Source organism: Aplidium turbinatum, chromosome 13 (genome assembly GCF_918807975.1).
Source record: "Aplidium turbinatum chromosome 13, kaAplTurb1.1, whole genome shotgun sequence".
Lineage (NCBI taxonomy): Eukaryota > Metazoa > Chordata > Ascidiacea > Aplousobranchia > Polyclinidae > Aplidium > Aplidium turbinatum.
The window spans coordinates 1,614,361-1,717,085 of record NC_137484.1 but is presented as its reverse complement, the minus strand read 5'-3'; the positions used below and the strand labels follow the sequence as shown (position 1 = coordinate 1,717,085).

The window sequence follows — 102,725 nt, the reverse complement described above, 5'->3', positions numbered from 1 at the left end:
CTTTGTTGAGAAGTTGAGCGGCTGGCACGAATGGGTGTCTTGATTTCAGTCGACGGGGTGCTCGTTTGGGAGAGCAAAGATCTTATGGTGGAGAAGGTGGTTAGGCTCCAGTGCTCGTCGACCGAGGAACAGAGTGGCTTCTTCGCGACGAAGCTCAGCGGGTTAAATGCCAGCAAGGATGTGGAGATTGTCCAATGGTGTGGGACGCAGGCATCCGGTCACTGTGCGCAGGGCGCTGTTTATGACAGTGTCGATGTTATGGCAGTGAGCACTGCGGCACCAAACAGGTGCACAGTACTCTGCTGAAGAGTAGACAAGGGCTAAGGCTGCAAAGTGTCAGCTCTCGCCCTCCAGCTAGAGCCTGCCAGGCGCTTGAGTAGCGCAGCGCGGGATGTGAGTTTCTTGCGCAGTGACGCCAAATGGTGGCGGTATTTGAGCAATCCGTCCAGTGTCACCCCAAGATATCTTGGTTTGGGGCAGAAGGACAGAGAATTTCCGTTGTTCTGGACGTGTAGCTCACAATCAGTTTCCCGATTATGGAGGTGGAAAGCTGCTGCCACAGTTTTGGTTTCGCTGAGTTTCAGTCGCCAGTTCTGGAGATAGGCTGAGAGAGTTTTCGTGTCCTGGCTCAAGGTGTCTTCTAGATTTTTCCACGACTTTGTCGAGTGGAGAATTGCCAGGTCGTCTGCATAAGTGTATTTTGCGGAGACTGTAGTTGGCAGGTCGTGGGTATAGATGTTGAAAAGAAGTGGAGCCAGGACCGATCCCTGTGGGACGCCGTTTTTCAGGCGTCTCAGTCTGCTTCGTCGTGAGCTACCGGTGGTGAGGGTGAAGCTTCGATTCCTGACAAGTTCCATAATCATATGAACCATATGTCGGTCAGGAAGCAGGCGAAGCAGCTTGCAAGTAAGGCCGCGATGCCATACGGTGTCATAGGCAGCTGTTAGATCTAGAAACACAGCGCTGGCCTTCTTTTTTGCCTCAAAGCAATCCTCGATGTCTTGAGTTAAGAGTGTGACCTAATCTACGGTGGATTTTCCGCGCCGAAACCCAGCTTGCTTTTTTGGAAGGAGCAGGTCGATGATTGGGTTGACGCGGGCATAAATCAGTCTTTCAAGGATCTTGAAAGGAACACAGAAGAGGGATATTGGACGATAACTCCTTGGGTCCTCTGGTGGCTTGTGAGGCTTAGGGATCGCAACTACTAAAGCTTTTCTCCAGATTTTTGGGATTGTGAGGTGGTGCAGACAGGAAGAGAGGACGCTACGTAACCAGGACTTTAGAGCATGGCCAGCATGGAGCACAAGCTCAGGGCAGATCTTATCCGGCCCTGGAGACTTGTGTGGTTTCACTGGGCGGAAGGCGGTGGCAAATTCCTCTGGAGTGAAGTCTCCAGAGATTGTTTCTTCTTGTGATGTTTCCACTCGCCACAGGGCAGATACTTCATTGGCAACAAGGCGGGATGTCTTGCGGTCCTTTGTCTTGTAGACCTCGTTCTGCACTAGCTGTGAAGCGATGGCATTAGCAAAAACGGGGCACTGACGAGGAGAGTTTGCTGAGCGCCCAGTGAGGTTGTTGATGATGCTCCATGCTTTGCGGCTTGAGTGTGAGAAGTCGATGGTTTGGACAGCTTCGTTCCATCGCTCAAGCTTCTTTGTGTCCAGCCGCTCAAGTAGTCTGGTGGCGGCGGTGTTAGAAGCAGCACCACTTGTGGCGACTAGGTATGAGCGATAGAGAGCTTCACACTCAGAGTCCCAGCATGGTGTGTAGCTGGTTCGATGGCCACGTGGTATTGTGGCCTTTGCCGCAGTTAAGGTCACTATGAGAGAGAAAACATCCGAAATCTTCCTAATAATAATAATCGTGTTTTATTTGCGCCCATTGCGATACATAACATACAGTAACACTGCGATCACAGATGCGATACAACAGACGACAGGAAGCAGCGAAGTGACATATAGTCTTCGAGTCAGCTGCTCCCCTTATTTTGGCTTGCAATTAAGTGTCTTTGCCGAGACACAGCCGCGTGCTCTGGAGCGGTGTCAAACCCACGTCCTTTCGAACGTCGCGCAAACGTTCTCACCACTCGGCTACGCAACCGACACTCAATCTCGGTCCTGCTCTAATGTACTTGCCTGAAACTTTGCGAACACTGTTGAGTTCCTTATTTGTAGGAAAAGACACAAAGCGAAAGGTTGCAAGTATTGGCCAAGCTGTTGTCCAAGCTGTCAGACCACGAGCGGTGATTGCACCATCGCAAATTGATCTTGCTGTTCAAAGACATCATTTGTACAGGTCGAGATTTCTTGTTGATACTTTACACAGTATGGGATATTGTTCTTCTTACGCAGAAGTCCAGAGGTTTGAAAAGAATGCAGCTGATTGTGTAGCATCAGAATCCATTGTTCTAGAGAACATAGACCTACGGTAGCCTACTCAAAAGTACAATGTTATTTGCAGCTGACAATGTTGATCATAATATTATCACCCTGGATGGGAAGGGGACTTTCCACGGGACGGGAATGATTGCTGCCTTGACACCGGGTCAGAAAGCAAACCGTATGATTCCAAGGCACAACTCAACATCACAGAGAAGACTAGGATTGAAATCAGTTTAAATTTGTTTCTATGGCGACATTTACCCACCAGTTCGGAACGCTTGTTCAAAAGATGGCCACTATCAGCCTTCAGAATGGCCAGCTTTTCAGCCAAACATTTACAATTATTACGACCACCTCCACTATAAGGCCGAGTACAGCTGTGGATGGACCAAGTTATTTTAGGATCAACACCCTTGTCCTTAAGGTCCCAAACTGCCTTAGATAGTTCGGTGCTGTTTCGTTTAGACTTTAGACCTATCCATGAAGGAACATTTATGGTTGGAAAAACGTTTTTTAAAAGTAGTTTCACAACAACCAATGTAATTAAGAACCTTCGGGCTGTTATCAATGGTGGCTTTGTAAACAACGGCCTTCTGCAAGCATTGCCCATTCAAAGGACAATCTGGCTTCACCCTACAATGTACAAAGTACAGAAACAATGTACAAAGTTTCAGCTTTACACCAATTAAGTCAAGGTTCGGCCCTTTTTTCGCTTCAACGACTGGACTATCTGATCACAAACCACTTTCAAAAGACGATGATTAAGAGCACGTGCCCTTATAAAATTCACACATTCAACCACATGCTTCAAAGCCTTCAATACTGCTTTCAAATATTCTGGAAGGGTTTTACTTGTCAGTGCATGTCGATGAAGGGCACAGTGAATAGAAATGATGTTCGATGCGCGTTTTATCACCAGAGTTGTAAAGCCAAACTTAGCACCAAGCATAGAAGGGGCAGCGTCTGTGCAAAGTGAACCCACATGATTCCAGGATATATTATTTTGTTGAAAGAAATTATCCATTTTTTCCAGACCATTAACCAGTTTGGTAGTCGTCTCTAAACTTTTGCACATCAAGAATTCCTCTTTCAACTCACCAGCATGCACATATCGACAGTAAACCAACAAATATGCACAGTTCGACACGTCAGTTGACTCGTCTAGCTGAAGACTACTTCTTATTGCCTTACTAGCTCGAAGTTTGTCTTTGTGATCGAAGCCTTAATTAGGTTGTGTCATGGGCTCCGTTAGAGGGGGGCCGAGGGGGTGATTACCCCCCCACCAATCGGAGTGGGGGGGTAACTAATGCAAAATTACCCCCCCACTAATGTAGTGATAAAAATTTCATTTTTAATATATTTTTTACTTTTGTGTTTTATTTTTATGTTTTTATTTTTTTTTGCACAACTTTTGAGGGTTTTGCTTGGAAACTCCGACTCGCAAGACAACGCCAAGTCATCTATTAGTCCAGTCGTTGAAGCGAAAAAAAGGGCCGAACCTTGACTTAATTGGTGTAAAGCTGAAACTTTGCACATTGTTTCTGTTGGTTATGTACATTGACCAAAAAAAATTCCCGTGAAAATCTTTTGGTGAAAAAAAGTTATCCGCCTTTTTTGAAAATCCGCCATTTTTTTCTCAAATTGGCGGATAAACAAAATTTGAATATTTTTTCGAAGTATCGTCATACTACGGCTTCTTTAAAATATGATATTATCATTGTCACAATTAATAAGCAAGTAGGTACTCAATAACAACTGTATTTGACTTTAAACGAAGTGACATTAACAAAATATTATTTAATAGCCTGCCGGTACGCTAATGTATAATAGTTCCAAAAACGATAAATTTGTTCACTTATAGTCAGGTAAATATATGGTTTGACCCCAAAAAATTGCTACAAAAGGTTTTCCAAAGTTTTTTTCTGGTATATTTCATCAAGAATAATATATTAAAAATCTAGGAGCATCAGAGCACCGGAAAGTTGTCATTTTCAAAATGGTCGCCAAAACAGTATAATCACAATAACTCACTTAATATTCATGCTAGAGCTCTAATTCTGGCGTCTATCCTTAGGTTTAAGGTGGTAAGGAATTCAATAAGACAATTCAAAATGAAATTAACTAATTAGTTTAATGGAAAGACTTATATGAAACAAACCCAATAGTGAAACACTGGTAGTACAAGAATCGCAGACCACTTATTAAGTTATTTACATTCAGTTGCTTAAGTCCTGGTCATCATCTTCATCCAGTAATGACTCATTGTACGTATTGTCACAGGCACCAAGTTGCACTGTCCACATGCTGAGGTACAGGGAAGATTATTCTGCCTACAGCTACACTTGGCAGTGCTACAGGCAGTTGTGCAGTTGCAGTGTATAATCTATAAGAGGGAATCTGGGGCCGCATTCATGTCCGACTCTGTTGTCACAAACTGACTGCCTTCCAATTTCCAACCCCACCCGTAAGTTTCCATATCACTCTTCTGTCCTAGCCAGATCATTATTTGGTAGTAAACCCTTAGACGGTGAAATTTTGTCGATGACTCAGTAGGTGGTAGGCGTTCTGGTGTCACAAATGATTGGGAAGAGACTACTTTTTTTCTTAGTACTCTGTAGTGGAATGACGAGAGGGAATCCGTCCGCGTGCCCCCAAAAATCACAGCCATCGCTTGACAATCTTTGTTCACAATGGATGCTGCTGTCTGCTTTGGAAGAAGGAAGTAATTGGCACAGTCTTTCAGAGTAGCATCCCCCTTTACCAGCTTGTGAAACACAGATTTTCTTACCCACACCAAAGATTCTTGATGTTGTGTCACATCCAGTGTAGGCATATAGAAAAAGTAATTGGGAACATAATTCTTCACCCATCACCATTTTTGATACACTTTGTCAGCATTTGCCTTGTCGGAACGGAAATATAGATGTTTGTTTGCTTGTTGCGCATAATGAAGAAGCAGGACCAAAAAAGCTGTGTCTTCTCCAATCAACGTTGTCGAGTGTGACACTGTAGGCTATTAAGAACAGTAGCCTTCACAATCGGAACATCAGCATCCCCTGGGGCATTGATCACTTCGCAGCCTTTAGACTACCCCGAAATGTTTTACTGATCAAGTCGATCATTTTTTCGTTTGTTTATGTTCATGTAAGCTTACATTAACGTCATCCTCGGCTACACCATTCACAATAGTGCTCAGGGTTTGATCCTGAGAAAAAGGTAGGATACATAGTACATAACCAGCCAGTGATGTCTTCTGCGCTTCATTGGCAAAGCGGAGTTGCATGATTTCAATCCTAGTCTTCTTTGTGATGTTGAGTAGTGATATGTTGTGCCTTGGAATCACACGGTTTGCTTTCTGACCCAGTGTCAAGGCAGCAATCATTCCCATCCCGTGGAAAGTCCTCTTCCCATCCAGGGTGATAATATTATAATCAACATTATCAGCTGCAAATAACATTGTACTTTCGAGTAGGTCTATGTTCTTTAGAACAATGGATTATGACGCTACACAATCAGCTGCATTCTTTTCAAACTTCAGGACTTCTGCGTAAGAAGAACAATATCCCATACTGTGTAAACTGTAAAGTATCAACAAGAAATCTCGACCTGTACAAATGATGTCCTTGAACAGCAAGACCAATTTGCAATGGTGCAATCACCGCTCGTGGTCTGACAACTTGGCCAATAGGCCTACTTGCAACCTTTTGCTTTGTGTCTTTTCCTACAAATAAGGAACTCAACAGTGTTCGCAAAGTTTCAGGCAAGTACATTAGAGCAGGACCGAGATTGAGTGTCGGTTGCGTAGCCGAGTGGTGAAAACCTCTGCGCGACGTTCGAAAGGACGTGGGTTCGACACCGCTCCAGAGCACGCGGCTGTGTCTCGGCACAGACACTTAATGGCAAGCCAAAATAAGGGGAGCAGCTGACTCGAAGACTAGGCCTATATGTCACTTCGCTGCTTCCTGTCGTCTGTTGTAGGCTATCGCATCTGTGATCGCAGTGTTACTGTATGTTATGTATCGCAATGGGCGCAAATAAAACACGATTATTATTATCATTATTGAATGCGTCTGTGCTTGGATAGTGATCATTAACAGATGGAACACCATTTTTGATGAGCTTTGCAGCAGTTTTAATTATTTCTCCTTTGTGACTCTTCATCATCCTCATGCCTTGCTTTTAGGAAATGAGATCGGAGGATTTCGGATGTCTTCTCTCTCATAGTGACAATGCAATGAAGGCCCTGACCTTCATTTACATAAATAGATTCACCGCACTATTTCTATACTTGGGTCTTCAGATATTTTGATCCATAAGGAAGGCAATCATCATTTGCTAAAAACTCCTTCATTTTAGATCTGAGGTCTGATATCGTTAACTGTTCTTCGTCATTCTGTTCAACATGGAAACACATCTTTCTTTAGAGATGCCTGGTCCTGTTCCTCATCCTTCGGTCGCCCAAATTTTCGACGTTTTGCTTCAGGTACTCCGCCGCATTGCAAGGGTACGTTAAATCCATATATAAAAGTAACACTACAAGAATGATGGTATAAACAGTCTGCAGCATGCAAATCGCTACCGTAGTAATTCAATATGACCTTTCACGGCGCATGACCAATCGTCAGAACGTCTCTCACAACACTCTAATATAGTCCTTGCATCTAATATAGTCCTAATATAGTCTTAAACATCTGTTTTAACAAAACTAAAGCCAGGTCTGTCCGTGAGAACTCGAGTCCCACAAAACAAACAATGAGTCTTACTGCCGAAATTGCCATCAAGAATTCGAACACTTCGTTTCCTCGTGACGCAGAACCCACATTCCTCTCTGTTTTTCTTAAGCTGTACATCGATTGGCTTAGTAGGCCCATAACATTTACGACAGTCTATGTGTACTTTTCGACCAGCTGTCGCAACAGTGTTGTCCCCTCTATTAGTATTGGCAGCATTAATCCCATCAGCACCCTTTTGACGCAGTATACTGGAGGCTTCAGAAGCTTGAATTTCCTTGTCACAGATCGTAATTTCTTTGCAGGCATTTTCCCTGAACTCTTTTTCCGTGTATCCGTAAACTTCCTCCGAAAATCACGGCGGACCAAAACTTTGCCAATGTGAAATACTTGCAGTATGAAATTTACTTTTAAATGAGCACCAACACTAACAATAATTTTACAAAAATTGAATAATTCAGTATTTGTACATCCGCCATTTTGAAAAAAATGGCGGAATTTCGAAAAAAGCGGATAACTTTTTTTCACCAAAAAATTTTCACGGGGATTTTTTTTTGGTCATTGTACACAATGAAAAGAACCAATGTACAAAATTTCAGCTTTACACCAATTAAGTCAAGGTAAAACCTTTCAACGACTGGACTATATGGCCAAACTATGAATCCTGTCAAAAATATACGCATCGCAATGCGCTGTGTGTGACTGTTACAGACGGTTGTTCGCCTGGTCAAACGTCATGTAGAAACCGTTCGGGTCTACTGAATATTACGTCATGGAAATTCCTAAAACATGAGCCAAGATTGCACCATCGTCCGTAAGACTCGTGTCAATCCTGTTGAAACCGGTTTAAACATGAAATGTTGCGTCGCCTTTGAGTTATCACAAATTTTTCTGATTCATTCTCGAAGTTGTTTGTTGGAAGTCGGTCGCACATTTAACTGGTTTATTTGGTGCTTGCTAGCTGGACAAATTCTCCGTCTTTTATCCAAGTAATCTGTATCGTAGTGACAGTTTTAGAGGTGTAGGCATTGCACCAGTCATTTCGATAGCCGCGGGCTAATTTTACTGGAATACACTTTGAATAGACGTTTCGAAGGTGTGTTTATTTTTCGGTCATTACGTACAGACAAACGGATCCGGGAACTTTATGTTACAATTTTCCCACGAAGAATTATGGTTTACCGCTGTGATCATAAAAAATAAAAGACGATTTTTGTCAGTTGGTAGGTCAAGAAGAAATTAAAGCAAAAAAATAAAAAATAAAAGACGAGTTCTTGTCAGTTGGTAGGTCAAGAAGAAATTAAAGCAAAAAATAAAAATAAACGACGATTATTGTTAGCTGGTGGGCCAAGAAGCACTTGAAGGCATAAAAATAAACGACGTGTTTGTTGTCAGCTAGTGCAGAAGAACTGATTAGAAGTACAAGAAATAATAAAAGAAGATTTGTTGGTTGGTAGTCTACACTCTTACAGAAGCAAAGAAAAGTAAAGACATTTCTTCTCAGTTTGGTACTGAAGAAAAATAACTTTGACAATCATTGGCAAGAAAGAAGATTAAAAGACAATCCATCTGTGCTTGTAGATTCAAGTGGAAGAATCCAAGCAAGTTTTGTGGACTTTAGGACTTCATACTCGTACAGCTACGGTATCGTGCATTTAAATTCTTTTTTGTATTTTTACTGTCTTTGCAGTTAAGTTTTTTATAACTACTGTAGCCTAATAATTTTGTGTGTTTGTGTAACTTAATTTTTTTAATTGTTAAATTTAGCCCCAACATTTAATATGTCTACACTCGGTGGCGACAAGGACTCGACCGCCGTAGACTCGACTGAGTTTAAGCCTGATGATGTTCTTTGCGGTCGGGCAGGCCATTCTGGGGAGGGACCCATTAACGATGCGGCTAAGTCAGTTCGAGAGGCCCGGCATCTTAGACGGGATATTTTGACTCAAATTGGGAAACTTTCTGTAGCCCTAGGTTCTTTGAGTGATAAGCAGGAACTGTTAATTTTTAGATCTAAGTTATCTACTTTAGAAGAGGAATTACGGCATTTCCATGCTCTTTTGACTAAAATCTTTAACTCTGCAATCTTGGCAGAACTTCGTGATAGGGTAGATCCCGAATTTAACTCGTTAAAAAATAACTTTGAACAAAAAGAAAGTGAGTTCTCAGATATGTTGGATGCTGACATACATCCTGAGGATAGCGCCTCAAATGTAAGCACTGGGATGTCTAGGACTTCGTCTCGGATAGTGGCACAAATTAACCTGCAGCTAAGACGAGAGGAGCTCCAGATACAAGCTGAGGCCATTCGAGCTGAGGCTGCCGCGAGAGCTGAGGCCGAAGCGAGAGCTGCTGAGGCTGCCGCGAGAGCTGAGGCCATTCGAGCTGAGGCTGAAGCGAGAGCGGAGGCCGAAGCGAGAGCTGCTGAAGCCGCCGCGAAAGCTGCCGCGAGAGCTGAGGCCATTCGAGCTGAGGCAGCCGCGAGAGCTGCTGAGTTCGCACTCAAAGACGCTCAGTTGAGGGCTGAACAACGTAAAGAGGTAGTTTTAGCTGAATATCGATCAGAGGTGGGCTCTCGGCGTAGCTCTAAGAAGGGCTCTTCTAGGCATTCCAGAAATGAACATCAATCGCAGTTTAATTTACATAACCTTTTCCAAACGCCCGTTCAACCTGTGAGTGGACCAGGGCAATCCACACGTTTTCTAGCTGTTTCAGGAGGTCTCGGGGCCGCGGCTAAGGGTCTTCCGAATGCTGTAGAGCCAAGGTCTGTGAATTACAACCGAACTCCTCCCCCAGAGCGTACAGGTCACGGGGCCGCCATTAGTAGTAATGCTTTGCCCCCTTTACAGTTTTCTGCGCCGCTAGGTTTTGATCGCCCAGCTACACGTAATTTGGGTGGTTGTGAGAGGCGTATCGCGTCTCCTGATTTTAACGTGTGTGAGGATCGTGGTCGGGCTGTGCATGTGACTGAGCCCACTCAGCCCCTTAAGGGATATAGCTTGTCTTCTCCCGCTAAATCGAGTTCTCAACAGCAGGATTGCTTTTTTGAATACCAAAATAGTAGGACGTTTTTCGATAAGGCGGCCTTGATTGGTTACGATGGTAATAATATGCCATTTATCTTCTTTAAAAATCGTGTTACGGCCTTAATGGCAGCTTCGCCCTTTAAGGGGACTTGTTTGACTTTGCTACAAGCAGCTTGTGTTAGAACAGCTGCGCAAACGATTGCTAATTTGGTTTCTGACACCCCTGGCTTGTCAGAGGAAGACAGGATAGAAATGTCGTTAGCTCGCTTGTCCCAGCGTTTTGGGGTTCGTGGAGGTCTTTTCGCAGAACCAGAAATTAGAAAGTATCGCTATGGTAGCAAATTGACTTCGACCTCTTCCAGTGATCTGAAAGAGTTTAAAGATGAATTATCGCAGTGTTTGCTTTACGCGCAAGCTTATGGTCAGCGTGATAAATTGGAGGGACGTTTTGTTTTGGATTTGTCTAAGCGACTCCCGTTTGACGCTAAGCAGCGTTATCTTGACTTTTTAGGTGATCAGTATGGTGGCACTGATGAGCCTACTTTTCAGAGTTTGTTTGAATTTGTAGTACGGGAGGAAACGCGTAAGTCGACTGATTTTAGCATTATGCTAATGGGCGATTCTGGTGAGTCGCAGCAATTTAAAAAGTTTGGCAAAGGAAAATTGCCTTCATGTCCGGTTAGGCAGACGTCCGTAAAACCCCACGATGATGTGATGTCAGGGAGTTCGCAGTACTCGACTGTTGTTGGCGCACCGCGCGGTGGTGAAGCCAGACGTAAAAACCTACCGGCATGCATTTGTTGTTCGTCACGTGGTCAAGTTGAATATCATTTTTTGTCTAATTGTAAAGAATTTTTGCGCTTGACACCTAAAGATCGGAGAGATGTCATTGTGAAAGCTGGCAAATGCTTGAATTGTTTGCGCCAGCATATGGTTAGGGATTGCGTTCATGCAAATAACTGTCGTAAGTGTGGGCTTAACAACGATAGGAAACACTATTTTCTTCTGCATGATTTTTATGTGACGTCACATGATTCTCTGGATTCTGTTGGGAAAGATGATGCTCGTGCCAGAGTTCCTGTGCGTAATGTTAAGATTGGAAATGTTAAAGCAGCCTTTAACCGCGTTACTGCTGCTCGTGTTTTGAATCCAATGACTGGCAAATCGAAGTTGGTGTATTGTCAGCATGATCCTGGTTCGCAGTTGACGTTTGTTTCGAGTGACTTGGTGTGTGAACTTGATCTTAAACCGTACGATAAAGCGTCGTTTAAAATGGATACCCTGGCTGGTCAGAAAGCTACTTGTGCTAACCTTGTCAAACTCAACATCCAGTCGTTAGAGACAGATGAACTGTTTTGTGATATAACTTCGGTGGTTAACCCAGCTTGGGCTGATGATGTTAAAACTTTACCGCATAAACAAGATTTAAATGGTTTCCGTCATTTTCATGACGTGAATATGTTTCATTTGAATGATTGTAGTACTGTAGATGTACTGATTGGCAACGACAACGCTTATTTGATGTGGGCAAAAGAAGAACGTGTTGGTGAAAATCGTAGTGAACCGCATGCTTTACTCACTCCTCTCGGTTGGTTGGCTTGTGGTGGTAAGTCACCCTTAGAGGAAAGCGTTGCTAAAGTGTGCAGAATGCAGACGTCTTCAGAGTCGGATGTCATCTCTGGCTTTCAGCGTAAAATTGAGTCTCGTGATATGGAAATAGCAGACCTGAATAAAGTCATTCAGGATTTGACGTTGCAAAATGAAACCTGTGAATTGTCTCGCAATGATAAGTTGGCTAGAGAACTTGTTGAACCGAATATTGAGTTGAAAGATGGTCGATTTGAGATACCTGTTCCGTTGAAGGAAGATATTGATCTACCTAACAATTTTGTGTTGGCGTCAGATAGAGCTGCTGCTTTAAGAAAGAAAGCTTTAAAACAACCTGAACTTCGTGATTTCCTTACTGACACCATGAAAGATCTTAAATCAAATGGCTATATTGAGCGTACTGGTGAAGCAGGAAATGTCAAGGGATTTGAATGGTATTTACCTTACTTTGTTACGTCACAATTAAAAAAGCGCTTTGTTTACGATGGCAAGTCTGAATTTTGAGGAACTTGTGGTAATGATGTAATGTTTTCGGGTCCTGACTTGTTAAACCCTCTGGTAGATGTCTTGGCTAGATTTCGGCTTGGTAGATTTGGTCTCATGGCTGATGTGACTAAATGCTTCTTTCAAATAAAGTTACCTGAGTCGCGAAGGGATTATCGGTTCAATTTGTCACTTTCTCAGCAGTTTTGGAGTAAATGGATCGATTTTTACTTGCCAGGTCTTCAGGGCCGGAAAAAATGGCTAAAAATGGCCGAGAATTTGGAGCCTGGTCAACTTGTAGTGGTAGGTTCTCTCCAGGACATTGGTAAACGTGGGAAGTATCAACTTGGGAGGGTGCATGAGGTAGTTCCACAAATTAGGAAAGGGAAGCCTGTGGTTCGTAGAGCTAAAGTTGCCGTCTGCAACTATGATGAGAGTACGGGGAAAGTGAAAGTAGACTATGTGTTGAGGGATATTTCGTGCCTCGCCCCCGTAAAGAACACCTAAGTGTTAGGGTTTGAGCCTGGTTTTGTCTGCGGTGGCCGACACTTGTCTGAGCCCAGAACAGTCGGTTATTATCGCAATCATTGTATATAGCATCATTTTTTGCGTGTACCTAATACCTATGGTACCAATTTCATGTATCGTCGTGTTTATTCTTATTGCTGTTCATTCTTTGCATGCCCTTTGTATTTGCGTATTAACTTAAACGTGAGTGATTCAAACAATTTGTGTATCATGTGTTTTTATTCATTGGCTCACAATTGTCGTCAATTCTTTTTTAGTTATGCCATGTCAGACTGTCATAACTAGGGGCCGCTATGTTACAGACGGTTGTTCGCCTGGTCAAACGTCATGTAGAAACCGTTCGGGTCTACTGAATATTACGTCATGGAAATTCCTAAAACATGAGCCAAGATTGCACCATCGTCCGTAAGACTCGTGTCAATCCTGTTGAAACCGGTTTAAACATGAAATGTTGCGTCGCCTTTGAGTTATCACAAATTTTTCTGATTCATTCTCGAAGTTGTTTGTTGGAAGTCGGTCGCACATTTAACTGGTTTATTTGGTGCTTGCTAGCTGGACAAATTCTCCGTCTTTTATCCAAGTAATCTGTATCGTAGTGACAGTTTTAGAGGTGTAGGCATTGCACCAGTCATTTCGATAGCCGCGGGCTAATTTTACTGGAATACACTTTGAATAGACGTTTCGAAGGTGTGTTTATTTTTCGGTCATTACGTACAGACAAACGGATCCGGGAACTTTATGTTACAATTTTCCCACGAAGAATTATGGTTTACCGCTGTGACCAGTGACGTCATAGTTTCTCACTGCTACAAACTGTTTAATTTCGCTTTTACCGCTCACGAACGAAACCCACTGCAGTTGCACTGTTTCAATGTCTTAATACTTTTGGTTGTTGTAAAAGTTAATGCATTTTAGCTTTTATTTATTTGAATTGAATGTAGGCCTAGACCAGGGGTGCACAACCTTTTTGCTATTGCCGGCCGCATTCAGATTAATTCTACAAAGCACGGCCGCTAGTGAGTTTTAAATGATTTTTTTTTAATTTGCGTTATTAAAGAGAAGAATTTATTCGTTAATATCTACTAAACTTATACCTAATAGCGCCATAACACTTTTTGAAATGAATTTATTCCGTCTGCGACATTGCAACAAGTAACTCCCTTGATTTTGCATACGAGCAGATAAAATTGCTAAGTTGAGAACCTCTCGAGATACAATCTTAGTTGAGACTCCAGGTTTCCGTCCAACAATCACGTTCGGTAGGCTACTCGTTTTTCAGGTAGGCTACTCGTTTTTCAGGTAGGCTACTTTATTTGTGAAAAGGCAGACTCGCACACGTAGCCTATGGGCTTCCGAAAAGAACAAGAGTTTCTCTTGCCAATTCTCGCAACATTGGATAATCAAGTGCACTTTTCCACATTTTCGACACAGATTTTCCTCGACTTGCCTAATTTTGCGTAATTGTGTGACATGACGACGAAAATGCTGCTTTGCATTATCTCCTTTAACAATTTTAACTACTTGACTGCATATTAGACACATCATAGTATGCGCTGCCGTCTCGATCATGAAATAATCCAACTCCCATTTGGAACTGAATACCCTTTTCTCCTCTGCTAGTGTTCTTTTTCTTTTTAAGGACATAATGCAATGTAGGCTAATGTTACAATGTGTCACAATCAAGGTGCAATGCCTCGCGATGGCTTGCTTTGTATCTTCAACGAGCGTGTTGTTTTGGTTGAAGAATTCTGGTGCGATGTGTTATTATCGGTTATGACCTGAAGTAACCTCTGATTACGAAATCTGTACTATGTAAAATGTGTTTTCTGGAATCATTTTTCCCTACGTGACATTCTAGAGACTTCTGTTGTTTACATTTAAATGCTGCTTGATAGAACAATGGTTCTTTATGATGTAACCTTACGTAACCTTCTCGAAGTTACTGGACTGAACAACCAACTATAAATAGTGGTGTAGTTTGTGTAATGTTTATTATGATTATTATGAGTTGATTATGAGAGTTGTGCTATGAGTTGTGGATTGGTAGTTGATGCAGAAATTATTGGTGATTGAGACTTGAAGTAATTGAATACAAGTAGATGAGAATTGGTGCTGATATAAATTGTGTTCGAAATTAGAGTTATTTGAGAAGCCGTTCGTTAAAGTTCTTCAAGAAGTCAGATTATCATTTCACTAGTAGAATTAGTCGACATTTAATTGACTGCTTTTCGGTTTGACCCATTAAACTACGTCATTGAATCTTTCCAAGTCTTTTTCCTGGTAAGAGATAGAAAGAAATCGTGACATTCTGGGAGCTCGTCCGGGAATAAACCGAAAAAGAATAAACCGAAGAATACCGAAAGATTTATTGAGAGAATAATAAATTAACAACAAGCTGTCAAAATGGCAGATGCCGTCAAACATGAGATGATTGAAGACTTACGGAGCATGGCTGAACGAATGGGGCTGAGTGACAATGAAAAGTCTCAGTTTGTGATGGAAGAGTATCACAAGATAATGGCCCAAAAAGCTCAGCGAGAAGCTGACAAAAGAAATAAGGAAAGCAGAATAAGCTTCAAGTTCTGCTCGTGAAATAAGGAAAGCAGAACTTGAAGCTGAAGAAAAGCGAGCACAGCGTGAACTTGAAGCTGAAGAGAAGCGAGCACAACTTGAAGCTGAAGAGAAGCGAGCACAACTTGAAGCTGAAGAAAAACGAGCACAGCGTGAAGCTGAAGCAGAAGAGAAGCGGGCGCAGCGCGAAGCCGAAGAGAAGCGGGCACAGCGCGAAGCAGAAGCCGAAGAGAATCGGGTGCAACGCGAAGCAGAAGAAAAAAGAGCGCAATATGAATTGGAAAAGTTAAAACTTGATATAGAAAGACAAAAGCTGGACATTGGTGAGCGATCTAATTCTACTAATGATAATGCTCGAGATGTTATTGTGGCGCAAGTTAGACGTCCAGATTTGCCATCATTTGTTGAAGAAAAAGATGAGTTGGATAGTTATTTGTTAAGATTTGAAAGATATGCTACAATACCCAAATTGGAGAAGTCGACGTGGGCTACCCAGCTAAGTATGTTATTATCGGGACAAGCTCTTGATGTATATTCAAGACTTTCGCAAGAAGAAGCCATGAACTACGACAGATTGAAGTTAGCTCTGTTAAAGCGATACAATTTTACCGAGCATGGATACCGCCAAAGATTCCGTGAGGCAAAGCCTGAACGACACGAAATTAAGAAACCTTTTGTTAAAATGGTTTGAACTTTCGGGGGCCGAACAATCATTGAACGGATTGGCAAACCTTATAGTTAAGGAACAATTTACAGATTCATGTTCAAAAGACCTGTCTGTTTATTTAATGGAGAGAAGTCCAAAGACTCTAGAAGAAATAGCCAGTGTGGCAGAACAGTACTTAGTTGCTCATGATGAGAAGTTGTTGACTGAAGAAACGTTGTCATGCAATAATGACGAGGAGCAAGCAAATAATTTTAAAGGAGGTGCGGTTCCAAGAGAAGTACGTTGTTTTAATTGTAATGGCTTAGGTCATAAGTCTGTTAACTGCCGGAGGAAGACTAACAGAAATCATCAGGAATCGAGGAAGTGGTGCAATCGTTGCAATAGGCAAGGACACGAAGCGAAGGAATGCAAGGACAAGTCGTTTTCCCTATCCAATCAGTCTGGAAAAGATAAAGACACGGACGTTTATCGATGCGGTTGTGCGTTAATGATTCCTGAACCCACGCTTGGGGAGGAGAGACCGGATGAAGATGTTTGCGAAAAAATAATAGCTGAAGATTACCTGCCAGTAGTAGATGGAAAAGTTGGAAACAAAAAGGTAAAAGTTTTACGTGATTCTGGTTCTACGGGTATAATGGTGAGGAGAGATTTGGTTAAAGACAGTCAGTTAACGGGAAAAACTGGAATTGTAATGTCGATAAATAACACTTCAATCCAAGGACCGTTAGCGAAGATATATATCGAAACTCCATATTGTAGTGGGACTGTGAAAGCGTTATGTTTACAAAACTCTTTAGTTGATCTTATAATCGGAAATGTTATTGAGAGAGATTCTGAAGTTACTTGTTATTCTTGTGGCAAGAATGGTCACTTTGCTCGAGATTGTTCTGCAGATAATCAGCAACGATCTCACGATGACGGATATTACGAGCGCGATGAACCGAGGAGAAGAGGCAGGCGACGACCATTTGGAGTTTGCTATAGATGCAGTAGACGCGGACACTTCGCCAGGGAGTGCGTTGCTGACGGCGGACATTCGGAAAACAGACGTTGTCGTGACAACCACTGCTACCGATGTGGGGAGATTGGACACATAGCCAGGAGCTGCTCTTTTGATGAAAAGGCTTGCTACAACTGTCATAAAGAAGGTCATCTCGCCAAAGACTGTCCGGAGAGGAGGTGTTTCCGATGTAGGAAGATGGGTCATCTCGCTCGCCGATGCACTGAAGATGTTGAGGACGTTGGAGACTTTCGCCGAAAACGTGACTATTGTTTTGAGAAAAGCTATCGTTGGTAGATCATGCAATGATGGACTAATGAGAACTGTTTTATTGAGTAATTAATTGTTTTGTAATATGTTTTGTATTGATTGTGTTGTTATATTGTTTGCAACAATATTCTAAGGGGGGGCGTATGTCACAATCAAGGTGCAATGCCTCGCGATGGCTTGCTTTGTATCTTCAACGAGCGTGTTGTTTTGGTTGAAGAATTCTGGTGCGATGTGTTATTATCGGTTATGACCTGAAGTAACCTCTGATTACGAAATCTGTACTATGTAAAATGTGTTTTCTGGAATCATTTTTCCCTACGTGACATTCTAGAGACTTCTGTTGTTTACATTTAAATGCTGCTTGATAGAACAATGGTTCTTTATGATGTATTCTTACGTAACCTTCTCGAAGTTACTGGACTGAACAACCAACTATAAATAGTGGTGTAGTTTGTGTCAGGGTGGCCAGATTGGCCTTTTTAAGGCCAAATTTCTCGAATTTGGCCTTTTTTAAAGTCTGTTGGCCTTAGAAATTATACGTTTGGCCTTTTTCTAGATTTGGCCTTTTTTAAAATTTACTCCTCAAAATGCATAATAATCAATATTTCTCATATATCGCAACCTTATCAGATGAAACCATATTCACCATTGTTCAATACATGTTCTATGCTTGTTTAATAGTCGTAATGTGACGTCGGCGCCGAGTCAGATTGCGCTCACCCGCTAAGGCAGCCAGTGGTGCCAGATGTCACCACTGTAGCGGATTAAAACTCATCCGCTACAGTCCTTTTATACTTGCTACCTTTTGGGCTATTTTCAGAATTATTTTTGCTACAATTCATTAAAATCCGGTACAAGTCATAAAATATCGATAAATATGAATATTATAGATATTATTTTGGAATTATAATGTCAACGTTCAAAAGTAGGTAGCCTATACAGAAAGTTCACGTTTCGATCGATCGGTAGCCTAACACAACCGCCGGCTTGCCAGCCGAGTAGCCTACTATGTGCAAGGTGAATATATTGCCAAAGCTAAGCAACATTTCTACACATGAAAAAACCAAGAAACACCTAAATAAAATACCAAACTCCTCTTAAAGTTCTCTCCCTAAATGTGTCAATGATTCATAAAAAATAGCAGAGATTGATCTTAGTTTAACCATAAAGATTTAACCATAGCGTGCCATGCATCTATTCGCTCTATTGATCGCATTGGTGATGTGAACAAGTATCATGGTAATATTTTCACTAGTTAGCCTACTGCTGTAAAAACAAAGCCTAGAAACAGAGCACAAATTCGGCTATTGGAAGTTGTCATAAGAATTCGTTCTCACCTGTTGGACCAAAAAATGTGTTGCAAAGACTTCAAGTGCACCCCAAATATGATTGTTCAATTTTAATGGATTATGTTAAATGCCGTGTGGTTGCTTGGTTGTATATGTCTGTGGTTGAAGAAAGTGACCTCTTTACCAAAATTGTAAATATGATTGAATTGCACAACAGTGAGAATTTGTATAGTTCATCAAAAAATGAATAAACCAACTATTTAGAAGAAATTCTTCAATAATCCAATAAAATATAAGTAAATTTGTGAAATATATGTAATTGTGTATATTTCATTATTTTTAATATAAACAGGTAAATATCCATTTGGCCTTTTTTATCTAATTTTTTTCTTGTTTTGGTCTTTTTTTTGTATTATTTTGCATTAAGACCTTTTCATAGTCTGGCAACCGTGATTACAATGCTTATTTTATCTTGTTTGAGTTTGGCTTTTTTTGGCCTTTTTTCTACCTATTTGGCCTTTTTTCTTGGTGAGTTTGGCCTTTTTTGCAAATTTTAGTCTGGCAACCCTGGTTTGTGTAATGTTTATTATTATTATGAGTTGATTATGAGAGTTGTGCTATGAGTTGTGAATTGGTAGTTGATGCAGAAATTATTGGTGATTGAGACTTGAAGTAATTGAATACAAGTAGATGAGAATTGGTGCTGATATAATTTGTGTTCGAAATTAGAGTTATTTGAGAAGCCGTTCGTTAAAGTTCTTCAAGAAGTCAGATTATCATTTCACTAGTAGAATTAGTCGACATTTAATTGACTGCTTTTCGGTTTGACCCATTAAACTACGTCATTGAATCTTTCCAAGTCTTTTTCCTGGTAAGAGATAGAAAGAAATCGTGACACAATGAAATTGGGTCGAGGAAAAAGTTTTATCTCTAAACGATTTTAACATAACAGTCTAGCCTACAAAAACTTACAATGAAAATGTTTTTCAAGCTCTAAAATTTGAAGGTATCCAGTGGTTCGCTAGATATCTTTGTAGCCTATAATATTTAAAATACATTTCATTTTTTTAATGAAATAATTTTTTCATTTCAACAATAGGACACGGTCGCCAACACATGCTTATGAAATTAGGCTACGTGTTAACGGCCGCATAATTATTCATCGACGCCGCATGCGGCCGCAGGTTAAACACCGTTGGCCTAGACCCTAGATGCCGAAACTTTGTCTTTCACTGTGGATGTTATGGCACAGGTTATCGTGTTGTATTCATGCAATTGTAAATTAAGTTATATAAAGCTTGGACCTTAACGCTTTTGATCTTTTAAATCTAACCATTTAGCGTCTGAAGCGCAAAGTTTGGAAGACTTGAGCCAAGGAAGAATACAGAGAGGAATTTTTGCGTAGGCCTACGTCCCCTCTTCCAATCAAATTTGTCTAAAAACCTCAAAAAATGTGGCAAATATTAAAGAGCTTTTGCTCGCGATTTTAGATTCGTTGAAATAATATTTCGACCTTAAATCGTGCTGAAAGGCAAAAATTTTGCGCCTTCGGCGCGAAATATAATGCCGCCTAAGACGCTGTAGGCTATAAGAAACTGAAGCTTTCAATAATGCGAAGGAGGGTCTGGGAAGCGACCTCCCAGAAGTATATGTGATGCGATAATCCAATAAGCCCCCTGTCGATGTCAAAACATCGTTTCCGCTCTGCTTAAATTACCCCCCCCCCCACTCTCAGGAAGTGTCCGGAGCCCCTGGGTTGTGTACTATGTAGCACACATACCCTGTTGAAATGAAACTGGTCATCTACTTGCGCGGAGATAAAAGAAAAAGACGAAAACTTACATTAAGCATAAATCTGAATTAAAATCGAGTGCAACACCAACACTAAGTTACCAGTTTTTTTAATAACTGAAAAAGTAAAATTTGCTTTAATTTATGATTCAGTGAATTTACCCCCTCGGTAGGTGAAATTTACCTCCGGTTAAAAACCCCTGATTTAGAGCTTGTCGAAACTAAACAAAACTGTGATACTGCAGTATGTCCGCTACAGGTTATTGCTTTCAACATTTTCAAACAAAAATCCATTTAAAACGTTAATGTTCTTTTTTTTCTTGCTTCTGGAATTATAGTGAGTTATCACGATCAACAGACTATCAGCAAAATCACAGCGGTTTCATCCTGTGTGAAATTAATGATGCATTTGCATTTCGAGTTTTACTCTCAGCACTCGGGGAGTTGGTGAAGTCTAGCGCACAAAACTGCACAGTGCACACTCTTTAACGACAAGGCCACGGAAGAACTACAATGTTTGCATCTACTTATACGACAAATTTATCTTGGTCTTGTCGCTGAAAAACGAGCATTTTGTCCATTTTATGGGCAAACATACAAAACGTATTTTCATAGCAACTGTCGATTGCCTCAACATGTATTGCACAAGTTAATGTCTTGACTAACTTTGTTCTTCGTGATCATCGCTCGGATACGCGTTGGCAGATCAAACAAAGCGAGAAGGTGCAAAATGAAAATTGTTTAAACATTTCTCAAAAGAGTTTAGCTAAAAATGGTATAGTCCTACTGTATTGCCTATTGCTCATTACTGTATTGGTCAAGCCTATTTAAAAATAGAAAAATCCGTCCAATTATAACCATCACAATCGGCAGCCGCGGCTGAGTGGTTAGCGCGTTGGGCTCGCAGTCGAGAGTCTGCATGTTCGACTCCAGCCACCCGCACTTGCTGTTGTTTCTCTGGGCAAGAAACTTTACGATAATTGCCTCTACCTAGTGATCGATTTCGAGTAATGGGTAGTACCAAATTTAAGTCATAAGTAGAGTAGACAACCGGAAACAGACATTGCCGTCGGCTGCAGCGTGGGTCAGGTGTATGTCGGAAGGCGTACACCGATGCATAGCGCTCAAGTCCGCTTTCCCGCAATGCAGGATAAAGATAAACAAACAAACAAACAAAAAATGGCCGATTTGGCAACTTTGTCAGGATAGAACTTAATTTCTACAAAACAAACAAATGTTGCAACGCACAATTGTGTGACTGCTATTACATCTATGACATCACATTGGCGTCGCTTCTAAATTAGTTTTCATGACGTTTGATAAAGGCGATCATCGATTCAATTTAAGCCGTGCGAGTTATAAAGGTCTAAAACAATTGTTGAATACAAGCTGCACTAAACCAGTCTTGTTCATGATTTGCCTCAACGGCCCAGTAATGTTGATGGACAACACAAGCAACTCGTGCATCAGCCTGGGAAAACGGGCTCGATGCTGAGTAGGATTATCCAGGTGGTGATGGATTATCCAGGTAACCATAAGTTATATTGACACAGTTACTGCAATTCCGTTCTTATTCATTTGCAACAAAGCACTCAAATATAATTCGTTGTTAAATCGCTGAGATTGGTCACGAACGCGCTGTGACATCATTGCAGCAACAAAATGTCGCTATTAGGACCCGATCAGTTGGTAGAAGACCAGACTATGTTGCGGCTGGAGGGGGGGCGGGGTGGGGAGGCCAAATTGCGAGAAAACCTGCAACAAAAAGGCAAGATGAGGCGACGACGCATTCAATGAACAAGCTGAAGGATGATCAACCGCCGAGGATGATGGCAAATAATTTGGACGTTGATGCTGAAAAAATCCAAAAATTGAATGCGTTCGACAATGATCAGCAACTGAGCGAACTGAGATGCAATCTCCAATTGATATAACCAATTACTAAATGGACACTAGGTGGCAATTGCAGAATAAATGCAGCAACGCAACATACCTGAGCGGTAGGTGGCGCATCATGGAATGATTCCGCCATCCTCTCGTTCTCTCCTCGTCCGCACAACTAATCACGTGATTGCTGACGTCATTTGCAAATTGATAGACTATGAGCAAACAATCCTTGCAGAGGCGCACCACCTTGCGGCAGCATTCCAACTCCACAGCGCTCACTGTGTCGGTACTTTTGCTGAAAATCGTCTCCCAAGAATTGCTGAGTGGTAAAACAATGAAAGGTTACCCAAAAATAATAATAAAACAATTGTATACTGTTTAACAACTTTGAAAACTAATCGAGGATTGTGCCAAGTAAAACCATTGAGGTAGCCATGACCGAGAAGTTAGCGGGATGAGAGGAAACCGCGCTGAACGGGTTTCGAACTCACCAAGAAGCCGTGAAGCAGATCCACAAGCCCTGACCGTGACTCCAATGCATCCGGTTAAAGACTCGATCGAAGAAGCGCATGAGACGCAAGGAATCTATCTTCCATCCTCTCCACACTCTCTGCATGACCGCGCCCACATTACCACGCACAATGTCGATCACCTGCCGATCGGGAAGTTATAATAATTTATTTCACACTACTTGGGTGCAAAATAGCGTCAATAAAAAGTCTCCAGAATTGGCAAGTTTCAGCCAATTGTCGCAGCTCTTTCGGGCTGTGCTTTGTGAAAGATCGAACCCTTTGCTTTAATCTTTCTGCTGGTCTTCCTTGACTTCGTTTGCCTGTAATCAGCCTTGATAGTAGGAGGGTTTCGTTATAAACTGAGTTTATTGGATATTGTATTCTATGTCCCAACCAAAGAAGTTCACGTTTGCTGACTTGTTCAAGCAGGGGAGTTGCTCCTACTGCACCTTGTAAGTCATAGTGAATATGTTCAGTCCATGAAATTTTGAAAATTCTTCTTAATGATTGTGTGTGGAATGTGCTAATAGTATTTTGAAGTTTTGATGTTAACACCACAACGTTAAAACTAGGAAGTTTCTCGAATCAAACAAACGTGGTAAAGCATGAAGACATGCGGATGTACAAAATGGTTGGAGTACATGATCACAGCACACCACATGATGTGTTGCGAAATAATAGACAATCGTGATTTCTACATAGACATGAGAAACCAACAAATATTTCAGACTTTAGTTTTCTGGTCGTGCAAGCCACATAGCGATCTATAGACAGGCTTTGCCAACGTGCCAACTGGAGGCTGATGACTTTATATCTCTTTAAAATGATAATTTTGAGAATCCAAATTACCAAAGTGTGATCTGACTACTTGATCTCAAATAATTGCAAAAATTTTCATATTAAATCGTTCTCCTATTACCAGTGTTGCCAAACGCTTTTCGGATTTCCAACACAAGTGTTCAAATCTAGCCCTTGCATGGTGACAATAGCATGAAACTATCACAATTTCTTCTAGTTCTTATACGTAAAGATACTTTGGAAAGATTGATAACGTAGTTTATTGGGATATGAAACGTTATACAGTCAGATAAATGGTCGAAAAGTTCTACTTGTGAGATGATAGATGAAATGCTTGAACTGACGAATGCTTCACCACTTCTAACACGTAAAGAAATCAAATTCTTAAACAGCAAACGTCTTCGTCGATTTCAAAATAAATATAAACTTCTACTTGCCACAGCTACTTTACAATTGACAATTTCCACTTTGACAATCTATTTAATATCGGCTGTAACTCTACAATCGTCTTCAATGTACTTTTCATTGCAACTTCTAATCCTCATAATTCACAACTCTCAATACAACTCCAATAACAACTCTAATAATAATAATCGAATCACGCGGTTGCTTATAACAGGTTTGCTTGGATTAAAAGCTTCCAGAGACTAGGGTAATATTAATTACAGACTGCCTAACTAAAGGTTACCATCGATCAGTATCATCGAAACACCACAACAGAATTACGCAACAAAATAGTTCACCTATTCGAGAACAACAATGTAGTCTACCGCCCGAGCAATATTGATTGTGACATAACTCAAAACCATACAATTCACCAGGCCTACTACTCAAACTTTCAACTTATACTAAAAATTTGGGCTATTAGGAGTTAGGCCTCCAATCAAATCTGCACGTTGGCATGGTCCGTGTATGTTGGTCGCCATGCTGCAGACATATACCTTCACCATATGAACACAACTATTCAGGCACGTTTAAAATCCCTCAAAGTTTTGTCTCCTTTTCCATTCATTGACGTGTTGGTGCATGGTACATGGATTATTGCAAAGTTAAGGAAAATGTGAGTCCCATACCTGATCGAAGCATCAGGGGATGAGAAGATAAGGTTCTCATTATGCTAACCCTTTGGCAAAAATGAGAGTAGGGTGGCCAGTTTCTTTCTCTCGGCCGCTTTTTTGTCAGCAGCTGCGCCACCCAATTTATTACAACCTGGGTAGAGGTGAGCGGTATTTTTTAACAACCAGCTGCAGCCGGGAGTCGAACCAGCATTGCATAATTGGAAAGCGAGCGTCTTTGCGTATATCAGCTGCGCCATCCCATGGCCTTCCCACATCGATTGTTGTGGCTGGTGCTATATTTTTCGTTCCCGACTTGGTAATGATTCTCTCGTGTTGTCGCTATATGTCAGGGCATTCGTTGGTTAGCCACTGCCTGGCGTCGTCATCGATAGAAACTAGGCCTTCCATACCATGAGGTGGTCTGTATGGCCGGCAATCCTTGATAATGTGGGCTGCCGTCTGCATTTCACCACACTCACGCACAATTGGCAATGATAAGACGAATAGATGACTTAAAAATGGAGCGATGTGGCTTCAAGCAATTGCCTTCGCGAAGACGTGGCTGGAAGAAAAACGTTGTCATGAAATGCAACGATTGTGCGCCTGAAAAGTTATTTCGTCAATTACCTTTTTCCGTTTGGCTGAATCTAGCTTAACCAACCAGTAGGTGGCGAGCAAGGGTTTGTGGTGTTTCCAATTTTTCATGATCTAAAAGTAGAAAGTGGATGAGGCGATGTTGATAACAAACAAAAAGAAAAAAGTTTCTGTTGAGATCGTTATAATCATAAAACAAATGTTCCCAAAACTAAATGAATCATTCACCGCTTACATTGTCCAGCATGACGTCAGCTTCCTGATCGCTTTTCCCAGGAAACTTGATACGTGTGCACTCTAGCGCGGTTAGCGTCTGTTGAGTGCGTTCCGCTTCTCTGTCTTCTATGCCGTTAGGTGTCACTGCGTGCCGAGATAGTTTTCCAGCCGACGTCGACGACGCAACAATCGAAGGCGGCAATGTGATCGCGGACGTGGAGTTTCGATGAAATCGTCCATTGTCATCATTGTGGAAATTTCTACGTCATCAAACAAGAATTAACCCCTTTGGGAACATTAACCTGGTTGAGCATGATTGCGTGTTGGGAGCCAATGGGAAAGTTGAGGATTGTTCCGCAACGGAAGTAACAGACGAAATGTTGCTGAGACATTGTCGCCTTACAATCAAATCCCCACTTTCATGATTAGCTGTCAGCCATATTCTTACATTTTTGATGCGGTGGTGTAAAGACGTCCGGAATGCTTCGTCGTTGATGAGCCTTGATTATCACGTGACTTGAAATGACGTATTTTGTCAAGCCGCCGAATAATAAGTTTCTCCCGCGAGCGAGCCGCGTTGTCTTCATCCTGGGAAAAGACAATTCGAAGCGATTTTTAAAAAAGCGCCACCCGTTTTGCTTATTAAGTTGGTTTTTAAGTCAATGCAAAAAACTATTGTTAGACTTTTTACTCAGCTAGGTTGATGTCACTATGACGTCATATAGCGACAAAATTTGATAAACTTGCGATTAGACGAATTATTGAATAAGATCTTTAAATTATTGAATAAAATCTTTAAAGTTTTAAGTGAAGAGAAACGAAACAAGTAGCTGAAAAAATATCAAGGCAAGCACTGCTATTTTGCATTCATCAAATGCCGGCATTTGCACAACAATTTAACTTTTTAGTGTAATTTATCAAGAATCGATTTCGCTATAGTAATAGCATCTTCAGCTAGCACATGTAAAAAAAATTTGAAAAATAAGTAAAACGAACAAATAAGCAAACTCCGATATTATCAACACGCATAAAATTTCTATTTTAAATAGATAGTTACATGATATCAAAATTAAAATCAAAAACTGCAAGTCTAAATCTTAAACTGATGTTCTGCCACGATTTCCAACAATATAAGGCAAACCGGGGCGTGTTGTCACAGGTTTGGGGTTTTTCGATTTCTGCTTTTGCTATATACAATGCAAGTGATTTAGTTATATCATTCGTACACTGTCCACTTACACTTCCTTTTGCCACTAGTTAAACTTTTTAATCGCAAAAGGATTTTAAGAAAATCAAATTTTTGTAAAAAAAAAATTGTGACAACACGCCCCAGCACGGGGCGTGTTGTCACAAAGCATGGGGCGTGTTGTCACAATTTTTTTTTTTTTACAAAAATTCGATTTTCTTGAAATCATTTTGCGATTAAAAAGTATAACTAGTGGCAAAAGGAAGTGTAAGTGGACAGTGTATGAATCATGGTGACCTCTAGTAAAAGGTCATGTCAACGCTTGAGAGATTTCTTCGACTGGCGGCTGATTTTAAATCGCGGCTGGAGCTGCAGTGCGAGTATCGTACGTTTAGAGCGTAGTAAACTTGTGAGCAGTGCAAGTACAAGGTATTGTGTAAAGCAAAAGCAGTGTTGCTTACAAAGTATTGCGTCCTAGTGTTGGGTAAAAACATTTCTGTAGATAATGATTTGCCCCAATAGCCTTGTGTGCAGTCAAGTAGGTTTCACATACTAGCTTACACAAGTATAATGGTAGGTCTAAGTTGCACTCTACTAAAACTGTAGAAAAGCTGGTTTGTTTGCAGTTTTAGATATGAAATAGGTTGGTTTACACCATAAAATGCACAGAAGCAACTATATGATGTTGTATGGTATTCCTTTCTGCATTGTTCAGTTTTGAATAACTGTCTTGTATGCTAAAATCTAGGTAAATGAGTCTCTCTCCAAAATTTTGTTTGCTACCTACACTTATGTCAGTAGTTGGCCTATAATGACTGTTTTACCTTTAGTTGTAAATCTACAGTAAAACAAATACAGTATAATAAGTTGATAAGAAGAAATGCAATAAATTTTCTGTCCCTGGTTGGAATAATGAAGTTAAGCAGGCTCATTTCATTGCCAGAGAAACTTACAACATGTGGGTGAAAAATGGGAAACAACGGAATGGTTATCTGTATGAGTTGATGCAGAATAAACGAAAGGAGTTTAAAAAAACCTTTTGCCGTTGTAAAAATGCCTCTGAACAACATAGAGCTAATGCACTTGCCTCAGCACTCAACTTGGACAGCTCACAAAAGTCATTTTGGCAGAAGGTAAAAAAATCTACTTGCAAAAATAGTTCTCTTTCTGTAAATGTTGGTGGAGCAAAAGGTCCTGAAGCTATTGCTGAGATGTGGAAGCATCATTACAGCTCCTTGCTAAATTCCAGCAAAACCAACACTGAAAAAGAATTTGTTAACTCGTATATTTCTTCTAAGGATAAATATCATAATTTTTTCAATATTTCGTTGCAACATGGACACAGTTGGTTGGTCCCTTGCTTGCCAAACTGCCATTAAATCGAGCTGCTGGTGCTGATAAAAAAGTTTCAGCTGAACATCTTGTTTATGCTGATTATTCTATTCGTTTTTATATTAGTGTACTTTTTAATATGTGTCTTAGTCATGGTGTTGTACCAAATTCTTGCTTGGACACTGTTCTAGTCCCAATTGTAAAGAATTTGAATGGCGACATTCAAGATTCAGGTAACTATAGACCTATTGCTGTAGCTACAGTAATCTCAAAACTGTTTGAACGTTTTATTTTGAATCATCTATTGCCTTTTTTGAATACTAGTGACAATCAATTTGGGTTTAAGTCTGGCCATAGTACTGACATGAGTATTTTCTTATTAAAACAAGCAGTGTCCTCTTATATCAGTCATGACACTCCTGTATATTCTGTTTTTTTTTGATGTTTCAAAAGCCTTCGACAAAGTCAATCATCATTTATTGTTTAAAACGCTTATCACACGCAACGTGCCTATGTATTTTGTTCGCTTATTGAAATACTGGTATAGTAAACAAACCATGCAAGTGAGGTAGGGAGGTCACCTGTCCCAATCATTTAATGTGTCCAATGGAGTCAGACAAGGTGGGGTGTTAAGCCCCTATCTTTTTGCGGTATATATTGACCCTCTTTCTTATGAGCTCCATAAAACAAAAGTTGGTTGCTATGTTGGCAACTCTTGTCTAAATCATATTATGTTTGCTGATGACATTTGCTGCATCTCGCCTAGTTTGTGTGGCTTACAAAATTTGTTAGATGTTTGCCACAAGTATGCTGTTGAACCTGAAATTACTTTCAATTCTAAAAAGTCATTTGGTAGGCTATGTTATTTTCCCCAAAAAAACGTTTATCTTTTACGTGCTCCTCTGCTACATCTAGGTAAATCTGAAATTGTGTTCACGGACTCTGTAAAATACCTGGGTGTATTGATTGAGAGTTCTCTCTCAGATGAAAATGATATTTCAAGGCAGGTACGCTCTCAGTACTGTGCTGCAAATAATGCAAAATCTCATTTCGCTAAATGCTCACCCGCTGTAAAAAACATTGCATTTCGCTCTTATTGTATCATTTGTATGTCCTTTTACGCATCCCAGTTGTGGAACAAGTTTAGATATTCTAGTATAAAACGATTACATGTTGCTTACAATGATTCTTTTAGAATATTGCACAACTTGCCTCGTTATGTCAGTGCCCGTGAATATCAAGTAATGAATAATATAACAACGTTTGATGCTTTATTGAGGAAAAACATGTTTTCGTTTATCAACCGTTGCATTCACTCCTCCAATCGCTTTATATCAGACCTGATGTCATCTGATTGTTTTTATCGCTCTGAATACTTTCAATTCTTCCAACGCTCATTGTATGTAAATTTGTAACAGTGGATAGCCTAGCCCATTTAGTGAAATTTTAAATCGACGGCATCCAAAGTGGCTCTCTGTGACCTTTGTGCATTTGCAGTTTGTGTATTATTTCGTTGTTTTGTTTTTAGATATGGACAACTTCGTCTGACGCAAATAAATAATAAAATAATAATAATAATATCCGTTCAGCTAACTGCAGTACAGGAGCCTACCACTGCTACAGTTGCTGCTTGTTAGTGTCAAGTTAATCATGCCATTAAAGTGCTGTGTTCCACTGTGTAAAGGAAACTATGATTCAAGCTTATCAAAATTATCAGTCTATAGGTTTCCGAAAAATGAGCAGGAACATCTTAAATGGATTAAAGTTATCCCACGAGCAAACTTGAATGTGACGAAGCATACAGTTGTTTTGTTAAAGTCTGAAAAGTGTGAAAATATACTAGGAAGCATAATTATACTGTAGCTGCAAGTGCACATACACCGAGTGAGTTGGAAAAATCAAAGTATACGTTGGAGCATATGAGGTAAACTTCACATCTTTGTTGATTTTCAAGCAAGGTAGATTAGATCCAACAATAACGTTACCGTATGTTGATGATAATTGTGCCTTGTTAATGAATATTGATGTTTGTGTGCTACCGCTGTCAACAGCATTTATTTTTGGCTGGTTCTCAACTGATAATTATTGTAAAATCATTCAGTTATGAGATGCGTTCTTTTGCCTGATGAAGTGTGCTTTATGTACAAGACAGCTTAGTAAAAAGGCCACATTACACTTCAGCTTGTGTGCAACTCAGTGCTGCTTGGTTTTGCTTCAAGATATCAAATTATCCGAGATAAACGCCAGACAGCAAAATCCTGACAATCAGCCTCCAGTCCAGACAGCAGCATGAGCGTTGTCAAGACCTCTTATATAATCCACCATGGTATGAATGATATAACCAAATCACTTACATTGTATATAGCAAAAGCACAAATGGAAAAACCCCAAACCTGTGACAACACGCCCCGGTTGGCCTTACAAAATCAAATTTTATTATGTGGAATTTACACATTTATACAGTAAACAAGTTGAAATTAACTCAACAACTGCTTTGGGTCTTGTTTCCTTGCCTTCACATATCACCCAAGGGTTCGGTAGTTTATGCCAAATTTTGCTTCTCGTAAGCTGTGACCATCATCACAGCTGTGACAACTCGCCCCGACGTACGCAGTCAGACAAAAGTTTTAATGGCGGCTAGAAAAGGCACGCTCTTAACTTCTAAAGTGTCAGCTAAACATCTAACATAATAAGCTATAAAATTGATTTCATACTTGCGGTCAAACTGCTCTTACGAAAGCGTCACACAATTTTGAAAAGTTAGTGAAATTTACATCGATGACCAAGTTTTTGATAATAATTTAATTTAAGCTAAACCTGCTGTCTTTTCTTGACTTTTCTAACCTCAAAATGAAGATGACTCTTAACAAAGCACGTGCTACAAATATAGACTCGAAGCAGTAAGTGCAAGTACAAAAAAAATTGCTGTGACAACACGCCCCTTGTGACAACACGCCCTGGTTTGCCTTACTGGTACAAAATTCAAGAAATGCATGAACATATACGATCCATCAAGTTACAGAATATTTTAAATATGTTACCATAGAGTTGAAAATCTAAATTCTAGCAATCAAAATTTTGGAAGTAAATTTACGAATCATAGAAGGAACCAAGTTGTCTAAAACAAATATTTACAATTTGATCGCAATAACAACGACAAGCAATCTATCAAAACCATGATGCTGGAAGTCCATAAGCAACGAAAAGTGAAAAGTTCTCAATGCGTCGCCAAAAGTAAATGATTGCATTGCTCGGTTGGACGCAAAAGATGATATGAACACAAGCTCCGAGGTGTTCGCAAGGAAGGAATTACACCAAAGTAGGTTGCCAAGGAATATGTGGAACACTGCAGTTCGTCGAAGCGAAAGATGGCCGGACAACAATTCGTAACAAAAGTTAAAAAACGAAATAGAAATGTTGTCAATCAATAAGAGATTGTGCAGACTTCCCCCGATAGAGTTCCTGTGGAAAGAATCAATCGCAAGGCGCCGACTCGCATTGTGAAATTTGCGAGTTATTTATTGATTGATAACATTTCTAGTTTGTGTAAAAGACGTTGATGTAAAAATATCGGAATGTTTACCTCTGACGACGACACGTCCGATGACGAGGATCCAGTGAAGGAAGATCTCCGGTTGTCCCTCGATGAGTGTCTTGATGAAGGAGGAGTGAGCAAAGGCATGCTGGAGAGAGGCTGCATGGACTTCACCTCAATCCCCTCCTCCTGCTCGCACTGACCGATCAGGTCAAGCAACTTATCCACCTGCGCATGAAACCAACACTTGTCAAGCGAAGATAGTTTTACTAAAAACAACTCATGAAACTCACAACGCCTTCTTCACAGCGAGCCAAATACGTTCAACACCACCATATGAAAACACCACCATATGAAAACGCCACACAGGCAACCACCACATGCAAACACCAGGGATGGATCCAGCCTCTAATTTTTGGGGGGGTGCTGCTGAAATCTATTTTCATTCAAAGAGGTCCATCAGTGTAGCACTGTCAAAATGTGTCTCTGCTGTATTTGGCATACTGATACGCATTCATGTTGTCAATACAGATGTTTTTGTTTAATATTAATAAAGACCTGAAAATGGAGAAAGTGTGCATGAAAAATCAAGTCTTAAGCATTTTGAAATTTTTTGGGGGGTACGCACCCCCCACACCTCCACTTGGATCCATCCCTGGCAAACCCCACCACGTGCAAAGGAAATTAGATTACAATTTTATTTCTGTCACTAACCAATGTTTCATTAGATCTGAATAAGCCGATTGACCGGCAGTGGAACTGTTTGTTCAACTTACTTTGCCTGGTCGATAGTGGTCGTTGCGTTGGTAAGGGGCGCACTGCGACTGAAAGAGCTTAAATACGTCACTCACCAGCTTTCCATACCTGTAAGCGCACAAGTTCCATTCAATTCCCTATAAGCAACAATTCCCTACAACCGTTCCCACTCTAGCGCTAAGCCAGCCCTTTTCAGGGCTTGCTCTAACGTTGATCTCGGCTAACATCGAAGGATTTTCTTCAGCAAAATCAACCATCCTTGCTGAACTCTGCAAAAACACCAATGCAATGTCCCCCGCCCACAGGAAACTCACCGAGATGCTGCACACCACAGGCCAACAATACCTGGAATGGAGCTTGTCAACGAAATGGATCTTGCAATCTACGTAAGATCCGGATCACGAGTTAACTTAATATCGTCCGATGATTGCCAGACTCTCCACCTCGATGGAATAGACGTAACATCTGTCTATAACAGGGGTGGGGAACCTGCGGCCCGCGGGCCGAATGTGGCCCGCGTGACTGTTCCATGTGGCCCGCGTCAAAATTTCTTTACCCAAAATATATTGAAACAACAGCTCAAAAAAGAGTAGGCTCTGCATTCTCGGTATATTGCGAATGGCCGTCGATGAAGAAATGAAACGAAACGAAGTCGATCAGTTCATGAATAATCAGGGAAACCATGTCGTCGAACTCACTGATAGCCAATGGTTGTGTGACCTAGCGTTTATGGTTGACATTAGCGAGCACCTCTCCGAGCTCAACGTCAAGTTGCAGGGACCGAATCAGCTTTTGAACTCCTTGTTTGCAAAAGTGAAATCATTTGAAGCTAAACTACATCTGTGGAAAGTACAACTTGAAAACAATAAGATGTTCTTAATAATGATGTTCCTAATAACTTCCAACATGAAATAGTAGATCTCCAGAATGACGGTACGTTGAAAGCGATGTACCAAAACATTCCACAGCTCAACTTTTATCAAAGCTGCATAAATGCTGGTGATTTTCCAGTCATGCGGGAACATGCTTTGAAATATGTGTCTCTGTTTGGAAGCACCTACCGCTGCGAATCAGTTTTTTCTGTAAATAAAATTTCGAAATTTTTAGTGGCCCGCTTGTGTTATTTCTCATTTTATGTGGCCCGCAATACTGAAAAGGTTCCCCACCCCTGGTCTATAATAAAGCTTTGGTAGCGAGTTTGCTTTGTTGAACCACAGACAAACAAAACAGAGTAACTTTAGCGGGCTTAGCATGTTTTACTATATAGAAATTAAAAATAATAAATAAATCAAAAACGTTTTCGACACGTACGTGTGTCTGCAATAAGAATTAGCCTACTTAAATCTGCAATATACATAAAATGAAAATTATAAGATAAATCTGAATATGCACTGTAACGACATTCCGGACTGAAAAGCACAAACTGAACAAGTGATACAAGAATGATTACGAGTAAATTATACGGCGGGAAACAGATCACTTGAGGTGTAAAGATCTGCCTCGAGAAATGATTTTAAATTGTCGTCGATCGAGACATTGCCTCTTATGTAGCGTGCATTGATAATCTCTCGATCAACCAATTTAAAAGCATCTCTCGAGGCAGATGTAAATTGCAGACTAAGATGATGGAAGCCTTAAGAATCAAATGTAATAATTCATCTCTCAATAGGTAGTTATTCGCCTGTGGCTCATCGTTCCTTTTGTGAGTGTTTCAAATGTTTGTCACATGTCTATTGTCTGTACTTTATATCTCATGTGATCTGTTTCTCGCCGTATAATTTACTCGAAATCATTCTTGTATCCCTTGTTCAGTTTGTGCTTTTCAGTCCGGAGTGTCGTTATAGTGCATAGTCAGATATATCTTGTAATTTTCATTTTATGTATATTGCAGATTTAAGTAATTCCTGATGAGGACACACGTACGTGTCAAAAACGTTTGAGTCGAATTTTTAATTATGTTATATCTCTTTGTAATAAAACATGTTACGCCGCTAAAGTTACTCTGTTTGATCTGTCTATAAGCCCCAAAACGAACCCTTTATACCAAACGATGTAGTGGTGCAAAATGGCGCCATGCCTGACTTGTTTATCGGCGATTTCAACAGTCACAGCTGGGGCTACAGAAACACCACTAATGATGGAGAAGCTATTGAAAAATGGGCTGGAAATAACAACCTGCATCTCATAAATGACCCCAAGCTGCTTCTTCCTTTAACAGCGGACGGCGAGGTTCAAACCCAGACCTCGTCTTTGCAAGTGACTCGATCATTCCGGGCTGTGTGAAGCATAATCTTAGATCTAATTCCACACACACTCAAGATCGCCCAATCTGCCTTCAAATCAAAGCAGTGGTCGCTCCAAAGAACGTCCCATATCAGCGACGATGTAACTTTTAAAAAGAAGGGATTTACTTCAGATCTGGACTTGCACATCGCCCAGTTTAAATACTTTGACTTCATAGAAGCTGTACGAAGAGCATCAAGAAAAAACGTTCCTAGAGGCTGTAGGATAGGTTACATCCCTGGTTTGAATTCGGACTCGGCAGACCTCTATGAAAACTACAAAAAAAGTTCCAATCAGATCCTTTCTCTCACTCTACGGTTGAAGCAGGAGAAAACGTGATGGCAGTCATCGCCAGCAAAAAGAGAAGAATGTGGCAAGATATGATCGAATCCACAGATCTGTCTCATAGCAGTCGGAAAGCCTGGAAAACAATCAAATTGCTGCAGGCCGACTACACTGAACAAGACCACCATTACACTGTATCTGCCACTAAAATATCCCATTAACTTCTTTTAAATTGCAAAAGCAAAAATAGCATAAAAAGCAGTTTAAACACGGGCTAAAGAGAACTCAAAATGAACGCCACCCTAGTCCAACATCTTTCTCTATTAATGAACTGAAGAAGGGCATTGAACCTCTAAAACAAGATGAACCTGCTGAATTAAATGGCATCCGAACAGAACAAATTAAACATTTCGGTACAATCACTCTCGGATGGCTGCTAAAACTTTACAATAACTGTCTCGGCTCTAACCAAATTCCTAAGCTATGGAAAAAAGCCAAAATTATTGCCTTGTTAAAACCAGGAAAAGACCAATCTGATCCTAAAAGCTTTCGTCTATATCTTTGCCGTGTCATTTATTCAAGTTTGAAAGGCTGATATTAAACTGATTACAACCTCTCATAGAAGACCAACTCATTAATGAACAAGCAGGTTTCCGACCTGTGGTAAATCCTGCACAGGATAACTCTTGAATCTAACACAGCACATAGAAAATGGGCTTGAAGAGGGTTCCGTCACTGGAGCTGTCTTTGTAGATCTATCTGCAGCGTATGACACTGTCAACCATCGTCTCCTTATATCAAAGATCCTCAATATCACTGAGAACTTTCGATTCACTAAGCTGATACAATCATTGCTTAGCAATCGCCGTTTCTATGTTTATTTTTGTGGCAAAAATAGTAAATGGAGATAGCAGAAAAATGGTCTGCCACAGGGGAGTGTGTTTTAGCCCCTATCTTATACAACGTTTATACTAAAGTAACGACCAACCAATCCATCTTCGTACAAGAAGCTTCCTATATACTCTAACGATCTGTGCATTCTAATGCAACACAAACACTTCACTTCCACGGAGAGAGTACTCAGTGATGCTCTGGATGGGCTGACAAGTGACAACATACTACACGGACAACCACCTGCGTGCCAACCCCAATAAAACCCAAGTCTGCGCATTCCACCTTAGATCCCGGGATGCATCACGCCAACTAAACATTCCTGGAATGGAACCAAATTGGCACACTGTATCAATCCCACATACCTCGGTGTCAAACTAGATAGTTCCCTCACATACAAATCCCATATCGAAAAAGTAAGAGCTAAAGTGGCTTCTCGAAATAATATCTTAAACTCTGATTGGGGTGCCCTTCCAGATACAAAGCAGTCAACTACTTTAGCCTTATGCTATTCGGTTGCAGAATATGCCTTCCCAGTTTAAGAACGCTCGCCAAGAAACTCGATCCTATGTTGAATTGTTGAACCGAAGCTGCCGTTTGAGTACAGGTTGTCTCAAACCAACCAACAACACGTTGCTGCACATTTTGTCTGGAATTGCTCCCCCCAACATCAGAAAAAGCGTGACCGGCAGAAAGGCAAGATCTTGTCAGGACATGGATTTGAGACACCAACTGTATGGCCAAATTCCAGCACGAAGGCGATTGAAGTCAAGAAAAAGTTTTTTGCTTCAGTTGTCCCACTGGGTCAAGATGAGGTCGCCGCCAATGTGCGGGTCCAACTGTGGAAGGAGCTGGCAGCCGGGCTGACACCGGCCAATATGGAGCTTTCTCCCACAGAAGGCCTTTCTCCCGGACAGCATAAACCTTTGAAGTATTGGCGATGCCTTAACCGCTGAAGAACTGGTATTGGAAGATGTAAGACGTTGATGGGGATATTCTTTGGAAAGCACAAGTTATAAATGTGGACAGGAGCAAACGATGCAACATCTCCTCGAATGCTCTGTCCTAAAAGCAAGATACTCTGCACAGGGTTTAGCTGAGTTCAACGATAGAGCAAGAGCTTGATGAGGCTCTGGGCTACGACCGTGTGACACACGATGAAGAAGCGCACAAACATAATGGGATGATGTTATCATGCATTAAATACCGAAAATAATATATTTCGTACGTCACAATTCATCATCGTCTTAAGCATGCGCTTGCTGGTCGTGCTAAACTTCTTTTAAGTGAAGGTACATTTCAACCACCACACTGATTTGTTGGTTTGATCTATTAGCCTGCATTTCAACATTAAAAAACTTTAGATTAAGCTGAAGTTGCATCATTTATCGAAGTTCTAGAATCGTGATGATTTAATATTTTAGCATGAGCAATCACAACCATTCAAAAGCAAAATATGAAACATCTCAAGTGTTGAAGACGCGCTGATTTATTGTCACATAAAACCGGAACTATTCTAGAAAGGGAAATTAAGTGCAAATAAAACATTGAAAATCCGTTGAAAATACTATGATTGATTGGAGAGCAAAACAATATCGTAATCACCTTTCTCTTTGGGCTTTATCGTGACAGGGGAATATCCTTCGGTAACCACGCATGTTTGAATTCTGAAAATCTTCTTTTGCTTCTTCCTTCCTCGCCCAGGCAAGCTGCTCCTTCTGAAAGCGCAAAGTTTGAGCCTGTTAAATACAAAACCAGACATTCTCAAAAAAGTGCCTGCACAACATTTGTCTAACTCCTACATCACATTTGTAATTTGTGTGAAGCAGAATTGGAAAACTGCATCTTCGGACAGGGACTGGGATGACGTGGCTACATGTGGAAGACTAATGTTGATTTCTTTCTACTGAGTGTTGTAATGTTCACGGGTAATTAGATCGACAAACACGCAACGCAACTTTCAGAGTTATTGAAAGCGACTCCGAAAGGTCATTGCTGCGCCTGGTGGTTACCTGGAAGCACACAACCGTGTATGGGTTGGCTCCATGCTAAAACCCGCGAACGGTCAGAATTACAGTCCTATGCAAAGCCAATGAACAACATGCAGCGATGCTGACAGTGATATTATTCCAGCATGATTCGCGTGGGTGCTACACTGGCATGGCCAGCAAAGCGTAATGCTCGCTTGCCAGTGGGTGCTCGTTTTTCATCCACCACGTCGGAAAAGCAATGGCGTTTCTCTTCTTTGCCGATATTGCATTGTTTCTTTTTTTTACCAATAGACAGCATTGTCCAAAAAGACATTTCACAATCCCCTTGTTATGATCCCACGGTGGTAATTGACAAAATTAAGCGCTCCTACCTATAATACCTTGTAACATTTTGTACTTTTTCAAATTGAATCAAAATTATCCCTGAATTCTGAAATCTTTAAAGTAATATGCAAGCAAGCAAGCTGTTCAATTTTCTTGCAGTATAAATGTTGTTGGTAAACCTGATTGAAATACATTGCTCACCTTTCTTCAATCTATTAACAAGTTTCACCAAGAAAAGAAAATGCACAGCAGGCTCGTATGTACTACTAATTGAAGGATCTTAATATTTGTGCTCATGAGAACTTCCTCCAGTGCATCCACAACATGCATTGTGCGGAAGAATATGCCGGCACCAGATGAATAAGCGACATACCAACTCTTCTTTCCTTTTCCGGATGGTGACCTTCCGCTGGGTGAGAGGAGACAAGTTGGAAGAGTTTCTCTTGCTTTGGGTGGGAGTGAAAAGACGGCGCTGAGTAACAGCCTTTTCGTGGGCAAGATTCTTTCGCTTGTCGCTGGCTCTGTGATGAACAAACAATTATATCATCATCTGGTAATGTAGAAAACATGCTTCCAACCAAAATGGTTATGAAACACCCTACGTCATAATACTTTAAAAGAATTCAAAAATTTCACTACACAAACATATTCAGCCCAAACAAAGAACAAAACAAATTAAACAACAGCGGCAAAGTAGAATTCCGTGGGAAACGCACAGGTCACGTAAGGCTGTTGGAAGCTAGTTTTGAAAATAAAAATTTGTTGGGCCACAAGTGAAGCTGTGCCAATACTCACCGTGTCGTATACTTCAGGTGTTCACTAAACAAGTGAATAAAAGATATCAATAACCTCTCAAGACTCTTTAGAATCAAAGCAACTTTTTGATTTTGATTATCCAGATTTTTGTGATCGTTTAAACAACTTTTTTTTAAATCCGTTTGCTTGCTCCTTTGAAATCTTTATAAACTTGTTCTTTACGGTTAACTAACTTCAAGTGTTCTCTTCAAGAATTTGGAGAGGGATTTCTTTCTGTCTGGTAACTCTGAATCTTTTCATATTTTTTCTCTATTCTAATGGGTGGCAGTGAACACTCGTAGTGGTCTCCAACCACCAGGTCGCGACCCAGTACCGGGTCGCAAAAGGGTTGCTACCGGGTCGGGAGAACACGACGTCAAAATGGCCGACAAGGGGCAAGTTAGTTGAAAGTCTTCAGCATTAAAATAAATTGATTGCAATGAAAACAATTGGAATCATTCACTTTGTACTGTACATACAAATGAATCTTATTTATAGGTCTACCCTGCCGTAGGCCTATCAAAAGCTATCCATCAGTGTCGCAAAAAAGCAAAAATTGTTCTTGGAGTTTACAAGCAAAAACGCGATGGATTAATCATGAAAGCAGAGAAACAAAAATGTAGAGACAGCCATGCTTGCAGCGATGAATAGAAAAACTGCTTGATTCGAAAACATGATATATCTTATCTCAAATTTAGTTTCGTTGCTACATGAGATCAATATGTATACAAACAATAATCAATATAAACAAAACACTATATTTTGAAAGATAAACTGAGAAACATTTGAACGAAGAAGACAACAACCAACACCTTTCCCAACTTCCTATCTCTGTACAGCTGCTTTCTCCGCAGTGGCGGCAACTAAAACAACGTTGAGAAGGAGATTGGAGGTAACCAACACGTCAGCTCCTTATTTGACATCACCTGGGTTGAACCATCTTGCTGCCAACAAACAATCTCAGCCGTCTTATTTATTCCAATACCTTTTTAAGTATGTTTCATCCTACTATGTGTAGGTTACAAGTGGTATTTTATAATTTTGTCTAAAAATTTAACCAGTTTGTATTCCGGAGTGCCAAACATGGATTAATAAAAGTGCACAAGCCAGGCAATCCCGCGAGACGTCGTTTCCATGTTTGGCACTCCGGAATACAAACTGGGTAAACTTTTAGACAAAATTATAAAACCGTACATATCTAATAACTACATGCTTAATTCAACTAATCAATTTATGGTAAAGTTAAAAAGATTTTAAGTGTCCACCCAATAGTCGCATGGTGAGTTTTGATGTGTCTTTGTTTACTAACGTAACTCTGTAAGAAACTATTACTATAATTGCTGACCACATTTTTAGTGAAAACCAACCAAATCGACCGCCCATTGCGAAAAAATTCTTCATAAAATTATTACATTTAGACACAGAAGGCATGTTCCTGTACAAAAATAGTTTGTTTCAACAGATAGATGGCGTCACCATGGGTTTCCCATTGGGCCCAACACTGGCTAACTTTTACTTGGCACACATCGAAACCAAAATATTTGAATTTTATCGTGATTTTTATCCCAAACTGTATTTACGTTATATCGATGACATTTTCGCCATTTTTGATGATGATGAATCGTGCTCAAAATTTTTAAACCTTTTAAGTTAACAACATAAAAATATCGAATTTACACATGAAAAATCCAATGATACCATCGCTTTTTTAGATGCTGAAATTGAAATTAAACACAATTCTTTTGACACCTGAATTCAGCGAAAACCTACCAACACTGGCTTGCTTTTAAATTATAACGCTCTATGCCCTAGCAAATGGAAATCTGGTTTAATCAAGAAATTGAAAAACATGTTTTATTTAAATGGATATCCTTCTCATTTTTTCAATAAACTCTTAAACACCTTCATGGCTGATGAACCAAAAAACACGCCTGAAGAAGTAGATTTTTGTTACTTCATTAGTATACCCTTTCTAGGAAAAGATTCAACAAGTTTTGCAAAAAAAACTAGCTAAACTTATAAAAAAGAAATTTTCATGTGACATTCATCCTGTGTATAAAACATTTAAAGTGTACCAATATTTTCAACTGAAGTCGCTTAACCCCTTTGCTCTTTCTTCGAATATTGTGTATAAATTTAATTGTTTGCGTGATGCAAACCAGACATACATTGGTATGTCAACCAGACATTTGTTGACAAGGGCCGGGGAGCACTTAAACCCAAACTTAACAACTGAAAGTGCAATTAAAGAGCACACCGCCTCTTGTGAAACGTGCACTGACAATGTCTCAATCGGCCACTTTAAAATCATCTCTCGAGGCAGATCTGATTTTCAGACTAAGATCATGGAAGCCTTAAAAATCAAATGCAACAATCCATCTCTCAACCGACAGTTATTCACCTGTGGCTCATCGTTCCTTTTGGGAGTGTTCTAATTGTTTGTCCAATACCTGTAGTTTACACCTCATGTGATCTGTTTCCCACCGCATATTGTATCATTTGTTCAGTTTGTGCTTTTCAGTCCAGAGTGTCGTTACCAGGGGCGCAACTAGGGGGGCTGTCTAGTCGGCATGACAGCCCCCTTTAAGATTTGCAACTTCAAGAAGAGGGACGACTAACTAGACTGAGACTTACGTACTACTTAACGTATGTCAGTTCAAGCTACGTTCTATGCATACCAAACTTGTTTCACGCTCAAGTCGCATAAACCGCAATACAAAATATTAACAGACCGTCATTTATTCACGCAATAATGATGTCATAAAAACAAAATGGCTGACTTTCCAGAGTAGTAAAACTTTCAGTGCGGGAAACCGGCTCAGCTTTACGCTTACAACGGCATGAAAAAGAAGCTTTGCAAAGCCATCATTTTAACAAGTTCTCATTCTCAGGTTCAATCGTTTTCTTCTTCTTGCCTTTGTTCTCTCAAAACAACACACGCGCGCACACACACACGTAACGGACCTCTGTTAATCACATGCAGAAACGGATTGGCATGCACGACGCACGTGACTTGCGGGCGTTTTGCGGATGGCGGAGCATTTTTTCAAAAAATTTTTTATATAATTTTTTTCCTTTTTTCAGTATTATTTCCGAATCCAATTACCCGATAAAAAAGCAGTTTTTAGATTCGATTCTGGATGGATTCGAATGGAATCTTAAGGATTCGAAATTCTACTTTAATTCTACTTTGGGCATCCCTACTTAGGATCCAACCTTATTAACCCACAAAACGAAACTGCAGCTGGCTTTAGGCTAGTCTGATTTGTAATCTTTGTATGGTCGCAACTTCACGCATTCTTAAACCAATTTTGATATCAAAAAGACGGCGAATAAATTTTCTTTACAATCTTGTCAAACTTGACGTGTATCCAAGCGCTAAGCTTGTGTGGACTACTTTTTAAGATGTGTGCCTGCCTGCAGAGCAAACAATGTGCTGCGTACTTTCGAAAGCGCGGGAAACTTTTTTTGAGAGTGAGTAGCAAGCGCAGACAGAGCGAAAATGGTCGCTTCGCACGTCACAGAATTGGATCATTGCGCTGTCAATTACACTAGGCTAAAATTCTAACAATCGAACTGTGATATATCCGCTTCTACAACTAATTGTTAGTTTTGTCTCTCGTTGCCGACCCCCTTTGATTTTTTCTAGTTGCGCCGCTGGTCGTTACAGTTATAGTGCAAAGTCAAATTTATCTTACGATTTTTCATTTTATGTATATTGCAGATTTAATTCCTGATGAGGACACACGTACGTGTCGAAAACGTTTGAGTTTATTTTAATTATGTTATATTTTTTGTGTGTAAAAAAGTATGTTAAACCCGTTAAAGGTATACTAAATGAACTTTGAACTTTTCAAACGGAAATTAAGCATTAAAATGCGTAAACTGAACATTCAAGAATACATTTCAAAAAAAATTATCAAAATAAAATTGTTTTTAATGGCACTGGCAAGGCCCGAAGTCCAATTTTTCATTCATTTTTTATTTTTTCAAAATGACCAAAAAGTGGAAACACTGCTCGAGAATACGTCACTATCGACAGCAATAACAAAAGTCACGTTACCACATTTGATGTTTTAACATCAGATCTGATGTTTTGAGCAAACTGTCTGATGTTGAAATCTGATGTTTTGATGTATATACATACATAGCCTACAGTTAAATCGCCCGCAGTAACAACTATTGCTCGATCAGCTGATTGCTAGTCTATAGTGACGTAGACTGTACACTCGCACGCTTCGCTGCTCACGCCCATTCCCGTTTTGAAAGCTCTGACAAAAGCACGCGCGGAATGCTGATCAGACCGCAATGGGGCAAAACTTTATTGAAAATCGTTTTATGGTAGCATGTTAAACACTAAGAACGTGTACAATCGCCAAGTCAGGTTTTTCCTTTAGTATCCTTTTAAGGTTACTCTTAAAAAAAAAAAGGATAACTCTAAACTGTGACGGCAGCCTTGCATCTCAACAACAGGGAGGCAAAACGTGACCTGAAAGTGACCGTTAACGGTAAAATTCTGCAGCCCTGCCCAGAACCAACATACCTTGGGGTTACACTTGACGAGTCACTCACATACCGTCACCATTTACAGTCACTACGCAAAAAGCTGACATCTCGCGTCGCCCTGCTGAGACGTCTGGCAGGCACAACTTGGGGTGCATGTGCTGACACCTTGCGCACTGCAGCCCTGGCTCTGGTTCACTCCACTGCTGAATACTGCGCCCTGCCTGGTGCCGCAGTACCCACACCCGCCTCATCGACAGCCCAATCAACGACGCATTGCGAACTGTGACTGGATGCCTGCGCCCAACTCCAACAGAGTATTTACCAATCCTTGCAGGCATCCAACCTGCTGAGCTCCGCCGAAAGGGAGCCATCATACACCTGGCTCGCCGGGCGGGAGATCCTAACCACTTGCTTCATGCAAATCCCCCAGGCAACTAAAGTCAAGACCCGCTTTGTGCCAGCTGCTGTTGAATTACTACATCCATTCAGCGATCATGCCATCAGCGCAGCACACTTCATGGAAGATACTTGGAATGCAGAGTGGTGCGCCACCGACACCAAACTACATGGTTTTATACCCCACCCGGTGGCACGCCCACCTGGTATGGACCTGCCTCGGCCGACTTGGGTCAAGCTCAACAGAATCCGAACCGGAGTCGGTCGCTTCCATTCCAACATGCACAAGTGGGGTATGGCTCCCTCATCGGCCTGCGAATGCGGCGAGGAGGAACAAACTGCTGACCATGTCGTTCTCGAATGTCCCATCTACAAGGCACCAAATGGAACGCATGGTATAGCAACGCTGGACGAAGCTACACTCACCTGGCTCTCCACCACCTGCCCTGAAACTTGATCTAGTCTCAAACGAAAGAAGAAGAAGGTTACTCTGTTTTATTTCTCTATGGTTCAAGTTCTGTTAAACCAGTGCAATTTTTATCTTTGGTACAGTAACTATCAAAAGTCAAACAAACAAAAAATCTACTAAAAAATATCAAAGAAAATCAACTTCAATGTTTAGGACACGTGCTGCGAAAAGGAAAATTAGAACATCTCTCTCTCTCTCAGGCAAAATTGAAGGGAAGCGTGCTCAAGGCAGACAAAGATTAACCTACTTAAACCAACAAACCGACAAAACCAACACCAACATACATCTAATACACACAGCAAACAACAGAGAATCTTAAAAACTTTTCATGTAAGAGGCAGCCAATGCTTGGAATCAAGTGCGACAATAAAAGAAGAGGACAGTAACTATCAAATGTTATCGCACAGCGCTCAATATTTTTTTATTTGGCAGCGCTCAATAGCTTTCATTCTGTAAAACTTCAAGTTTTTCAGACAATTTGAACGTTTTGGCGACTTTTCCACATTTTGATGTTTGAAATCTACGCCGCCTTAGCCGTTTTGTCATCTATTACGGGACAAATATATTGTTTGTAACGAAAAACAGTTGTTTTAAAAAATAGTTTAGCCCTGTGTCTAATGTCAGTGTTGACAAATGAGATTGAAAATCGAGCAAGAAAGTTTAATTATATTTTGCACCGGATCAAATTAGGCTCACCAATTTGGTGGGATTTACCGTGATCTTGATAAGTGGGAACTAATGCAAAGTAACTGCATATATTTGGATCTGTCAAAACGGTTACGGTATACGTCACTGATACTCGCCTGATGTTGATAAGACGTAGAGCGTCTTCGATGACACCTCCTTTGATTTGTTGGTCAATCATTTCATCCCCACCGAAACTTGGAGCTCTGACACAACAATAATATGGAACTACGTAATCAAACTAATATTGCAAAGCAGGAAGTCTGCTAAACATAACTAATGCTGTGTACCAACCAATTATTAGCTCACCTGTTAATTTCCAAAAGCCAGGGTTTCAACTTTTTATCCACAAATATATCGAACCCGAGAACTGGAACAATAACAATTTCAGTGAATCAATTTAGTTTACATATGATGTCACGGGAGCGAAGTTATTGCGCTTGACGTCACGGTTTCAGGAAGTCAAACAGGATCGTTCAAGATTTAAATAAGTAAGTTACGTCATCTCAACAGGCCCTTCAAACACATGTTAGTATCTGTGCGGCCCATCATGGGCCTGACAACGTTGGAAGAAAGAAAAAGATGAAATAAAAGGACACAATAAAAATGGAAAAAAGCGGATAAGACGATTGCTGCATGAATAAGACCTACCACTACAAGCCATCAATGGATGATGGTGACAATGACAGAGCCAGACACTGCACCAATGCACTTAACAAATAGCGAATGTCACATAAACTGTTGTTTTGCAAGCATTGGTAGCTGCATTAATACCGCTACATCGATTGTATCACGTGCGATCCGTGAGCATGTAGGCTCACTGTGCAGTTTTCATCCAATGTTGTCTTCATCACCAAAGATAACCAGACCCATCTCAACTTGTCGCAATAGCTTTCACTCCACGTCTCACGCATCTGTGCACAATGTAATTCTTCGTTGTTGATTTTGTTATTTTCGTCCTCAACTTGCCCTTCCATGTTATCTTGGGTTTCCTTGCTTCCTTTGAACGTCTACCCTTCAGCGCTCTTCTCAAAACATTATCTTCATCCTTCCTCAAGCATGCCCATTGCCCATACCACTTCACTCCATTCTCTTTCGCTAAGTTATCATCAGTGTCAATCAATCTAAGCATATTCTCATCAGTTCTTCGGTATTCTTCTTGTCTATCAGCTCACACTAACTGTTGTTTTAGTTCTTGTAGGAATTGCCATTTCGGCTTCCAGCAAGCAACATGTTTCACTTCCGTACCGCATTCCTTATCTCACACAACTCTTCATCTTATCTTCAACAATAATCTTCTGTCACATAACAACTCTTGGCACTATGTTTCTCGGCAGCCGATTTGTAGCAAGAATTGACAGCGACAGACACGTGTTTCGCCCATGAGGCTGGGCTCATCAGTATCGCACCGTATTCTGCCACAAATTTATTCGACCACCGCTTTAACAGTCAGTTTAACTCTTATCTTTGTGGAAACAAAGAAAGAGCCAACAAAACCAGCAGGCGCCAGGGCAGAGGACATTGTGAAGAAAGGGGCGTTCTTCCCGGCTATCAGCACAAGGCTGAGCACTCACTAGTAGCCTACAGCGAGCAGCTGCGATTCGCCAACCATAACGGTGTAGCTTCCACGCTAGCCATTCAGACCATCCAATCAACAATATGTTTCTCGGCAGCCGATTTGTAGCAAGAATTGACAGCGACAGACACGTGTTTCGCCCATGAGGCTGGGCTCATCAGTATCACACCGTATTCTGCCACAAATTTATTCGACCACCGCTTTACCAGTCAGTTTAACTCTTATCTTTGTGGAAACAAAGAAAGAGCCAACAAAACCAGCAGGCGCCAGGGCAGAGGACATTGTGAAGAAAGGGGCGTTCTTCCCGGCTATCAGCACAAGGCTGAGCACTCACTAGTAGCCTACAGCGAGCAGCTGCGATTCGCCAATCATAACGGTGTAGCTTCCACGCTCTGCCCTGGCGCCTGCTGGTTTTGTTGGCTCTTTCTTTGTTTCCACAAAGATAAGAGTTAAACTGACTGGTAAAGCGGTGGTCGAATAAATTTGTGGCAGAATACGGTGCGATACTGATGAGCCCAGCCTCATGGGCGAAACACGTGTCTGTCGCTGTCAATTCTTGCTACAAATCGGCTGCCGAGAAACATATTGTTGATTGGATGGTCTGAATGGCTAGCGTGGAAGCTACACCGTTATGGTTGGCGAATCGCAGCTGCTCGCTGTACTAGTGAGTGCTCAGCCTTGTGCTGATAGCCGGGAAGAACGCCCCTTTCTTCACAATGTCCTCTGCCCTGGCGCCTGCTGGTTTTGTTGGCTCTTTCTTTGTTTCCACAAAGATAAGAGTTAAACTGAAGATAAGAGTTAAAAGATAAGAGTTAAACTGGTAAAGCGGTGGTCGAATAAATTTGTGGCAGAATACGGTGCGATACTGATGAGCTCAGCCTCATGGGCGAAACACGTGTCTGTCGCTGTCAATTCTTGCTACAAATCGGCTGCCGAGAAACATATTGTTGATTGGATGGTCTGAATGGCTAGCGTGAAAGCTACACCGTTATGGTTGGCGAATCGCAGCTGCTCGCTGTACTAGTGAGTGCTCAGCCTTGTGCTGATAGCCGGGAAGAACGCCCCTTTCTTCACAACTCTTGGCACTCCTTGAATTTCACCAAACCTTGTTCTTGTAGTGACCACCGCTTCACTGCCTTCACGTTTCACCAGTTGTAACATGTACCATGTTTTTAACTAACAAATTTAAATTATGAGAACATTTAACCGAAACTCATGAGAACTGCAATTTACAAAATATGTACTCTGTAAATTTAAAACCAAAATTCTGCTCACATGCAATTTAGGTCACCACATCCGTATTTTTGAAGCGACATAACTGTGTAACCGTTTCGCTTTCATAACTCTCACCATATTACTGATAAGAGGCACTATAGGATATTATGAAATAAGCGGGGAATTGAAGAATACTCGCAGACAGAGGAGACTTTCACAGAGAACAGACTGAACGACTCTAGAACAAGAAGGTAAAATTCACGACGAGAGAATGTCGCTTTTCTGACACCGGTCGCAACCAACTAAATTGGTTAAAGTTAGACAGAAATAAGTAGGCTACTTTTCAATTTCCCGAATAAAAGCTTGTAACTTTGATTGACAATAAATGCATTTAACTTGTTTAATTTTTGTAGGTAATCATACCCCTAGATAGAATTCCTAAATTATCCTTTTGTAGCTAGAGACTCAGAGTCCTCTCACTAAGCTAAAGATAGCTTATAACAAGAAAAGCCTACACATTCACCGATTCCACTTCATTATTCAGCATTTCAACGGAATTTACCAATCTTTCCCAGTTCTTTGCATCTTTCATATTCAGCGCAATCCCTTAGTCCGCTTTTCAACCTCTTCATCTTTGCACCTCTTCTATGAACCCGCCTCCTTTATTTCGTATACATAACTACTGTTCCTCCACACTCGCCGCAAGGATCAATTTTGCTCATCACGATTTCCCTTCCATTCTTCTTGTCATCACTTTCATTTTTTTGATGTTAACACGCATTCCTTTGTGGTGGAGGGGCCCCTACTTCTCAAACTTCTTCTCAGATTTTCCAACATGTCACTTAACAAAACCAAATCATCGGCATGGAGGATCCTTCTCTTGCACGTTCGGCGATTATATCAATCATAATGGTGAAAACAGACGAGAGAGAACAGAACCTTGGCTTACTTCAGTTTTTAATGAAAACTTGTCTGTGAGCGCAGGACCAACGTGAAAGTTTGTCCTTACACCATGAAAAAAGTCCTATCACTGCTTGCAAGAGTGCCGTTGGTACTTACATTTTTCTCATTGTTCATTCCATCATATTTCTCGAGACTCTACCAAAAGCCCTTTTTCTATGCTCAGGAAACAGACAGACAAGTTCTTTTCATAATTTCGATACTTTTCCCGCACCTTCCTCAGAACAAAACATGACATTTTGTCTCTTTCTCAGGCATACACTGCATCTCGTCCAGATTCACTAAAGATTCCTTTTCACCAACACTTTAAGCACACTCCTCAATCACAATGATTAACAATCGTCGTCGTATGATCTTTGCATAATAGTTTTACTCTTCCGAAGGAGTCACAATTTATATAGGCTACCACCTTTCAAGATGGGCGCCACTACACTCGTCTTACATTGCAGTTATCTTTCATGTACTACACAATTCAAGCGCAAAGTAGGGATAGGAAAAATAATCCAAAGAAATTATCCAAGGTACATGATCAAAGTAACCTTCACTTCCTCAGCACGGTTTGAACCACAGAATATTGGAAATGCTGTCAACACTTATGAGGATGGTTTCTAGTTGAGCGCATGATAAACTAGTGATGTTCAAACCGTGGTCAGTGTGTAAAATGGGATCAGGAAGACAAAATTTTGTAGCTCTTGAACAGTTTCGGGTTTTAAATAGAGTGTTGGTTGGTTTTGAATCTTTATCCTCGGACTGACAAAGTTTGATTGGTTATTCCTGGTAGTTTCCCATACTTGTAGAGGCTCTTGACGCAGGGCCGGTTACCGAGATTGACAAAGTGAAGCTTTCGATTTTTGAAGTCTTGTTGCCAAGAATTATTCCCTCCATTAGGTGCCACTGAATGGAGAGCAGTCCTTAGAATGCGTTGCTCAAGCGCACACCCCGAGAGTCGAACCAGCGCCGCTTGATCTTGAAGCTTCTTCGTTCACGAAGTCACGCGCTAACCTACTGAGCTATCGTGTGCTAATGTGACGGTAACGATTTACGACGCATGGTAAAATAATATTTTCTTTCTGTTGAGCTAGCTAGGCTGCCGTGGAGGTAGCTAAGTGATCGTCGATTGCTGGACAAACGCAGAATTTACTTGCATCTGAGCTTGCAAGAACTTTGAGTTTCCAACATCAATAGCTTTTATGTAAATAAAGCTGACAACTTAAATGAAATCGCTTGAAAACATTCCATTTATTGCATTATGACCGAATGTACCGCATTATTTGATCACCATCGTCATGTAGGCTACAGCGCCCAGAAGCATAGCTTGCAGTGTGGATGTGGCGCTATGTAAATACTGTTGTTCATAATTATCATTATTAATGTTACAACCGAGCCAAGTGAAAACACGATGCAGCTAAATTACGTAAAGCTCTAATAACACTTAGTGCACAATATTGCACAACCTTGCTGTGGTAAGCAAGCAATATAAATGCGCGATGGACAAATATTGTCAAGTGGGGAAAATAAACTCACTTTCAAAGCAAACGCTATCAGAGTGTAGCGGCTGCCCCGGTCGACACATCTTGTAAGAATGTAGAAGATGCGGGCAGGCCACAATCATTGTCTTCACAATCAAGTCCTGTAATTGTCGTTACAAGAATGTTAAGTCGTGCAAAAAAGTATATTTATCGCTTTCGATTGAGGATTCTTTACAACGGCTCCTTCAACATGTTTTCACCCCAAATACCGTACAATACCTCCATTACATGCTTGCATACATTATAAATTTAATTATATGCCAGACTCAAATCCGTATTCCAACTGCTTAGATAATGATTATAACTTTCAAGAGCTTTCAGGGGACCAAAAGGACAATGCAATTATCTTGAATGAGAGCGAACGATACGGGCGGAAATTTTGCATAGAGAATCGAAACACAGTTCAAAATGGTTCAGCGTAGATTGGATTAAAAAAATATGCATTTAAAATGTAAGATCAAAAAGAGTGTTAAAAAACGCATTTCAGGACTGCTCTCCATTCAGCAGCACCTAGTGAATGGAATAGTTCTCCGGCAACAACACTTCAACAATCGGAAAACTTCACTCTGTCAATCTCGGTAACCGGCCCTGCGTCAAAAGCCTCTACAAGTACGCGAAACTATTATCAAGGCTTTGTATGTTCGAGGATAAAGATTCAAAACCAAACTAAACCAAAAAATCTGAGTAGGGTAGTCGGATTGGTTTAGAGCAATGCTTCTTAAAAAGGTGAATAAAATTTTTGCAGGGGGGAATCAACCAAAAGGGGTGAATAAGGGTGAACCGCCAGAAATGGATGATAGCTTGCAAGCAGGGCGGATATTCCGGATGTTCATTGTTCAACCTGTTCAGTGAACAGGTGAGAATTTCCAAAAACAAAATCAATTCTAAGTTTTTCATTTAAGTAAATCGACTACTGAACTGTTGTTTTTTGGTGTTTTTTTGCTTAGGCTATTGCAATAGTGAAGTTGGCTTGCACTGAGTGTATAAGTACAAAAATTTGGTGACTGTGTTTTGTGCTTTTGTAGCTTTATCTCTGGACTCGAAAAAGTGTAGGTTTGCAATGGTAAAACTTAGCTTTTGATCTGAACAAAAATCGAAACATAAATTTTGTGCCGTTAGGATAGCCGTTAGATAGTTTTATCATAATTTATTATGAAACAAGGGTGAATGAAATCTGGAGATAGATGCTAGGGGTGAACAAAACTAAAAGAGTTTAAGAAGTACTGGTTTAGAGTTTTTGACCAAGAGTAGCCATGCAGCAAAGAGTGACTATTGACTTAAAACGTTTTAACTTATAGTTTCATTTTCAAAAAGCTTCAAAGATGAATTATTCGAAGTTTTAGATTAATGGGCAAGAACATTTCAAAACCACGATCAGGAACCAATGAGACATTTTGTGAAGGGACCTCTGGGACAACGCTCACTCAAGCTAGAAACAATCCTAGAAAGAGTGAATACGATCAGTGATATCGTACTTACGGTTATATTTTGCCAGAGTGTGTTAGTGTCGTAACCAGCATTGTTCAGTTTCTTCATCAGTGATTTAACGCTACGTTTGCTACCACGATCGAAGTCATTGTGACGTTCAAACTTATTGCTTTGTTTGTTCACAGAATAGTTGGTCAAATGCATGTAGAGCTGGCTCTGGCGATATCATAAATCATGAAATTTAATAATAAGCAAATGCTAAAGCGATGAAACACAATGATAAAGTCAAACAAGCTAGATTGGAATCATTATTGATTTGATGAACATCAGAAAACACAACATTTGTTGAAAAGTTGACTGACCACGTTCTGTTCGGTTGGGTTGGAATACTTCTCAGTGCCAAGCCTGACCAGACCATCTTGATAGAGGAAGACCTGCAGGGGGTCACAGCTTGTCACAAGCACGTAGAGCCTGAGATCAAACTTATAACCGTCGAGCAACAGTGGCTTGTCCAGGTACTCTTGGACGACTGTGTGCTCGGTTGGGTGGATCTTTTCAGGGTTGCGAAATAACTGGATTCTGATCAGTATGGGTTTAATTAAAAATGATAGTACGATAGATTCAATTAATAATGATGATATAACAAAAGTATTATGTAAAGCAAAATGCACCAGCTCTTCGACAATACGGTCGATAATATCCATGTTTTTATCAGAGCGCATCACAGAAGATTCTTTGTTGGTTTGTGTTTAGGTATGACCATAAGGCCACATATAAATTAAAAACAATTTTACACAATTTTTCAAAACATTATTCACAATTTGTTAGGAAACCTTTGTTCACCTCGTTAAGTAATAAACGTGGAAACAAAGCTATTACACTGCTACTATGTAAACTACAGCCACCCGTTTCCCATTGCTCCATTAGCTGGCTTCTGTATGCAAGTCAGAGGCTTTCGTTGATTTTTCAAAGTATCTTTCGCATAAAGCAGCATAAGGTTGTATTCAGTTGGCATGTTCCATGTTTTCGGTGTGAAGTTGAAGTCATGAGGGCGAGCCCGTTTCATTCTGACAATAAATACTTAAATTGTTGCAGCAGTTCTGACCAGCATGTTTATCTAGTTTTCTAACGTAATATGCCGAATTGTTTAGTTTTTTTTACTTCTATTATAGACCGGGAGCCCGCGACGTCCACCCTAGGTGAAAAAGTTACCAATTTCTATTCATACAGCAATGTCCGGTGGTATGTGGGTACTCATAATCTGGAAGTCTGCCGGGCCGCCGGTGGTGGGTATGGGAATGGGGGGCATTTTTCATGGCCCAAAAAATGCGTTAGGTCAGCTGAAATAGTTACCGCTTGAAACTTAGTTGGTTGTAAAGTAAATTGTTTCTAGATGATTGTCTGGTATGTGACAGACATTTTCGGTGGTGGGGGGGCTCTGACAGACAAGTTTTATACCCCCCAAAATTTGCGCTAGGTCAGCTGAAAAAGTTACCGGATAAAACCAACTGATTATTAATCTGTGAGTGTTAAGCTTCACAAAAATATATGTGACAGACAAATTTGGTGGTGGGTGTCCCCTGACAGACGACCTGAAGTAGGTGACCCCCTAACTTGAGCTAGGTCAGCTGAAATAGTTACCGGATAAAACCAATTGAAAATTAATGTGTGAGTGTGAAGCTTCACAAAAATGTATGTGACAGACAAATTTGGTGGTGGGTGTCCCCTGACAGACGACCTGAAGTAGGTCTAGGTAACCCCTTCCCTTTTTGAGCTAAATCAATGACAGGAGTTACTGCTAAAAAAAAATTGAAGAAGTGTTTTGCTTCATGTGTGCACAACAGAAAATAAGTATTAGGCCTACGTATAACAGGCAATGTAACTACTAATGGAATACCAGAGTAAAAATGATGCAAATTGAGCAAGCACCCAATTTGGGTTAGGGTTAGTTAGATCTATAATAACAATCACTGTTAAGGGTAGCCTATTAATACTTGAAAAGTTTTTGACTGAACTTTTCGTCAACACTGAACAGTCTAGCGAAAAAATGTTTGGCAATGGTGGTGAGTCATTGACTAAAAAAATAATTCCAAGTAAGATTCATCTTCCGAGTCGGAATCTACGCTCCACTGTTCATCACAACTCTCAATGTCATCCTCAGCACTTCTTTCCTCCGATTTAGCCTACTAAATAGCTCAGATGGTATAGCTGCGCCTTCAAACCAGCTTGGAACATTCACAATTATTATTATCATTTGATAACTTCATTTGCTTTCGACCAGCCATAATAGTGACATTTGCTCGTTTTTCTTTAACAAATTCTGTGATTGCGTAATTGTTTTGCGGCATGCCGGCATCTTCGGCTTGTTCTAAGCCTGCAAGATATCTTAACTCTGTTACAGAAGCAGGTCTCTGTGTAACTGTGACACGACATTTTTTTGTGGCACTTTTTGACTTCCGAAAGCCAATTATTCCTTTTACCTGCGACGCAGCGTCCCTATTCGCAGTTTGCTCTAAAGCAGTAGTTCTCAAACTGTGCGTCGCGACGCCCTGATGCGTCGTTTCAATTTTCCAAGGGCGTCGCAGAAGAGTTTCGTAGCTGAATTCCGTTTATCTTATAAAGATGAGGTTAATCCTTTGATTAGCAGTTTCAGTTGTCATCAAAGTTGTTAACTTCATTAAAACACGCCCTCTGAAGTCAAGAGTTTTTAAAAAACTTTGTGGAGAAATGAATGCAGCGCATCGGAGTTTGCTCTTTTAATTTTCATCCAGGTGGTTTTCGCTTAGAAAATTCTTTGAACGCTTCTACGAATTGGTGGATGAACTTCAGGCTTTTTTGCAGCAAGAAAATAATCCACTTGCAGATTGTTTAGCTCAGAACAATTTTTTATTGAAATTGGCTTACTTTACTTGTGTGATATCTTCGCCAAACTGAACAGTGAACATTTCTATGCAAGGGCCGAATAAAAATGACATTTCTGAAAAAATTGTAGCATTCGTTAAAAAGCTGCTATTGTGAAAGGAAGATATAGCAAACCTGTCTGGAAACTCTCGATACTTCACTTTCTTGTCCAATTTGCTTGAAAATAAAAGTATGACGCAGCCTTCAAATTTGTGAAGCATATTTGGGCAACATTAAATGTTAAATGGGCAACATTAAACATTAAATGACAAATTTTGTCCAAGCTCGAGTCGAAATTCGCAAAAATACTTCCCGAAAAATTTATCAAACTACGAATGGATTCGTGATCCTTTCGTCCAACCTACTCCAATGTCTTTTACTGCACAAGAAAAAGAAGCCTACATTGACCTTTCTTGTGACAATTCCCTGAAAAGGATGTTTAATTCAGGAAATCCGGCAAATTTCTGGATTTCAATAAATGGCGATTATCCAGCTTTGGTGAAGAAAGCACTACGAATTATTATCCCATTTGTCACGTCCATGTCATATTTGTGTGAAGCAGGATTTTGTGCCTTGGCGGTGATAAAAAGCAAATTTCGATCACCAATAAACACTGAAAGAAAAATGCGGGTGGCAATTTCAAAAATTCTTCCAAGATTTAATGAACTTTGTAAAAACAAGCAAGCCCACACGTCACATTAAATAATATGCATTGCTTTTTGTTGTTGTATCAACAAACAAAACTTTAATAATAAGTTTCCTCATTAACTTTTATTTGCTGGTGCGTCGCAAGTCCAGAAAACTTTTCCAGAAGCGTCGCAACAAAAAAATGTTTGAGAACCACTGCTCTAAAGACAGATCGACTGCCGTCCTGGAGTAATCCTTTTTGATACGCCTAACTAAGAAAGCATTATCCAGTATAGCCCTCAGTTTCGGATCCGCGTTTTTTAGTTTGTTGTAGAACAACGATCCCCATCTTGCATAATTTGGGCAATTCAGAGCGAAATATATTTCTAGAAGTATTGGTACAATAACCATGTAACCACTTACGTCGTTCATCCTGACGCATCTCTGCACTTCTCGATAGAGTCGGTTTATTAAGAACACGTATAGTGTCCAGAACTGACAGGTTTCACCAAACACTCCATTCATGGACCTGTTAAAGCATTCTTCATACTTTTTCCGATGTTCGGTGACGACTGGATTGGCCAACAGGCCAAGCATACTTTTACTTTATCAGGGTCAGTTGGAATAGTGGACATGACTTGCTGGAAGTTGTCAATTTCATCTGCATCTAAAGTTGTCAAGAATCGATCGTATAGCTTTCTTTCCATGACGTTGGCTGTAATTTCGTGCACACGAGTACAGTACACCTGTTGTAAAATTTCCTATAATGAACGCTTGTAATGATCCCTCGGCAAGGATCTTTGACTCCGACAATATGGACTCTATCCCGCAATCATTTATGAAGGTTCCTTTTGCTCCGAAAAATGCAAGATCCATGTGAAAATTCCCAAGCATAATGAGGAGATTGTCAAAAAGAGGGGCTTCAATGGCTTGAATGGAGTAGACTTTTTGTGCAACCAGGGGTGTGCAACAGCTACGTCATACGTCACCACGGCATATTATTGATGAGTTTCAGTTGCAACCTTCATCGTTCTAACCAGTGTTTCCTTAACAACGTTATTGTTGGTTGGTGATCTTGTTATAGGGTCCATGTAACATATTCGCTGTAGCTGTAGGCAATCCACTCTATATTTGCTCATGAAACCAGCATAGAGTGGAGTTGCAAAATCTCTACTTTTGCTGAACCAATACATATCTAGCGGCTTCATTTTGCATGTCAAGATGGACTCTTTATCCATTATTTCCTGAATATGATCAGATGCTTCTCTCCCACGGAACGTGATTCTTACTTTCTTCCTGTGCTAAAGCGTAGTGTGCAAATTCCGGCTCTAAACTTTTCACATCATTGTAGTTAATTGTGTGGCCTTTCCTGTTAGGTATCTGCAGAGTTAACTTGGAACCTGTCATTGCTCCTAAACCAAGTATTATGTGCTTCCATGGCTTTACATGACCTCGACTGACGTTATACACAGCATCTGACTACATTGATTCTACTTTTCTTTCCATTGTGTCTGTACGAGAATCACTGAATTTGGATTTCAACCCGCATAATAGTGGGGTATAGAAGAGTTGCAATCATTCGGGAAGTTTTGGGGCCATATCCTTCAAGATATCTATGATTGTTGGATTTGGGGTTTTGGTTTTGAGTAGCGCGTAAGTTCAATATTTCACCTCGTAAGAGAAGTGCCACTGTTCGAATCTGATCATCTTGATTGGCACTATAATCGCCTATCAGAGCATATTTTTCTTCTTGGGCGGAGAGAAGTGAGGTGTAAATAAAATTGCCTACTTATTGTTTGTGCTTTACCAAACTTGTGAAAAATTGTCCTCACAAGGTTCTGTGTGGTGTTGGTGAAGGAAGTGAGTTTAGCGAGATGAAATATTCCCGTTTGTGGTGGTTTAGGAATTGCTTTTAGTCTCTCTATCAAAGTAAACCAGGCAAAACTCGTGATACTCTGCTTCTAAGGCAATTAAGTCCACACCACTACGAATTAGTGATTTAATCCTTTCGTTTTTAGAAAACACTGCTCTTGACTTAAGTGATTCGCATCCGTCCATCGTTGAGACCTCAACGGTATTTTCTTTTTTTTTTGTATTTCGCTTACGGCCACAAAATATACAGGATCCTTTCAATAAACCTATTTCGTCTGACTTAAGGAGCGAGCTTCTGCATCTTGTTTCAACTTTAGCGACTTTAGCAGAAGATAAGCAACTGCCTCAGGTTGAAATGTTCTTTTAACTGCTGTACAGGTAAACTTTTTGTGACATGGCTGATGATAGACACCTATGGGTAACGCAGAGGAACTTGTCTGAATGATTTTACGTGTGGTGACAGAAAAGCAATCGGATGATAATAATTGTAATCGAATGCTGGCAATGTTTTTCCATAAAGTCCTGATTGTTACATTCCAAACTTTACATTTTGCATCGTCTGCAGTCGTGCTACAGCAAATAAAACATAGTCGATGTTCTCCAGGTCTTGCATAGTTGACCTGAAAAAAAATGTGTGAGCCTAAAGAGTTTGACGTACGTCAACCTAAAGTTAAATTAGCAACATGTTGGTTACTAATCTATAGTTTTGCGTTGCAAATCACGATATAATTGTATAGGAGTTAATCTCATGTCAAGTGCTTCCATATCGCGTACGAAATACCATTCTTTATCGTGATAGTTACTATACGGTACCTTAGTCGCACTCGCATCCTCATCGGTTCGCGGAGTTACGATGATTGTAGGCAACTGATCAATGACACACTCCTCCATTTGGTAATTGTTTGTCTGTAAAATATCACTCCGAAATTCGGACATTCTTTTGAAGTCTGTTCAGTTAAGTTACTGCTGCTTTTCCAACATGTTTGTTACTAAAAATCTTGCTTATCTTTTGAGTAACTCCTAGAATTATGGGTAAATAAAACCTTGGTGTGATAGGCGAAACATTACTGGCTTGAAAATAATAAAGTAGCCAAGTCACCTGATAACTCTTGTAAAGTTAGAGTAGCCTACGTATTGCAGACATTACCTGGGCAGTGGGCATTACCAGACATGCAGTACGGTAAATCAAACTATAGGAGCAAATAGTTGCAATACTTGTATTGGCTAATAACGTACACTAATTACTCCCAGACAGCAAATCAACCGTTTTTAGACGTGACGTGCAGACGTTGAAGTGATGTAAAAAACGGTTGATTTGCTGTCAATGTTTTTTCGAAAGGATGCTTTTTACACTGTTTTGTATCATGTTCTTCCACTTAGCCTACTAATATTTATCCATACTCGTTAGATCGCTGATTTGTTGCGTAACTTAAACTAAATTGTCACTGACTGCCTCTTTGAAAAGTCTTGTTCATGGAATAACGGTTTGGAGGAATAAAAAACGTAGAGTACATGATTATTTATCATTGTGATGTCATATACAGTAGTAGCTAGCTTATTGAAGGGAGTTTCGAAAAAAGTGTTATCACATAGCTAAATGGTTAAGGTATAGTCAGATGATCAAGCGCTTTAAGGAGTAAATTGTTAGTAATGTGTCGTTGCCCACTGTGACACAAAAGCAAATGATTCCTTTCAAACTAATTTAACAGCTTGAACTTGGGCTGTAAAATTCCAATCACAAAACTCGCTAAAAGTAAGCCAACCGTATTTCTCTATTTCAGAGAGCAAATCAACCCTTTTATAAATTGATTCAACGTCTGCAGACGTTAAACCAATGCAGAAAACGGTTGATTTACTGGCTGAGATTGTAGTGAGCCAAGCAGATGCAAAAACGCTTGATAAAGTTCCTTGCACTGAAACTATTTTTATCTGTGTAGACAAATGAAGTAGATAAATCACGTTCTGTTACTTAGTATACCGTACTTCAAAAGCACAGCTAACAAATCCCTCCTATAAATCGACTTAGTGCAAACCTGGGGGGTTACCCAGGCCTATTTCAGGTCATCTGTCAGGGGACACCCACCACCAAATTTGTCTGTCACATACATTTTTGTGAAGCTTCACACTCACACATTAATTTTCAATTGGTTTTATCCGGTAACTATTTCAGCTGACCTAGCTCAAGTTAGGGGGGTCACCTACTTTAGGTCGTCTGTCAGGGGACACCCACCACCAAATTTGTCTGTCACATATATTTTTGTGAAGCTTAACACTCACAGATTAATAATCAATTGGTTTTATCCGGTAACTTTTTCAGCTGACGTAGGGCAAATTTTGGGGGGTATAAAACTTGTCTGTCAGAGCCCCCCCACCACCGAAAATGTCTGTCACATACCAGACAATCATCTAGAAACAATTTACTTTACAACCAACTAAGTTTCAAGCGGTAACTATTTCAGCTGACCTAGCGCATTTTTTGGGCCATGAAAAACGCCCCCCATTTCCATACCCACCACCGGCGGCCCGGCAGACTTCCAGATTATGAGTACCCACATACCACCGGACATTGCTGTATGAATAGAAATTGGTAACTTTTTCACCTAGGGTGGACGTCGCGGGCTCCCGGTCTATTATGGTTTAACGTGTAAAACATACGGTAACCAAATTTCTCATATTACTGTGACATGCCACTAGGCCTACTACAATACTACATCCCAGCTAGCGATGCCTGTCATTTTTGCATTAATTCAACGTTAGCTAACGTTGGATCGGTGTGGAGGTGACGAGTTTAGCTGACTGGGGTCTAAAATTATCGCTTTATCAACACAACTTTATAACAAAGCACACTTGATATCTTCAAGACATAACTTCTCTGGGTATAATTGGATTTCAGCAAGATGATAATGTTGTATTTGCTAGTTTGTTTTAGTCATTGTTTTCATGTCGTCAAGTTATAACCTATCTATTTTGTGAGTCGTGCAAGGCCTGGTGCGTTGCGCTTGAAATGGCTTTGCCCGTGGTAGGATTTCTTTGTGGGGTTTTCTTTGCCTGCCTTGCTCTTCTTTGCTATGAGCTAAACGCATCAAGACGTGTTCCCCTCACGACCATCAGCACTCTTAATAACGCACCATGGCCGATCTTCATAGCAACTGTCCATACAAATCTTAAATATATCAGCTAAAGCTATTTGGGCTAATAAAGCTATAGCCTAAATATATGTTGTTCATTTTTTTGTAACATTTTCTTTTTTTATTTTCCCTTTATATCTTAAATTTTTCTGAAGGTGTTGCAACCGTGACAAATTTCTCAACTTAATAACTTACTTCGGTCTCAAGCACGTTTTAACGTTCGCATTTTGTCGCTTCTACCTTTTTCTCGACCTTTGCTATGTTGACGTGTATTGTTTTTGATATGATGGTCAGAAATAAAAAACAACTAAACTGAACTGAACAGCAACAAAACCTGCAGGTTCATCGAATCGTAACATAAAAACCAAAATATATTAAGAATACTCAACAATGTGAGAGATGCTGAGTGCCAGGGCTGGTGGAGGTGAGAGATGCTGAGTGCCAGGGTTGGTGGAGGTGCGAGATGCTGAGTGCCAGAGTTGGTGGAGGTGAGAGCCAGACCGAGAATCGGAATTAACTGCACCGATTAAAAAGCTCAACTATGCATGCGCGAATTGAATTATCGGCACGTGATTATCGCATTTGATCACAGCAATGATATGTTCTTTGCAGTTATTTCATTGAATTCTCATTAATATAAAATTTACTTTGCCATGTTTCTTGCAAGAAGATCCTTTCGACAAACCTCCCCCATGCTTGGAAAGTGGTTGATTCTTTGATAATCCTTCAAAGCTTGAAACCGGTCAGTCGGAACGACGGTGTCATACCAGAACAGGAAGGCGGACATCAATGCAGGGGAATCCTCCTTCAATATTTTAATTCCACTCGCCTCAATGCTGCTTTTCACTGTCAATAAAACAACATGATTTGTACCCAGCATCAGCAATGCGGTTGTCAATCACTTTGCATCACAGATTTTTGACGCAACAATGTCAGGAACCTGAGGCAGTGAACATGAAATAAAAAAAGAATTTCAACAATCAAATTTAAAAACACATGTTTTTAGTCTTGCCACGAAGGATTAAGCAGCCTATTCTAAAAATAAGCTAACTCAGTAGTTTTTATTGCACTGAAATTAAATGTAAAAAATTTAAGAATCTGAGTTATCAGTAGGTGGCAACCCAAGGACGGATCAAATCGTTTAGAGGCTCTATATGCACATGCCACTCCAACGCATCCACCTCGCTGTGCTCCCTGGACAACAAGTGTTGAAGTTGCGCCGAAACAAGGCCACAGATTCTTCCAGGGTTGTGCAGTCGGAGTCGTGAAGTCGGCGGGATTTTGGCGTGTCCGGAGTCGGCCAAGTTATAAACTGAGAAGTCGGAGTCGTATATTTTTTCCAGACCTCACAACCCGGATTCTTCTTGTAGCTTTTTCTTCGTTTGAACCTTCTTCGCCACTTCAGGGGTCGAGGGGCTCTGCCTTTTACCACCCTTGGGCAGTGGCGGCGACGCGGTCTAGACGTTTGGGCAGGTGTCGAGCAGCCATTGAATTGATTCGTCATCCAATTCGCGCAGACCACGCACACCATTTGGCGCATGGTAGATGGCGCAGTTACAGATGGTGTGGTCTACGGTTTGTTCCTCCATGCCACATACTTACAATTACCACAATTACTGACTGTCACAGTTTCTTTCTATCTCTTACCAGGAAAAAGACTTGGAAAGGTTCAATGACGTAGTTTAATGGGTTATAACCGAAAAGCAGTCAATTAAATATCGAATAGTTCTGCCATTGAAATGATATATGAAAACGCTTGAAGGATTTTAACGAACGGCTTCTCAAATAACTCTAATTTCGAACACAATTTATATCAGCACCAAACTCTCATCTACTTGTATTCAATTACTTCAAGTCTCAATCACCAATAATTTCTGCACCAACTACCAATCCACAACTCATAACACAACTTTCATAATAACAATCATAATCACGCAAATTACACCACTACTTATAGAAGGTTGTTCGGTCTAGTAACTTCGAGAAGGTTACGTAATGTTTTATCATAATAAGGACTCATTGTTCTGTCAAGTTGCATTAAACGTAAACAAGCAGAAGCTTCCAGATTGTCACGTAGGGTAGAAGATTCTAGAAAATACGTTACATAACAAAGACCTCGCAATCATAGGTTACTTCAGGTCAGTGACCGATAATAACACACAACACGAGAATTCCATAACCAAAACAGCACGCTCGGTCAAGATACAAAGCAGCCCGTCGAGAGACCTTGCACCTTGATTGTGACACTGACCGATAGTAACCTTTAGTTACGCAATCTGTTATTGTGAAATCTGCTTTTGGAAAGTTTCTGTGTACGTAACATTCTGGAAACTTCTTGCTGCTGACCAAAAGACTTATTGACCAGAAGAGCGAATTCTTGTGATGGAATATTATTATTGTCTCTGGAAGTTTCTGGTCCAAGCAAACCTGTTATAAATAGGCGCGTGATTTGTTGACAATTAATAATTATGATTAGACGTGTGTTGAGAGTTATGTATTAAAGGAATTAGAAGTGTGATGAAAAGTATATTATCCGTATTCAGACTAGGTTTTCAAGGGATTCCTTGAGTTGTGCAGGGTGAAAACAGCCCGCGGTTTTTGAACTTTTATTACGGCTTTGATATGCATGCTGTCAGTCAGATATTTTACCAAGTGAAAGAAAATTTATCTGACTTTCCAAAAAATTCAAACGTCCCTTCGAATCATGTGTATATCTATAGCTATAATAGATTTATTAGACAGGTATCAAATCGCCAAAGTTAGATGTAAATTATAATAAACAAGGCTTTAACTTGCTCTGCTTGAGATAATGACGTCATAGTAATCCCGCGCCACACTTTGCTTATAGCTTGACAATGCCGCAATGCTTAGTCACTGATATATATCCGTCAGCCCATCTTCATGTTTTTACACCTATAGCTGTCGCTAACCGTTGAAGCGACAAAATAACGGCGCAGTTTTGTCGGCTAGAAAATTATTGAATAAAAATGGTTGTCGATACTGTATAAATTGTGGATAAAACGATCAAAAATCGACTTATAAATATTCGACTTTTGAAGTTGAACGATTGCGAAATGAAACAATTTTACTATCAAAAATATTATCAATTTTGACCATCCGGTTTTGTCCATGTAAACTACTCTATTCCCAGCTTGTAGTGCCACACTTTTCGCGTTGATGTATTGTGCAATGATGTTCAATCAGCTCAAAATAAATTTTTATGTTTTAGTCACAGACAGAAGTACCTGTATGCAATTTACGCCAGACGCAAATCGGTAATTGACATCATGCAGTGTCTTCTTCACAACTAGTCAAATTACAAGCGCGATATGTTCATTATTTGCAATAATTGCAAATAATGCAAATAATGCGAATTTGCAATAATTGGCAGCAAAAAGTACCAAAGTCGAACCGGACGTCACTGTACCAACTTATTGCAACTGCTGAGATCTGACATCAGAAAAGCTGGCCTGGGATCCCTGCTCAGCACACCACATCTCCATCGATTGCAAAACATCGCAAAGGACAAAACAGAATGGAGATCCTATCAACCATATTGAAAGACTGATCGAAGCCAGCGGATGCCAAACGATTTGGCTACACTGGCGGCGGAGACAGTTACAATAATAATAATAATATGTTCATTAGGCGACTTGGCGACTTTGAATAAACGATCGTTGATCTGTAAGAAACCAACCAAGTGCAATCTGCTCTCACTCCAGGAGCAAATCAATGAAATGTTTCAAGGTACATGCTAAAAACAGTAAGATGTCTCCCAAACCGAATCATGTAATCTTTCCAAAGTCTCTGTATCGTACATGAAAGAACTAGAAGAAATTGGAACATTCTGGGGGCTCGTCCGTGATTACCGAAGATCAATCTGAAGATAGATTTAAATAAGTCAATAACAAGCAGTCAAAATGACGGATATTGTCAAAACTGAGATGATTGAAAACTTACAGACCATGGCGGAACTAATGGGCCTGAATGGCGATGAGAAGTCCCAGTTTGTGATTGAAGATAATCGACCAAAAAGCTCAGCGAGAAGCTGACAAAAACGAAAAAAAAAGAGCTCCTCGTGAAATGAGGAAAGGTGAACTAGAGGCTGAAGAGAAAAGAGCTCAACGTGAAGCCGAAGAGAAAAGAGCGCAAAAGAAAGCAGAAGTTGAAGAAAAAAGAGCACAACTTGAATTAGAAAAATTAAGACTAGATTTGGAAAGCAAGAAACTGAATACCGGTGAGCGATCTATGACTGTAAACAATAATTAATAGTGGAAGTGTTCGTCGATATCAAGATTTGAACGATATGCTACAATACCAAATTAGGGGCAACCAACGTGGGCTACTCAGTTAAGCATGTTGTTATCGGGGCAAGCCCTTGATGTATATTCAAGACTTTCGCAAGCAGATGCAATGCACTACGACAGATTGAAGTCCCTATTTAAGCGTTATAACTTACCGAGAACGGATATCGACAGAGATTCCGTGAAGCAAAGCCTGAACTACATGAAAGCCCAGGTCAATTTATTGCACGTTTAAGAAATCTTTTGTTAAAATGGTTTGAACTCTCGGGGGCTGAACAAGCACTAGACGGATTGGCAAACCTTACAGTTAAAAAGCAGTTTACAGAAGTCATGTTCGAAACATCTGTCTGTCTGTCTGTTTAGTGGAGAGAATTCCAAAAACTTTAGAAGATATGGCAAACTTGGCGGAACAGTATTTCGTTGCTCATGATGAAGTACTGGCGATTGAACAGCCGTTGTTTTGCGATAATGACGAGGAACAAACAAATGGTTTACTTCACAACGTAGAGTTTAACGACTTGCTTTGGTTTTAAAAGAGGGCTTTGTTCCAAAAAAAATGTGTTATTTTAAATGTAATGGCTTAGGCCAGCGTGGTCCAACTACTTTTGAATTACAGGCCACTTTACAAAAACGTGACAACTTGCGGGCCATTTCCAATAAAATGATAGTGAGTACCAGTGGCGGCTCGTCAGAAGGTGCTGCGGTACTGCAGCACCACCTAGCGTAATTTCACTTGTTACACATATAACTTAATGTATAACCTAACCTTTATTGAAGAACCTAATATATGCGTATTTCTTGAAAATCTTCTCAAACCTATCGTCATATCTAGAAAACAATAGCACAAATCACCGCATTTAAAAAATTCTGGTACGGAAACTCTGGTACTGCAGTCCCAGTTTCGGCTAGTTTGTGCGGTATTGCGCATGCGCGAATTTCGCACGAGCGAGGATTTTGGCTGGGAGAGGGACTGCGTTTTTTGCAGTACCAGTGTTGCCATGTTGTAGTCTTGAAATTTCTCTTACGACAGAAACTGCTGGACTGTAAGCCAGTGGTATTACTATTGGCAACCCTGTCTGCCGAAGCTAGTCTGGCAGCTAAATGTGTGTTCTCCCTTTCTAACTTGCAGTTGCTTTTTGAGCTGTTTAGAGTTAGACTAATGTAAATTAAGTATTTTTGTAGAGTTAGACCTAGACGTCAGTGTTTTAGACAATTATGATGTTGGACTAAGAACAGATGCTTACAGCATAGGCTACATTTATTTTCTTTAACATTTCTCAGTATAGATAGACCTATGCATAGCATTAACTGGTTACCTTTTCCTGTTTATTGGCATGTTCGTATACCGTATTGATGTTAGGTCTATATTGTAGCTTTCACAACCATTTTCATTCCAGACACGTTAATGATGAAAAATAAACTGAACTACCAGTATATGCCAACGGTGAATAGGCTATGAATCTTTAAACTGCATACCGTATGAAACATCAAATCCATAATGCCAGATCAAACCTTAATGGTATATATAAATTGCAGATTTGCGTTGATTTATACAGTACTTTGACTATTTTTTTGAAAGAGTATTACTATTGTGCAGAAGAATTGGAAGTCATGGCAACCATACTCTCTCAAGAAACAGGTTCTGTAACAGTGCGTGAACTGCTGCAACTTAATTTTTCACAGCTGTCCCTTAAAGATAAAGTTGCTATAAAGAGAAGAGGCCGTCCTACACCTGATGTTCCAATAGAAAAGACAGGAATAAGCCATAGCAAGAAGTACATTCATAGCTTCAATACAGAATGGTACCAAAGAAAAGGTTGGCTATGTGGCTGTGAAGTAACCAGAGCATTATATTGTTTTCCGTGTTTGTTGTTTGGAGGCGATGCGACATGGACGAAAGATGGCTTTCAAAGTATACATAAATTGAAAGAAAAAACACTACAACACAAAAAGTCAAAAAAGCACATAAACAACATGATATCGTTTTCACTTTTAGGAAGCGTAGACATTAGAGAACAATTGAGTACAGCATATCATCTCTCTATCAAACATCACAACAAGAAAGTTACGATAAATCGTGCAATTTTATCCAAGATTATAAACTGCATAACATTTTGTGGAAACTTTGAAGTACCTTTACGAGGCCATGATGAAACTGATGATTCTGTCAACCCAGGCGTATTCAGAGAATTGATCAATTTTGCATCCCAATTAGATCCAGATCTGAAGAAACATTTGGAAACCAATACTGTGTTTAAAGGTGTATCAAAGACTATTCAGAATGAGTTACTGGACTGCCTCTTGCAAGTGTACCGTGATGAGATTAAGAAAGAGATTAATGAAGCTGAATTTGTAGCTGTCATGGCTGACGATACAACAGATGTTTCCGAACACACTCAGATGGTAATGGTTCTAAGATATGTGCTGAATGATCAAATATATGAGCGTTTCTGGGGATTTTTTATTCCCGAGAATCAAACTGCGGATGGCATTTCAAAGCAAATCTTACAGCAGTTGAATGTTGTCCTGGAAGGAAACACAGAAAAGCTAGTAGCGCAGACATTTGATGGAGCAAACGTAATGAGAGGGAAGAAAGGTGGCGTGCAAGCTAAGATAAAGGAAGTTTATCATTATGCTCATTTCATACACTGTTATGCACACCAGATGAACTTAATCATGAGAAATGCAGCAAGCATAACAAGGAGCTCCAGAATATTTTTCTCCAACATTACGGCAATACCAGCATTTTTTTCGAGATCACCACAACGTCTATCCATTTTGAAGCAACATATGACCGTCGGCATTCCGCGACCCTCTGCAACACGCTGGAACTTCCACGCACGAACAGTTAATAAAGTTCATGAACATTTGGAACCCTTAAAATCTTGCCTCGAGGAAATACAATCTTCATCAACTGCTGATCATACCATTGCAGAAGCAACAGGTATTCTGCATTACCTCACCAACGAAAAATTCCTTTTTTGGTTGCAGCTTTTTCATCAAATAATGCCTCATGTTGAAGTGATTTTCAACCAAATGCAATCTCAAGATATTGATGTGTTCAAAGTACATGAACATATAGCCAATTTCAAAAGTGCAATTTCCGTGATAAGAAATTTAAATTACTGTGAGAATTCTTCAAAAACACTTATGGCTGAAGCGAAGGAGGTGTGTGACTGTATATGTGTTGACATAATGGCTAGATATTCCTTCACCAAACAATTAGTAGCTGCAAAATTGTTCGACAAGAGAAGATTCAATAGCTTTAAGAATAAACTGCCCATGCATGAGGTTGCAGTAACTGTTGAAGCATATCCCATCATAGAAAAAGAAAAGTTTGAAACTGAACTTGCAGTATTCTACAGCAGATTGGACATGCATGAATATTCCTCGTTAATTAAATTGTTGACATTTCTTCAGAAAAGTAATTTAAACGATGCTCTCAGTGAAATTTCCAAACTGTTAAAAATCTTCCTAACCATTCCTATGACAACAGCAGAGCCTGAACGCTGCTTTTCAACGTTGAAAAGAGTCAAAACTTTTCTGAGGAGTACTATGAGTCAAGAAAGGCTAAATGCTCTTGCGGTCATTTCAACGGAGAAAAAAATCTTTAACACTCACCCAAACATTAATGACAAAGTCATTAACCTTTTCGTCCAAAAAAAAACAAGAAGAATGGATTTTATCTATAAATAAGCTTGGTTCCAGTTGACATGGAGCAGTTTATATGTAAGTAACTTATATTTTGTAGTTTATCCCACTGTTTACCTTTGTATTCACCTGAGTTATAGCCTGCATGTGCACTGTGCAGCATGCACTGTAGGAACTTTGCACTGTAGTGTCTTTTGTTTATTTGTTATTCATATTACATGTTACAATGGTATACATTTGTCAACAGTCAACACCACAAGTCAGTGGAGTAGACCAAAACCACACAATAGAATTTGTAGTCTGCATTTTCAAGAAGCAGACTTCAAATATTTTCTTCAATTCAAAATTGGATATGCCAAAAGACTTGACTTGAAGCCTGGTGCATTTCCACCAACTTTTTCTTCACCACTAGGAACTAGTGCAACAGCTGAAGAATCACATTCGACTTCTTCCTGGCGACTAGCTTACAAAAGATGCCAAGTTAATGAAGTATGTAGCCTACTGTTGATTTCGTAAATAGTTTATCGTATTTAATTAGAACTGCAGTTAGGTTTTGATAACCTGTCCCCTAACCTAGTGCTTGTCGTCTTGGGGATGGAAGAACAAATCAGCAGTTAACTAAGGCTGCAGTGATTTAGTAGGTTGACAACCACTGGCTCTACCAATCATAGTACTAGTACACTACCATGCAGGTAGCAAACTATTTTACTAATCCCACTTGATATTTTTGCTTCAGTGGATAGCTGAAGACACTGCTGCTCACAAGAATTCTGTGAGTACAGATGGTGATAGTGAAGCACATGATTCTGTGAGAATGGATGATGACCTAGATATACAATACATGAAACATCGGTACGTTGTTGGTGGATGACGTAATGTTGATTTCTTATGAACAAATAATATACATAGCATAATCTACACCGACATCATGCCAACACATCAGGAGTTGTGGAACAAAGTAAATGATAGAGCAACGAGCCTGCCTTGTTGGGAGCAAGTCTTTTAGGCGCCGGTCAAATAGGCAGTGCAGATAGACAGGTAGACAGTGCTCCGCACCTAAATATCCAGACGCCACAGTGTGCACGCCTATTTGACCGGCGCCTAACTGTCTGTGCCTAAAAGACGTGGACCCGCCTAGTTATGTGAGCAATCTGAGGCTGTGCAAGTATATATATGCTATTATGATACCATAAAATTGTTACCGTGTTGTCAAAATGCTTGAAGCTCTTGTCATTAGGGCTCACTAATTGGTGGAAGAGAAACATGCAGTGTTTGGCATTCTTGCATAATGTTAACTGTTGTAGGCTATTATTAGGTTTTTTCTTCATTCTGACGTATCCTGTCAAACTGACAAGTGTGATGCAGCCAAAGTGACTTGTGATGGGCGGTAGCAACACAATATGACACATCGGATTTTAGTGTTTCACTGTCAAAAGGATGCCAAGCTACAATTAAGCCCAAAAAAAGCTTCAAAAAGTGAGGAATGTTTAACAGTAATTTTCTGTACGAAAAGTTTATAAAGTGCACATTCGTTGGTTTGTTACCTTATGACCTTACATCTATGACCTGCCTGACACCATCTCCAGGAAGTATGCTTACGCAGACGATCTGGCTCTCCTGCATCCAGCCGGAGACTGGCAGTCAATGGAGAGGAACCTAAGCCAGGACATGTCAACTATATCAACATATCTCCAGAAATGGAAGCTACAGCTCAGCAAGGCAAAGACAGTGTCGGCGGCCTTCCATCTAAACAACAAGGAAGCAAAACGTGAGATCAACATTACCACCGATGACGAACACCTCCCCTACTGCGCCGAACCCACCTACCTCGGCGTAACCCTGGACAGGTCACTCACGTACCGACGACACCTGGAGTCACTGCGCAAAAAACTATCGGCGCGCGTTGCACTTTTGAGGCGGCTGGCGGGTTCCGGCTGGGGAGCTGATGCGAAAACCCTTCGCACAGCTACCTTGGCCCTCGTCCATTCTACCGCTGAGTACTGCGCACCAGTGTGGTGCCGCAGCTCTCACACCCGCCACATTGACACCGCCATCAATGACGCACTACGCACTGTGACTGGATGCCTGCGTCCCACTCCAACGGACTGCCTTCCCATCCTTGCAGGCATCCAACCTGCTGAGCTTCGCCGTAAAGGAGCCATGATTTCCCTTGCTCGTCGCGCACTGGACCCCGACCACCTCCTCCACAGTGCACTCCAGCGCCTACCTGGAGGACAGCAGCGACTGAAATCAAGACGCCCATTTGTGCCCGCCGCACAACAGCTTCTGAACAACGTTGAAGATCTTGGAATAAGTGCGGCACACTGGACGAACTACACATGGAACATGGAGTGGCAAAACAACACCTCCCGACTCCATGATTTCCTACCCGACGTCGATCCCCACCCTCCGGGAATGTCCCTCGCAAGACTTGCGTGGGTCCGGCTTAACCGCCTACGAACCGGCGTCGGTCGCTTTCGTTCAGACATGTGCAGATGGGGCCTGGCTCCCTCACCGGGATGCGAGTGTGGCGCCACAGACCAGACAGTAGATCATGTCGTCCATGACTGCCCAATCCATCAACCACCACATGGAACGCTTGGACTGAAGACCCTGGATGACGAGACTGTAGAGTGGCTGATGACATCATGCCCAAACATATAGTCCCGAAGAACAGCTCATACGACGAAGAAGTTGGTTTGTCAAATAAAATTTTTGTGAAACAGCGTATCTGCCAAACGGTAGTACAAAATCTACAACATTAATATGTAAATATGTTGAGACACGTGCTTATTAGAATTTTAAGCTCTGCAGACTACATCTGAAAAGTTAAAACCTTAGAGGGAACACCGAAATTTTCCCTTGCCGAAATTACGCAAAAACGAAAAATTATATATATGTGCAATTTGCACGTCGTGGATAACCACAACTATATTTATAGTATTTTTATTACAGAAGAGGTGATTATTTACTTGGCATATATGCAGCATTACAACAGAACGGTAGCAGAGCATGGACAGCAACAAAGGTATGTAACTGAGTTTGATTACTTTTGTTAATGCCATGGTCAAAAATCGGCATGCTGAGTTGCTATACCATGTCACGGTTGCTCATTGTAAAATCTTCACGATTGTTGATGTAATTCAAATAATACGTGCATGTATGCAGGCGTTATAGGCACGCAGCTTGTCGGCAGTTTGTGCGGTGAGTGTGGGGTCACCTTGGCCGTTCAATTCGTGTACCTGTGCCAGCATATGTGGTCAACAAAGTGAGGAGAAGTTTTCGAGGTAAGTTTATGTTGGATTCAAGTATCCGGACCTTCAATAAGATATTGTTGTATGAAATCGAATTTCATTTACTTTGAAATAGTAGCCTAAAGTACGGATTGGTATACAGCAAATAAGCCTACAAAATGTTTCGAAGTTCCCAAATGAAAAACTTGGATCAGAGCATTCCGGGTGCCCTACCTGCAATCCTGCATTCCAATATTATTGCCGAAAATATTTTTTTTCATTCAACGTACGTCTTTGCACTATGAGATTGTTATAACGTTTTTTTTTTCCGAAGGTTACGTCAAAGATTTAATGGAGTTGGCAGTGGCACTTACGCGATCATAAAAGTTTGACATCATACCGAGCTGAGTGGGAGAGTATATCTGTACCCAAACGCTGATGCTCTGAATTTTCACGACCAGACCCCATTGATGCGGCTGCGTTATGCCTTTCTGGGTTTTCCGTTCCAAAACTCTCCTATTTTGTTTGATAAGTCCATAGTTATTGTTGCTACTTTTACCATTATCTTGAAAACACAAACAGCACTATATAGCCCATGCATAATTTTTTATACATCTTTTCATGGGAAAAATACCTTTTAAGGAAATGCATTAAACGTAGTGGAAACATCAAACTTGAAGTTTGAAAAATGCATTACAAGTAGGCTATTCTACATGTTTAAAATTTGTCGATTAATATAGACTGAATTACGATTTTTGCTTTTTTATTAATGTTTTTCTTGACCTGATATTGCAGTTACAGAAGACAAATTTTTGCCTGTTGCTGTCAATGCTTTACTAGTATTTTTATGTGACCACTGACCAGTTATTTTTTGGCATGCAGATGCAGGTGTTTTCAATGAATCGGCTTGGAACATCACAGCACAGCTTGTTCAGCATTTTCAGAAACTGCTCAATACATCAATTTTATCACTAACGTTTGGAAAGTAATGTCTTTTAAAACTTGCTTTAAAGGTATGTACAGTCTGTGGAGGTCAAAGACACAAGCAGTATAGTGCAGATATATTAAATTTTGGTAATTTGTTCAGGAGAGAAAGAAAGAGATCACAGTGTTCATGCTATTAAGCATCAGCCATGTCCTGGACGACGAGACTGTTGAGTGGCTGGTGATTTCCTGCCCTCCAATCTAGCCTGGAAAGATCTGCTCATACGCCGATGATGAGCATCAGCCATGAACAAAATCATGTCGAGTTGCCTTTTTATGAAGGAGGAAACAAAAATTTTGAAGAATGGCGTGTTTGTGGAATGGCTGGGCTTTCGAATGAGACATTCACAGCTTACATTCAGTCCATGGGAGCAGTAGTTTAACTTTCCACCTACCTTCAAATCAATCATGGTTTTGATTATCTGCTTTCAGGCAAGATTATGTCGATTATGTGCAAGTATCACTGTATAATCGCCAAGTCAGGTTTTTCATTTTAAGAAAAAACAATTTTTTTGTTTCAAAGTTCTAAAAATCCACATTTTTAACTGCTTAAAATTTTCATTTTTTGTCCTGAAAACACCAGGAATGGCATTTTAGAGCATATAAAAGTGCAAAATTTTCTGGGGGGGGCATGCCCCCAGACCCCCTAGGAGGCTCGCGCCTTCGGCGCTCGTCCGTTTCTGTCACTTTGTGACGTCATATTTAACAGCACCCCCATGGCCAAAAGTCACGAGCCGCCACTGGTGAGTACGTAATCAAAATTGTTAAACAATAGCAAACAGAAATTTATTGCTAATCTCTCTCAGTGAGGTGCCTGTGGTCGAGGTTTCTCTGATACTATCGTTTCTACATCAATTTCAATGTTAGTGGTAGCAAGTCGGAGACTATCTTCCAGTGTTTCATCTATCATTCGATTTCTGTTTTTAGACTTGACTTGCTTCATTCTAGAAATGTACTCTCACACATGTATGTGTTTCCAAACATTGAGTGCATTTTTAACGCAAAATTTTTCAGTTTGGGAAATCTATCCTTGCTGACTAATTTCCAGAAGCACTCTGAGGTTTCATTTTTCCTTGACAGCAAGAATTGGTTGCACTGAAGCTCGCAGAGTTCGAGCTGAAGTTCTGGTAGCTGTGTTTCCACATTAACATCCATAGGATTGTTATACAAATGGAGATTAGGTTTTAATCTGTCAAAATCTTTAAATCTATTCCCAAATTGACAAGATAAATCCTTAATATCTTTCACAAAACGGGAGCATTCCACTTCATAATCATCTACCACAAGTGCATGCGTAGAAGCAAAGTGTAAAAGATCGTTATTTTTCAAGCATAGCAAAAACGCGCAGTTTCCTCTGTAAAGCTTCAATGTGTCCAACTAAATGTGAAATAATTTGCTTTCGCCCCTGAAAATTTAGGTTTAACACATTCAAGTGCATTGTCATGTCTGTAAGAAAAGCAAGATTGCACAGGAAGTTATTGTCGCATAACTGAGTTTGGTACATTTGAGTTTCACCCAATTGTTCTGCTTGAAGAAATGATAACATTTCCTTCCGAAGAACAAATAAATGTTGCAGTACTTTTCCAGCACTAAGCCACCTGACATTTGTATAAAGTGGTAAATCATTGAACTCTGCATTTAACTCTTCTAGAAACGTAATGAAACGCCTGTGTCTGTGCGCCTTGTTGCCGCCTCTAACTAAATTTACTACGTCGACAACTGTCTTCATGACATCACTCGTTTGTAAAATTTTTCCACAGAGTGCTTCCTGGTGGATGATGCAATGTAGTGTTATACAATCCACACCATTTTTCTTAAGCAAGCTAACTAATCCATTGTTACTGTAGGCTACGTATGACCAGTCATAGCTTTTGCGCCATCAGTTACAATGCACGAACATTTTTCAAACCCTCTATTGCAGTGGTTCCCAACCTGGGGCTCGCGGACCCCTTGGGGGTCCGTGAGAAAGCATTTGGGGGTCCGTGATTATCTTGATGAATTTTGGAAAAAATAAACGAAAAGCGATCTTTTTACTTTCATTTCTCTCTTTAAATGCAAATGTGTCACGCTCAAGCCCGCGAGAATAAACTACAACAACAGCTCTCTCATTAAATTTGCTTACGTTGAAAAAGTTTCGGCATGGCACTTTGGGTCACCTTAATATTCAAATACTGCTGACATTTCTTGAACAATTCATTCATTTTCTTATTGAGCAACTGTTTAACCTGATATTTGCCGCAGGAGTCATAGCGGCAATGCAATATGACACAGTACAGTAGTTAAGTAGCATAATTATTACAATAGTCAATAGTATGTTAATTGAGTTTCAGGCAAAATTTAGGTAGGGGTCCGCAAAATTAATAATTTGTCTAAAGGGGTCCGTGACAACAAAAAAGTTGGGAACCACTGCTCTATAGCAATGAATAACAGACTCGAGGGCAGCATAAATATTTGAACCTTTGAACCTTCATTCAAGGAACACATTTTGACTAGTTCTTCTTGCACAGTAAAATTGTCATCAACAGTACGTACAAATATAAGAAGCTGACTTGTGTCAATTATATCCGTACTCTCATCCAGTGCCAATAAAAAATATATGCAGCTTTCTATTACACTCTACAGTTTTAATGACACATGTTCGCCAAGATCATGTACTCGTCTCGCAATATAGTCTGATGAGACAGTGATACAATTTCAAATTTTCTGGCAGCCTTGTCTTCCCCAAACACCTGTGCCATTTTTATTGCACCTTGTTTTACCAATTCGCCATCTCTAAATGCCGATGCCAAATTTCTGACTGTTGCGCAATAGCCAGTATTAGGGTTCCAATTTAAAAGATACATAACATGAAAACTGTGGAATATTTAAAGAAAACAAAAATGTCCAGAACACTAGGTACATATCAGCCTTTAAGAAGCCCAGTTGTACTGACGAGACCTGATAGGTTGAAACAGTAGGCCAGGGGTCGGCAAACTGCGGCCCGCGGGCCAAATGCGGCCCGCGGACAAACTTTTTGCGGCCCTCGAACGATCTTACTTTTAGTGCATAAACTAAAGTTTCATCTTTATCTACGCATGAATTTATTTTATATCATAACAAAAAGCCCTTTAACATGTGTCCCGACATTACTCGGTAACTCCCATGTAGCCTACGCTACAAAATCTTTTGCAAAGTTAGATGGCTAAGTGGCAGTGCTATGTTACAACGGTTTTATGATTTGCGAAACGAAATACTGAGTTTCTTGAAACAAAAGAATGCAGGTTTCGGCATTGATGAACTTAGTGATCCTGATGGGTTAACAGATTTAGCCTTTCTCACTTCTCATATGAACAAGCTAAACTTACAACTACAAGGATAAGAGCAATTTATTAATCAGATGTATGATCATATTACTACTTTCGTAAACAAGCTACGTCTTTGGGAAACTCAACTAATCAATTCCAACTTTGCTCATTATCACAATTAGGGCCTTTTTGAACCTTCCAACCCTGATAAGTACATATCACTATTCACTTATCGTTTCCACTAAAACTAACTTTGAATCTCGTTTTTGCGATTTCACAATCAAATGGGCTAAACAGATTCGATTTATTTGCCATTCCATTTTCAATCGATGTCAATACTGTGCCACATGAGATGCAAATGGAAATAATTGAACTTCAATCATCCAACATATTGAAGGCCAAATACGATTCAGTTCCAATTGCCAACTTTTATAAAGAATATGTCCAGAAATCCACCTATCCTCACCTGTATGACAATGCAAAACGTGTAATGTGCATGTTTGAAAGTTCATATTGTTGTGAGCAGCTTTTTTCAAAAATGAATTACGCAAAGAATAAACTTCGCACTCGCCTGTCAGATCGTCATTTGAATGACGTATTGCAAATATCATCAACAAAGTTGCCAGTTGATTTAAACACATTGGCCATGACACAGAAACAACATCATCCTTCACATTGATAAATGATAAGTAAATAAAAACAATGCATTGCGTTTTAATACGTGTTTGATACTAAATATGAAACGGCAACAAACACGTCTCATTGTGCAATTAGACACAGAAATAGGAGTTGCAGGTGCGCCATGATTTTAAGGATAATGTGGCGATTGTTTATAGGTTGAAATTTATGCGGCCCGCACGTTACCGGAAGTTTGTAGATTTGGCCCAGTAGTACAGAAAGTTTGCCGACCCCTGCAGTAGGCTATAGGCCCTGCTGTCTACAACTTTGAATTAAATTTTTGAAACTTTTTATCCAAATGTTATACTTGTTTTAATTGAAATTACTTTCTGTAACATAAATACAAATTAAATCAATACTGTGAAAGCTCGCGGGCCGCATGCGGCTTGCGGGCCTGTAGTTGGACCACGCTGGCTTAGGCCATAAGGCTGTTAACTGTCGAAGTAGGTCTAACAAGAATAATAAAGATTCTAGGAAAAGGTACAATCGTTGCACTAGGCAAGGACACGAAGTAAAGGAATGTAGGGACGAATCGTTACTACAAACCACTCATCAATCTGGGAAGAATGGAAGAAACATGGACGTTTATCAAGGAGGATGTGCTATAGTTATTCATGAACCATGAACCAGTTATTCAAAAACATTGCTTGAGGAGGAGGCACCGGAAGAAATTAATAATTCGTAGGAGAATAAAACGGGATAGAAAGTGATAAAAGGTGTATACGGATAAATAATACCTGAAGATTATCTGCTAGTAGTGACCGGGACAGTTGCAGGCAAAGAAGTTAAAGTTTCACGTGATGCTGGGTCTACGGGAAAGTTCCCGTAGAAAAGGAAAAGGTGAGGAAAGATTTAGTAAAAGAAATTCAATTAACTGGAAAAGTCGTCCATGTGATGTCAATTCATAACACTTTAATGCAAGGACCGTTAGCATACACTTTGAAACTTCATATCGTAGTGGGACTGTGAAGGTGTTATGTATGAAAAAACCTTTAGTTGATTTTATTATTGGAAATATTCCTGAGAAAAATTCTGAAATTATTTGTTATTCTTGTGACGAGAATGGTCACTTTGCTCGAGATTGTTCTGCAGGTGATGATTTGCATAAGCGACGATCTCACGATCGCGAACATCACAAACGTGAAGAACGGAGGAGAGAAGGCAGGTGACGACCATCTAGGGTTTGCTATCGATGCGGGAGATGCGGGCACTTTGCAAGAGAATGCGCTGCTGACAACGGACATTCAGAGAACAAGCGCTGGCGTGAATACCGCTGTTACCGGTGTGGGTAGATTGAACATATAGCCAGGAACTGCTCGTTTGACGAAAAGGCCTGCTACACCTGTCACAGAGAAGGTCATCTGGCCAAGGACTGTCCGGAGAGAAAGTGTTTTCGATGCAGGAAGATGGGCCTTCTAGCTCGCTACTGCACAGAAGACATTGAGAACGGTGAACGTGGCAAGTACTGTTTTGAGAAATGCTTTCGTTGGTAGAACATGTCATGATGTTGTTTTAATTGTCACGATGAACTAATGAGTCTATTGAAGACAAATTAGTCTGGTGTTTATGTATCGTATGAAGTAATGGTATTGCTTTGTATACATTATGTTGTTATATTGTTTGCAACAATATTCTAAGGGAGGGCATTATTTCACAAATAAGATGCATTGTTATCTTCCCTACGAGAAACTGACAAAAGCGTATACTTAGAACTGCAGAGTACTTTACGTTTGTTTGGTATTGTAGATTTTACCATCATAACATCGACACGGCTTTTAACGCTCACAGTGGCCAAATATCTGTATCTCAAACCAATGGACAATCTTATTTTGTGGACGTCCTACCTCACTAAGATTCGTTAACAAGAACAGCCCTGTTTCTTGATTAATAGGTAGGCTACTAGAGCCAAACTACCATCCCCACTCCAAAGCCTATGCTATTCTAAACACACAGGCCTTCTCTTCGATCAGCAGCTAAGGTGGTAGTGTAGAACAGGGGTCCGCAAATAGTGGGTCGCGAGACCATCCACAGTGGGTCGCAAAACAGTTTGGATTTACTATTAATGTAACTTGTATGATAAAAGTAAATACAATCATACACTCTTTGATGTGCTAAGTTTCGTACAATTTCGTGTAAAAAAAATTATACTTTCGATTGTAGTAGGCCTACAGTAGTCCCAGCTTATTAAGCCTTCTAAGACACCATGAGCCAGGACATGAAAACTCTTTCAGTTTATCTCAAGAACTGGCGACTGAAACTCAGCGAAACCAAAACTGTGGCAGCAGCTTTCCACATACACCATCGGGAAGCTGATCGTGAGCTACATGTTCAAAACAATGGAAAACCTCTGTCCTTCTGCCCCAAACCAAAATATCTTGGGGTGATACTGGACAGATCGCTCGCATACCACCAACATTTGGTGTCACTGCGCAAGAAACTGACATCCGGCGCTGCGCTACTCAAGCGCCTGGCAAGCTCCAGCTGGGGGCGAGGGCTGACACTTTCCGTATAGCAGCCTTACCCCTTGTCTACTCTTCAGCAGAGGACTGTGCAGCAACTGTTTGGTGCCGCAGTGCTCACTGCCACAACATCGACACTGCCATAAGCAGCGCCCTGCGCACAGTGACCGGATGCCTGCGTCCCACACCATTGGACAATCTCCCCATTTTCGCTGGCATCCAACCTGCTGAGCTTCGCCGCGAAGAAGCCACTCTGTCTCTCGGCCGACAGGCACTGGAGCCTAACATCTTCTCCATCACAAGATCTCTGCTCCCCCAAACGAGCACCCTTGTCGAATGAAATCAATACATCCATTCGTGGCAGCCGCTCAACTTTTGATCAACAAAGCTGATGAACAAGACATCTCGGCGGCTACTTGGGCAATGGGCAGGCCATAAATGGAATTCTGAATGCAAGTCAAGTATACCACCAGACTTCATTCGTTCATCTACGACGCCAACACATGCCCCATCGGCCTGACACTACAAAGATAGACATGGGTGCGCCTCAACCGTCTTCGTACGGGCGTCGGGTTTTCCTCTCAACCATGCACCAATGGGGAATGGCCTCTTCCTCCTCCTGTGAATGTGGTGTCTTCCTCCTCCTGTGAATTGGGTCGCGCCAAAAGTATTGCGGACCCCTGGTGTAGAAGATAGACACTCAGACTCCAACAACGATGACCACAAATGCAACGGTGGTAGCCGTGTTTCACTGCTACTGTGTTCATGGTATAATTCTTTGCTATTCTGAAATGTCGTTCTTACCATTGCTATTCTATATTCAATAAAATGCCTACATTTTTTTAGTGCAGTTTAATTTGCTAACAACTTTTACAATATATTTAGTGCATCATTTACTGTTAATGGTAACTGTTGTATTCTTATTCAAATAGAAAATGATAATAAAATAAACAAGTTAACATGCATACAAATATACAATTTCCATTCTTCTTCTTCTTGCTTATGAGGCAGCAATTTAGGTAACACCTCCCAATTGTTGCAACCAGAGCAGTGTCTTCATATCAGGGTCTATGAGATTCACATGTTCTTCAGGTCGAAACACTGGACAGTGATTTATGATGTGCTGTTTGACAGTCACCACAAACACAGGCTGGTGAGTCACACAATCCCCAGGTAAACATATTGTGCTTGAAGCGACCAACACCAGTACGGAGGCGATTGAGAGTTACCCATTCTTTTCTTGGCAGGTCTGAGCCAGGTGGTACCGTAGTGTCTGGTGTGACTTGGAACTGGTTGGGCCGTGAGATGGTTTCCCAGCGATCTCTCCATGACTTCATCAGGTCGAAGTGACCTTCATGAAGCGCCACAATGTGTCGAGAAAAAGGGCGCCTGGAAGGCAGGCGTTGACGTGTGAGCTGTTGTGCGTTAAGAACTACATTGTGGAGGAGATGGCGATCATTGACCTCTGCCTTTAATGCGAGCCGTATGGTAGAATTCTCTCTGCGTAGTTTTGGTGGGGCGATGCCTGAAAGCACTGGTAGTAAGTCTGTAGGAGTTGGACGCAGGCATCCAGTGATTATGCGCATGGTGTCGTTAAGGGCGATATCTACTTTTCCTGCGTGTGTGCTGCGGCACCAGACTGGAGAAACATATTAATTCACGAATACAATTTCCATTGATGCAAGTACATGTTACATTAGTTCGGGAACTAGTAACTGGTACTAGGCAAAGCACCTCAACCACTCTGTAGAAGTTGCTGACATTAGGTTTTATGTTTTATAATTAACCACTTGATGATTAAAGTCAAAAATGTACGATTAGATAAGATCTATATCGGAAAGCTTTTACCACTGCCATGTTAAAGTAGACTTATTACATCTGCAGAGGCGCAAAAGTACAGAGAAATTCCCCAGTTACAATCGCAAAACATTTCATACCGTATGATATATATATACACAGGGATAGCAATATCTCTAAATCTCAATAAACAAAGGGCTCACTGATTAATAAGATATCACTTCCGCAATACCACAACAGTAACAAAAAAGGCTGCGGAAAGCAAATTTGATTTCTGCACAGAAGCACAACAAAGATAATTAGATCAGTGGAGTGGATCAGAGATAATTAGTCGGCAGCAATGGCCGAGTGGTTAGCGCGTTGGGCTCGCAGTCGAGAGCCTGCATGTTCGACTCCAGCCACCCGCACTTGCTGTTGTTTCTCTGGGCAAGAAACTTTACGATAATTGCCTCTACCCAGTGATCGATTTCGAGTAATGGGTAGTACCAAATTTAAGTCATAAGTAGAGTAGACAACCGGAAACAGACATTGTCGTCGGCTGCAGCGTGGGTCAGGTGTACGTCGGAAGGCGTACACCGATGCATAGCGCTCAAGTCCGCTTTTCCGCAATGCAGGATAAAGATAAAACAAACAAACAAAAAAAAAAAACAAACAGTGGCCACTGGGCAATTTTTATACAAGAATTGAATTAATACGCAACTTGTTAAGTAGATTTCACATGAGGTATCACTGCTATCATATTGTTATTGTTACATTAAATCATAGTCTACAAAAAAGAAATACCTAAGTCATATCGGCAATTTGACACATTTGCTGTGACCACACATTTCTTCTGTGTCCTCCGCTGAGCTTTCTTGCATTTTGTGGATTCATTGGATTCGTCTTGAATCTTCATAATCAACCAAGAGCTATCTTAACATAACACATTGCATTAGTACATTGTATCTATATAGAAATATGTATAGAAATAATATTTTGAGTATGTCAACCACATGTCAAGATTTAAAAATTAAGTCAGACTGGCCAGATATGACAGGACCAATAATGATAAAGACAACAATCAAAGCAGGGTAGGTACCAGAGGTGGGCATCTGCTACTTTGGAAGTTGCGCACTAACTGCTACAATATGCCAAAAGAACGGCGCTACCGCTACTCACTACTAGTTAATGAAAAAGGTAATGTGTTACCTCTACTTTTATATTAAACTGACACTGGAAATCTCCATTCAAGTGAACTTTGTGAAGTCAAAATAACCTTGAAAACGAAACATATCACCTTCCAGTGCCACGTTCATTTACACTGCCAATTCCACCATTCGTTATGGAAAACAAGTTCTAGGTGGAATTTTATTCTTATGCTCCAGTGTTTCCACCAATAAGCTCTAAAAACGATTTATTTTTTTCCACTTTAAGTTGGAAAGTAAGAGATAGCGGAAGTACGACTGAAGCAAATGTAGTGCCTCGCCGCTAGATTGGGAAAAAAGTAGCATCACTTTGCAGCCTCTACTCTTACAAAATTGTAGTTATCGCTATTAAAAAAGCAGCGCTTGCAGCGGTGCTACAAAACTAGCACGCTACTGCCCACCTCTAGAAAGAACTATGTACCGCCATGAGCAACCAAATGCCATGACCAACAATTTTATTGTTTTTTCTCATAAAATCTGAAACTAACTAGGCTATGATGTTCAATCATTTGCGCTACATGAGTGGCTGTAAACATTTTTAGATTTACATGAAAACAGTACCGCAGTTAATTAAGAATAATAGTTTAATATATGGCAAATTCTTCAAAATAAAGAATGTAGATACTAAAACCAGGAGAATGTTCGTAAATTAAATCAGTCCAGAAATATAGTAAAAATAAGACAAATTTATCTGATTTTGTTTATTTTCGCTAAAATCAACAATTCTTTACCACAAATTTAATGTATAATTCTCAGAATTGAAGATCTATTAAATCAGATATTGCTGCACACTTGATGTACAGATATGTACACTGTATACTACAGGTACGGTACACAAAATGGTGCTACAGATCTTTGCAGGCTGATTTACATTTGTGAGTAAAATTTACTATTATGGCACCTGAAAGCATAAATGGTGTGATTGATTAACAATGGTGTTCTTTAAAAACGTTTGTAGTAACCACCCTTAAAACTCATCATTCACTTACGTTATACAGTGGTGCCTATATATTTTTGCTATCTTGTTTAGTTATTTTACAATTGATGTTTGTGTATAAGTATTATGGCTTACTTATTTTTTGATGTTATTTAATTAAATGCTTGGGTGTCAGCTGACTTTGATGACCTTTTGGATTTTCGCTACCATCCATGTTGTGCAAACTACATTTCATTTGTGTTTGTAATGATTGTAAAGTATTTTGTCAACAGATCCAAATAAACTGAATTGAAAATCATTAAAAAAAGAAAAAGTAAATTGACAAAAAGAACACAAACTCAGTTACTCACAAAAGAAAAAAAAAGTTAACAGTGTTGTTTTATTAAATAAAAAGTTGATACATCATCTTACAACAAAGATCAAGTGGTTACATTAAAAATTTTGTCATACTAGGAGCATTTAAAATGCAATATATCACAATCAATAATAATACTAATGTGTGTCTTGTTATATAGCAATGTTTCCACTGCACATACGTGTTGTTCTCAGCGCTTTACAAAGTAAACAGTGGCAGCAGTATAAAGCTGCAGCTGAGTACAATTTAAATGAGGCTGAAGTTGCACTTTTTAACAAGTACTGTACTAAACGTTGGTCAATATAGCATCTGCTGCATATATAATCTGTCATGTGAAACGATCCTTCATCTCTCATCCTAAAGCCTTCATCACCATGACAAAAGTAAACAAGCTTAACATATCAAAATCCGCAAAAACTCAAGAGAAAAATTTTGACAAAAAAACTGAACAGTTCAGTTAGACATTGCTGAGCATGACATTGCAATAAAGAATAATTAAAAAAATGGGTTTGCAGCTACTAGCCAATACGAATGTTTTTTTTTCATCCTATTATGACCAGTTTCGAACAGCTGACTAGATGACCAAATGGTCTTTGGGACGAAATGGAACATGGTTTTTTTCATCTTCCATCTTGATATTCAGATCCATTTCCATTTTCATCATACAAATCTTTCATTCCATTCCAAAATTTTCTTCAATCTACCAGTCCATATTCTACATGTTTTTTTACTTTTCTTGGACTCTTCAAATGTTAACATAGATCAGGGATTGACAACTGCATTGATTATCACTAGTCTACATGATTTTTGCTCTGTGAACTTTGAAAACTGATTTAGAGTAATTTTGGGGTGCTGAATCCGAATCTGACCTCAGTTTTTGCCTATCACATCAGGTTTGTGAGATATGATAACAACAAATTATTAATTGTATCAAAAGTGGAAGATTTGACAAATTGTGTTTATTGCACATACACATTGTGCTATGTCCAGAAATCCAGGCCATGTGGTGCATAAGTAGATGAAACACCCACCAACTATAATTTTGATACCAATTTGTTTTCAAAGCAACATTATTAACAAGGCAGTAAAAACGAGCTAAAAGTATCACTGACCCCTTCCCCCCGTCAATGTTTTGCATGAAACCACAAAGATTTAAGCAGGCCTATGGCAATGCTTGTCCAGTAACCTTATTTAGGCTGTTTTGGCCTGTCTAACACTAACCTTTCGTTATAGCACTGCATATGTGCCAAATCTTCCACTTTTGACAATTAAGTAACAATTTGTTGTTATCATATCTCACAAACCTGACGAGATAAGATAAATCTGAGGTCAGATTCGGATTCAGCACCCCAAAATTACTCTAAGTCAGTTTTTAAAATTCATGGAGCAAAAAAAAGTTCTTTTTTTGTAAACCAGTGTTATGATCTACTAGACATTCAACGGGTCGGTGGGGACTTCACTAAGCAACGTTTTTCCTGTGACACCTTTGGATTTACATTTACCGTCACTAGCACTGAGCAGTATATTCATGTTTCAGTTTATAGATTAGGCTGCAATAAATGCGTGTACCGGTAACAACCCTTGTAAAAATAACTCACGTCCTCTTTTAATGCAAGCAGCAATCAAACTACCGTAGAAAGTTACTGCAACTTCTTTGCCAAAGTTCCTGTTATTTAGCTTCGTGGCCAAGGCACTTGTTTTTGGCCCAATTCGATTTTTACACATGGATGTTCGTAGGTTACTTGTTACATCATAATGTGCTTCAATATACAGTACCTACTAAAGCCCTGATTGGATTTATCTAACCAAGCAACTTTTCTCAGTTGATCCCCAAAATTTTTATCTTGAGCATTGATTAAAAAATGTGCTGTTAGAAATCTTGGCAAGTTAACACACAATGAACACAATCGACCAGTTGAGATTGGAGAATCGACGTGTTGACCACCCCTGACATAGACTAACAAAAGAGCAGTACATCTAAATAAACGAAGTGCAGAAAATTTACATCGATTATAGAGGTGCAAGGATAAAATGCTGTCTACTCTACATATAAATAAAAAAAAAAAACATGGAAATTATGCATCAGTAGCAATCTAAAAACTGGAGTAGCACAGAAATCTGTCAAACTAAAGTTTGAAAAAAGAATATACAATGAGTTTAAAGTACAAAACATCTAAAAAAGGTGGGGGTCTGGAGTCTTCAAATTTCACCTTATTTTGCTCATTTCTTGATTGACCTATTTTTGATTCTAAAAAGCTTGTTGTTACCAAGCTGTGAGTATTTAGCCTACCGCAACATCCCAAGAATGGTAGGCTAGTGTGGTGGGACCAGAGAACAATATCTAGCCTTCTTGATTACATGCATGTATTTATTGTAGAAACAAATCTTCAAACCACTCAAAGGGTTGCAACCGCAAAATGTCTCGATCTTGATTATACATAGAACTCAAATTAATTCATGTCTAATAAATTAAACCATCACTGCAACTGAACTGGAATCATGGCTTGACTGAAGTGAACTTGACTACAAATAGAACATGGTGGACTGATTGATCGATGTCACGACTCAACTACAGGGAAACAGTAAGCTATAGACCGACATCAAGCCACGACTCACCGACTGAAAAAGATTAATACTGAATGACTGAGAAAAAATCATACTAACGAAATTTCAACGCTAGACCCGTTGGTTTAAGAAGTTTTCAAAGTTGATAGGAATGCCCTGGAGCGATGCTTGCAATCATGATATACAAAAGCACTGTGGCATGCAACATATGTCACAGGCTACAACGCTAAACAGACGTAAAACTATGCATCAAAAGTGTTAAACTGCCGGTTGCAAGAATCTTCTCAACTTATTGGTGGCATTTCAAATTCCTAAAAGGCACACAAATACTTGAAGAAATGCACAAATACTTGAATTCCTAGCTAACTTTTCAAATTCTAATAAACGACACAATGTCCAAAAGAAAAACTGCAGGGGATGGAAGGCCTTCAGGTTTCACAATAGTAGGCATAAAAACAATAAGACATAAAAACATATAAAAAAAACCGCAGGACGCTACACCAACTGAAATAAATTATTTATTGACAAATCTTGATTAAGAAAAAGTTGGAACGGTTTCAAAAGAAGATAACTGCGGACAACTTTTTTTCTATTTGCTAACTTTATGCATTTGAACGAGAAAACAGCTTGCATATATAAAAACAGCATTATTTTCTCATTTTTGAAAAGTATGTGGCAAAATTTAATACTAGACTTTGCTTCTGACTCAGAACACATAAATATGCTCTTATGCCGTTGGTAGGCTAATCTAGGGTCAATGTGACAAAGCAAAGTTAAGCTGGCATAAAAACTGTACAAGAACTGGTAAAACATTTTTTAAACTTTTGAGGGCGTTTGACTGGATGCAACCTAATTCGTACCCTGAAAAAATTGAAAAAAAAAATTAAAAAAGCCAAATTAGCACACAGATCGGAGTTTCCGCTTAACCCTAACCCTAGCCCTAATCCAAATCCTAACTTTAAAATTTTTGCAGAAACACCGATTAGCGACTTCGGCTTTGTTGCGATCAGGGACTTTGGCTTTGTGCTATTTTTTCTCTCGATCTTTTCAGGGTACGAAATGAGGGTATGAATGGTTCAGGGTACGAATTAGGTTGCATCCGTTTGACCAAGTGAACTTGAGAATGGGAATCAATATTGTATGCCATGATGCAGCAATAGAAAGTTATGGATTGAATTACCGAATAGTATCTTTAACATTTAAACTAAGAACTATGCAGAGAGCACATGAACGAATCATGATGGGTTTAACATGGAGAGATAAAAAGACTGCCGAATGGATCAGAAATCAAACGAAATTACGAGATATATTAAGCACAATCAAGAAACTAAAATGGTCCTGGGCAGGTCATATAGCAAGATATCAGGACAATAGATGGACTAAAAAATTAACAACATGGACACCACGAGAAACCAAAAGAAAAAAAGGAAAACCAAAAGTGAGATGGAGGGACGACATTGACAAACAATGCAATACAACCAATTGGTACCAACTAGCACATAATCATGTAAATTGGCATGAAAAGGGGAAGGCTTACGCTCTGCAGTGGGCTCTCACAGGCTGAAAATGATGATGATGATGATCTTCCATACAATCATCCAAATCTTCTATTACTTTCCATCTTTGGAACTTTCAAAACTCGGAAATATCGAAAAATTCACTCTGCCTCTCGGTAACCGGCCATGTAGCCTATCAGTGGTTCAAAGCCTCTACAAGTATACAAAACTGCCAGGAATAACCTATCAAAATTCAAAGGCTTTGTCAGTCCTGGGATGGTTGGTTGGTTTGGTTTTGAATCTTTATCCTCAGACTGACAAAGCCTTGATTGGTTATTCCTGGTAGTTTCGCATACTTATAGAGGCTCTTGACGCAGGGCCGGTTACCGAGATTGGCAGAGCAAGTTTTCCGATTATTCAAGTGTTGTTGCAGGGGGAATTATTCCAGTCACTAGGTGCCGTTGAATGGAGAGCAGTCCTGAAATGCATTGCTTAAGCGCACACCCCGAGAGTCGAACCAGCGCGACTTGATTTTGAGCCGGGCGCGTAACCACTGAGCCAACGGGGCAGTGATTACTAAAGATGCTAAAGATCCAAAACCAAATACCGTATTCAAAATTTCCCTCCCAAAACAAGTTTTTCATTTCAGCTTAGGCAGCTGCATTCTTTACCTTGTCATTGTTACCCACAAAAATAAATACAGTCCAGATTTTTTGAGGACTTTGGCAATTTCAAAGTATCACCTAAAATACGGTACCTAACCTGTTGTTAAAATATTTGAATCTTTTGTCAACAGGTTTTCAGCTTTCCACCACTAGCATAAATACATAATTTTCTATGAAAAACGGTCTTAACTCTCCCAAATTACCGAAGCTTTTTTATTTTCTATGCATCCTGCAGTTTTCGCTTCCAGATTAGCAGCTATAAAAGTATGCCTCAAAAATGTGGGACACAAATTTGGATAACAGTGCGACGTCATGAATAGTTTATTCTGGTTGCTGTGTGATACGAAAACCACAAAAGTTCTTGAATGTCAACCACTCAGAGGCGCTAATATAAAATCCAACACAAAAGGGAACCACTAATGACTAAACCAAAAGTGTTCAATTCACTTTAACCCAGTAAAAGCCATGACATGGTCATAGATATAATAAGGGAAACGCTTCAATTGTCGTGAAGAAATAAAGAGTGTGGTTTACGAAAGGCTAAAAAGCGAAAACGAAAGGCTACGAAAGGCTAAAAAGGCTAAAGTCGGCAGCCGTGGCCGAGTGGTTAGCGCGTTGGGCTCGCAGTCGAGAGTCTGCATGTTCGACTCCAGCCACCCGCACTTGCTGTTGTTTCTCTGGGCAAGAAACTTCACGATAATTGCCTCTACCCAGTGATCGGTTTCGAGTAATGGGTAGTACCAAATTTAAGTCATAAGTAGAGTAGACAACCGGAAACAGACATTGCCGTCGGCTGCAGCGTGGGTCAGGTGTATGTCGGAAGGCGTACACCGATGCATAGCGCTCAAGTCCGCTTTTCCGCAATGCAGGATAAAGATAAAACAAACAAACAAACAAACAAATAAAAAGAGAGATATAGAGCATTCCTGGAGATCGTCTTATTATCTCATTTTTTATTTTTTTATTTATTTGTATCAGACAAGGTTGTCCATATTAAAACCAAAACACAAAAAGACAAGACGTATTGTAAACCACACACATTTTTTCCTCACCTCAATTCAGGTGAGGAAATGAGTTTTATTGCACATGTCAGTGCGTGTCGCCGCAGAAGGCACCACATCCGGAGGAGAGTCTGGGGGCCTTTCCCATAAAATTTTGAAAAAATATCTTAAAATAGCGTCTTTTTGGAGTAGCTTACTTTTAGCATAAATCAAGAGGAAAACTGCGTCAAATGATGCTGTAACACAGGGGCAGAGGTGGGCAATAACTAGTTACAAAAGTAACTAGTTACTGTAACTAGTTACTTTTTGAGTAACTGTAACGGTAACTTCGTTACTATTTTCCAAAAGTAACGAAACGCGGTAACTAGTTCCTATTTTAGCATTTTTTCAACAGTTACAAGTTACTTTTGTATTTAGTTTTTAATTGCCGTTTATTTCTCTGCACGTGTTTGTGTCTTGCTTAGTGCGTGTTTGCTGCGTTTTGCGCAATAATGCATTTTTCTCGCAGATGTATCGGCGCAGCACTGCGCATGCGCGGTTCTACTTTTGTTTTGTGGTTTGGTGGAGAAGGGTTGCCATATTGGCGAATTTATCGCCAAAGTCCAGAAATCTGGCGATTTTTTAAGACGTTTAGCTTTATCTTTTAGCTTCGTCTTAGGTTTGGTGGCCGTGCTTAATTTACTTTCGTGTACGTAACCTTTAAATTTGCATCGCATGCACGTTTTAAACTTTTGTAGTTTTGCCACCTTTTCCTTTTGTTGGTTTTGTTCCCGTTCACTATTTGTAACTTTATCATTGCTGTTGTTTTCCGACAAAGAAAAAATAAATTGAATTGAATTGAATTGAATCTTTATGATTTGGCTCTTTTTTGGCGATTTTTGATAACTGATTTGGCTAAATTAATTGTTTTTGGCGATTAATCAATATGTACCAAAGACAGGCTAGACACAACAATACAACAGGGTTGAGCATTATAATAATATATTTTACTGTACATATTTACAAATGAGTTTAACAGTCAAACGTTTTCGGTTTAACTTAAGCCCTCATCAGGAACCTGAAAATATTTATAAAAATGCAGTAAATTTCAACTTCTTCAAGGTAACTAACTAACTGTCTATAAGCATCAAGAAACACGTAGCGATTAAAAGCAATGTCTTGATGCTTATAGTCAGTTAGTTAGTTACCTTCAAGAAGTTGAAATTTATTGCATTTAGTGTAACGCTTGCAATGCCTCTAAAAAGATTGTCTGACATTAAAACCAGCAACAGCATTGCTGTTTGCTTGCCGATGGTGGACGTTCTTGTGGAAGCAATACAAACTAGATTTGGTCATTGGTTCGAGGACAGCGACTGCATTCCACCCACAATTTAGACTTATCCGTGTTTAATGCCTGATCATTAAGCGACACTGCTGAATTGAAGACCAAAATAAAACAGAACATGCTTCAAGCAATTGAAGAAGCAAACTGCTCTGCTGAAGAGGGGAGTAGCAGCGACACTGAAGTGGATGGTGGTAGGTAGAGCCACGGAGGACTTTTTGCACCACTTTACGCAAAAACCTAGACAAGAAAGCAATGCGCGTTGAATCTGTTACAGGAGTATTTGGAAGCGGACCCTGAGGACAAGTTAAGCGGATCCAGATTCACAATTGGACCGATAAAAAAACTGTTTTAAAAACATAACACTCCCATTCCGTCAAGTGCTGCAGTAGAAATATTGTTTTCATTGCAGCACTTGTTCATCACCAGACTTTATTCGTTCATCCCCGACGCCGACACACTCTCCATCGACCTGACACTACCAAGACAGGCATGGGTGCGCCTCAACCGTCTCCGTACGGGCGTCGGGCTTTTCCGCTCAACCATGCACCAATGGGAAATGGCCTCTTCCTGTGAACGTGGTGCCGAGGAACAGACCGCAGACCACATCATTGATTGATTGATTGATTGAATCTTTATCCTCGGACTGGGAAAGCTTCTTGCAGAACTTAATCCTGGCTTTCGCATACTTGTAGACTAAAGGCTTTCAATCACTGACTCAGGCCCGGTCACCGAGATTGACAGAGTGAAGTTTCCGATTGTTGAAGTCTTGTTGCCGGGGAACTATTCCATCTGTTAGATGCCGCTAAATAGAGAGCAGTCCTCAACGTGCGTTGCTCAAGCGCATGCCCTGAGAGTCGAACCAGTGCCGCTTGATCTTGAAGCTTCTTCGTTCCAGAAGTGACGCGCTAACTAATTGAACTATCGAGGCGGGCATCATCAATGACTGTAACATCTTCAAGCCACATAACGGAGTGGAAGGTCTGCGTGTCATGGGTGATGAAACCAAAGACTGGCTGCTCTCTAGTAGCCTTCCAGTGTAGTCCGGGAACATCGTTAATCTGGGGTCATAAAAGGATAGACTCTCGGCCCCAGAGGCTTACACGACGACGACGATTGGGCAAGGAAGGACATTTTAAAGCCCAAAAGGGCAGGCCTGAGTGACGAGCACTTTGAAATGCTCGTATTTCTCAAAGGAAATAAACATATAAGCCACTGAGTATTTTTTTAAAATAAAACCTTGTTGGTTTTGTAGGCCTACTTGTGCTGTTATGTTAGCATGGATGGCTCTAACACGTAACACTATATATCAAACATTGCAGTTAAACTGGACTTGCATGCAGAGCTGGCCAGGTGCAGAATTTTATGTTCAGATTTGTGAGTAACTGAAAGTAACTAGTAACTGTAGGCTAACTAGTAACGGTAACTAGTTACTTTTTAAAATCGGTAACTGTAACGGTAACTCAGTTACTATTTTGGTCAAGTAACTGTAACTGTAACTCAGTTACTTTTGAAAGTAACTTTGCCCACCTATGCAGGGGTGTCCAAACAGTTGCGTAGCCAGAAAAAAATTTGGAGGGCCCAAATATTTGATGAGTTTGTAGCGCTGGAGATCTTTCTCTCTGACGTAACGCGCTTCACTTCACTGGCGTCGAGTCGGATTTTGGAATATTCTCTTTATTTAACAACTACCGCGAGCTGCTGCTCTCGGGATTCAATCTAGCAATCAATTTTGTTGATGCCTAAACCACATTCCTACTGTAGCCTACTTCATCGACACGTGGATCTACCGTTGTGTTGCGTTACATGGTCGCGTGTAGAGCTTGCAATGCTTGTGGCTGCGCCTTCCCAATCAAAAGCAGAGTTATGGAAAGAAATGCAAACCAAATTATAGTTAGCCTACCGCTACCACATTTCAGAACACCCAGCACAAACACTCATACATAGCCATATTCGTAACAACTCGATAGATCTTCTCCTCACTGATGCTTTCGCGATGGCAATGAAGCACACACAAACCTGAGAAGCGATCGAAAGTCATTGTTGAGCGTAGCTAGGGCTTGACCCTCTTCACGCATGAAAAAGACCTTTCAGCCTCAACTGTTGTTGCTGGCAAGGCCAGAATGACTTGGATTGCACTGTGCACGCTTGGATAATATTTAGCACTCAGAAGAAGTTCTTGTAAACTTTCCTGGTTGACTTGTGAAGTCAGAGAAGACCTATAGAGAATTACTACGCTGTCAAGGTTATTCAAAGAATACAAATGCTCAATCTTATCTATCTTGGTTGGTGTGTTTGTTTGTTTGTTTGTTTGTTTATCTTTATCCTGCATTGCGGGAAAGCGGACTTGAGCGCTATGCATCGGTGTACGCCTTCCGACATACACCTGACCCACGCTGCAGCCGACTGCAATGTCTGTTTCCGGTTGTCTACTCTACTTATGACTTAAATTTGGTACTACCCATTACTCGAAATCGATCACTGGGTAGAGGCAATTATCGTAAAGTTTCTTGCCCAGAGAAACAACAGCAAGTGCGGGTGGCTGGAGTCGAACATGCAGGCTTTCGACTGTGAGCCCAACGCGCTAACCACTCGGCCATTGCTGCCCGGTGTGTTTGGTGGAAGCATAGATATCTTACATATAGATATGCAACTCAGCAATCGTGGAATTATCGTCACGCTCGACTGACTTTATGGACACAATCAACAATCAAGGTTGCCAGCTTGGCTAGCGTACCTATGGTAGGCTATTATTGTACGGTTTGGGCTTGGCGAGAGAGAGAAACCTTTTATTGTGGTGGCTTTTGAGCTCCTTTGGAATATTTTGTTTGGCGTATATTTCAAGTTTTCACAGAATAGCCTACTATGCAAAATCAAGACAATAATCTTTCTTCACGTAGGTTATGCAACTTCTGTTTCATGATCGTTGGAACTATCATTTAAGCTTATTTCCAGTGACTCATTAAAGCTTGTTGTAGGCAGTTTACAAACCTGAGATAGAGGGGCGCCGGAACAATTTTAGGGTGAGATATACGGTAGCGATAATGCTGGGCAACTTGTTCGTTTTCCGGCTATTAGCCATGAAAGTCGAAATATGAGACAGATGGATAATTGCAATAGCTTGAACAAGAAACGAAATGTAAATTTCACATTCATAGCATCACAATCTGCTGCAAAGTATAAAATGTGTCCACGGGATAATGTGTGTGGGCCTACTGTAGGCTATAGGCCCTATAATTTGGCTAAAAGCGAATAGCAGAAGTTGTTAGCCTATATTGCAAAATTTGCAGTAGCTTACATGACCTTAAAAGGGCACCATTGCCCCCATCCAGAGAAAATTTGAGGGCAGGGGGCATCCTCCCCCCTGCTGAGACAGCTTCATTAGCATCACGGATCCAACCGCCAAACCAAGACAATTTTAATGTTTGGTACACACCATAACTAGACTACCAAATGCTATAGCACAGCTTTCGGTAGCCAGCAGTAACTTTCATTTTGGTAACACTCAGTAGATTAATTGAATAAAACTTCAGCTTGTCCTGGAACTACAGCTCCAAAAAAGGTCTTTACCTACTTATCAATGGTTGACAGGCTTGTTTTTAGGCATTGTCGGAAATTTTCAAGCATTTTCAGGGGTTGTCAGGCATTGTAGAGTAGCTACTTTCAGGCATTGTCTAGGATTTCCAGGCATTGTAATCATTATCAGTGGTTGACGGGTTTGTTAGGCATTATAGAATATTTTCAGGCATTGCCGAACATTTTCAGGGGTTGTCGAGGATTTTCAGGGGTTGTCAGGCATTGTAGAGTAGCTACTTTCAGGCATTGTTGGGAATTTCCAGGTATTGTCTAGGATTTCCAGGCATTGTCGATCAATATCAGTGGTTGACAGGTTTGGTAGTCATTATGGAACATTTTCAGGCATTGTCGAACATTTTCAGGGATTGTCGAACATTTTCAGGGGTTGTCGAGCATTTTCAGGGGTTGTCAGGCATTGTAGAGTAGCTACTTTCAGGCATTGTCGGTAATTTCAAGGCATTGTCTAGGATTTCCAGGCATTGTCGATCATTATCAATGGTTGACAGGCTTGTTGTTAGGCATTGTCGGCAATTTTCAAGCATTGTCGAACATTTTTAGGTGTCAGAGGTTCTCAGGCATTGCGAAGTACTTTAGATTTTTTCTGGCAGGCATTGTCGGCAGTGGCGTAGCTGGGGAATGTGTCGCCCGGGGTGGGTTCAGATTTTGCCGCCCTTCAAAAAAAAAGCATGTGAAAACAGGCCCGGATTTAGGGGGGGAAGAGGGTGCAGGTACCCCGGACCCCCCGACTTTTAAAGGGCCCCCCTATGTGAAAAAAATGTGATTTTTTTTTAGCTTTTGTGGTTTCTGCAATATGCTGTGCAGTGCTGGATTGATGCTACTGTAGACGTCGAGGGGGTGTTTCGCGCCGTAGGCGATTTTTTTTGCACGGGGGCTCCTGATCGAAAAGTGCCCCGGGCCCCCCATCAGCTAAATCCAGCCCTGTGTAAAAATGAAATGCGTTTTTTATCAGATTATAATCAAAATCAAAAATCGTAGTCTGAAAGTGCCACCCCAGACGTGCCGCCTGGGGCGGTCCGCCCCTCCCTCCCTCCCTAGCTACGCCACTGATTGTCGGACATCTTCAGGTATTGTCTAGGATTTCCAGGCATTGTCAAACATATTCAGTGGTTGATAGGTTTGTTAGGCATTGTCGAACGTTTTCTGGGGTTGTCGATCATTACCAGGTTTTGACAGGTTTGTCAGGCATTGTCGATACTTATGATAGCCAGGTCATTTAAACGCTGCTGTGTTTGTGTATACCGTAAATACGTTTACAACCTACGCAAAATAGAAAGGGATCATTCTGCTGAGCATGCAGAGCTGGGAATAAAAATGCATGAAAATGTTCGACAATGCCCGACAAACGTGTCAAAAACCAATAATGATCGACAATGCCTGGAAATCCTAGACAATGCTAGGAAATGCCCAACAATGCCTGAAAGTAGCTTATTCTAGAATGCCTGACTACCCCTGAAAATGTTCGACAATGCCTGACAAACGCGTCAACCACTAATAATGATCAACAATGCCTGGAAATCCTAGACAATGCCTTGAAATTCCCAACAATGTCTGAAAGTAGCTACTCTACAATGCCTGACAACCCCTGAAAATGCTCGACAATCCCTGAAAATGTTCCATAATGACTACCAAACCTGTCAAACACTGATATTGATCGACAATGCCTGGAAATCCTAGACAATGCCTGGAAATTCCCAACAAATGTCTGAAAGTAGCTACTCTACAATGCCTGACAACCCCTGAAAATGCTCGACAATCCCTGAAAATGTTCGACAATGCTTGAAAATGTTCCATAATGACTACCAAACCGGTCAACCACTGATATTGATCGACAATGCCTGGAAATCCTAGACAATGCCTGGAAATTCCCAACAATGCCTGAAAGTAGCTGCTCTACAATGCCTGACAACCCCTGAAAATGCTCGACAACCCCTGAATATGTTCGATAATGCCTGAAAATGTTCGACAATGCCTCACAAGCCTGTCAACCACTGATAATGATCGACAATGCCTGGAAATCCTACACAATGCCTAGAAATTCCCAACAATGCCTGAAAGTAGTTAGCCTACTCTACAGGGTTGTTGGTATTCTACCCGACCCAAAAAAACCCGGGTGGGTTTTTTTAATAAAACCCACTTAAAAAAACCCACAAAAACCCATAAAAAAACCCAGAGCATCATATTTGTCCAGTTTTTATTGGAAAATTAAAAAAATTTACAAAAACACAACAAGGCACTTACAACAAACTTTAAATTAGGACTTAAGGATGTGATTGTGAAGTAATTTCCAAGAATAAACTGAAAACGTAGTGGATATTGCACAGTACACAAAAATCAAGTAATGTCACTTTGTGTATACTACACTAAAACTCATTTATGCAAGAAGGCCTTATAGTTAAATTGGTGAAAGTACTACTCTACTGTAGTCTGTATATATGATGTGAAATGCAATTTAGGAGGCTATTTACCAATTACAGATTCTGGATTCTAACGCATGGCTGTTTCAGAGCATTTGCCTAATTGGCCACGCAATCGCTCAATTGCTCATCCATTACTATATATAATATATATATAAATGATCATAAACAGTATCATAGCCGATGCGGCCTTTGATGAACTAGATGCTCAGTTCGTAAATTTTTCCAGTGTTCCCTTTGTCGCGCAGTGTCCCAAAGTGTTCTTGGTTGGCTGATTGATGTATTGAAATTGGATATAAATGTTGTTCTTTGTCTGCCACGAGCACGTTTCCCGAGAAGGCGGCCGCTTAGACAGAGATTTTCGAAATCTTCCTTTCTGATAATGTGACCGAGAAATTTGAGTTGCCTTTGAGTTATGTTGTTCAATAGTTCCTTATCTTGATGTACTTGGTTCAAAACTTCTGCATTTGTGATGTGATCAGTATATAAATGATAAAAAATATTTAAACATGATGGCATAAATGCTCCTTGCCTTCAAATCTAAACAAATGATGCAATAATGTGATTTCTACCACGGTAGCATCAACTTGGTATAGAAATCAGTGGATGATGCAACATCCAACTTGATCTTGAAACTAATGGATGATGCAACATTCAAGCAACAACAGCCCTAGTGCATTATTTTATTGAGTTATGCAAGCATGTAGCCTACTGTGAGTGAAAGGCACTTCACTCGTAAAAAGTAGTTTTGAGGTGAAATAAGCATGAATCTACTTTTTTTGCATCTTTTTAAAAAAAAACCAATAAAACCCAAAAAAACCCGGGTTTTTTAAAAAAAACCCGGGCGGGTTGGGCTTTTTTAAAAAAACCCAGGTTTTTCTCAACCCTGCTACTCTACAATACCTGAGACCCCTGAAAATGTTCGACAACCCCTGAAAATGCTCCACAACCCCCCAAAAAGCCGACAATGCCTGACAATTCCCGACAATGCCTGACAATGGGTATTTAGAGGTACCCTCTGTGACTTTGATTTGTTTTCAATCGCCAGAATCTCCATAAAGCAGTCCATGCGGAACGAGAATGTGACGTCATCACAAGCAATCCATACGTCAACTTGAAAACGAAGAAAGTTTTATTTAAACAAAAACCAAAAAAATATATTAAAAATAAAGTTGTTTTGCTGTGCCAAGTTTGAAGTCAATGCATACAGCCATAGCTACGCTGTTAGCCTTCAAACATCGTAACGCACCACTGAGTTGCATATCTATATGTAAGATATCTATGGTGGAAGGATGGATAGCAACGCAAAAAATGAAGGGTTTTCACTGAATCGTTCCCGAAGAGAGTTATTCAATCCGTCGATGTAGGCTATGGGAGTGGGACATATACCGAACGTTGGAAATACTGGGAAACCGATTCAGCACAGACATTAGCACGGTAAACTTGTACCTCCACTCAGGGCCCACAAAAGGGGGGGACAACCGGTGCATTGCACCGGGGCCCGGTGAGTTCAAAGGGGCCCGACAAAATGTCTAAATTCACGCGTTAAAAAGATTGATTTCAACGATTTTGTATTTTTTAGTTTTGCATTCTGTAGTTATGCATGGTGTTTGTAAAGGTCTCGATACATGGTATAGTGACAGATGTAAGTACATTTACATTGATAGCACTTGAAAATAGAAAGATATTCAACTTTGTTTTCTACTGAGTTGACCACTTGCTGGGAAATGAAGAGAAAGTGACCCTCAATCATGCTCTTGAATGCAGTTTCACTCAAACAGGCAAAGAAAACGAAAGGAGTGAAAATAAGAAGCAGCCTATTGATCCTGAAATAAAGTTGGTATTTCTTAAAATCATGAACAATAGCAATGCATTCATCGTAAGTTTGCTCCGTAGTCTCTGCAGATTTCAAGGTCAGAAATGGCATTATATGTTAATGTAAAGCTGTATGCACAACTATCAGGCATGGCTGAAATAGAATTGCATATGCGTGCAACAGTGACGTTCGGTGGCTTAAACCATTGGGAAAGCAACTTGGAAATATGTTGCAGCAAGGTAGTAGGCACGAGGGGCCTCACCGTCGGGCGAAGCCCGAAGGCGTGTTGCCGAAGGCAACACTTCCAGCGGGGGGTCTGGGGGGCCTCCCCCAGAAAATTTTGAAAAACACTTCCAATTTGGTGCGCTCTGAGAGCATTTCCAAAACAAAATCTTCGGACTTTCCCAGTCCGAGGATAAAGATTCAATCAATCAATCAAACTGGGACTAGTCTAGAATGTTGGCTGCTTTTTTAGACTGAGCACAAAAACTTTTTGTCAATGTCATCTGTAAGCATTTACGACATGCATTGGACTGGTGCACTAGTAAAGAGCAAATAATTAGCCTATAAATTAAGCTAGTCCATTCTTGAAGAACACAAGTATGTTTGCTCTGAACTTGTGATGTCAGTCTATTGACCCAAAGAATTTAAAAAACACTTGTGCTGTTTCAGTACTGGTTGGTTAATGTACCCTTTGGAATTGCATGTCTTATTGTAGAATCTATGTTTTTTTTGGTAAGAGAACCGGCTTTATTTTCAGCGTACTCAGTAGCCTATAGTTACAAGCCCGAAAATCACTCATGCGTAGAGGCTGTATTCCTTTCGCCTGAAATCAAAAGCAGCCGCTATGAGATACGCATTGACGTCACTGGGAAAGCAACTTTAACCATAACACCAGATAACACATCTGATTGGCTAAGCGGCTGGTGTCGTTTTGCAAAACGATTGAGGATTGGATAAAACGAAGGCGTTTTTCAATGTAGGGTAAGCAACTTTGAAAGTTGATTTCCCTGGAGCTTCGGTGATGGTTTCTGACAAAAGCGTTTGCGTTAATTGGCATTTATAGCAGGGGCGTATCCTCAATGGAAGCAAGGGAAGCATTGCTTCCCCTGTCAAAATTGAAAAAGAGAAGCTGATATTTTTCAGTAAAACGATTTCGTAATTTCTTTACCTAAATGCGATTTAGAACGGTTTTTAACTCATGTCCCCCGTATGATTTTGAACTCGGTTTTAATTTTAAAAAAGTTGGAAGCCAACGGAAGCGAAGATTCGTATTGCATCCGTTGCTCTCGTTTTTGCAATAAGAAGAAACAAGTTTGAAAGAAAGGAAAAAAGCAGCGCAAAGTTTTCGCAATTTACGTTTCTTTTAACTAATCGCTGGAAGCGATTTGAAAATTGCTTCCAGTCGCGGAGTTGCCAGATTAGCCAAATTCCGCGAATTATTTTTTTTTTAAATAACTTTTCAAAATGCACAATAATCAATATTTCTCTAATATTGTAACCTTACCAGATAAAACCATATTCAGCATTGTTCAATACATGTTCTATACTTGTTTAATACTCGTAATGTGGCGGATCAAAACTCATCCGCTACTTTTATAGGCTAACTTGCTATTTTTTGGACTACTTTCAGAATTATTTTTGCTACAATTTATTAAAATCCACTACAAGTTATAAAATATATATGTAAATTTTATTATTTTTGATAGAAACAGGTAAATATATCCATTTGGCCTTTTTTGTCTAATATTTTCTTTGTTTTGGTCTTTTCTTTGTATTATTTTGGCTTTAAGACTTTTTCATAGTCTGGCAACTTTGCTCTGTTGGATGTTGTGCCAGTGAGCTATGTAATGAGAAAATCTAGGGCACTGTCAGGGTTGGGACTATCGATTACGAATCGATATTCGATAGCGTTATTCTTTACTTTGTCACTATCGAATCCGTGTTTTCTTTTCTTTTTCAAATAAGTATGGATTAGCTGCTATTCTTTACTTTTTTGTGTGTTGAATCCGATATTCGATATTCGGTAGTTTTCTGTAAAGTTTACAAATAAACAACGTAAAATATTAACCGAATTCCACAATTTTATTAAGGCAGAGTTTGAAATTCTATTGAAAGGAGAAGCAAATTTTTTTTTGCGGGGAAACCCTGGTTGATCGCTGGTTGGTCGATTTAAACTGTGTTTGTGACTCTTAGAAAGATTATTATTGCATGACTGCATCTAAAATTATGTTTTGTTACTCCTAGTCCTTTGAGTGGGAAGTATTATTTACTTCTTTGAATTTTTTCAATTTGTTACTGCCTTGAGCATTCAGAAAAAATGGTGGAATAATTGTTTTTTTTTTCACACAATATCGATTACTAAGCTACATTCTTTATTCTTTACTTTATTTTCTAGTATCGAAATCGGTTAATTCTTTACTTTTTTTGGCACTATCGAATATCGGAATATTCTTTACTTTTTCACTATCGACTCCCATCCCTGGGCACTGTCATGGTTATAATGTCGGCCTTGTAAGCAAAAGTTTGAGCCAAATGTTGGCTTTACACTGTTATCCTGGCTGGATAGACTTTGGAATAAGACAGGATATGTGAGGTCTAAGCTAGACTTGACTTTGTAGCTGAGTTTTTGGTGTTCTCTAATTATAGTCGCATTTTTGCCCTTTGTTCGTTCGTGTGTAAGAGCTACCTTTAATAAGTTAATAGCTGTTTATCTGCTAATAAATTTCATACAAAAATTACCCTAAAAGTGTTTCCAGAAAGCAGTATAATTCATTATTTGAGTGTAATTTTGCAAAAATTTTCCGGGGGAGCATGCCCCCGGACCCCCCTAGAAAACACGTGCCTTCGGCACGCTCTATTCCCCCACGAGTTTTATTGCTTCCCTTGCTCAACCAACCAGGATACGCCACTGATTTATAGGCAAGAAATGCGGTTTGGTGAGGACTTAGACTACTCACAAGCGTTACGAGTAATTCTAGTCACGAACACAGTAATTTTCAAGTTAAAATAGACTTGATAAAAATAATAAGAAGTTAAACCTAGAATTCAGTCATTATATTTTGCATAGTTTTCGCTCAGGTAAGCACTGCTTTCCTTGCTTTCCCTCACCGATCGTCACTGGCGTGCAATGCACACATATGCAATGCTATGTCAGCCATGCCGGATAGTATTGCCACTATTATCTTCAAATTGGCTGTTTTTACTCACTTGTTGCCATGGTTACAATCAGGTGTTGCCAGAGTTAGGAAGGGTTAGAGTTAGGAATAAGGTTAAGGCTTTGATTTTTGCCCAGGACTGAAAGTTTTTTCCAAAATACAAGTTTTTGTTTTCAACAGCTATAAACGTTTCCTCTAATTTGGGCAGAATTCCTTATCTGGCAACGCTATTGAGGCTATATTTACACTACATAGTGTAAATATAGCCACAGCATTTTATCTTTGTGCATAACTAGTGTGTATCTGTGAATTTAAAGTTATATTTACACCACCACAATACTGCATTCTTTGTGAAATAATGGAGTGTTAATACTTTAACCTAATGTATGATATTCTCTGTATTATTTTTTAAACAGATCTGGTTTTGATATAAAAACACTGTCCGCAACACCATGTATGCAATGGTCTAGTGGATTAACGCATACCGCAAATTTTGCTTGTGATTTGTAAGATATTACGCGACATGTCGCGCTGGGGGGCCCGGCAGCAACATCTGCACTGGAGCCCGGCAAGGCTCTTGGAGGCCCTGCCTCCACTAACTTATTCTGGGCATTGTCAGCTCTTGTACTCCGAGTAGGCTACTTCACATGCTTTTTTGTATATGCTCAGCAAAACGTTTACGTCGTTGCGGTCATGATCGAGAACGCTCTGTAAAGAAGTAATCAGGCTCTTCACGCAAAGCAGGAATGTGACTTAAAAATAACTTAAAAATACTGTACATTCATTTGTTTTTACAAAATTTATTGGTGTCCCTCTGTGTGTCCCTCTGTGTGTCTAAAACAAGTTCTCGGGGGTGTTAATAGCCAGATGTCTTGGAAAACGATATAATTTTCTACAAATTTTATTACATTTTCAGCAAAAGGCTCAACTTCGGAATCCAAACTTTAAAAATTTTGGGGAGAGCATGGCCCCTTTCGCCCCCTGGGTACGCCTATGTATCCAAAGTCTAGCTCGCGGGCCAGGTCCGGTCTGAGATACGTTTTGGTATGGCCCGTGCCGCTCTCTTCCATTCTTTCTTGACACGCAGCCAATTCATGGCACTTCGTCCGTGTCGTAGGCCTACCATCTTCGAGTGCGACGCTTCAAGTAGGCCAAGTTGCAGACGATTGGCCGCCTGGTGTCCCGATATCTGAAGGTGGCCTGGCGTGTACCGGTCCAAACTTGTGAGGCGTTCGTCCACACAAACCGGTCTCGGGTGACTTCAGCGTGATGAACGTGTGTCGCCAAGACAACATAGGCTACTGACAATCACCCAGACCTTCAAGATGCTTTCGTCACCCGACGGCGTCGTGTCTTCCATCGCGCGAGGTCAACTGCGACGTCACGCCTGTGCGAAGTTCAGCACCAAAGAACCGGCTACGACCACTTCAGCTTTCTGAACGAAGAGAAAGCCCCAGACGGTGTCCGTTCAAACCCGAGTCCCGGCGGCTACCCGTCGAGGACATTCATTTCTTTGGCAAAGCCGAACAACGGATCAGCAAATCGAGTATATGCGGCCATATTATAACTATTACAGACCAATTAACTGCAATTAATTATTGGTAAACTGCACACATGTTTGCAATACATTTTTTCACAATTTCGCAATATATTTTTATGTTTTATAACAGGGGTCGGCAAACTGCGGCCCGCGGACAAACTTTTTGCGGCCCTCGAACGATCTTACTTTTAGTGCATAAACTAAAGTT

The 102,725-nt window shown here is 40.3% G+C and overlaps 1 protein-coding gene across 1 annotated transcript; it reads right to left on the bottom strand.

Moving 5' to 3' along the window:
• Positions 1–20,965: 20,965 nt before the first annotated feature.
• Positions 20,966–81,427, bottom strand: LOC145782222 (tubulin polyglutamylase TTLL7-like). The gene is made up of 18 exons (XM_082593996.1): positions 81,252–81,427; positions 60,726–60,924; positions 52,456–52,617; positions 51,913–52,129; positions 51,602–51,766; positions 50,118–50,223; positions 45,152–45,212; positions 44,962–45,048; positions 38,366–38,513; positions 37,283–37,395; positions 32,239–32,326; positions 31,511–31,690; positions 25,858–25,997; positions 25,429–25,669; positions 25,227–25,307; positions 22,723–22,883; positions 22,338–22,550; positions 20,966–22,099 (listed from the first exon to the last, which is right to left on the bottom strand). The coding sequence occupies exons 1-18, from the start codon at positions 81,361–81,363 to the stop codon at positions 22,027–22,029; spliced, it is 2,547 nt and encodes an 848-aa protein (XP_082450122.1). The 5' UTR covers positions 81,364–81,427; the 3' UTR covers positions 20,966–22,026.
• Between the last annotated feature and the right edge of the window lie 21,298 nt (positions 81,428–102,725).

Excerpts from the sequence above, each read along its gene's own strand:
- LOC145782222 (XM_082593996.1), bottom strand. The coding sequence starts at position 81,363 with ATGAAGATTCAAGACGAATCCAATGAATCCACAAAATGCAAGAAAGCT. Across the intron at positions 37,396-38,365 it reads GGAAAAGGAAAGAAGAGTTG|AAGGAGCAGCTTGCCTGGGC; the intron begins GTATGTCGCTTA and ends TTGCGCTTTCAG. Across the intron at positions 25,670-25,857 it reads TACACCACCGCATCAAAAAT|AAATTTCCACAATGATGACA; the intron begins GTAAGAATATGG and ends TTGATGACGTAG.